The sequence below is a fragment of the Paramisgurnus dabryanus genome, chromosome 6 (assembly GCF_030506205.2).
Source record: "Paramisgurnus dabryanus chromosome 6, PD_genome_1.1, whole genome shotgun sequence".
Lineage (NCBI taxonomy): Eukaryota > Metazoa > Chordata > Actinopteri > Cypriniformes > Cobitidae > Paramisgurnus > Paramisgurnus dabryanus.
In genome coordinates, this window is record NC_133342.1 from 50,261,188 (window position 1) to 50,405,366 (window position 144,179).

The 144,179-nt window shown below is 37.2% G+C and overlaps 2 protein-coding genes across 2 annotated transcripts; one reads left to right on the forward strand and one right to left on the reverse strand.

The window, feature by feature from the left end:
• The first annotated feature begins 12,035 nt into the window (after positions 1–12,035).
• On the forward strand, positions 12,036–100,469 carry LOC141282372 (uncharacterized). The gene is made up of 6 exons (XM_073815128.1): positions 12,036–12,146; positions 99,077–99,185; positions 99,291–99,350; positions 99,433–99,492; positions 99,612–99,803; positions 99,886–100,469. The coding sequence occupies exons 1-6, from the start codon at positions 12,036–12,038 to the stop codon at positions 100,467–100,469; spliced, it is 1,116 nt and encodes a 371-aa protein (XP_073671229.1).
• Positions 100,470–109,721: 9,252 nt separating this feature from the next.
• Positions 109,722–111,112, reverse strand: LOC135785525 (uncharacterized; the record flags this gene model as incomplete). Its single annotated transcript, XM_073815129.1, has 5 exons — positions 109,722–110,305; positions 110,388–110,579; positions 110,697–110,756; positions 110,839–110,898; positions 111,004–111,112. Coding segments are annotated over 5 exons (1,005 nt in total), but the record flags the coding sequence as incomplete, so codon positions are not given.
• Positions 111,113–144,179: the final 33,067 nt, after the last annotated feature.

Consider the following 144,179-nt stretch of genomic DNA (forward strand, 5'->3'; position numbering starts at 1 on the left):
ATCAGACATTTTTTCTCTGCATTTGAGTTCTTAATACTTGTGTTGGTAAGTATTTCCTTTCGTTTGTGACTTAGTTGCAACAGAACGTCCTTTAGCTTAAGTAACCAAGCTACTGCTCTGGTTAGATTGTTCCAATTTGAGTGATAGTGTATGAATGTGTGAGTAGGATTTTGTTCTTCCTTTACAATTAAGTTCATGATGAGAACATCCTTCTTCACTTCCACATCATCATCTTCATCACCTTCTGAAAATGTCGGAATTTTTCCATTCAGATTCATGACATTTGAGGAATTCTGGACCATTTAGCCAAGCTTTTGAACTCAGAAGAGCACTGGCCTTGAGACCACGAGATGCACAATCTGCTGGATTTTGTTTAGTGTTTATGTATCTCCATTGTTTTACCTTGGTAAATTCTCTGTTTGTGTTCACTCTATTGGCCACAAATGTTTTAAATCTTTTGTTCTCATTCTGAATGTACTTCAATGTTGATGTACTATCTGTCCAGAAAATGGAGTTCTCAAGAGCAAGTTGTAACTCTGCTTTGATCATTCTATCCATTCTTACCGCAAGTACTGCTGCAGTGAGTTCCATTCTTGGCATTGTAGTATGTTTCAGTGGTGCAACTCGTGATTTCCCCATTATAAATGAGGTGTGCACTTCAAGTTTTGAATTTGTGAGACGAAGGTACGTGACACAGCCATAACCACTTTCAGACGCGTCACTAAAGTGGTGTAGTTGTGCAGATGTTATTGGACCAAAGCTCTTTGGCTTGAGACATCTGTTGACACTGAGCTCCCCAATGCAACTTAGACCTGCCATCCATTCATGCCACATCTCTATGTAGTGGTCTGGTAGGTCTTTGTCCCAGGCGAAATTGAGCTTGCAAAGATCTTGCAGAATGTTCTTAGCAGTGAGGACGAATGGACAGATAAAGTCAAGAGGATCGTATACTGAGGATATGATGGAGAGTATTCCTCTTCGAGTATATGGCTGCTGTTTCAGGCTCACTGCGAAAGTGAGTTTGTCTCTTTCTATGTACCATTGTATGCCAAGAGTTCTTTCTGTAGGAAGATCATTGGATTCCAAGTCAAGGTCTTTGACCTCCTTTGCTCTGGCTGCTTGTGGGATGGACATTAGTACTGTTCTGCTGTTACTTATCCACTTGTGCAAACGAAAGCCTCCCATTGAGCAAGCCTTTTCGAGCTCTTTTAGTAACATCACAGCATCAGTTTCAGTGGGCACTGATTTCAAACAATCATCTACATAAAAATCTTGCTTAATTGTTTCCACCGTTTCTGGCGAAAAGAGGTCTTTGAAATCTTCGGCAGCTTGTCTGAGGGCGAAACTTGCACAACTTGGTGAAGATGTTGCCCCAAATAAATGCACTGTCATTCTGTGTTCTTTCAAAGGTAATCCTGTGTCACCATTTGGCCACCATAGAAAGCGCAAAAAGTCCACATGCTTCTCCATAACTCTTACCTGGTGAAACATGCTTTCCACATCTGCCATAAGGGCGATTGGCTCCTGGCGGAAACGCAACAAGACACCTACCAGATTACTGGTGAGATTTGGACCTTGTATTAATTTGCTATTCAAGGATGTTCCCTGGAAGGATGCAGAGCAATCGAAAACAACTCTTAGGGAGCCCTTCTTTGGATGGTGCACTCCATGATGTGGAATGTACCACACCTTTCCACTTTGTGTTTCCAGTTCATCAACTGGCACCGCTTCTGCGTGACCTTTTTCAAGCATTCCTTCTAGAAATGCTGTATACTCTCTATGATATCGTTCATTCTTGTCAAATTTTCTTTTCAGAGACATAACACGTTGCTGTGCCTGTTGGTAGTTGTTTGGCGTCATTTTCTTTGAAAGGTAACGGTAAGTAATAATGCCCATTTCTCAATTCCTTTGAATTTTCCATTATAGACATGAACCTTTTGTCTTCAACTGACATCTCTGATTTCTCCTCAGCTGCAAGTTCTGGAAAATCCTGTTGATACTGTTTAATCAACAAGTCATTCAAATCTGCTACAGATATGCGATTAACTTCAATACATGAGTGACTTTCTTGCATTTGACATGTTGTTTCTTGCATGAGCCCGTTAACGACCCATCCTAAGGGTGTTTTTACAGCATATGGCCCATTACCTCTACTGTTTATCACCTTCCATGGCTCCATAAGCTTTGCAGCATTTGTGCCTATTAACAACTCAATGTCAGCATCCAATTGTGGAATTTTCACCTCACGTAAGTATTTCCATTTCTCTAGTGATTCTTGTGTTGGTATGTGTCGTTTTGAAACTGGTAATTTTGTTTGAGTATAAACTTCTGGGAGTTTATGATACAGCAGGCCTTCCATATTGCTGACTTCAAGGCCAGAGACTATACTGCTGTGGACACTTTTCTCCTGTCCCATTGTACACAAGAGTATTGTGGTGTTTTTACCAGAGACGTTTAACTTTCTTTTCAGTGAGTCAGTACAAAATGTAGCTGAGCTACCGGGATCCAGAAATGCATGAGTATTTATGACTTTGTCAGAATTTGAGACCTTTACTTTCACTGGCACAATAGCAAGAGTGCATTGTTTTGATTGACCGACCTCCATTAGTTCATCATCTTCTACGGATACCATGGCACTACTCAATGGTTTGTTTCCAGTTACAATGCAGTCATCTTTAATTACATCTTTTACTTTACCAGTATGAATGTGAAGGATAGTTGGATGAGACAGAGAACATGTTTCACATTTCATTCTATTTTTGCATGTTTTGCTAACGTGTCCCTTTGTTAGACAACCAAAGCACATCCCGCTTGTTTTCAGGAATTCTATTTACTCACTATTTGGTTTGGACTTAAACTTTTCACAATTTTCAAATATGTGATTTCTTTCACAAAATAAGCAAGGTCTTTCAAGGTAACACTTATTTGCATTCCGTTTGTGCTCATTTTGTGACTCGTTCTTTTTTATTTCAGATGCTTGAGCAACTGTAGTGGCAAAGCTGGTCCTCCCACTAGGTTTGATGATAGGTTTTTGTGGTTTAGGTATTGACGTTATTTTGCTTTCCATTGAGATGTGGATGTCACCAAATATTGGATCAAGCATTGCTCTGGACTGTCTATCAATAAAGTCTATTAAGTCTTTGAATGTTGCTCTGTGTTTGTTATCTTGCATGCTACACACATTTGCTCGCCATTTATCTCGCAGCTTATATGGGAGTTTAGACACAATGAGTCTTAAATTAGTGGAACTTTCAAGCTCTTTTAATCCATCAATGTCTTGCATTGTATTGTAGCAGCTATGTAAAAATAGAGCATATGATTGCAACCCATTTCCATCCTCTGGTTTGATGGTTGACCAGTTTAAGGCTTTATTCATGTAAGCAGATGCTATTTTATAGCAGTTTCCAAAATGGTATTCGAGCTGCCTTTTAGCTTCCTTATATGCAACAGTAGGATCCATATGCATAAAGCTACTGACAAGGTTTCTGGGCTGGTTTCTTGTATACTGCTGTAAGTAATATAGCCTGTCATCCATATTTGTAGTTTTACTCTCAATACATTGCTCAAATGCTTTGATGAATGTCCTATATTGAAGAACATCACCATCGAATATGGGAATTTCTCTATCTGGCAGAAGAGAAAGTGTTTGTTGTTTCACTAACATTTCAGTGATTTGAGTTTGACTCTTTAAAATATCAGTGACGTTTTTGTCATAGCCATTTGGGTGAATCGCTCTTTCTATTGGCACTGAAACGCTCGAGTTTACATTTTGTTGTGCACCTAAAGTTTGCCTATGTTCACTTCGAGGAGGTGATCCTTCTCTCTTGGATTTCAATTGTCTTTGTGCTGTTGCAGGGAGGTTATATTCGGTCGGTGTACCGTATTTATATTCGCCCGACACTGAACGTTGTTCTTCAGCTTCCCTGAATACTTTAACCCTTGCCTCTGCGGCAGCCAGTTCGGAATCTATGATCATCTTCTCTCTTCGTGCCTTTAATTTTGCAATGATATTTGCTTCTTCAATATCAAGGTCAAGTTTATTATTCAAAGCCTGTGCCTTTGCTCTTATAGCCGCGCATTCTGCTTCAGCCTTTAGGTGCGTGAGAGATTCTCGTGACGCGCCACTGAGAGCGCTTGTCGCTTTGCAGCTATGCGTGACACTGTGCGCTACTTGAGATGCGCTATCTTGGGGCTTAACAGTACCAATATCGTCCTGCTCATCTTTCTCATTATCATCATCTTGATCAACCTCGAGCCAGTTCGTGACATCATCTAAGAAGCTTTTGAAAAGGTGATATTTGGGTTGGTACCAGTCTAAATCATCAGCCTCCTTTTCATATTCATCTTTTATTAATTGTTGTACAGTTGCTTGTAAACTAATAAACTCAGCAAAAAATCCATCAAACGAGTTAACTTGTCTCCTGACAGTTTCTTTGTCCTGTCCTGCTTCAATAAGACTGTTAATTTCATTTCGTTTGCGTGTTAAAACACCAAGCTTTCCCCTACGTGTTGCAATTAACTTAAACAGTTGTTTTTCTTCAGACGAATCCTGCTCTACAGTCTCTTCGTCAGACATTTTCAAGGATTAACTCCAAAGTTCAACACATCAATGAGATCAATTTATGTTTATGGTATAAACACGTTGGCTCATGTTCAAAGTCATTGTAAGAGCTCAGCGGCCCGGTCCAATTCAGCGGTTTACTCACAAACTTTAGAGAACGCTGCTCCCAGTCTTTCAAGTAGAAGTCCTTGAATCAAACTTTCCAATAGCAGGGGTTTTCAACTATGTAGTGCCTTCCAGTAAGTCACTTCAGACGCCTCAGGGGTTTCAATAGATTCTTGATTTATTCCAGTTAAAAATAAAATGTGTTTTAACTGATAAATAATCAACAAGTAAATAAAATTGAAAACCATATGCCTGCTGGCGTCCATTCATTTCCAACATCAAGTTCAAACTCCTTTGTCTTCCTATATTCCACTAATTGGTACAGGTGTGCAGTTTAACTCATTCTGTTCCAAGGCCTTTCAAGACCACAATATCATAATTCACCAGCAGGGGTCACTAAATTAACTTAAACATAAATATCATATGGCTGGCTCCTACAAACCTTATCATGGTTTTACTACATGTAAAACGTCACGCTGAACAGATCGTGCATCGTAGCTCCGTCGACTTCATCATCTAAAAGCTTTTTTTACCATCTTATTCCTATTTATATAATATAACTTATTAGTTTTACATAGGAATACTTTACCGTGACGATTATTGAGCAGTACTACCACGTGAAACTATTTATCACTAATAAACAGTTAGCATATAGCCCGCTAGCATCCTCACGGTGGAGGCTGAAGCTAGCATTTTCCGATCTAATGGCGGATTCATCTGATATATGCTTTTCTGACCTATCCTCACCTGAGCGGGAAGCTGTGGAGGAACCGCTGCCCGGCCTTCGCAGATTCAGCAAGCCAAACATCACCCTGACCCCAGACATTCGCAGGCGACCGAGGCGTGTCACACCCGAACACCCCACGCGATGCAGCTCCGGGGACCGCGTTCGGGTAAACGAAGACGCCATCGCCCAGCATGAAAGCGGTAAGACTCCGCTTGTTATTGTAACATGTACTACTTGCCACATGTATAGTTTAGCTTCTGCTGTTAGCATAGAGGGGTTTACATGCACTAAGTGTATTGAAGTATTAAGGTTAACTGAGAAGGTTGCTGAACTAGAATCGCGCATCCGAACGCTAGTTGAGGATAGCAAAACCGCTAATGTTACTGTCGCAAATAATCTATCGAGCGAAAAGACTAATGGCTCGGTTCCGACATCAGATGCTAATATAAATATTACAAATACTGTATCGAGCGCGCATAGTGTTTATCAAAATACACATGGCTCGGTTCCGTCATCAGAGTCAAGTCGGCGGTCAAACTGGGTGACTGTTAGGCGGCATAGTCATATAAGGCGTCCTTCTAAGACCCATAACGTAACGACAATTTCTAACAGATTCGATCCCCTAAGGAGTATACCAGCTGAAACACCTTTTAAAAGTGCCCTGGTCATTGGAGATTCTATACTCAGGAACACTAACATTGAGGCACCAAACACCATAGTCGACTGTATACCGGGAGCCAGAACGTCTGACATTAGATCCAAACTTAAAGTGCTGGCTAATGCTAAGCGGAAGTTTTCTAAGATTGTTATTCACGCCGGCACGAATGACACTAGGCTCCGCCAGTCGGAAATCACCAAAGATAATATTAAGGAGATGTGTGAAATTGCAAAAACAATGTCAGACAATGTAATATGCTCTGGTCCCCTCCCCGCCTACCGGGGAGATGAAACACATAGTAGATTAGTGTCTCTCAATGGATGGATGTCAAAGTGGTGCCCTCAGCATAACGTAGGGTTTATAGACAATTGGAAGCATTTCTGGGGAAGACCATTTCTCCTAACCCGAGATGGCCTTCATCCGTCATCGGAAGGAAGTGCTATACTCACTAAAAATCTGATCAATAGTCTTAATTCTGATATAGTCTGACTATCCAGGGCCCAGGTCAGGAAACAGACGGATCGGCTTAACCGTCCATCTGTTAGCTGCCGTGATATGTCAAGACCACTTATATCCCAGCACTTCGAGTCAATCTTACCGAAATATCAGCACATTTCAACTGTATCTGTTCCCCGAACAACTAAATACAGGGCACCGCTTGTTACATCTGGTACAAATCTGATTCAAATAAAATTAGAAAACAATACATTAACAGATGAATCTCGAATCTTAAAATTCGGCCTTCTTAACATTAGATTGCTTACCAATAAAGAACCTATTGTCAATGAAATAATTACAGACCAAAACTTAGATGTACTCTGTTTAACAGAAACCTGGCTTAAAGCAGACGACTACATTAGTTTAAATGAATCCACCCCACAAGACTATTATTATAAACACGAACCTCGATTAAAGGGGAGAGGGGGTGGTGTAGCTACAATATACAACAGAATGTTTAAAGTAAACCAAAAATCTGAGCTAAAATTTAAATCATTTGAAGTAATGTTGTTAAATATGGAAATAACTGATCGTAACCACAAACAGCTTTCTTTTGCTTTAGCGACAATCTATAGACCACCGGGCCACCATGCAGATTTCCTTAATGAAATAGCAGATTTCCTATCTGAGCTTGTAGTCACTGTAGATAAAGCTCTTATTGTTGGTGATTTTAATGTCCATGTGGACAACCCAAAAGACGCATTAGGACGTGCGTTTATAGATGTTCTAAATTCTCTCAATATTAGACAAAACGTGACAGGGCCAACGCATACTCGTAATCACACATTAGACTTAATTCTGTCACTCGGACTCAATATTAATGACGTCGAAATATCACCTCAGAGTGATGCAGTTTCTGACCATTACCTTGTGTCATACACTGTACTTCTAGATAGGATCACTCAATCTACAACATGCTACCGACTAGCCAGAACAATAATTTCCACCACTAAAGATAGCTTTATTAGCACTCTTCCAGACCTGTCCCAAATGAAACATGTAGCAGATAACTGTGACGATCTAGATATTGAAATAGAAAACCTAAACAATGTCTGTTCTAACACATTGGATGCCGTTGCTCCCATTCGAAAAAAGAGATTCAAAGAAAAACCGCCAGCTCCATGGTATGACCATCACACAGCAGCCCTTAAAAAGGCAGCTAGAAAAATGGAAAGAAATTATAGAAGCACAAAGTTAGAAGTATGGCGCGCAGCATGGAAACAGAGTGTTAAACACTACAGACAGGCTATTAAAACCGCCAGATCTACATATCTTAGCAAGCTTATAAATGAGAATCATAATAACCCTCGTTTCCTCTTTAGCACAGTTGCGAAACTGACTAGAAACAAAGAACAAACAGAAACCAATAGTAAACTTCAACACAATAGTAACGACTTCATGAACTTCTTTTCTAACAAAATTTCGGCTATTAGGGAAAACATCGTAGCTACCCAGGCAGCCACCACTCTACCCATTAGTTCACTTAACACTAGACTACCATACGAACATCTTGATTCATTTAAACCTACTACAATAGATGAGCTCTCTAAACTAGTCACATCATCCAAATCATCGTCCTGTATATTAGACCCCGTTCCCACAAAACTACTTAAAGAAGTATTCCCTGTAGTGTCAACCCCGGTTCTAAATATCTTTAACTCATCGCTAGAAATAGGATACGTTCCAACAGCTTTCAAACTAGCAGTTATTAAACCGCTGATTAAAAAACCACAGCTTGACCAAGGAGAACTTAATAACTTTAGACCAATCTCAAATCTCCCTTTTCTTTCGAAAATATTAGAAAAGGTAGTGGCAAGCCAGTTACGCATATTCTTGACAAATAATAGTACATATGAAAAGTTCCAATCAGGATTCAGGCCCCACCATAGCACAGAGACAGCGTTGCTTAGAGTTACAAATGACCTCCTATTAACATCCGATCGTGGTGAAATCTCAATTCTTATATTACTAGACCTTAGTGCAGCATTTGACACAATAGACCACAGAATCCTACTCAATAGACTAGAAAACTATGTTGGTATCAGTGGTCAGGCGCTAGCCTGGTTTAGGTCATATCTAACCAATCGCTATCACTTTGTTTATGTAAATGAGGAAGAGTCATATCACTCCCTGGTTAAATACGGTGTACCGCAGGGATCAGTTTTAGGTCCTATCCTGTTCTCGTTATACATGTTACCCCTAGGAGACATTATCAGGAAACATAACATAAGTTTTCACTGCTATGCGGATGATACCCAGCTTTACATCTCCTCGCATCCCAGCGAAACACACACGTTTTCTAGGCTAAAAGACTGCATTAGCGATGTTAGTGACTGGATGGCACATAACTTTCTTAAGCTCAACTCCAATAAGACAGAGGTACTTATTATTGAACCAAATCGCTACAAACATAATATGTCAGATTACAAATTGCACATAGATGGATGTACTGTGGTGCCTTCTTCCACGGTTAGGAACTTAGGTGTGATGTTCGACAGCAACTTATCCTTTGATAGTCATATCGCCAACGTCTGCCGCACAGCATTCTTCCATCTTAGAAATATCTCAAAAATACGCCATATACTGTCTACATCTGACGCAGAGAAGCTTATTCATGCTTTTATGACCTCTAGAATAGACTATTGTAACTCGCTACTCAGGGGATGCCATTCAAATCAGGTCAACAAGCTTCAGCTAGTTCAAAACGCTTCTGCAAGGGTACTTACTCGATCTAAGAAGTATGACCACATAAGCCCAATTCTGGCATCTTTACACTGGCTACCAGTTAAATATCGCATCCAATTTAAAATATCACTAATCACCTACAAAGCTTTAAATGGCTTAGCACCCTCATATCTTAGAGAATTACTATCAGTATACAATCCATCACGCACACTACGGTCGCAAAATTCTGGCCTATTGATTATCCCTAGACTATCAAAAGTGTCTAAAAGTGGAAGATCCTTTTCCTACTTAGCCCCTAAGCTCTGGAATGATTTACCAACCGATGTCCGAGAATCAGACACAGTCGATCATTTTAAATCTAGACTTAAAACTTTTCTCTTCAACAAAGCATTCGCATAATTTGTCTAGTAAAGGTTCTTAACTCGCAATAGTTATTTGCACGGAACAAAGCACTCACGGTCATAACACAGACCAACCAAATAAATAAATAAAAACCTTTTCTGCATGAACACTTAAAATGAATTGCATTAAATAGTTTGCCACCGTTTGCCACTGAACCTGCATTAACGACGACAGTGGGGCCTCCAGCCTTAGTCAAACGGGTTGGTATGTATGGTCGGGTTGCGTTTTTCGCGCTTTCGTGTGTCTTGTGAATAGTATGCCATACATACCCGTTTGCCACTGAACCTGCATTAACGACGACAGTGGGGCCTCCAGCCTTAGTCAAACGGGTTGGCACGTATGGTCGGGTTGCGATTTTGTCGCTATCGTAAGTCTTATGAATAGTATGCCATACTGACCCGTTTGCCACTGAACCTGCATTAACGACGACAGTGGGGCCTCCAGCCTTAGTCAAACGGGTTGGTATGTATGGTCGGGTTGCGTTTTTCGCGCTTTCGTGTGTCTTGTGAATAGTATGCCATACAGACCCGTTTGCCACTGAACCTGCATTAACGACGACAGTGGGGCCTCCAGCCTTAGTCAAACGGGTTGGCACGTATGGTCGGGTTGCGATTTTGGCGCTATCGTAAGTCTTATGAATAGTATGCCATACAGACCCGTTTGCCACTGAACCTGCATTAACGACGACAGTGGGGCTTCCGGCCTTAGTCAAACGGGTTAACACGTATGGTCGGGTTGCGATGTTTTTGGCGTTTTCTCCTGGTCCTGTAAATGGTATACAATATAGACCCGTTTGCCACTGAACCTGCATTAACGACGACAGTGGGGCTTTAGGCTTTAGTCAAACGGGTCGTCAGGTTTCATTTTCTCTTAAAGATCGGAAGGTGACCCTTATTTACCATATATACCCTCGCATTGGGCCCCCAATTTGCTAAATCCTCAACTGTGGATAACATAATTATGCCACAATATTTAGTCTGTCTGGAACTAAGCTGAGTTAAACCACATCACTGTGTGACACTTCAATACATATGAACGGCCGCTACGCTAATACGATTTTGTTTTTCTCTCCCTGTCTCGTCCTCGACCCGAGGACGAGACAAACAGACCCAGTCCCGGTAGATGTGAAAGTTGGCACACCTCTGATCTACTGGCTGTCCTTCAACGTTATGCCCAGCTGATACCTGACCAACGATCACCGGCAGAACCGCTTAATCTCCGCTAAATCTCCATTTCCGTTCTCCCAAGGGTTTTTCCCTCCTAGGACTTATTTTTCCTCGGATAAAAGCCCGGGGTTTTTTTTTCTCCTAGGGGGTTTTTCACCCCGGGGAGGCAGCCTTTTTGGGCTTTACCTAGCTTCCTCTTCTATACGTTGCTTTAGTAATACGTGCAATTATAATATTGAGTCATAGCCGCAGCAAATTTAACTGCTCATGCTATCATGTATTTTGTTGTGCTATCTGTCGTTTTCTGTGCTTTTCACTGCTTCTATTTATGTAAAGCTGCTTTGAAACAATTGACTTTTGTGAAAAGCGCTATATAAATAAAATTGAATTGAATTGAATTGAACTACAGAGAAAGTTACATTCCTGTTGTGGCTCATTATTCAACTCTTTTGTTTCTCAGCTGTCAATCACTAATTATTTAGGAGCTTTCCCGCCTTCATGCATACGGCCTTTCCCAAGTGTCTTAGAAATTGTGAATCAATATATTGCTTTCTGTGAATGAGTAGGCCGAATGATTTTCACATCATTTTGAAGAAAAAACTCTAGACTGCTAGATCATGTTTTGAAAAGTCTTGGGAAAACATGTTTAGAATGAGTTATATCAGTGACTTAAAATTTTAGCTTTTTCAAAAACCATGCATAAACATTTTTCTCTCAAAAATACAAACATGTACATACATGTTGATTATATAATATTGTAGCCCAGTTTGTGCTGAACACAGTGTTATGAGACTTTTGCCATTAATATGTTTATAAGCAACTGAAAAAAGCACAAATGTCAGTGCATGTCAAAACTTCCCCAGGGCCCTAAAAACCCCTTAGACCCCAGAGGGTTAATGACGACTTAGTGCAAGTAACTCCACTTTATCCGGCTTCTTCTAAAATCACGATTTCAAACGTGCCGGCGTTCATAACAAACGAAGCATGTGAGCGTGAGCTTATTCGCTTTGGGAAAATTGTAAGTCCGTTTAAAATGATCTCTTTAGGGTGTAAACACCCGGCTCTAAAACATGTGATGTCGTTTAGGAGAAATGTAAACATGGTTTTAGACTCTCCGGATTGAACGCTGGACATATCGGTTCGTGTTAAACATGAAGGGAAAACTTATATGGTTTACGCGACACCTGGCAATATGAAGTTTTTTGAATGCGGCGATATCGGACACAACGACACATGTACCCACATAAAGAACGCAAAATTAAAGGTATTGATACGAGATCAGATGCTAGTTCTCAACCTGTGCCTGCCCAAAGAGATCGGGGTGAGACAGAGGGTCCTCCTGAGGTAAGATCTTTAGAAGTGGGTGTTAATGTTTCAGATAATACTCAAATAAACACTGCAGTGAGGGCAGTGAGCGTACCTGATCTGAATTGTATTGTGATTGTTAATAATGGAGAAAACACTGAACCACTGAATGCTGAAAATGTCAATGCTTCTGTACCTAGCACGAGTGGCATTCAGAATAGTTTTTGTAGTGTAGAGAGTGTAGAAGCGAAAAAGAGTCCAGTGTATACGTTTCTTCGAACGAAACCTTTTCTTTTCACTTAAGATTTCAAGACTCACATTCCTTTGATTTACTGAAACAGACTTCTCAAACTTCTCAATATCTGGAAAGAAGTCAATCACATTAACTTGCTTCCCAAAAGTGTCATCCAGAAAGACATTGACCTCATCTAAAGTGTACAATGAAGAATCATCTTGTGAGATCTCTTGAGATTCCGCCTCACCACTGCACATATAATCTTCCTGCGAGTCTGAAACCCTTTCCAACATAGATGCATTTTCATTTAGCAAAGCTTCATTCATAGTACGCCCTTACGAAAGGAAAATATATTTACCAATATATTACTTGAAATATATTGTAATATATTGCAATATATAATTTTACTTCCCATTTTCCAATATATTATATATTGGCAATACATGGAATAATATATTGATTATACATTTATTCTATATATGTGTAATATATTGCAGTATATTGCAAAATATACAAATTATTGCCGCTTTCAATATATTGTACATTAAATATAATATATGTGTTTATATATTTAAAAATATATGCAATATTATATTTATAAATATCCGCAATATTGTATTTTGATTTATATGCGAAAATGTATTAACAATATATGAACAGATATAGTGTCACATGTATGTTTACTATATGGTAGAATATATGTAAAATATATGTAAAATTATACGGAAATATACATGAAATATATGTAGATATGTGTTCGATATATTGTGGAATACATTTTAAATATATGTAAAATTAAATGGGAAATATGTGAAACATATGTGCATATATGGGAACATGTATTAAAAATATATGTACAGATATAGTGACACATGTATGTTTACTATATGGTAGATTATATTTCAAATATATGTATAACTATATGGAAATATATACGTAGATATGTGTTCGATATATTGTGGAATACATTTCAAAAATATGTAAAATTAGATGGAAATATATGTACATATTTATTGTAAATGTATGCATAATATGTTTACATATATGAGAACATGCACATACAATGTATGAACATATATGGGGATATATACAGTATATGTAAATGAAACATATAAAATATATAAATACTTAAATATGCAACCTGCAATATACAAACATTTACACAACATATTAACACAGACTAATGGGTAATCTATGAAAAGCCACCTTTATTTTCTATTAATCAGGCACAGATACATAAATTACACAAGAGTGCCATTAAACAAAAAATATACAAAATATAAATTGAAGCAACTCAAATTACCAATGTGCATTTCAAACTTTCAGCAGTGCCTTTATACAATATAAAGACAATATCTATAAATAAAAAAATGCACAGCCAACAATGAATAAATAAATAATAAACAAACTCTCAAGAAGTTTTGGGAACCGTGGAAAAGCAAAGAAATAAATTGCCAAAAGAACAGTCCGTTATCCTGGTTAGGAGTCCATCTTGGTTCTTCACTGATTTAAACGACTTATAAAACCATGCTTTTGCTCTTCACCTGGTGTCTTAGCTCGCAGAATCTACTGTTGATGGATTTTCTGACATCAGCTTCCTTGGCCATAGGAAACTGTTTTAAGACAGCCTCTGTGGAGCAGAACAACAAGGATTACTCTCTCCCTCCTCCTGCTGCCCCTCTTGTTCACAAAAATCGGTAACACTTTACAATAACAGTACATGAATAATCATGTACTAATACATAAATTAATAATTACTTTAATATGAAGTAATGATATGTTAAGCCATGTACTAATCAATAACTAACCATAACTATGTCATGAGTCATATGAATTCATGCATGAATTACAGCCCCCTTAACTACACATGAATACATGTTTGTTAGTTAATGCATTAATTAACACTTTGGGTAACCGACTTCAAACATGCTCTTGAACAGTGGTTCCCAACGGTTCGCAGGATTTGATGCTTTGTTTGAGGTCAAATAAAGATGCATAAAATGTTCCACTTATAATTTTAGAAACAAAAGATATTTTTCAAATTCATGTGCTCACAATACCAAGATAGCAGGTAGTTTTAGTATTTTATTATGTAAGATAATTGTTCTCTATTTTTGTGTGCTTGTCAATGTAGATTGCAAAATCAAAAGGAAGGTGGATGTAAGCGTTACGGCCTACAACAGGCTGTCCGCTCGTTGCACTTGTGGTCTGCTGCTTTTGGCGCTGTCAAAATATTTCAGTTAAAATCATTCTGACTATTCCTCAGAAAAGACAAAAATGTTAACCAAAGTCACAATGCCAAATGTATAGTGTTCATATAAAGACCATCAAACCGTCAATCATACCAGTTTATTTGTGAAAGCTATTAAAATGTTATCTTGATGTTATTTTAATTATTGTTTAATTAATTTTTCGCATTGTATCAGGATCAGCGTTCAGCCAGGGGCGGATCTACGGGTGGATTGACAGCTTGCCCACCCAATCAGATTCATGGAAATACATTATGTTTTTTCATTCAAACCGTAATTCTTCAACCATTTGAACTATCAAAAAATTATAATTGCTCTTAAAGAAAACAAATTGCGCTTTTTGGCAATATATGGTTTATTACGGTAATGTCTTGCTTTCAGTCCACCAATCGCTGCTGTCATCTAGAGCGGAAGAGGCGGGTTTGAAGAGAGCGCGGTAGGTTAGATTGCACTGAGTAACAGATTCGTGTGAACGTGTGGATCAACGCGGCAAAGAAAAGACTTCTAAATAAAAACGGTGTACACCAGCAACACTAAAGTTAACTCGCTCTTGGTGGCTCGGGACTCGACGGCCCGACTGGACTGTTTAAGTTGATTTTCAATAAAGCAGTGTTGAATTTTTTGCTTCTGGGTCCTCTATGTTTCAGAACCAGTGCTTAGGTAAGCCACGGGCGTTTAGCTAAATAAATGCTCAATGCTTAAATAGTTCATCGTAAATCGTTGTAATATGCTTATGACTTGCGAATGTTATGCTTATTGAATTGAAATAAACCAAGCTTAATGACGTATGCAGCCTGCATATCCGACCTCCGGAGGATGCAGCCTTCTGTTTGAGAGACGGACGATTGTAATACAGTTAGATTGAATAACGTATGTAGATTGAATTAATGTATGATTAGGTCATGACTTTACTTGAGGGGGCACATCATTACTAACTCATCGTTAACTACTCATAAACTAACAAAAATTCATGATTTGTTAATGTATGATTAGGTCATGACTTTACTTGAAGGGGCACATCATTATTAACTCATCGTTAACTACTCATAAACTAACATAAATTCATGATTTGTAATGGTATCATTAGGTCATGACTTTACTTGAGGGGGCACATCATTATTAACTACTCATAAACTAACATAAATTAATGACTTGTTAATGTATTATTGTGTAGGACCTACACGATGACTTTTCTTGGAGGGGTACACTGTTAAAAAGTTATCAATTACACATTCTATACAAATTCAGCTCATCAAAATCCTAATTTTTGGTGGTTTTAAAGGAGAGGAGCAAATGTGAAAATTGGTCAGACATTTGGAAGGGGTAATAATGGCTTAAAAGAAGAACAAGACAGATCCTGTATGTGCATTTTGATAATAAGACGAGCCAGTTCACACAATAACCATCGTCTGTAGGCTAACACTGATTTAAATTTAGAAAGAATAGCGTCTGTCACTCTTAATGGCAGTAGTGGAACTAATTTTAATTATTAATCCATAATTGCACATTTAATGATTAAGGTTAACTGTAAATGTTGCAAGAAATCCAGTGCCATTCAATTTTTTTAGCTCAGCTGCAGGAGCAAATGTATAAACAGTTTTGCATTACAAACCTAAACATTTTGCATTAACAAAAGTTATTTTCGTTCTTCTAGAGAGCATGTTTGATATGGGGTATGCAAAGTGTTAATTAATGCATTAACTAACAAACATGTATTAATGTGTAGTTAAGGTGGGTAATTCATGCATGAATTCATATGACTCATAACATAGTTATGGTTAGTTATTGATTAGTAAATAGCTTAACTCATCATTAGTTCATATTAAACTGATTATTAATTTATGTATTAGTACATGATTATTCATGTACTGTTATTGTAAAGTGTTACCCAAAAATCTTTCCTAGCAGAGATGCAATAAAAACTGGAAAGCACCAGCTCTGAAAACTTTGTACCTTGTAAAGCTTGAAGTTTCCTTGGCTAGCCTGCTGACATCAGCCCCCTTCTTCTTCTTCTTGAGTTTTCCTGGCAGTTGGCAAACAACTTTTAGGTGCATTACCGCCACCTACTGATTAGGGGTGTGGGTCAGGATCATAGGTCAGGACCTATGAGCCTCCTTGTTGCTGGTGTCTGTTATGCATCTTGTCCTCTCTTCGCGCCTGAATCTCAGCTTCCTACTCGAGCATTGCGAGCAACGTGCTCTGACGCATATATACAGACCATACATGTATAAATGATACAAAATGCAATCAAGACCAAAAAGGGCACTATATTTTTTTACATGTAATAGTTTGTCTTTATATGCTTTGATATATTGCAATATATGCATAAACCATACATGAATATATGATACAAAATATATCCCAATCAAGACAAAAAAAGGGCACTATATTTTTTACATGTTGTCTTTATATGCTTTGATATATTGCAATATATGCATAGACCATGCATTTATATATATATATAAATATATATACACACACACACACACACACACACACACACACACACACACACACACACACACACACACACACAAATACATACATATAATTTAATGCTTTGGCAACATTGTATCATTTACAGTTATGCCAATAAAGCTCATTTGAATTGAATATAATTGAATATAATTGAATTGAGAGAGAGAGAGAGAGAGAGAGAGAGAGAAAGAGAGTGAGAGAGAGAGTGAGAGAGAGAGAGAGAGAGAGAGAGAGAGAGAGAGAGAGAGAGAGAGAGAGAGAGAGAGAGAGGAGATGTTTGTGATTAGCAGGGATTTAACAGAGATTACAGACTTAAATATGACGACAAAGCACTCAGCACACATGAACAATAGAATTTAACACACATACAATCTCAAATATTTCCATTATAACATTAGTAATAATAATAATAATAATAATAAATATAGCTGCAAGCACCAATATCGGGGTCAAGCCAAAACCAGTAGATGGCGCAATGACAAAATTGTGCATGCAACATCAGGTCATGATTGTGTCACAGTTTTATGACTATACACTTTAGTTTAGTGAAGAAACAGTTGTATGACCATATAGGGCTTGCTTGATATCAAAGGTTTTGTTCAATTATAAGGCCATCTAGTGGTGCAAGCATACAAATTTTTTGTGTGGCCTCAGAATGTGCTCATACATCAGCGTATCAAATCTGGTATAAAAATCACATTTTGTTGCTGAGTTATAACCATTTATGTGTAAAAAACACAAAATTTAAAGGTAATTTTTTGTTTTTTTTTTTAACATTTTTCGGCCATTTCTGATGTAAATTTTAATATAACGCCAATAGAACTTTTTGTTCAGAAGGTAATGTAATGTTCTTCCTATGGTGTTTTCGAGTCGATCGGAATAACGCTCAGGGAGATATTCGCGCGTGTTTTTTAAGCGCTATTTTGCTGCGCAGGGTTAACCGTAAGGCGAAATCTGGCATGTTTGATATTGTTGGACTCTGCAACTATTCAGGATTCCAAGGAAACAATTCCCATGAAAATACGTCGATCACAGCCAAAGTTATAAGTGTGTAAAACATTCGTCTTACCACTAGGTGGCACTGCGACGAAACTGGGCATGCACTCTTAGTTCCTGACTGGCATCACAAGTACCAAGTGCCGTGTCAATAGGCTTAAGTTTGGCGAAGATACAGCCTCAAATCTGTTTTTTAACGCTCTATGTAAAATTTGTTGACACGGTTTACGAAAACAGATTGGCGAATCAACATGAATTCCATAACTTTTTGCCTCGATGGTCTGTAGATGCTACATACCGATTTTCTTGACAATCGGGCAAAAGCTCTAGGACGAGTTCGCAAAAGTAGGTTTTACGAATAAATCAAAATAGTGGAAACATTTTCATGACGGAAAATGACGTCATATGGTCAGGTCGAATTTCGTTTCTAGGACTTACGGATCAGAAGTTATAAGCAAAAACGTAAGTGCAAATTTGGACTGTTGGTGGCGCTAGCGGGTTTGAGATAGAGACTCCAAATTTGCTGTGGATAGAGATCACACCATACTCATACATAGACTGGAAAACTGGGTAGGGCTCTCTGGGATGGTGCTCAAATGGCTTAAATCATACCTAAAAGGGAGAGGTTACTATGTGAACATGGGTAACCATAAATCTGAGTGGACATCCATGACATGTGGAGTCCCACAGGGTTCAATTCTTGCACCGCTTCTGTTTAATTTGTATATGGTCCCACTTGGTCTTATAATGAAAAAGAACCAAATTGCTTACTCATCATAAGAATGCTCCTGAAGGCATTTCAGGCAGAATTGGGCACTTTTGCATGAAAAGTCACAATCCAACTTGAATGTCGAAATCTCTTTGAAAAATGCTTTTCTGAGCTGGAAATGCCTTTACACTACATTTCTCATCATAAGAATGCTCCTGAAGGCATCTTAGGCAGAATTGGGCACTTTTGCATGAAAAGTCACAATCCAACTTGAAATGTCGAAATCTCTTTGAAAAATGTTTTTTTGAGCTGGAAATGCCTTTAAACGACATTTCTCATCATAAGATTGCTCCTGAAGGCATTTTAGGCAGTTGGCATTTTTGCATGAAAAGTCACAATCCAACATGAAATGTTGAAATCTCTTTGCAAAATGCTTTTCTGAGCTGGAAATGCCTTTAAACGACATTTCTCATCATAAGAATGCTCCTGAAGGCATTTTAGGCAGAATTGGGCACTTTTGCATGAAAAGTCACAATCCAACTTGAAATGTGGAAATCTCTTTGCAAAATGCTTTTCTGAGCTGGAAATGCCTTTCAACAACATTTCTCATCATAAGAATGCTCCTGAAGGCATTTCAGGCAGAATTGGGCACTTTTGCATGAAAAGTCACAATCCAACTTGAATGTCGAAATCTCTTTGCAAAATGCTTTTCTGAGCTGGAAATGCCTTTACACGACATTTCTCATCATAAAAATGCTCCTGAAGGCATCTTAGGCAGAATTGGGCACTTTTGCATGAAAAGTCACAATCCAACTTGAAATGTCAAAATCTCTTTGAAAAATGTTTTTTTGAGCTGGAAATGCCTTTAAACGACACTTCTCATCATAAGATTGCTCCTGAAGGCATTTTAGGCAGTTGGGCACTTTTGCATGAAAAGTCAAAATCCGACTTGAAATGTCGAAATCTCTTTGAAAAATGCTTTTCTGAGCTGGAAATGCCTTTAAACGACATTTCTCATCATAAGAAGGCTCCTGAAGTCATTTTAGGCAGAATGGGCACTTTTGCTTGAAAGTCACAATCCGACTTGAAATGTCGAAATCTCTTGGCAAAATGCTTTTCTGAGCTGGAAATGCCTTTAAACGACATTTCTGATCATAAGAATGCTCCTGAAGGGCATTTAAGGCAGAATTGGGCATTTTTGCATGAAAAGTCACCATCCAACATGAAATGTTGTAATCTCTTTGAAAAATGCTTTTCTGAGCTGGAAATGCTTTTAAACGACATTTCTCATCATAAGAATGCTCCTGAAGGCATTTTAGGCAGAATTGGGCACTTTTGCATGAAAAGTCACAATCCAACTTAAAATGTCGAAATCTCTTTGAAAAATGCTTTTCTGAGCTGGAAATGCCTTTAAACGACATTTCTCATCATAAAAATACTCCTGAAGGCATTTTAGGCAGAATTGGGCACTTTTGCATGAAAGTCACAATCCGACTTGTAATGTCGAAATCTCTTTGAAAAATGCTTTTCTGAGCTGGAAATGCCTTTAAACGACATTTCTCATCATAAGAATGCTCCTGAAGGCATTTTAGGCAGAATTGGGCACTTTTGCATGAAAAGTCACAATCCGACTTGAAATGTTGAAATCTCTTTGAAAAATGCTTTTCTGAGCTGGAAATGCCTTTAAACGACATTTCTAATCATAAGAATGCTCCTGAAGGCATCTTAGGCAGAATTGGGCACTTTTGCATGAAAAGTCACAGTCCAACTTGAAATGTCGAAATCTCTTTGAAAAATGCTTTTTGGAGATGGAAATGCCTTTAAACGACATTTCTCATCATAAGAAAGCTCCTAAAGGCATTTTAGGCAGTTGGGCACTTTTGCATGAAAAGTCAAAATCCGACTTGAAATGTCGAAATCTCTTTGAAAAATGCTTTTCTGAGCTGGAAATGCGTTTAAACTACATTCCTCATCATAAGGATGCTCCTGAAGGCATTTTAGGCAGAATTGGGCACTTTTGCATGAAAAGTCACAATCCGACTTGAAATGTCGAAATCTCTTTGCAAAATGCTTTTCTGAGCTGGAAATGCCTTTAAACGACATTTCTCATCATAAGAAGGCTCCTGAAGGCATTTTAGGCAGAGTTGGGCACTTTTGAATGAAAAGTCACAATCCGACTTGAAATGTTGAAGTCTCTTTGAAAAATGCTTTTCTGAGCTGGAAATGCCTTTAAACGACATTTCTCATCATAAGAATGCTCCTGAAGGCATTTTAAGCAGAATTGGGCACTTTTGCATGAAAGATCACATTCCAACTTGAAATGTTGATTTCTCATTCTAAAATGCTTTTCTGAGCTGTAAATGCCTTTAAACGTCATTTCTCATCATAAGAATGCTCCTGAAGGCATTTAAGCCAGAATTAGGCACTTTTGCATGAAAAGTCACAATCCGACTTGAAATGTTTAAGTGTCTTTGAAAAATGCTTGTCTGAGCTGGAAATGCCTTTAAACGACATTTCTCGCCATAAGAATGCTCCTGAAGTCAATTTAGGCAGAAATGGGCACTTTTGCTTGAAAAGTCACAATCCGACATGAAATGTTGAAATCTCTTGGCAAAATGCTTTTCTAAGCTGGAAATGCCTTTAAACGACATTTCTCATCATAATAATGCGCCTGAAGGCATTTAAGGCAGAATTGGGCACTTTTGCACGAAAAGTCACAATCCAACATGAAATGTTGAAATCTCTTTGCAAAATGCTTTTATGAGCTGGAAATGCCTTTAAACTACATTTCTCATCATAAGAATGCTCCTGAAGGCATTTTAGGCAGAATTGGGCACTTTTGCATGAAAAGTCACAATCCAACTTAAAATGTCGAAATCTCTTTGAAAAATGCTTTTCTGAGCTGGAAATGCCTTTAAACGACATTTCTCATCATAAAAATGCTCCTGAAGGCATTTTAGGCAGAACTGGGCACTTTTGCATGAAAGTCACAATCCGACTTAAAATGTCGAAATCTCTTTGAAAAATGCTTTTCTGAGCTGGAAATGCCTTTAAACGACATTTCTCATCATAAGAATGCTCCTGAAGGCATCTTAGGCAGAATTGGGCACTTTTGCATGAAAAGTCACAATCCAACTTGAATGTCGAAATCTCTTTGAAAAATGCTTTTCTGAGCTGGAAATGCCTTTACACGACATTTCTCATCATAAAAATGCTCCTGAAGGCATCTTAGGCAGAATTGGGCACTTTTGCATGAAAAGTCACAATCCAACTTGAAATGTCGAAATCTTTTTGAAAAATGTTTTTTTGAGCTGGAAATGCCTTTAAACGACATTTCTCATCATAAGATTGCTCCTGAAGGCATTTTAGGCAGTTGGCATTTTTGCATGAAAAGTCACAATCCAACATGAAATGTTGAAATCTCTTTGCAAAATGCTTTTCTGAGCTGGAAATGCCTTTAAACGACATTTCTCATCATAAGAATGCTCCTGAAGGCATTTTAGGCCGAATTGGGCACTTTTGCATGAAAAGTCACAATCCAACTTGAATGTCGAAATCTCTTTGAAAAATGCTTTTCTGAGCTGGAAATGCCTTTACACGACATTTCTCATCATAAGAATGCTCCTGAAGGCATTTTAGGCAGAATTGGGCACTTTTGCATGAAAAGTCACAATCCAACTTGAAATGTCGAAATCTCGTTGAAAAATGTTTTTTTGAGCTGGAAATACCTTTAAACGACATTTCTCATCATATGAATGCTCCTGAAGGTATTTTAGGCAGAATTGGGCACTTTTGCATGAAAGTCACAATCCGACTTGTAATGTCGAAATCTCTTTGAAAAATGCTTTTCTGAGCTGGAAATGCCTTTAAACGACATTTCTCATCATAAGAATGCTCCTGAAGGCATTTTAGGCAGAATTGGGCACTTTTGCATGAAAAGTCACAATCCGACTTGAAATGTTGAAATCTCTTTGAAAAATGCTTTTCTGAGCTGGAAATGCTTTTAATCGACATTTCTCATCATAAGAATGCTCCTGGAGGCATTTTAGGCAGAATTGGGCACTTTTGCATGAAAGTCACAATCCGACTTGTAATGTCGAAATCTCTTTGAAAAATGCTTTTCTGAGCTGGAAATGCCTTTAAACGACATTTCTCATCATAAGAATGCTCCTGAAGGCATTTTAGGCAGAATTGGGCACTTTTGCATGAAAAGTCACAATCCGACTTGAAATGTTGAAATCTCTTTGAAAAATGCTTTTCTGAGCTGGAAATGCTTTTAATCGACATTTCTCATCATAAGAATGCTCCTGGAGGCATTTTAGGCAGAATTGGGCACTTTTGCATGAAAAGTCACAATCCGACTTGAAATGTTGAAATCTCTTTGAAAAATGCTTTTCTGAGCTGGAAATGCCTTTAAACGACATTTCTCATCATAAGAATGCTCCTGAAGGCATCTTAGGCAGAATTGGGCACTTTTGCATGAAAAGTCACAGTCCAACTTGAAATGTCGAAATCTCTTTGAAAAATGTTTTTTTGAGCTGGAAATGCCTTTAAACGACATTTCTCATCATAAGAATGCTCCTGAAGGCATTTTAAGCAGAATTGGGCACTTTTGCACGAAAGATCACATTCCAACTTGAAATGTTGATTTCTCTTTCTAAAATGTTTTTTTGAGCTGGAAATGCCTTTAAACGACATTTCTCATCATAAGATTGCTCCTGAAGGCATTTTAGGCAGTTGGCATTTTTGCATGAAAAGTCACAATCCAACATGAAATGTTGAAATCTCTTTGCAAAATGCTTTTCTGAGCTGGAAATGCCTTTAAACGACATTTCTCATCATAAGAATGCTCCTGAAGGCATTTTAGGCCGAATTGGGCACTTTTGCATGAAAAGTCACAATCCAACTTGAATGTCGAAATCTCTTTGAAAAATGCTTTTCTGAGCTGGAAATGCCTTTACACGACATTTCTCATCATAAGAATGCTCCTGAAGGCATTTTAGGCAGAATTGGGCACTTTTGCATGAAAAGTCACAATCCAACTTGAAATGTCGAAATCTCGTTGAAAAATGTTTTTTTGACCTGGAAATGCCTTTAAACGACATTTCTCATCATATGAATGCTCCTGAAGGTATTTTAGGCAGAATTGGGCACTTTTGCATGAAAGTCACAATCCGACTTGTAATGTCGAAATCTCTTTGAAAAATGCTTTTCTGAGCTGGAAATGCCTTTAAACGACATTTCTCATCATAAGAATGCTCCTGAAGGCATTTTAGGCAGAATTGGGCACTTTTGCATGAAAAGTCACAATCCGACTTGAAATGTTGAAATCTCTTTGAAAAATGCTTTTCTGAGCTGGAAATGCTTTTAATCGACATTTCTCATCATAAGAATGCTCCTGGAGGCATTTTAGGCAGAATTGGGCACTTTTGCATGAAAAGTCACAATCCGACTTGAAATGTTGAAATCTCTTTGAAAAATGCTTTTCTGAGCTGGAAATGCCTTTAAACGACATTTCTCATCATAAGAATGCTCCTGAAGGCATCTTAGGCAGAATTGGGCACTTTTGCATGAAAAGTCACAGTCCAACTTGAAATGTCGAAATCTCTTTGAAAAATGTTTTTTTGAGCTGGAAATGCCTTTAAACGACATTTCTCATCATAAGAATGCTCCTAAAGGCATTTTAAGCAGAATTGGGCACTTTTGCATGAAAAGTCACAATCCGACTTGAAATGTTGAAGTCTCTTTGCAAAATGCTTTTCTGAGCTGGAAATGCCTTTAAACGACATTTCTCGCCATAAGAATGCTCCTAAAGTCATTTTAGGCAGAAATGGGCACTTTTGCTTGAAAAGTCACAATCCGACATGAAATGTTGAAATCTCTTGGCAAAATGCTTTTCTAAGCTGGAAATGCCTTTAAACGACATTTCTCATCATAATAATGCGCCTGAAGGCATTTAAGGCAGAATTGGGCACTTTTGCATGAAAAGTCACAATCCAACATGAAATGTTGAAATCTCTTTGCAAAATGCTTTTATGAGCTGGAAATGCCTTTAAACTACATTTCTCATCATAAGAATGCTCCTTAAGGCATTTTATGCAGAATTGGGCACTTTTGCATGAAAAGTCACAATCCAACTTAAAATGTCGAGATCTCTTTGAAAAATGCTTTTCTGAGCTGGAAATGCCTTTAAACGACATTTCTCATCATAAAAATGCTCCTGAAGGCATTTTAGGCAGAACTGGGCACTTTTGCATGAAAGTCACAATCCGACTTGAAATGTCGATATCTCTTTGAAAAATGCTTTTCTGAGCTGGAAATGCCTTTAAACGACATTTCTCATCATAAGAATGCTCCTGAAGGCATCTTAGGCAGAATTGGGCACTTTTGCATGAAAAGTCACAATCCAACTTGAATGTCGAAATCTCTTTGAAAAATGCTTTTCTGAGCTGGAAATGCCTTTACACGACATTTCTCATCATAAAAATGCTCCTGAAGGCATCTTAGGCAGAATTGGGCACTTTTGCATGAAAAGTCACAATCCAACTTGAAATGTCGAAATCTCTTTGAAAAATGCTTTTTGGAGATGGAAATGCCTTTAAACGACATTTCTCATCATAAGAATGCTCCTGAAGGCATTTTAGGCAGTTGGGCACTTTTGCATGAAAAGTCAAAAGCCGACTTGAAATGTCGAAATCTCTTTGAAAAATGCTTTTCTGAGCTGGAAATGCCTTTAAACGACATTTCTCATCATAAGAAGGCTCCTGAAGGCATTTTAGGCAGAATTGGGCACTTTTGCATGAAAAGTCACAATCCGACTTGAAATGTTGAAGTCTCTTTGAAAAATGCTTTTCTGAGCTGGAAATGCCTTTAAATGACATTTCTCGCCGTAAGAATGCTCCTGAAGTCATTTTAGGCAGAATGGGCACTTTTGCTTGAAAGTCACAATCCGACTTGAAATGTCGAAATCTCTTGGCAAAATGCTTTTCTGAGCTGGAAATGCCTTTAAACGACATTTCTGATCATAAGAATGCTCCTGAAGGGCATTTAAGGCAGAATTGGGCATTTTTGCATGAAAAGTCACCATCCAACATGAAATGTTGTAATCTCTTTGAAAAATGCTTTTCTGAGCTGGAAATGCCTTTAAACGACATTTCTCATCATAAGAATGCTCCTGAAGGCATTTTAGGCAGAATTGGGCACTTTTGCATGAAAAGTTACAATCCAACTTAAAATGTCGAAATCTCTTTGAAAAATGCTTTTCTGAGCTGGAAATGCCTTTAAACGACATTTCTCATCATAAAAATACTCCTGAAGGCATTTTAGGCAGAATTGGGCACTTTTGCATGAAAGTCACAATCCGACTTGTAATGTCGAAATCTCTTTGAAAAATGCTTTTCTGAGCTGGAAATGCTTTTAAACGACATTTCTCATCATAAGAATGCTCCTGAAGGCATTTTAGGCAGAATTGGGCACTTTTGCATGAAAAGTCACAATCCGACTTGAAATGTTGAAATCTCTTTGAAAAATGCTTTTCTGAGCTGGAAATGCCTTTAAACAACATTTCTCATCATAAGAATGCTCCTGAAGGCATCTTAGGCAGAATTGGGCACTTTTGCATGAAAAGTCACAATCCAACTTGAAATGTCGAAATCTTTTTGAAAAATGTTTTTTTGAGCTGGAAATGCCTTTAAACGACATTTCTCATCATAAGATTGCTCCTGAAGGCATTTTAGGCAGTTGGCATTTTTGCATGAAAAGTCACAATCCAACATGAAATGTTGAAATCTCTTTGCAAAATGCTTTTCTGAGCTGGAAATGCCTTTAAACGACATTTCTCATCATAAGAATGCTCCTGAAGGCATTTTAGGCCGAATTGGGCACTTTTGCATGAAAAGTCACAATCCAACTTGAATGTCGAAATCTCTTTGAAAAATGCTTTTCTGAGCTGGAAATGCCTTTACACGACATTTCTCATCATAAGAATGCTCCTGAAGGCATTTTAGGCAGAATTGGGCACTTTTGCATGAAAAGTCACAATCCAACTTGAAATGTCGAAATCTCGTTGAAAAATGTTTTTTTGAGCTGGAAATACCTTTAAACGACATTTCTCATCATATGAATGCTCCTGAAGGTATTTTAGGCAGAATTGGGCACTTTTGCATGAAAGTCACAATCCGACTTGTAATGTCGAAATCTCTTTGAAAAATGCTTTTCTGAGCTGGAAATGCCTTTAAACGACATTTCTCATCATAAGAATGCTCCTGAAGGCATTTTAGGCAGAATTGGGCACTTTTGCATGAAAAGTCACAATCCGACTTGAAATGTTGAAATCTCTTTGAAAAATGCTTTTCTGAGCTGGAAATGCTTTTAATCGACATTTCTCATCATAAGAATGCTCCTGGAGGCATTTTAGGCAGAATTGGGCACTTTTGCATGAAAGTCACAATCCGACTTGTAATGTCGAAATCTCTTTGAAAAATGCTTTTCTGAGCTGGAAATGCCTTTAAACGACATTTCTCATCATAAGAATGCTCCTGAAGGCATTTTAGGCAGAATTGGGCACTTTTGCATGAAAAGTCACAATCCGACTTGAAATGTTGAAATCTCTTTGAAAAATGCTTTTCTGAGCTGGAAATGCCTTTAAACGACATTTCTCATCATAAGAATGCTCCTGAAGGCATCTTAGGCAGAATTGGGCACTTTTGCATGAAAAGTCACAGTCCAACTTGAAATGTCGAAATCTCTTTGAAAAATGTTTTTTTGAGCTGGAAATGCCTTTAAACGACATTTCTCATCATAAGAATGCTCCTGAAGGCATTTTAAGCAGAATTGGGCACTTTTGCATGAAAGATCACATTCCAACTTGAAATGTTGATTTCTCTTTCTAAAATGTTTTTTTGAGCTGGAAATGCCTTTTAAACGACATTTCTCATCATAAGATTGCTCCTGAAGGCATTTTAGGCAGTTGGCATTTTTGCATGAAAAGTCACAATCCAACATGAAATGTTGAAATCTCTTTGCAAAATGCTTTTCTGAGCTGGAAATGCCTTTAAACGACATTTCTCATCATAAGAATGCTCCTGAAGGCATTTTAGGCAGAATTGGGCACTTTTGCATGAAAAGTCACAATCCAACTTGAATGTCGAAATCTCTTTGAAAAATGCTTTTCTGAGCTGGAAATGCCTTTACACGACATTTCTCATCATAAGAATGCCCCTGAAGGCATTTTAGGCAGAATTGGGCACTTTTGCATGAAAAGTCACAATCCAACTTGAAATGTCGAAATCTCGTTGAAAAATGTTTTTTTGAGCTGGAAATGCCTTTAAACGACATTTCTCATCATATGAATGCTCCTGAAGGTATTTTAGGCAGAATTGGGCACTTTTGCATGAAAGTCACAATCCGACTTGTAATGTCGAAATCTCTTTGAAAAATGCTTTTCTGAGCTGGAAATGCCTTTAAACTACATTTCTCATCATAAGAATGCTCCTGAAGGCATTTTAGGCAGAATTGGGCACTTTTGCATGAAAAGTCACAATCCGACTTGAAATGTTGAAATCTCTTTGAAAAATGCTTTTCTGAGCTGGAAATGCTTTTAATCGACATTTCTCATCATAAGAATGCTCCTGGAGGCATTTTAGGCAGAATTGGGCACTTTTGCATGAAAAGTCACAATCCGACTTGAAATGTTGAAATCTCTTTGAAAAATGCTTTTCTGAGCTGGAAATGCCTTTAAACGACATTTCTCATCATAAGAATGCTCCTGAAGGCATCTTAGGCAGAATTGGGCACTTTTGCATGAAAAGTCACAGTCCAACTTGAAATGTCGAAATCTCTTTGAAAAATGTTTTTTTGAGCTGGAAATGCCTTTAAACGACATTTCTCATCATAAGAATGCTCCTAAAGGCATTTTAAGCAGAATTGGGCACTTTTGCATGAAAGATCACATTCCAACTTGAAATGTTGATTTCTCATTCTAAAATGCTTTTCTGAGCTGTAAATGCCTTTAAACGTCATTTCTCATCATAAGAATGCTCCTGAATGCATTTTAGGCAGAATTGGGCACTTTTGCATGAAAAGTCACAATCCGACTTGAAATGGTGAAGTCTCTTTGCAAAATGCTTTTCTGAGCTGGAAATGCCTTTAAACGACATTTCTCGCCATAAGAATGCTCCTAAAGTCATTTTAGGCAGAAATGGGCACTTTTGCTTGAAAAGTCACAATCCGACATGAAATGTTGAAATCTCTTGGCAAAATGCTTTTCTAAGCTGGAAATGCCTTTAAACGACATTTCTCATCATAATAATGCGCCTGAAGGCATTTAAGGCAGAATTGGGCACTTTTGCATGAAAAGTCACAATCCAACATGAAATGTTGAAATCTCTTTGCAAAATGCTTTTATGAGCTGGAAATGCCTTTAAACTACATTTCTCATCATAAGAATGCTCCTTAAGGCATTTTAGGCAGAATTGGGCACTTTTGCATGAAAAGTCACAATCCAACTTAAAATGTCGAGATCTCTTTGAAAAATGCTTTTCTGAGCTGGAAATGCCTTTAAACGACATTTCTCATCATAAAAATGCTCCTGAAGGCATTTTAGGCAGAACTGGGCACTTTTGCATGAAAGTCACAATCCGACTTGAAATGTCGAAATCTCTTTGAAAAATGCTTTTCTGAGCTGGAAATGCCTTTAAACGACATTTCTCATCATAAGAATGCTCCTGAAGGCATCTTAGGCAGAATTGGGCACTTTTGCATGAAAAGTCACAATCCAACTTGAATGTCGAAATCTCTTTGAAAAATGCTTTTCTGAGCTGGAAATGCCTTTACACGACATTTCTCATCATAAAAATGCTCCTGAAGGCATCTTAGGCAGAATTGGGCACTTTTGCATGAAAAGTCACAATCCAACTTGAAATGTCGAAATCTCTTTGAAAAATGCTTTTTGGAGATGGAAATGCCTTTAAACGACATTTCTCATCATAAGAATGCTCCTGAAGGCATTTTAGGCAGTTGGGCACTTTTGCATGAAAAGTCAAAAGCCGACTTGAAATGTCGAAATCTCTTTGAAAAATGCTTTTCTGAGCTGGAAATGCCTTTAAACGACATTTCTCATCATAAGAAGGCTCCTGAAGGCATTTTAGGCAGAATTGGGCACTTTTGCATGAAAAGTCACAATCCGACTTGAAATGTTGAAGTCTCTTTGAAAAATGCTTTTCTGAGCTGGAAATGCCTTTAAACGACATTTCTAATCATAAGAATGCTCCTGAAGGCATCTTAGGCAGAATTGGGCACTTTTGCATGAAAAGTCACAGTCCAACTTGAAATGTCGAAATCTCTTTGAAAAATGCTTTTTGGAGATGGAAATGCCTTTAAACGACATTTCTCATCATAAGAAAGCTCCTAAAGGCATTTTAGGCAGTTGGGCACTTTTGCATGAAAAGTCAAAATCCGACTTGAAATGTCGAAATCTCTTTGAAAAATGCTTTTCTGAGCTGGAAATGCGTTTAAACTACATTCCTCATCATAAGGATGCTCCTGAAGGCATTTTAGGCAGAATTGGGCACTTTTGCATGAAAAGTCACAATCCGACTTGAAATGTCGAAATCTCTTTGCAAAATGCTTTTCTGAGCTGGAAATGCCTTTAAACGACATTTCTCATCATAAGAAGGCTCCTGAAGGCATTTTAGGCAGAGTTGGGCACTTTTGAATGAAAAGTCACAATCCGACTTGAAATGTTGAAGTCTCTTTGAAAAATGCTTTTCTGAGCTGGAAATGCCTTTAAACGACATTTCTCATCATAAGAATGCTCCTGAAGGCATTTTAAGCAGAATTGGGCACTTTTGCATGAAAGATCACATTCCAACTTGAAATGTTGATTTCTCATTCTAAAATGCTTTTCTGAGCTGTAAATGCCTTTAAACGTCATTTCTCATCATAAGAATGCTCCTGAAGGCATTTAAGCCAGAATTAGGCACTTTTGCATGAAAAGTCACAATCCGACTTGAAATGTTTAAGTGTCTTTGAAAAATGCTTGTCTGAGCTGGAAATGCCTTTAAACGACATTTCTCGCCATAAGAATGCTCCTGAAGTCAATTTAGGCAGAAATGGGCACTTTTGCTTGAAAAGTCACAATCCGACATGAAATGTTGAAATCTCTTGGCAAAATGCTTTTCTAAGCTGGAAATGCCTTTAAACGACATTTCTCATCATAATAATGCGCCTGAAGGCATTTAAGGCAGAATTGGGCACTTTTGCATGAAAGTCACAATCCGACTTGAAATGTCGAAATCTCTTTGAAAAATGCTTTTCTGAGCTGGAATTGCCTTTAAACGACATTTCTCATCATAAGAATGCTCCTGAAGGCATCTTAGGCAGAATTGGGCACTTTTGCATGAAAAGTCACAATCCAACTTGAATGTCGAAATCTCTTTGAAAAATGCTTTTCTGAGCTGGAAATGCCTTTACACGACATTTCTCATCATAAAAATGCTCCTGAAGGCATCTTAGGCAGAATTGGGCACTTTTGCATGAAAAGTCACAATCCAACTTGAAATGTCGAAATCTCTTTGAAAAATGTTTTTTTGAGCTGGAAATGCCTTTAAACGACATTTCTCATCATAAGATTGCTCCTGAAGGCATTTTAGGCAGTTGGCATTTTTGCATGAAAAGTCACAATCCAACATGAAATGTTGAAATCTCTTTGCAAAATGCTTTTATGAGCTGGAAATGCCTTTAAACTACATTTCTCATCATAAGAATGCTCCTGAAGGCATTTTAGGCAGAATTGGGCACTTTTGCATGAAAAGTCACAATCCAACTTGAATGTCGAAATCTCTTTGAAAAATGCTTTTCTGAGCTGGAAATGCCTTTACACGACATTTCTCATCATAAGAATGCTCCTGAAGGCATTTTAGGCAGAATTGGGCACTTTTGCATGAAAAGTCACAATCCAACTTGAAATGTCGAAATCTCGTTGAAAAATGTTTTTTTGAGCTGGAAATGCCTTTAAACGACATTTCTCATCATATGAATGCTCCTGAAGGTATTTTAGGCAGAATTGGGCACTTTTGCATGAAAGTCACAATCCGACTTGTAATGTCGAAATCTCTTTGAAAAATGCTTTTCTGAGCTGGAAATGCCTTTAAACGACATTTCTCATCATAAGAATGCTCCTGAAGGCATTTTAGGCAGAATTGGGCACTTTTGCATGAAAAGTCACAATCCGACTTGAAATGTTGAAATCTCTTTGAAAAATGCTTTTCTGAGCTGGAAATGCTTTTAATCGACATTTCTCATCATAAGAATGCTCCTGGAGGCATTTTAGGCAGAATTGGGCACTTTTGCATGAAAAGTCACAATCCGACTTGAAATGTTGAAATCTCTTTGAAAAATGCTTTTCTGAGCTGGAAATGCCTTTAAACGACATTTCTCATCATAAGAATGTTCCTGAAGGCATCATAGGCAGAATTGGGCACTTTTGCATGAAAAGTCACAGTCCAACTTGACATGTCGAAATCTCTTTGAAAAATGTTTTTTTGAGCTGGAAATGCCTTTAAACGACATTTCTCATCATAAGAATGCTCCTGAAGGCATTTTAAGCAGAATTGGGCACTTTTGCATGAAAGATCACATTCCAACTTGAAATGTTGATTTCTCATTCTAAAATGCTTTTCTGAGCTGTAAATGCCTTTAAACAACTTTTCTCATCATTAGAATGCTCCTGAAGGCATTTTAGGCAGAATTGGGCACTTTTGCATGAAAAGTCACAGTCCAACTTGAAATGTCGAAATCTCTTTGAAAAATGTTTTTTTGAGCTGGAAATGCCTTTAAACGACATTTCTCATCATAAGAATGCTCCTGAAGGCATTTTAAGCAGAATTGGGCACTTTTGCATGAAAGATCACATTCCAACTTGAAATGTTGATTTCTCATTCTAAAATGCTTTTCGGAGCTGTAAATGCCTTTAAACGTCATTTCTCATCATAAGAATGCTCCTGAATGCATTTTAGGCAGAATTGGGCACTTTTGCATGAAAAGTCACAATCCGACTTGAAATGTTGAAGTCTCTTTGAAAATGCTTTTCTGAGCTGGAAATGCTTTTAAACGACATTTCTCGCCATAAGAATGCTCCTAAAGTCATTTTAGGCAGAAATGGGCACAATTGCTTGAAAAGTCACAATCCAACATGAAATGTTGAAATCTCTTGGCAAAATGCTTTTCTAAGCTGGAAATGCCTTTAAACTACATTTCTCATCATAATAATGCGCCTGAAGGCATTTAAGGCAGAATTGGGCACTTTTGCATGAAAAGTCACAATCCAACATGAAATGTTGAAATCTCTTTGCAAAATGCTTTTATGAGCTGGAAATGCCTTTAAACTACATTTCTCATCATAAGAATGCTCCTGAAGGCATTTTAGGCAGAATTGGGCACTTTTGCATGAAAAGTCACAATCCAACTTAAAATGTCGAAATCTCTTTGAAAAATGCTTTTCTGAGCTGGAAATGCCTTTAAACGACATTTCTCATCATAAAAATGCTCCTGAAGGCATTTTAGGCAGAACTGGGCACTTTTGCATGAAAGTCACAATCCGACTTGAAATGTCGAAATCTCTTTGAAAAATGCTTTTCTGAGCTGGAAATGCCTTTAAACGACATTTCTCATCATAAGAATGCTCCTGAAGGCATCTTAGGCAGAATTGGGCACTTTTGCATGAAAAGTCACAATCCAACTTGAATGTCGAAATCTCTTTGAAAAATGCTTTTCTGAGCTGGAAATGCCTTTACACGACATTTCTCATCAAAAGAATGCTCCTGAAGGCATTTTAGGCAGAATTGGGCACTTTTGCATGAAAAGTCACAATCCAACTTAAAATGTCGAAATCTCTTTGAAAAATGCTTTTCTGAGCTGGAAATGCCTTTAAACGACATTTCTCATCATAAAAATGCTCCTGAAGGCATTTTAGGCAGAACTAGGCACTTTTGCATGAAAGTCACAATCCGACTTGAAATGTCGAAATCTCTTTGAAAAATGCTTTTCTGAGCTGGAAATGCCTTTAAACAACATTTCTCATCATAAGAATGCTCCTGGAGGCATTTTAGGCAGAATTGGGCACTTTTGCATGAAAAGTCACAATCCGACTTGAAATGTTGAAATCTCTTTGAAAAATGCTTTTCTGAGCTGGAAATGCCTTTAAACGACATTTCTCATCATATGAATGCTCCTGAAGGTATTTTAGGCAGAATTGGGCACTTTTGCATGAAAGTCACAATCCGACTTGTAATGTCGAAATCTCTTTGAAAAATGCTTTTCTGAGCTGGAAATGCCTTTAAACGACATTTCTCATCATAAGAATGCTCCTGAAGGCATTTTAGGCAGAATTGGGCACTTTTGCATGAAAAGTCACAATCCGACTTGAAATGTTGAAATCTCTTTGAAAAATGCTTTTCTGAGCTGGAAATGCTTTTAATCGACATTTCTCATCATAAGAATGCTCCTGGAGGCATTTTAGGCAGAATTGGGCACTTTTGCATGAAAAGTCACAATCCGACTTGAAATGTTGAAATCTCTTTGAAAAATGCTTTTCTGAGCTGGAAATGCCTTTAAACGACATTTCTCATCATAAGAATGTTCCTGAAGGCATCATAGGCAGAATTGGGCACTTTTGCATGAAAAGTCACAGTCCAACTTGAAATGTCGAAATCTCTTTGAAAAATGTTTTTTTGAGCTGGAAATGCCTTTAAACGACATTTCTCATCATAAGAATGCTCCTGAAGGCATTTTAAGCAGAATTGGGCACTTTTGCATGAAAGATCACATTCCAACTTGAAATGTTGATTTCTCATTCTAAAATGCTTTTCTGAGCTGTAAATGCCTTTAAACAACTTTTCTCATCATTAGAATGCTCCTGAAGGCATTTTAGGCAGAATTGGGCACTTTTGCATGAAAAGTCACAGTCCAACTTGAAATGTCGAAATCTCTTTGAAAAATGTTTTTTTGAGCTGGAAATGCCTTTAAACGACATTTCTCATCATAAGAATGCTCCTGAAGGCATTTTAAGCAGAATTAGGCACTTTTGCATGAAAGATCACATTCCAACTTGAAATGTTGATTTCTCATTCTAAAATGCTTTTCGGAGCTGTAAATGCCTTTAAACGTCATTTCTCATCATAAGAATGCTCCTGAATGCATTTTAGGCAGAATTGGGCACTTTTGCATGAAAAGTCACAATCCGACTTGAAATGTTGAAGTCTCTTTGAAAAATGCTTTTCTGAGCTGGAAATGCCTTTAAACGACATTTCTCGCCATAAGAATGCTCCTAAAGTCATTTTAGGCAGAAATGGGCACTTTTGCTTGAAAAGTCACAATCCAACATGAAATGTTGAAATCTCTTGGCAAAATGCTTTTCTAAGCTGGAAATGCCTTTAAACTACATTTCTCATCATAATAATGCGCCTGAAGGCATTTAAGGCAGAATTGGGCACTTTTGCATGAAAAGTCACAATCCAACATGAAATGTTGAAATCTCTTTGCAAAATGCTTTTATGAGCTGGAAATGCCTTTAAACTACATTTCTCATCATAAGAATGCTCCTGAAGGCATTTTAGGCAGAATTGGGCACTTTTGCATGAAAAGTCACAATCCAACTTAAAATGTCGAAATCTCTTTGAAAAATGCTTTTCTGAGCTGGAAATGCCTTTAAACGACATTTCTCATCATAAAAATGCTCCTGAAGGCATTTTAGGCAGAACTAGGCACTTTTGCATGAAAGTCACAATCCGACTTGAAATGTCGAAATCTCTTTGAAAAATGCTTTTCTGAGCTGGAAATGCCTTTAAACAACATTTCTCATCATAAGAATGCTCCTGGAGGCATTTTAGGCAGAATTGGGCACTTTTGCATGAAAAGTCACAATCCGACTTGAAATGTTGAAATCTCTTTGAAAAATGCTTTTCTGAGCTGGAAATGCCTTTAAACGACATTTCTCATCATAAGAATGCTCCTGAAGGCATCTTAGGCAGAATTGGGCACTTTTGCATGAAAAGTCACAGTCCAACTTGAAATGTCGAAATCTCTTTGAAAAATGTTTTTTTGAGCTGGAAATGCCTTTAAACGACATTTCTCATCATAAGAATGCTCCTGAAGGCATTTTAAGCAGAATTGGGCACTTTTGCATGAAAGATCACATTCCAACTTGAAATGTTGATTTCTCATTCTAAAATGCTTTTCTGAGCTGTAAATGCCTTTAAACGTCATTTCTCATCATAAGAATGCTCCTGAAGGCATTTTAGGCAGAATTAGGCACTTTTGCATGAAAAGTCACAATCCGACTTGAAATGTTGAAGTGTCTTTGAAAAATGCTTGTCTGAGCTGGAAATGCCTTTAAACGACATTTCTCGCCATAAGAATGCTCCTGAAGTCAATTTAGGCAGAAATGGGCACTTTTGCTTGAAAAGTCACAATCCGACATGAAATGTTGAAATCTCTTGGCAAAATGCTTTTCTAAGCTGGAAATGCCTTTAAACGACATTTCTCATCATAATAATGCGCCTGAAGGCATTTAAGGCAGAATTGGGCACTTTTGCATGAAAGTCACAATCCGACTTGAAATGTCGAAATCTCTTTGAAAAATGCTTTTCTGAGCTGGAATTGCCTTTAAACGACATTTCTCATCATAAGAATGCTCCTGAAGGCATCTTAGGCAGAATTGGGCACTTTTGCATGAAAAGTCACAATCCAACTTGAATGTCGAAATCTCTTTGAAAAATGCTTTTCTGAGCTGGAAATGCCTTTACACGACATTTCTCATCATAAAAATGCTCCTGAAGGCATCTTAGGCAGAATTGGGCACTTTTGCATGAAAAGTCACAATCCAACTTGAAATGTCGAAATCTCTTTGAAAAATGTTTTTTTGAGCTGGAAATGCCTTTAAACGACATTTCTCATCATAAGATTGCTCCTGAAGGCATTTTAGGCAGTTGGCATTTTTGCATGAAAAGTCACAATCCAACATGAAATGTTGAAATCTCTTTGCAAAATGCTTTTATGAGCTGGAAATGCCTTTAAACTACATTTCTCATCATAAGAATGCTCCTGAAGGCATTTTAGGCAGAATTGGGCACTTTTGCATGAAAAGTCACAATCCAACTTGAATGTCGAAATCTCTTTGAAAAATGCTTTTCTGAGCTGGAAATGCCTTTACACGACATTTCTCATCATAAGAATGCTCCTGAAGGCATTTTAGGCAGAATTGGGCACTTTTGCATGAAAAGTCACAATCCAACTTGAAATGTCGAAATCTCGTTGAAAAATGTTTTTTTGAGCTGGAAATGCCTTTAAACGACATTTCTCATCATATGAATGCTCCTGAAGGTATTTTAGGCAGAATTGGGCACTTTTGCATGAAAGTCACAATCCGACTTGTAATGTCGAAATCTCTTTGAAAAATGCTTTTCTGAGCTGGAAATGCCTTTAAACGACATTTCTCATCATAAGAATGCTCCTGAAGGCATTTTAGGCAGAATTGGGCACTTTTGCATGAAAAGTCACAATCCGACTTGAAATGTTGAAATCTCTTTGAAAAATGCTTTTCTGAGCTGGAAATGCTTTTAATCGACATTTCTCATCATAAGAATGCTCCTGGAGGCATTTTAGGCAGAATTGGGCACTTTTGCATGAAAAGTCACAATCCGACTTGAAATGTTGAAATCTCTTTGAAAAATGCTTTTCTGAGCTGGAAATGCCTTTAAACGACATTTCTCATCATAAGAATGTTCCTGAAGGCATCATAGGCAGAATTGGGCACTTTTGCATGAAAAGTCACAGTCCAACTTGAAATGTCGAAATCTCTTTGAAAAATGTTTTTTTGAGCTGGAAATGCCTTTAAACGACATTTCTCATCATAAGAATGCTCCTGAAGGCATTTTAAGCAGAATTGGGCACTTTTGCATGAAAGATCACATTCCAACTTGAAATGTTGATTTCTCATTCTAAAATGCTTTTCTGAGCTGTAAATGCCTTTAAACAACTTTTCTCATCATTAGAATGCTCCTGAAGGCATTTTAGGCAGAATTGGGCACTTTTGCATGAAAAGTCACAGTCCAACTTGAAATGTCGAAATCTCTTTGAAAAATGTTTTTTTGAGCTGGAAATGCCTTTAAACGACATTTATCATCATAAGAATGCTCCTGAAGGCATTTTAAGCAGAATTGGGCACTTTTGCATGAAAGATCACATTCCAACTTGAAATGTTGATTTCTCATTCTAAAATGCTTTTCGGAGCTGTAAATGCCTTTAAACGTCATTTCTCATCATAAGAATGCTCCTGAATGCATTTTAGGCAGAATTGGGCACTTTTGCATGAAAAGTCACAATCCGACTTGAAATGTTGAAGTCTCTTTGAAAATGCTTTTCTGAGCTGGAAATGCCTTTAAACGACATTTCTCGCCATAAGAATGCTCCTAAAGTCATTTTAGGCAGAAATGGGCACTTTTGCTTGAAAAGTCACAATCCAACATGAAATGTTGAAATCTCTTGGCAAAATGCTTTTCTAAGCTGGAAATGCCTTTAAACTACATTTCTCATCATAATAATGCGCCTGAAGGCATTTAAGGCAGAATTGGGCACTTTTGCATGAAAAGTCACAATCCAACATGAAATGTTGAAATCTCTTTGCAAAATGCTTTTATGAGCTGGAAATGCCTTTAAACTACATTTCTCATCATAAGAATGCTCCTGAAGGCATTTTAGGCAGAATTGGGCACTTTTGCATGAAAAGTCACAATCCAACTTAAAATGTCGAAATCTCTTTGAAAAATGCTTTTCTGAGCTGGAAATGCCTTTAAACGACATTTCTCATCATAAAAATGCTCCTGAAGGCATTTTAGGCAGAACTGGGCACTTTTGCATGAAAGTCACAATCCGACTTGAAATGTCGAAATCTCTTTGAAAAATGCTTTTCTGAGCTGGAAATGCCTTTAAACGACATTTCTCATCATAAGAATGCTCCTGAAGGCATCTTAGGCAGAATTGGGCACTTTTGCATGAAAAGTCACAATCCAACTTGAATGTCGAAATCTCTTTGAAAAATGCTTTTCTGAGCTGGAAATGCCTTTACACGACATTTCTCATCATAAGAATGCTCCTGAAGGCATTTTAGGCAGAATTGGGCACTTTTGCATGAAAAGTCACAATCCAACTTAAAATGTCGAAATCTCTTTGAAAAATGCTTTTCTGAGCTGGAAATGCCTTTAAACGACATTTCTCATCATAAAAATGCTCCTGAAGGCATTTTAGGCAGAACTAGGCACTTTTGCATGAAAGTCACAATCCGACTTGAAATGTCGAAATCTCTTTGAAAAATGCTTTTCTGAGCTGGAAATGCCTTTAAACAACATTTCTCATCATAAGAATGCTCCTGGAGGCATTTTAGGCAGAATTGGGCACTTTTGCATGAAAAGTCACAATCCGACTTGAAATGTTGAAATCTCTTTGAAAAATGCTTTTCTGAGCTGGAAATGCCTTTAAACGACATTTCTCATCATAAGAATGCTCCTGAAGGCATCTTAGGCAGAATTGGGCACTTTTGCATGAAAAGTCACAGTCCAACTTGAAATGTCGAAATCTCTTTGAAAAATGTTTTTTTGAGCTGGAAATGCCTTTAAACGACATTTCTCATCATAAGAATGCTCCTGAAGGCATTTTAAGCAGAATTGGGCACTTTTGCATGAAAGATCACATTCCAACTTGAAATGTTGATTTCTCATTCTAAAATGCTTTTCTGAGCTGTAAATGCCTTTAAACGTCATTTCTCATCATAAGAATGCTCCTGAAGGCATTTTAGGCAGAATTAGGCACTTTTGCATGAAAAGTCACAATCCGACTTGAAATGTTGAAGTGTCTTTGAAAAATGCTTGTCTGAGCTGGAAATGCCTTTAAACGACATTTCTCGCCATAAGAATGCTCCTGAAGTCAATTTAGGCAGAAATGGGCACTTTTGCTTGAAAAGTCACAATCCGACATGAAATGTTGAAATCTCTTGGCAAAATGCTTTTCTAAGCTGGAAATGCCTTTAAACGACATTTCTCATCATAATAATGCGCCTGAAGGCATTTAAGGCAGAATTGGGCACTTTTGCATGAAAGTCACAATCCGACTTGAAATGTCGAAATCTCTTTGAAAAATGCTTTTCTGAGCTGGAAATGCCTTTAAACGACATTTCTCATCATAAGAATGCTCCTGAAGGCATCTTAGGCAGAATTGGGCACTTTTGCATGAAAAGTCACAATCCAACTTGAATGTCGAAATCTCTTTGAAAAATGCTTTTCTGAGCTGGAAATGCCTTTACACGACATTTCTCATCATAAGAATGCTCCTGAAGGCATTTTAGGCAGAATTGGGCACTTTTGCATGAAAAGTCACAATCCAACTTAAAATGTCGAAATCTCTTTGAAAAATGCTTTTCTGAGCTGGAAATGCCTTTAAACGACATTTCTCATCATAAAAATGCTCCTGAAGGCATTTTAGGCAGAACTAGGCACTTTTGCATGAAAGTCACAATCCGACTTGAAATGTCGAAATCTCTTTGAAAAATGCTTTTCTGAGCTGGAAATGCCTTTAAACAACATTTCTCATCATAAGAATGCTCCTGGAGGCATTTTAGGCAGAATTGGGCACTTTTGCATGAAAAGTCACAATCCGACTTGAAATGTTGAAATCTCTTTGAAAAATGCTTTTCTGAGCTGGAAATGCCTTTAAACGACATTTCTCATCATAAGAATGCTCCTGAAGGCATCTTAGGCAGAATTGGGCACTTTTGCATGAAAAGTCACAGTCCAACTTGAAATGTCGAAATCTCTTTGAAAAATGTTTTTTTGAGCTGGAAATGCCTTTAAACGACATTTCTCATCATAAGAATGCTCCTGAAGGCATTTTAAGCAGAATTGGGCACTTTTGCATGAAAGATCACATTCCAACTTGAAATGTTGATTTCTCATTCTAAAATGCTTTTCTGAGCTGTAAATGCCTTTAAACGTCATTTCTCATCATAAGAATGCTCCTGAAGGCATTTTAGGCAGAATTAGGCACTTTTGCATGAAAAGTCACAATCCGACTTGAAATGTTGAAGTGTCTTTGAAAAATGCTTGTCTGAGCTGGAAATGCCTTTAAACGACATTTCTCGCCATAAGAATGCTCCTGAAGTCAATTTAGGCAGAAATGGGCACTTTTGCTTGAAAAGTCACAATCCGACATGAAATGTTGAAATCTCTTGGCAAAATGCTTTTCTAAGCTGGAAATGCCTTTAAACGACATTTCTCATCATAATAATGCGCCTGAAGGCATTTAAGGCAGAATTGGGCACTTTTGCATGAAAGTCACAATCCGACTTGAAATGTCGAAATCTCTTTGAAAAATGCTTTTCTGAGCTGGAAATGCCTTTAAACGACATTTCTCATCATAAGAATGCTCCTGAAGGCATCTTAGGCAGAATTGGGCACTTTTGCATGAAAAGTCACAATCCAACTTGAATGTCGAAATCTCTTTGAAAAATGCTTTTCTGAGCTGGAAATGCCTTTACACGACATTTCTCATCATAAAAATGCTCCTGAAGGCATCTTAGGCAGAATTGGGCACTTTTGCATGAAAAGTCACAATCCAACTTGAAATGTCGAAATCTCTTTGAAAAATGTTTTTTTGAGCTGGAAATGCCTTTAAACGACATTTCTCATCATAAGATTGCTCCTGAAGGCATTTTAGGCAGTTGGCATTTTTGCATGAAAAGTCACAATCCAACATGAAATGTTGAAATCTCTTTGCAAAATGCTTTTATGAGCTGGAAATGCCTTTAAACTACATTTCTCATCATAAGAATGCTCCTAAAGGCATTTTAGGCAGAATTGGGCACTTTTGCATGAAAAGTCACAATCCAACTTGAATGTCGAAATCTCTTTGAAAAATGCTTTTCTGAGCTGGAAATGCCTTTACACGACATTTCTCATCATAAGAATGCTCCTGAAGGCATTTTAGGCAGAATTGGGCACTTTTGCATGAAAAGTCACAATCCAACTTGAAATGTCGAAATCTCGTTGAAAAATGTTTTTTTGAGCTGGAAATGCCTTTAAACGACATTTCTCATCATATGAATGCTCCTGAAGGTATTTTAGGCAGAATTGGGCACTTTTGCATGAAAGTCACAATCCGACTTGTAATGTCGAAATCTCTTTGAAAAATGCTTTTCTGAGCTGGAAATGCCTTTAAACGACATTTCTCATCATAAGAATGCTCCTGAAGGCATTTTAGGCAGAATTGGGCACTTTTGCATGAAAAGTCACAATCCGACTTGAAATGTTGAAATCTCTTTGAAAAATGCTTTTCTTAGCTGGAAATGCTTTTAATCGACATTTCTCATCATAAGAATGCTCCTGGAGGCATTTTAGGCAGAATTGGGCACTTTTGCATGAAAAGTCACAATCCGACTTGAAATGTTGAAATCTCTTTGAAAAATGCTTTTCTGAGCTGGAAATGCCTTTAAACGACATTTCTCATCATAAGAATGTTCCTGAAGGCATCATAGGCAGAATTGGGCACTTTTGCATGAAAAGTCACAGTCCAACTTGAAATGTCGAAATCTCTTTGAAAAATGTTTTTTTGAGCTGGAAATGCCTTTAAACGACATTTCTCATCATAAGAATGCTCCTGAAGGCATTTTAAGCAGAATTGGGCACTTTTGCATGAAAGATCACATTCCAACTTGAAATGTTGATTTCTCATTCTAAAATGCTTTTCTGAGCTGGAAATGCCTTTAAACAACTTTTCTCATCATTAGAATGCTCCTGAAGGCATTTTAGGCAGAATTGGGCACTTTTGCATGAAAAGTCACAGTCCAACTTGAAATGTCGAAATCTCTTTGAAAAATGTTTTTTTGAGCTGGAAATGCCTTTAAACGACATTTCTCATCATAAGAATGCTCCTGAAGGCATTTTAAGCAGAATTGGGCACTTTTGCATGAAAGATCACATTCCAACTTGAAATGTTGATTTCTCATTCTAAAATGCTTTTCGGAGCTGTAAATGCCTTTAAACGTCATTTCTCATCATAAGAATGCTCCTGAATGCATTTTAGGCAGAATTGGGCACTTTTGCATGAAAAGTCACAATCCGACTTGAAATGTTGAAGTCTCTTTGAAAATGCTTTTCTGAGCTGGAAATGCCTTTAAACGACATTTCTCGCCATAAGAATGCTCCTAAAGTCATTTTAGGCAGAAATGGGCACTTTTGCTTGAAAAGTCACAATCCAACATGAAATGTTGAAATCTCTTGGCAAAATGCTTTTCTAAGCTGGAAATGCCTTTAAACTACATTTCTCATCATAATAATGCGCCTGAAGGCATTTAAGGCAGAATTGGGCACTTTTGCATGAAAAGTCACAATCCAACATGAAATGTTGAAATCTCTTTGCAAAATGCTTTTATGAGCTGGAAATGCCTTTAAACTACATTTCTCATCATAAGAATGCTCCTGAAGGCATTTTAGGCAGAATTGGGCACTTTTGCATGAAAAGTCACAATCCAACTTAAAATGTCGAAATCTCTTTGAAAAATGCTTTTCTGAGCTGGAAATGCCTTTAAACGACATTTCTCATCATAAAAATGCTCCTGAAGGCATTTTAGGCAGAACTGGGCACTTTTGCATGAAAGTCACAATCCGACTTGAAATGTCGAAATCTCTTTGAAAAATGCTTTTCTGAGCTGGAAATGCCTTTAAACGACATTTCTCATCATAAGAATGCTCCTGAAGGCATCTTAGGCAGAATTGGGCACTTTTGCATGAAAAGTCACAATCCAACTTGAATGTCGAAATCTCTTTGAAAAATGCTTTTCTGAGCTGGAAATGCCTTTACACGACATTTCTCATCATAAGAATGCTCCTGAAGGCATTTTAGGCAGAATTGGGCACTTTTGCATGAAAAGTCACAATCCAACTTAAAATGTCGAAATCTCTTTGAAAAATGCTTTTCTGAGCTGGAAATGCCTTTAAACGACATTTCTCATCATAAAAATGCTCCTGAAGGCATTTTAGGCAGAACTAGGCACTTTTGCATGAAAGTCACAATCCGACTTGAAATGTCGAAATCTCTTTGAAAAATGCTTTTCTGAGCTGGAAATGCCTTTAAACAACATTTCTCATCATAAGAATGCTCCTGGAGGCATTTTAGGCAGAATTGGGCACTTTTGCATGAAAAGTCACAATCCGACTTGAAATGTTGAAATCTCTTTGAAAAATGCTTTTCTGAGCTGGAAATGCCTTTAAACGACATTTCTCATCATAAGAATGCTCCTGAAGGCATCTTAGGCAGAATTGGGCACTTTTGCATGAAAAGTCACAGTCCAACTTGAAATGTCGAAATCTCTTTGAAAAATGTTTTTTTGAGCTGGAAATGCCTTTAAACGACATTTCTCATCATAAGAATGCTCCTGAAGGCATTTTAAGCAGAATTGGGCACTTTTGCATGAAAGATCACATTCCAACTTGAAATGTTGATTTCTCATTCTAAAATGCTTTTCTGAGCTGTAAATGCCTTTAAACGTCATTTCTCATCATAAGAATGCTCCTGAAGGCATTTTAGGCAGAATTAGGCACTTTTGCATGAAAAGTCACAATCCGACTTGAAATGTTGAAGTGTCTTTGAAAAATGCTTGTCTGAGCTGGAAATGCCTTTAAACGACATTTCTCGCCATAAGAATGCTCCTGAAGTCAATTTAGGCAGAAATGGGCACTTTTGCTTGAAAAGTCACAATCCGACATGAAATGTTGAAATCTCTTGGCAAAATGCTTTTCTAAGCTGGAAATGCCTTTAAACGACATTTCTCATCATAATAATGCGCCTGAAGGCATTTAAGGCAGAATTGGGCACTTTTGCATGAAAGTCACAATCCGACTTGAAATGTCGAAATCTCTTTGAAAAATGCTTTTCTGAGCTGGAAATGCCTTTAAACGACATTTCTCATCATAAGAATGCTCCTGAAGGCATCTTAGGCAGAATTGGGCACTTTTGCATGAAAAGTCACAATCCAACTTGAATGTCGAAATCTCTTTGAAAAATGCTTTTCTGAGCTGGAAATGCCTTTACACGACATTTCTCATCATAAAAATGCTCCTGAAGGCATCTTAGGCAGAATTGGGCACTTTTGCATGAAAAGTCACAATCCAACTTGAAATGTCGAAATCTCTTTGAAAAATGTTTTTTTGAGCTGGAAATGTCTTTAAACGACATTTCTCATCATAAGATTGCTCCTGAAGGCATTTTAGGCAGTTGGCATTTTTGCATGAAAAGTCACAATCCAACATGAAATGTTGAAATCTCTTTGCAAAATGCTTTTATGAGCTGGAAATGCCTTTAAACTACATTTCTCATCATAAGAATGCTCCTAAAGGCATTTTAGGCAGAATTGGGCACTTTTGCATGAAAAGTCACAATCCAACTTGAATGTCGAAATCTCTTTGAAAAATGCTTTTCTGAGCTGGAAATGCCTTTACACGACATTTCTCATCATAAGAATGCTCCTGAAGGCATTTTAGGCAGAATTGGGCACTTTTGCATGAAAAGTCACAATCCAACTTGAAATGTCGAAATCTCGTTGAAAAATGTTTTTTTGAGCTGGAAATGCCTTTAAACGACATTTCTCATCATATGAATGCTCCTGAAGGTATTTTAGGCAGAATTGGGCACTTTTGCATGAAAGTCACAATCCGACTTGTAATGTCGAAATCTCTTTGAAAAATGCTTTTCTGAGCTGGAAATGCCTTTAAACGACATTTCTCATCATAAGAATGCTCCTGAAGGCATTTTAGGCAGAATTGGGCACTTTTGCATGAAAAGTCACAATCCGACTTGAAATGTTGAAATCTCTTTGAAAAATGCTTTTCTGAGCTGGAAATGCTTTTAATCGACATTTCTCATCATAAGAATGCTCCTGGAGGCATTTTAGGCAGAATTGGGCACTTTTGCATGAAAAGTCACAATCCGACTTGAAATGTTGAAATCTCTTTGAAAAATGCTTTTCTGAGCTGGAAATGCCTTTAAACGACATTTCTCATCATAAGAATGTTCCTGAAGGCATCATAGGCAGAATTGGGCACTTTTGCATGAAAAGTCACAGTCCAACTTGAAATGTCGAAATCTCTTTGAAAAATGTTTTTTTTGAGCTGGAAATGCCTTTAAACGACATTTCTCATCATAAGAATGCTCCTGAAGGCATTTTAAGCAGAATTGGGCACTTTTGCATGAAAGATCACATTCCAACTTGAAATGTTGATTTCTCATTCTAAAATGCTTTTCTGAGCTGTAAATGCCTTTAAACAACTTTTCTCATCATTAGAATGCTCCTGAAGGCATTTTAGGCAGAATTGGGCACTTTTGCATGAAAAGTCACAGTCCAACTTGAAATGTCGAAATCTCTTTGAAAAATGTTTTTTTTTGAGCTGGAAATGCCTTTAAACGACATTTCTCATCATAAGAATGCTCCTGAAGGCATTTTAAGCAGAATTGGGCACTTTTGCATGAAAGATCACATTCCAACTTGAAATGTTGATTTCTCATTCTAAAATGCTTTTCGGAGCTGTAAATGCCTTTAAACAACTTTTCTCATCATTAGAATGCTCCTGAAGGCATTTTAGGCAGAATTGGGCACTTTTGCATGAAAAGTCACAATCCGACTTGAAATGTTGAAGTCTCTTTGAAAATGCTTTTCTGAGCTGGAAATGCCTTTAAACGACATTTCTCGCCATAAGAATGCTCCTAAAGTCATTTTAGGCAGAAATGGGCACTTTTGCTTGAAAAGTCACAATCCAACATGAAATGTTGAAATCTCTTGGCAAAATGCTTTTCTAAGCTGGAAATGCCTTTAAACTACATTTCTCATCATAATAATGCGCCTGAAGGCATTTAAGGCAGAATTGGGCACTTTTGCATGAAAAGTCACAATCCAACATGAAATGTTGAAATCTCTTTGCAAAATGCTTTTATGAGCTGGAAATGCCTTTAAACTACATTTCTCATCATAAGAATGCTCCTGAAGGCATTTTAGGCAGAATTGGGCACTTCTGCATGAAAAGTCACAATCCAACTTAAAATGTCGAAATCTCTTTGAAAAATGCTTTTCTGAGCTGGAAATGCCTTTAAACGACATTTCTCATCATAAAAATGCTCCTGAAGGCATTTTAGGCAGAACTGGGCACTTTTGCATGAAAGTCACAATCCGAGTTGAAATGTCGAAATCTCTTTGAAAAATGCTTTTCTGAGCTGGAAATGCCTTTAAACGACATTTCTCATCATAAGAATGCTCCTGAAGGCATCTTAGGCAGAATTGGGCACTTTTGCATGAAAAGTCACAATCCAACTTGAATGTCGAAATCTCTTTGAAAAATGCTTTTCTGAGCTGGAAATGCCTTTACACGACATTTCTCATCATAAAAATGCTCCTGAAGGCATCTTAGGCAGAATTGGGCACTTTTGCATGAAAAGTCACAATCCAACTTGAAATGTCGAAATCTCTTTGAAAAATGTTTTTTTGAGCTGGAAATGCCTTTAAACGACATTTCTCATCATAAGATTGCTCCTGAAGGCATTTTAGGCAGTTGGCATTTTTGCATGAAAAGTCACAATCCAACATGAAATGTTGAAATCTCTTTGCAAAATGCTTTTCTGAGCTGGAAAGGCCTTTAAACGACATTTCTCATCATAAGAATGCTCCTGAAGGCATTTCAGGCAGAATTGGGCACTTTTGCATGAAAAGTCACAATCCAACTTGAATGTCGAAATCTCTTTGAAAAATGCTTTTCTGAGCTGGAAATGCCTTTACACGACATTTCTCATCATAAGAATGCTCCTGAAGGCATTTTAGGCAGAATTGGGCACTTTTGCATGAAAAGTCACAATCCAACTTGAATGTCGAAATCTCTTTGAAAAATGCTTTTCTGAGCTGGAAATGCCTTTACACGACATTTCTCATCATAAAAATGCTCCTGAAGGCATCTTAGGCAGAATTGGGCACTTTTGCATGAAAAGTCACAATCCAACTTGAAATGTCGAAATCTCTTTGAAAAATGTTTTTTTGAGCTGGAAATGCCTTTAAACGACATTTCTCATCATAAGATTGCTCCTGAAGGCATTTTAGGCAGTTGGCATTTTTGCATGAAAAGTCACAATCCAACATGAAATGTTGAAATCTCTTTGCAAAATGCTTTTCTGAGCTGGAAAGGCCTTTAAACGACATTTCTCATCATAAGAATGCTCCTGAAGGCATTTTAGGCAGAATTGGGCACTTTTGCATGAAAAGTCACAATCCAACTTGAAATGTGGAAATCTCTTTGCAAAATGCTTTTCTGAGCTGGAAATGCCTTTCAACAACATTTCTCATCATAAGAATGCTCCTGAAGGCATTTCAGGCAGAATTGGGCACTTTTGCATGAAAAGTCACAATCCAACTTGAATGTCGAAATCTCTTTGAAAAATGCTTTTCTGAGCTGGAAATGCCTTTACACGACATTTCTCATCATAAGAATGCTCCTGAAGGCATTTTAGGCAGAATTGGGCACTTTTGCATGAAAAGTCACAATCCAACTTGAAATGTCGAAATCTCGTTGAAAAATGTTTTTTTTTTGAGCTGGAAATGCCTTTAAACGACATTTCTCATCATATGAATGCTCCTGAAGGGATTTTAGGCAGAATTGGGCACTTTTGCATGAAAGATCACATTCCAACTTGAAATGTTGATTTCTCATTCTAAAATGCTTTTCGGAGCTGTAAATGCCTTTAAACGTCATTTCTCATCATAAGAATGCTCCTGAATGCATTTTAGGCAGAATTGGGCACTTTTGCATGAAAAGTCACAATCCGACTTGAAATGTTGAAGTCTCTTTGAAAAATGCTTTTCTGAGCTGGAAATGCCTTTAAACGACATTTCTCGCCATAAGAATGCTCCTAAAGTCATTTTAGGCAGAAATGGGCACTTTTGCTTGAAAAGTCACAATCCAACATGAAATGTTGAAATCTCTTGGCAAAATGCTTTTCTAAGCTGGAAATGCCTTTAAACTACATTTCTCATCATAATAATGCGCCTGAAGGCATTTAAGGCAGAATTGGGCACTTTTGCATGAAAAGTCACAATCCAACATGAAATGTTGAAATCTCTTTGCAAAATGCTTTTATGAGCTGGAAATGCCTTTAAACTACATTTCTCATCATAAGAATGCTCCTGAAGGCATTTTAGGCAGAATTGGGCACTTTTGCATGAAAAGTCACAATCCAACTTAAAATGTCGAAATCTCTTTGAAAAATGCTTTTCTGAGCTGGAAATGCCTTTAAACGACATTTCTCATCATAAAAATGCTCCTGAAGGCATTTTAGGCAGAACTAGGCACTTTTGCATGAAAGTCACAATCCGACTTGAAATGTCGAAATCTCTTTGAAAAATGCTTTTCTGAGCTGGAAATGCCTTTAAACAACATTTCTCATCATAAGAATGCTCCTGGAGGCATTTTAGGCAGAATTGGGCACTTTTGCATGAAAAGTCACAATCCGACTTGAAATGTTGAAATCTCTTTGAAAAATGCTTTTCTGAGCTGGAAATGCCTTTAAACGACATTTCTCATCATAAGAATGCTCCTGAAGGCATCTTAGGCAGAATTGGGCACTTTTGCATGAAAAGTCACAGTCCAACTTGAAATGTCGAAATCTCTTTGAAAAATGTTTTTTTGAGCTGGAAATGCCTTTAAACGACATTTCTCATCATAAGAATGCTCCTGAAGGCATTTTAAGCAGAATTGGGCACTTTTGCATGAAAGATCACATTCCAACTTGAAATGTTGATTTCTCATTCTAAAATGCTTTTCTGAGCTGTAAATGCCTTTAAACGTCATTTCTCATCATAAGAATGCTCCTGAAGGCATTTTAGGCAGAATTAGGCACTTTTGCATGAAAAGTCACAATCCGACTTGAAATGTTGAAGTGTCTTTGAAAAATGCTTGTCTGAGCTGGAAATGCCTTTAAACGACATTTCTCGCCATAAGAATGCTCCTGAAGTCAATTTAGGCAGAAATGGGCACTTTTGCTTGAAAAGTTACAATCCGACATGAAATGTTGAAATCTCTTGGCAAAATGCTTTTCTAAGCTGGAAATGCCTTTAAACGACATTTCTCATCATAATAATGCGCCTGAAGGCATTTAAGGCAGAATTGGGCACTTTTGCATGAAAGTCACAATCCGACTTGAAATGTCGAAATCTCTTTGAAAAATGTTTTTTTGAGCTGGAAATGCCTTTAAACGACATTTCTCATCATAAGATTGCTCCTGAAGGCATTTTAGGCAGTTGGCATTTTTGCATGAAAAGTCACAATCCTACATGAAATGTTGAAATCTCTTTGCAAAATGCTTTTATGAGCTGGAAATGCCTTTAAACTACATTTCTCATCATAAGAATGCTCCTGAAGGCATTTTAGGCAGAATTGGGCACTTTTGCATGAAAAGTCACAATCCAACTTGAATGTCGAAATCTCTTTGAAAAATGCTTTTCTGAGCTGGAAATGCCTTTACACGACATTTCTCATCATAAGAATGCTCCTGAAGGCATTTTAGGCAGAATTGGGCACTTTTGCATGAAAAGTCACAATCCAACTTGAAATGTCGAAATCTCGTTGAAAAATGTTTTTTTGAGCTGGAAATGCCTTTAAACTACATTTCTCATCATATGAATGCTCCTGAAGCTATTTTAGGCAGAATTGGGCACTTTTGCATGAAAGTCACAATCCGACTTGTAATGTCGAAATCTCTTTGAAAAATGCTTTTCTGAGCTGGAAATGCCTTTAAACGACATTTCTCATCATAAGAATGCTCCTGAAGGCATTTTAGGCAGAATTGGGCACTTTTGCATGAAAAGTCACAATCCGACTTGAAATGTTGAAATCTATTTGAAAAATGCTTTTCTGAGCTGGAAATGCTTTTAATCGACATTTCTCATCATAAGAATGCTCCTGGAGGCATTTTAGGCAGAATTGGGCACTTTTGCATGAAAAGTCACAATCCGACTTGAAATGTTGAAATCTCTTTGAAAAATGCTTTTCTGAGCTGGAAATGCCTTTAAACGACATTTCTCATCATAAGAATGTTCCTGAAGGCATCATAGGCAGAATTGGGCACTTTTGCATGAAAAGTCACAGTCCAACTTGAAATGTCGAAATCTCTTTGAAAAATGTTTTTTTGAGCTGGAAATGCCTTTAAACGACATTTCTCATCATAAGAATGCTCCTGAAGGCATTTTAAGCAGAATTGGGCACTTTTGCATGAAAGATCACATTCCAACTTGAAATGTTGATTTCTCATTCTAAAATGCTTTTCGGAGCTGTAAATGCCTTTAAACGTCATTTCTCATCATAAGAATGCTCCTGAATGCATTTTAGGCAGAATTGGGCACTTTTGCATGAAAAGTCACAATCCGACTTGAAATGTTGAAGTCTCTTTGAAAAATGCTTTTCTGAGCTGGAAATGCCTATAAACGACATTTCTCGCCATAAGAATGCTCCTAAAGTCATTTTAGGCAGAAATGGGCACTTTTGCTTGAAAAGTCACAATCCAACATGAAATGTTGAAATCTCTTGGCAAAATGCTTTTCTAAGCTGGAAATGCCTTTAAACTACATTTCTCATCATAATAATGCGCCTGAAGGCATTTAAGGCAGAATTGGGCACTTTTGCATGAAAAGTCACAATCCAACATGAAATGTTGAAATCTCTTTGCAAAATGCTTTTATGAGCTGGAAATGCCTTTAAACTACATTTCTCATCATAAGAATGCTCCTGAAGGCATTTTAGGCAGAATTGGGCACTTTTGCATGAAAAGTCACAATCCAACTTAAAATGTCGAAATCTCTTTGAAAAATGCTTTTCTGAGCTGGAAATGCCTTTAAACGACATTTCTCATCATAAAAATGCTCCTGAAGGCATTTTAGGCAGAACTGGGCACTTTTGCATGAAAGTCACAATCCGACTTGAAATGTCGAAATCTCTTTGAAAAATGCTTTTCTGAGCTGGAAATGGCTTTAAACGACATTTCTCATCATAAGAATGCTCCTGAAGGCATCTTAGGCAGAATTGGGCACTTTTGCATGAAAAGTCACAATCCAACTTGAATGTCGAAATCTCTTTGAAAAATGCTTTTCTGAGCTGGAAATGCCTTTACACGACATTTCTCATCATAAAAATGCTCCTGAAGGCATCTTAGGCAGAATTGGGCACTTTTGCATGAAAAGTCACAATCCAACTTGAAATGTCGAAATCTCTTTGAAAAATGTTTTTTTGAGCTGGAAATGCCTTTAAACGACATTTCTCATCATAAGATTGCTCCTGAAGGCATTTTAGGCAGTTGGCATTTTTGCATGAAAAGTCACAATCCAACATGAAATGTTGAAATCTCTTTGCAAAATGCTTTTCTGAGCTGGAAAGGCCTTTAAACGACATTTCTCATCATAAGAATGCTCCTGAAGGCATTTTAGGCAGAATTGGGCACTTTTGCATGAAAAGTCACAATCCAACTTGAAATGTGGAAATCTTTTTGCAAAATGCTTTTCTGAGCTGGAAATGCCTTTCAACAACATTTCTCATCATAAGAATGCTCCTGAAGGCATTTCAGGCAGAATTGGGCACTTTTGCATGAAAAGTCACAATCCAACTTGAATGTCGAAATCTCTTTGAAAAATGCTTTTCTGAGCTGGAAATGCCTTTACACGACATTTCTCATCATAAGAATGCTCCTGAAGGCATTTTAGGCAGAATTGGGCACTTTTGCATGAAAAGTCACAATCCAACTTGAAATGTCGAAATCTCGTTGAAAAATGTTTTTTTTGAGCTGGAAATGCCTTTAAACGACATTTCTCATCATATGAATGCTCCTGAAGGGATTTTAGGCAGAATTGGGCACTTTTGCATGAAAAGTCACAATCCAACTTGAAATGTGGAAATCTCTTTGCAAAATGCTTATCTGAGCTGGAAATGCCTTTAAACGACATTTCTCATCATAAGAATGCTTCTGAAGGCATTTTAGGCAGAATTGGGCACTTTTGCATAAAAAATGTCACAATCCGACTTGAAATGTTGAAGTCTCTTTGAAAAATGCTTTTCTGAGCTGGAAATGCCTTTAAACGACATTTCTCGCCATAAGAATGCTCCTGAAAGCATTTTAGGCAGAAATGGGCACTTTTGCATGAAAAGTCACAATCCAACATGAAATGTTGAAATCTCTTTGAAAAATGCTTTTCTGAGCTGGAAATGCCTTTAAACTACATTTCTCATCATAAGAATGCTCCTGAAGGCATCTTAGGCAGAATTGGGCACTTTTGCATGAAAAGTCACAGTCCAACTTGAAATGTCGAAATCTCTTTGAAAAATGCTTTTCTGAGCTGGAAATGCCTTTAAACGACATTTCTCATCATAAGAATGCTCCTGAAGGCATCTTAGGCAGAATTGGGCACTTTTGCATGAAAAGTCACAATCCAACTTGAATGTCGAAATCTCTTTGAAAAATGCTTTTCTGAGCTGGAAATGCCTTTACACGACATTTCTCATCATAAAAATGCTCCTGAAGGCATCTTAGGCAGAATTGGGCACTTTTGCATGAAAAGTCACAATCCAACTTGAATTGTCGAAATCTCTTTGAAAAATGTTTTTTTGAGCTGGAAATGCCTTTAAACGACATTTCTCATCATAAGATTGCTCCTGAAGGCATTTTAGGCAGTTGGCATTTTTGCATGAAAAGTCACAATCCAACATGAAATGTTGAAATCTCTTTGCAAAATGCTTTTATGAGCTGGAAATGCCTTTAAACTACATTTCTCATCATAAGAATGCTCCTGAAGGCATTTTAGGCAGAATTGGGCACTTTTGCATGAAAAGTCACAATCCAACTTGAATGTCGAAATCTCTTTGAAAAATGCTTTTCTGAGCTGGAAATGCCTTTACACGACATTTCTCATCATAAGAATGCTCCTGAAGGCATTTTAGGCAGAATTGGGCACTTTTGCATGAAAAGTCACAATCCAACTTGAAATGTCGAAATCTCGTTGAAAAATGTTTTTTTGAGCTGGAAATGCCTTTAAACGACATTTCTCATCATATGAATGCTCCTGAAGGTATTTTAGGCAGAATTGGGCACTTTTGCATGAAAGTCACAATCCGACTTGTAATGTCGAAATCTCTTTGAAAAATGCTTTTCTGAGCTGGAAATGCCTTTAAACGACATTTCTCATCATAAGAATGCTCCTGAAGGCATTTTAGGCAGAATTGGGCACTTTTGCATGAAAAGTCACAATCCGACTTGAAATGTTGAAATCTCTTTGAAAAATGCTTTTCTGATCTGGAAATGCTTTTAATCGACATTTCTCATCATATGAATGCTCCTGAAGGGATTTTAGGCAGAATTGGGCACTTTTGCATGAAAAGTCACAATCCAACTTGAAATGTGGAAATCTCTTTGCAAAATGCTTATCTGAGCTGGAAATGCCTTTAAACGACATTTCTCATCATAAGAATGCTTCTGAAGGCATTTTAGGCAGAATTGGGCACTTTTGCATAAAAAATGTCACAATCCGACTTGAAATGTTGAAGTCTCTTTGAAAAATGCTTTTCTGAGCTGGAAATGCCTTTAAACGACATTTCTCGCCATAAGAATGCTCCTGAAAGCATTTTAGGCAGAAATGGGCACTTTTGCATGAAAAGTCACAATCCAACATGAAATGTTGAAATCTCTTTGAAAAATGCTTTTCTGAGCTGGAAATGCCTTTAAACGACATTTCTCATCATAAGAATGCTCCTGAAGGCATCTTAGGCAGAATTGGGCACTTTTGCATGAAAAGTCACAATCCAACTTGAATGTCGAAATCTCTTTGAAAAATGCTTTTCTGAGCTGGAAATGCCTTTACACGACATTTCTCATCATAAAAATGCTCCTGAAGGCATCTTAGGCAGAATTGGGCACTTTTGCATGAAAAGTCACAATCCAACTTGAATTGTCGAAATCTCTTTGAAAAATGTTTTTTTGAGCTGGAAATGCCTTTAAACGACATTTCTCATCATAAGATTGCTCCTGAAGGCATTTTAGGCAGTTGGCATTTTTGCATGAAAAGTCACAATCCAACATGAAATGTTGAAATCTCTTTGCAAAATGCTTTTATGAGCTGGAAATGCCTTTAAACTACATTTCTCATCATAAGAATGCTCCTGAAGGCATTTTAGGCAGAATTGGGCACTTTTGCATGAAAAGTCACAATCCAACTTGAATGTCGAAATCTCTTTGAAAAATGCTTTTCTGAGCTGGAAATGCCTTTACACGACATTTCTCATCATAAGAATGCTCCTGAAGGCATTTTAGGCAGAATTGGGCACTTTTGCATGAAAAGTCACAATCCAACTTGAAATGTCGAAATCTCGTTGAAAAATGTTTTTTTGAGCTGGAAATGCCTTTAAACGACATTTCTCATCATATGAATGCTCCTGAAGGTATTTTAGGCAGAATTGGGCACTTTTGCATGAAAGTCACAATCCGACTTGTAATGTCGAAATCTCTTTGAAAAATGCTTTTCTGAGCTGGAAATGCCTTTAAACGACATTTCTCATCATAAGAATGCTCCTGAAGGCATTTTAGGCAGAATTGGGCACTTTTGCATGAAAAGTCACAATCCGACTTGAAATGTTGAAATCTCTTTGAAAAATGCTTTTCTGAGCTGGAAATGCTTTTAATCGACATTTCTCATCATAAGAATGCTCCTGGAGGCATTTTAGGCAGAATTGGGCACTTTTGCATGAAAAGTCACAATCCGACTTGAAATGTTGAAATCTCTTTGAAAAATGCTTTTCTGAGCTGGAAATGCCTTTAAACGACATTTCTCATCATAAGAATGTTCCTGAAGGCATCATAGGCAGAATTGGGCACTTTTGCATGAAAAGTCACAGTCCAACTTGAAATGTCGAAATCTCTTTGAAAAATGTTTTTTTGAGCTGGAAATGCCTTTAAACGACATTTCTCATCATAAGAATGCTCCTGAAGGCATCTTAGGCAGAATTGGGCACTTTTGCATGAAAAGTCACAATCCAACTTGAATGTCGAAATCTCTTTGAAAAATGCTTTTCTGAGCTGGAAATGCCTTTACACGACATTTCTCATCATAAAAATGCTCCTGAAGGCATCTTAGGCAGAATTGGGCACTTTTGCATGAAAAGTCACAATCCAACTTGAAATGTCGAAATCTCTTTGAAAAATGTTTTTTTGAGCTGGAAATGCCTTTAAACGACATTTCTCATCATAAGATTGCTCCTGAAGGCATTTTAGGCAGTTGGCATTTTTGCATGAAAAGTCACAATCCAACATGAAATGTTGAAATCTCTTTGCAAAATGCTTTTATGAGCTGGAAATGCCTTTAAACTACATTTCTCATCATAAGAATGCTCCTAAAGGCATTTTAGGCAGAATTGGGCACTTTTGCATGAAAAGTCACAATCCAACTTGAATGTCGAAATCTCTTTGAAAAATGCTTTTCTGAGCTGGAAATGCCTTTACACGACATTTCTCATCATAAGAATGCTCCTGAAGGCATTTTAGGCAGAATTGGGCACTTTTGCATGAAAAGTCACAATCCAACTTGAAATGTCGAAATCTCGTTGAAAAATGTTTTTTTGAGCTGGAAATGCCTTTAAACGACATTTCTCATCATATGAATGCTCCTGAAGGTATTTTAGGCAGAATTGGGCACTTTTGCATGAAAGTCACAATCCGACTTGTAATGTCGAAATCTCTTTGAAAAATGCTTTTCTGAGCTGGAAATGCCTTTAAACGACATTTCTCATCATAAGAATGCTCCTGAAGGCATTTTAGGCAGAATTGGGCACTTTTGCATGAAAAGTCACAATCCGACTTGAAATGTTGAAATCTCTTTGAAAAATGCTTTTCTTAGCTGGAAATGCTTTTAATCGACATTTCTCATCATAAGAATGCTCCTGGAGGCATTTTAGGCAGAATTGGGCACTTTTGCATGAAAAGTCACAATCCGACTTGAAATGTTGAAATCTCTTTGAAAAATGCTTTTCTGAGCTGGAAATGCCTTTAAACGACATTTCTCATCATAAGAATGTTCCTGAAGGCATCATAGGCAGAATTGGGCACTTTTGCATGAAAAGTCACAGTCCAACTTGAAATGTCGAAATCTCTTTGAAAAATGTTTTTTTGAGCTGGAAATGCCTTTAAACGACATTTCTCATCATAAGAATGCTCCTGAAGGCATTTTAAGCAGAATTGGGCACTTTTGCATGAAAGATCACATTCCAACTTGAAATGTTGATTTCTCATTCTAAAATGCTTTTCTGAGCTGGAAATGCCTTTAAACAACTTTTCTCATCATTAGAATGCTCCTGAAGGCATTTTAGGCAGAATTGGGCACTTTTGCATGAAAAGTCACAGTCCAACTTGAAATGTCGAAATCTCTTTGAAAAATGTTTTTTTGAGCTGGAAATGCCTTTAAACGACATTTCTCATCATAAGAATGCTCCTGAAGGCATTTTAAGCAGAATTGGGCACTTTTGCATGAAAGATCACATTCCAACTTGAAATGTTGATTTCTCATTCTAAAATGCTTTTCGGAGCTGTAAATGCCTTTAAACGTCATTTCTCATCATAAGAATGCTCCTGAATGCATTTTAGGCAGAATTGGGCACTTTTGCATGAAAAGTCACAATCCGACTTGAAATGTTGAAGTCTCTTTGAAAATGCTTTTCTGAGCTGGAAATGCCTTTAAACGACATTTCTCGCCATAAGAATGCTCCTAAAGTCATTTTAGGCAGAAATGGGCACTTTTGCTTGAAAAGTCACAATCCAACATGAAATGTTGAAATCTCTTGGCAAAATGCTTTTCTAAGCTGGAAATGCCTTTAAACTACATTTCTCATCATAATAATGCGCCTGAAGGCATTTAAGGCAGAATTGGGCACTTTTGCATGAAAAGTCACAATCCAACATGAAATGTTGAAATCTCTTTGCAAAATGCTTTTATGAGCTGGAAATGCCTTTAAACTACATTTCTCATCATAAGAATGCTCCTGAAGGCATTTTAGGCAGAATTGGGCACTTTTGCATGAAAAGTCACAATCCAACTTAAAATGTCGAAATCTCTTTGAAAAATGCTTTTCTGAGCTGGAAATGCCTTTAAACGACATTTCTCATCATAAAAATGCTCCTGAAGGCATTTTAGGCAGAACTGGGCACTTTTGCATGAAAGTCACAATCCGACTTGAAATGTCGAAATCTCTTTGAAAAATGCTTTTCTGAGCTGGAAATGCCTTTAAACGACATTTCTCATCATAAGAATGCTCCTGAAGGCATCTTAGGCAGAATTGGGCACTTTTGCATGAAAAGTCACAATCCAACTTGAATGTCGAAATCTCTTTGAAAAATGCTTTTCTGAGCTGGAAATGCCTTTACACGACATTTCTCATCATAAGAATGCTCCTGAAGGCATTTTAGGCAGAATTGGGCACTTTTGCATGAAAAGTCACAATCCAACTTAAAATGTCGAAATCTCTTTGAAAAATGCTTTTCTGAGCTGGAAATGCCTTTAAACGACATTTCTCATCATAAAAATGCTCCTGAAGGCATTTTAGGCAGAACTAGGCACTTTTGCATGAAAGTCACAATCCGACTTGAAATGTCGAAATCTCTTTGAAAAATGCTTTTCTGAGCTGGAAATGCCTTTAAACAACATTTCTCATCATAAGAATGCTCCTGGAGGCATTTTAGGCAGAATTGGGCACTTTTGCATGAAAAGTCACAATCCGACTTGAAATGTTGAAATCTCTTTGAAAAATGCTTTTCTGAGCTGGAAATGCCTTTAAACGACATTTCTCATCATAAGAATGCTCCTGAAGGCATCTTAGGCAGAATTGGGCACTTTTGCATGAAAAGTCACAGTCCAACTTGAAATGTCGAAATCTCTTTGAAAAATGTTTTTTTGAGCTGGAAATGCCTTTAAACGACATTTCTCATCATAAGAATGCTCCTGAAGGCATTTTAAGCAGAATTGGGCACTTTTGCATGAAAGATCACATTCCAACTTGAAATGTTGATTTCTCATTCTAAAATGCTTTTCTGAGCTGTAAATGCCTTTAAACGTCATTTCTCATCATAAGAATGCTCCTGAAGGCATTTTAGGCAGAATTAGGCACTTTTGCATGAAAAGTCACAATCCGACTTGAAATGTTGAAGTGTCTTTGAAAAATGCTTGTCTGAGCTGGAAATGCCTTTAAACGACATTTCTCGCCATAAGAATGCTCCTGAAGTCAATTTAGGCAGAAATGGGCACTTTTGCTTGAAAAGTCACAATCCGACATGAAATGTTGAAATCTCTTGGCAAAATGCTTTTCTAAGCTGGAAATGCCTTTAAACGACATTTCTCATCATAATAATGCGCCTGAAGGCATTTAAGGCAGAATTGGGCACTTTTGCATGAAAGTCACAATCCGACTTGAAATGTCGAAATCTCTTTGAAAAATGCTTTTCTGAGCTGGAAATGCCTTTAAACGACATTTCTCATCATAAGAATGCTCCTGAAGGCATCTTAGGCAGAATTGGGCACTTTTGCATGAAAAGTCACAATCCAACTTGAATGTCGAAATCTCTTTGAAAAATGCTTTTCTGAGCTGGAAATGCCTTTACACGACATTTCTCATCATAAAAATGCTCCTGAAGGCATCTTAGGCAGAATTGGGCACTTTTGCATGAAAAGTCACAATCCAACTTGAAATGTCGAAATCTCTTTGAAAAATGTTTTTTTGAGCTGGAAATGCCTTTAAACGACATTTCTCATCATAAGATTGCTCCTGAAGGCATTTTAGGCAGTTGGCATTTTTGCATGAAAAGTCACAATCCAACATGAAATGTTGAAATCTCTTTGCAAAATGCTTTTATGAGCTGGAAATGCCTTTAAACTACATTTCTCATCATAAGAATGCTCCTAAAGGCATTTTAGGCAGAATTGGGCACTTTTGCATGAAAAGTCACAATCCAACTTGAATGTCGAAATCTCTTTGAAAAATGCTTTTCTGAGCTGGAAATGCCTTTACACGACATTTCTCATCATAAGAATGCTCCTGAAGGCATTTTAGGCAGAATTGGGCACTTTTGCATGAAAAGTCACAATCCAACTTGAAATGTCGAAATCTCGTTGAAAAATGTTTTTTTGAGCTGGAAATGCCTTTAAACGACATTTCTCATCATATGAATGCTCCTGAAGGTATTTTAGGCAGAATTGGGCACTTTTGCATGAAAGTCACAATCCGACTTGTAATGTCGAAATCTCTTTGAAAAATGCTTTTCTGAGCTGGAAATGCCTTTAAACGACATTTCTCATCATAAGAATGCTCCTGAAGGCATTTTAGGCAGAATTGGGCACTTTTGCATGAAAAGTCACAATCCGACTTGAAATGTTGAAATCTCTTTGAAAAATGCTTTTCTGAGCTGGAAATGCTTTTAATCGACATTTCTCATCATAAGAATGCTCCTGGAGGCATTTTAGGCAGAATTGGGCACTTTTGCATGAAAAGTCACAATCCGACTTGAAATGTTGAAATCTCTTTGAAAAATGCTTTTCTGAGCTGGAAATGCCTTTAAACGACATTTCTCATCATAAGAATGTTCCTGAAGGCATCATAGGCAGAATTGGGCACTTTTGCATGAAAAGTCACAGTCCAACTTGAAATGTCGAAATCTCTTTGAAAAATGTTTTTTTTGAGCTGGAAATGCCTTTAAACGACATTTCTCATCATAAGAATGCTCCTGAAGGCATTTTAAGCAGAATTGGGCACTTTTGCATGAAAGATCACATTCCAACTTGAAATGTTGATTTCTCATTCTAAAATGCTTTTCTGAGCTGTAAATGCCTTTAAACAACTTTTCTCATCATTAGAATGCTCCTGAAGGCATTTTAGGCAGAATTGGGCACTTTTGCATGAAAAGTCACAGTCCAACTTGAAATGTCGAAATCTCTTTGAAAAATGTTTTTTTTTGAGCTGGAAATGCCTTTAAACGACATTTCTCATCATAAGAATGCTCCTGAAGGCATTTTAAGCAGAATTGGGCACTTTTGCATGAAAGATCACATTCCAACTTGAAATGTTGATTTCTCATTCTAAAATGCTTTTCGGAGCTGTAAATGCCTTTAAACAACTTTTCTCATCATTAGAATGCTCCTGAAGGCATTTTAGGCAGAATTGGGCACTTTTGCATGAAAAGTCACAATCCGACTTGAAATGTTGAAGTCTCTTTGAAAATGCTTTTCTGAGCTGGAAATGCCTTTAAACGACATTTCTCGCCATAAGAATGCTCCTAAAGTCATTTTAGGCAGAAATGGGCACTTTTGCTTGAAAAGTCACAATCCAACATGAAATGTTGAAATCTCTTGGCAAAATGCTTTTCTAAGCTGGAAATGCCTTTAAACTACATTTCTCATCATAATAATGCGCCTGAAGGCATTTAAGGCAGAATTGGGCACTTTTGCATGAAAAGTCACAATCCAACATGAAATGTTGAAATCTCTTTGCAAAATGCTTTTATGAGCTGGAAATGCCTTTAAACTACATTTCTCATCATAAGAATGCTCCTGAAGGCATTTTAGGCAGAATTGGGCACTTCTGCATGAAAAGTCACAATCCAACTTAAAATGTCGAAATCTCTTTGAAAAATGCTTTTCTGAGCTGGAAATGCCTTTAAACGACATTTCTCATCATAAAAATGCTCCTGAAGGCATTTTAGGCAGAACTGGGCACTTTTGCATGAAAGTCACAATCCGAGTTGAAATGTCGAAATCTCTTTGAAAAATGCTTTTCTGAGCTGGAAATGCCTTTAAACGACATTTCTCATCATAAGAATGCTCCTGAAGGCATCTTAGGCAGAATTGGGCACTTTTGCATGAAAAGTCACAATCCAACTTGAATGTCGAAATCTCTTTGAAAAATGCTTTTCTGAGCTGGAAATGCCTTTACACGACATTTCTCATCATAAAAATGCTCCTGAAGGCATCTTAGGCAGAATTGGGCACTTTTGCATGAAAAGTCACAATCCAACTTGAAATGTCGAAATCTCTTTGAAAAATGTTTTTTTGAGCTGGAAATGCCTTTAAACGACATTTCTCATCATAAGATTGCTCCTGAAGGCATTTTAGGCAGTTGGCATTTTTGCATGAAAAGTCACAATCCAACATGAAATGTTGAAATCTCTTTGCAAAATGCTTTTCTGAGCTGGAAAGGCCTTTAAACGACATTTCTCATCATAAGAATGCTCCTGAAGGCATTTCAGGCAGAATTGGGCACTTTTGCATGAAAAGTCACAATCCAACTTGAATGTCGAAATCTCTTTGAAAAATGCTTTTCTGAGCTGGAAATGCCTTTACACGACATTTCTCATCATAAGAATGCTCCTGAAGGCATTTTAGGCAGAATTGGGCACTTTTGCATGAAAAGTCACAATCCAACTTGAATGTCGAAATCTCTTTGAAAAATGCTTTTCTGAGCTGGAAATGCCTTTACACGACATTTCTCATCATAAAAATGCTCCTGAAGGCATCTTAGGCAGAATTGGGCACTTTTGCATGAAAAGTCACAATCCAACTTGAAATGTCGAAATCTCTTTGAAAAATGTTTTTTTGAGCTGGAAATGCCTTTAAACGACATTTCTCATCATAAGATTGCTCCTGAAGGCATTTTAGGCAGTTGGCATTTTTGCATGAAAAGTCACAATCCAACATGAAATGTTGAAATCTCTTTGCAAAATGCTTTTCTGAGCTGGAAAGGCCTTTAAACGACATTTCTCATCATAAGAATGCTCCTGAAGGCATTTTAGGCAGAATTGGGCACTTTTGCATGAAAAGTCACAATCCAACTTGAAATGTGGAAATCTCTTTGCAAAATGCTTTTCTGAGCTGGAAATGCCTTTCAACAACATTTCTCATCATAAGAATGCTCCTGAAGGCATTTCAGGCAGAATTGGGCACTTTTGCATGAAAAGTCACAATCCAACTTGAATGTCGAAATCTCTTTGAAAAATGCTTTTCTGAGCTGGAAATGCCTTTACACGACATTTCTCATCATAAGAATGCTCCTGAAGGCATTTTAGGCAGAATTGGGCACTTTTGCATGAAAAGTCACAATCCAACTTGAAATGTCGAAATCTCGTTGAAAAATGTTTTTTTTTTGAGCTGGAAATGCCTTTAAACGACATTTCTCATCATATGAATGCTCCTGAAGGGATTTTAGGCAGAATTGGGCACTTTTGCATGAAAGATCACATTCCAACTTGAAATGTTGATTTCTCATTCTAAAATGCTTTTCGGAGCTGTAAATGCCTTTAAACGTCATTTCTCATCATAAGAATGCTCCTGAATGCATTTTAGGCAGAATTGGGCACTTTTGCATGAAAAGTCACAATCCGACTTGAAATGTTGAAGTCTCTTTGAAAAATGCTTTTCTGAGCTGGAAATGCCTTTAAACGACATTTCTCGCCATAAGAATGCTCCTAAAGTCATTTTAGGCAGAAATGGGCACTTTTGCTTGAAAAGTCACAATCCAACATGAAATGTTGAAATCTCTTGGCAAAATGCTTTTCTAAGCTGGAAATGCCTTTAAACTACATTTCTCATCATAATAATGCGCCTGAAGGCATTTAAGGCAGAATTGGGCACTTTTGCATGAAAAGTCACAATCCAACATGAAATGTTGAAATCTCTTTGCAAAATGCTTTTATGAGCTGGAAATGCCTTTAAACTACATTTCTCATCATAAGAATGCTCCTGAAGGCATTTTAGGCAGAATTGGGCACTTTTGCATGAAAAGTCACAATCCAACTTAAAATGTCGAAATCTCTTTGAAAAATGCTTTTCTGAGCTGGAAATGCCTTTAAACGACATTTCTCATCATAAAAATGCTCCTGAAGGCATTTTAGGCAGAACTAGGCACTTTTGCATGAAAGTCACAATCCGACTTGAAATGTCGAAATCTCTTTGAAAAATGCTTTTCTGAGCTGGAAATGCCTTTAAACAACATTTCTCATCATAAGAATGCTCCTGGAGGCATTTTAGGCAGAATTGGGCACTTTTGCATGAAAAGTCACAATCCGACTTGAAATGTTGAAATCTCTTTGAAAAATGCTTTTCTGAGCTGGAAATGCCTTTAAACGACATTTCTCATCATAAGAATGCTCCTGAAGGCATCTTAGGCAGAATTGGGCACTTTTGCATGAAAAGTCACAGTCCAACTTGAAATGTCGAAATCTCTTTGAAAAATGTTTTTTTGAGCTGGAAATGCCTTTAAACGACATTTCTCATCATAAGAATGCTCCTGAAGGCATTTTAAGCAGAATTGGGCACTTTTGCATGAAAGATCACATTCCAACTTGAAATGTTGATTTCTCATTCTAAAATGCTTTTCTGAGCTGTAAATGCCTTTAAACGTCATTTCTCATCATAAGAATGCTCCTGAAGGCATTTTAGGCAGAATTAGGCACTTTTGCATGAAAAGTCACAATCCGACTTGAAATGTTGAAGTGTCTTTGAAAAATGCTTGTCTGAGCTGGAAATGCCTTTAAACGACATTTCTCGCCATAAGAATGCTCCTGAAGTCAATTTAGGCAGAAATGGGCACTTTTGCTTGAAAAGTTACAATCCGACATGAAATGTTGAAATCTCTTGGCAAAATGCTTTTCTAAGCTGGAAATGCCTTTAAACGACATTTCTCATCATAATAATGCGCCTGAAGGCATTTAAGGCAGAATTGGGCACTTTTGCATGAAAGTCACAATCCGACTTGAAATGTCGAAATCTCTTTGAAAAATGTTTTTTTGAGCTGGAAATGCCTTTAAACGACATTTCTCATCATAAGATTGCTCCTGAAGGCATTTTAGGCAGTTGGCATTTTTGCATGAAAAGTCACAATCCTACATGAAATGTTGAAATCTCTTTGCAAAATGCTTTTATGAGCTGGAAATGCCTTTAAACTACATTTCTCATCATAAGAATGCTCCTGAAGGCATTTTAGGCAGAATTGGGCACTTTTGCATGAAAAGTCACAATCCAACTTGAATGTCGAAATCTCTTTGAAAAATGCTTTTCTGAGCTGGAAATGCCTTTACACGACATTTCTCATCATAAGAATGCTCCTGAAGGCATTTTAGGCAGAATTGGGCACTTTTGCATGAAAAGTCACAATCCAACTTGAAATGTCGAAATCTCGTTGAAAAATGTTTTTTTGAGCTGGAAATGCCTTTAAACTACATTTCTCATCATATGAATGCTCCTGAAGCTATTTTAGGCAGAATTGGGCACTTTTGCATGAAAGTCACAATCCGACTTGTAATGTCGAAATCTCTTTGAAAAATGCTTTTCTGAGCTGGAAATGCCTTTAAACGACATTTCTCATCATAAGAATGCTCCTGAAGGCATTTTAGGCAGAATTGGGCACTTTTGCATGAAAAGTCACAATCCGACTTGAAATGTTGAAATCTATTTGAAAAATGCTTTTCTGAGCTGGAAATGCTTTTAATCGACATTTCTCATCATAAGAATGCTCCTGGAGGCATTTTAGGCAGAATTGGGCACTTTTGCATGAAAAGTCACAATCCGACTTGAAATGTTGAAATCTCTTTGAAAAATGCTTTTCTGAGCTGGAAATGCCTTTAAACGACATTTCTCATCATAAGAATGTTCCTGAAGGCATCATAGGCAGAATTGGGCACTTTTGCATGAAAAGTCACAGTCCAACTTGAAATGTCGAAATCTCTTTGAAAAATGTTTTTTTGAGCTGGAAATGCCTTTAAACGACATTTCTCATCATAAGAATGCTCCTGAAGGCATTTTAAGCAGAATTGGGCACTTTTGCATGAAAGATCACATTCCAACTTGAAATGTTGATTTCTCATTCTAAAATGCTTTTCGGAGCTGTAAATGCCTTTAAACGTCATTTCTCATCATAAGAATGCTCCTGAATGCATTTTAGGCAGAATTGGGCACTTTTGCATGAAAAGTCACAATCCGACTTGAAATGTTGAAGTCTCTTTGAAAAATGCTTTTCTGAGCTGGAAATGCCTATAAACGACATTTCTCGCCATAAGAATGCTCCTAAAGTCATTTTAGGCAGAAATGGGCACTTTTGCTTGAAAAGTCACAATCCAACATGAAATGTTGAAATCTCTTGGCAAAATGCTTTTCTAAGCTGGAAATGCCTTTAAACTACATTTCTCATCATAATAATGCGCCTGAAGGCATTTAAGGCAGAATTGGGCACTTTTGCATGAAAAGTCACAATCCAACATGAAATGTTGAAATCTCTTTGCAAAATGCTTTTATGAGCTGGAAATGCCTTTAAACTACATTTCTCATCATAAGAATGCTCCTGAAGGCATTTTAGGCAGAATTGGGCACTTTTGCATGAAAAGTCACAATCCAACTTAAAATGTCGAAATCTCTTTGAAAAATGCTTTTCTGAGCTGGAAATGCCTTTAAACGACATTTCTCATCATAAAAATGCTCCTGAAGGCATTTTAGGCAGAACTGGGCACTTTTGCATGAAAGTCACAATCCGACTTGAAATGTCGAAATCTCTTTGAAAAATGCTTTTCTGAGCTGGAAATGGCTTTAAACGACATTTCTCATCATAAGAATGCTCCTGAAGGCATCTTAGGCAGAATTGGGCACTTTTGCATGAAAAGTCACAATCCAACTTGAATGTCGAAATCTCTTTGAAAAATGCTTTTCTGAGCTGGAAATGCCTTTACACGACATTTCTCATCATAAAAATGCTCCTGAAGGCATCTTAGGCAGAATTGGGCACTTTTGCATGAAAAGTCACAATCCAACTTGAAATGTCGAAATCTCTTTGAAAAATGTTTTTTTGAGCTGGAAATGCCTTTAAACGACATTTCTCATCATAAGATTGCTCCTGAAGGCATTTTAGGCAGTTGGCATTTTTGCATGAAAAGTCACAATCCAACATGAAATGTTGAAATCTCTTTGCAAAATGCTTTTCTGAGCTGGAAAGGCCTTTAAACGACATTTCTCATCATAAGAATGCTCCTGAAGGCATTTTAGGCAGAATTGGGCACTTTTGCATGAAAAGTCACAATCCAACTTGAAATGTGGAAATCTTTTTGCAAAATGCTTTTCTGAGCTGGAAATGCCTTTCAACAACATTTCTCATCATAAGAATGCTCCTGAAGGCATTTCAGGCAGAATTGGGCACTTTTGCATGAAAAGTCACAATCCAACTTGAATGTCGAAATCTCTTTGAAAAATGCTTTTCTGAGCTGGAAATGCCTTTACACGACATTTCTCATCATAAGAATGCTCCTGAAGGCATTTTAGGCAGAATTGGGCACTTTTGCATGAAAAGTCACAATCCAACTTGAAATGTCGAAATCTCGTTGAAAAATGTTTTTTTTGAGCTGGAAATGCCTTTAAACGACATTTCTCATCATATGAATGCTCCTGAAGGGATTTTAGGCAGAATTGGGCACTTTTGCATGAAAAGTCACAATCCAACTTGAAATGTGGAAATCTCTTTGCAAAATGCTTATCTGAGCTGGAAATGCCTTTAAACGACATTTCTCATCATAAGAATGCTTCTGAAGGCATTTTAGGCAGAATTGGGCACTTTTGCATAAAAAATGTCACAATCCGACTTGAAATGTTGAAGTCTCTTTGAAAAATGCTTTTCTGAGCTGGAAATGCCTTTAAACGACATTTCTCGCCATAAGAATGCTCCTGAAAGCATTTTAGGCAGAAATGGGCACTTTTGCATGAAAAGTCACAATCCAACATGAAATGTTGAAATCTCTTTGAAAAATGCTTTTCTGAGCTGGAAATGCCTTTAAACTACATTTCTCATCATAAGAATGCTCCTGAAGGCATCTTAGGCAGAATTGGGCACTTTTGCATGAAAAGTCACAGTCCAACTTGAAATGTCGAAATCTCTTTGAAAAATGCTTTTCTGAGCTGGAAATGCCTTTAAACGACATTTCTCATCATAAGAATGCTCCTGAAGGCATCTTAGGCAGAATTGGGCACTTTTGCATGAAAAGTCACAATCCAACTTGAATGTCGAAATCTCTTTGAAAAATGCTTTTCTGAGCTGGAAATGCCTTTACACGACATTTCTCATCATAAAAATGCTCCTGAAGGCATCTTAGGCAGAATTGGGCACTTTTGCATGAAAAGTCACAATCCAACTTGAATTGTCGAAATCTCTTTGAAAAATGTTTTTTTGAGCTGGAAATGCCTTTAAACGACATTTCTCATCATAAGATTGCTCCTGAAGGCATTTTAGGCAGTTGGCATTTTTGCATGAAAAGTCACAATCCAACATGAAATGTTGAAATCTCTTTGCAAAATGCTTTTATGAGCTGGAAATGCCTTTAAACTACATTTCTCATCATAAGAATGCTCCTGAAGGCATTTTAGGCAGAATTGGGCACTTTTGCATGAAAAGTCACAATCCAACTTGAATGTCGAAATCTCTTTGAAAAATGCTTTTCTGAGCTGGAAATGCCTTTACACGACATTTCTCATCATAAGAATGCTCCTGAAGGCATTTTAGGCAGAATTGGGCACTTTTGCATGAAAAGTCACAATCCAACTTGAAATGTCGAAATCTCGTTGAAAAATGTTTTTTTGAGCTGGAAATGCCTTTAAACGACATTTCTCATCATATGAATGCTCCTGAAGGTATTTTAGGCAGAATTGGGCACTTTTGCATGAAAGTCACAATCCGACTTGTAATGTCGAAATCTCTTTGAAAAATGCTTTTCTGAGCTGGAAATGCCTTTAAACGACATTTCTCATCATAAGAATGCTCCTGAAGGCATTTTAGGCAGAATTGGGCACTTTTGCATGAAAAGTCACAATCCGACTTGAAATGTTGAAATCTCTTTGAAAAATGCTTTTCTGAGCTGGAAATGCTTTTAATCGACATTTCTCATCATATGAATGCTCCTGAAGGGATTTTAGGCAGAATTGGGCACTTTTGCATGAAAAGTCACAATCCAACTTGAAATGTGGAAATCTCTTTGCAAAATGCTTATCTGAGCTGGAAATGCCTTTAAACGACATTTCTCATCATAAGAATGCTTCTGAAGGCATTTTAGGCAGAATTGGGCACTTTTGCATAAAAAATGTCACAATCCGACTTGAAATGTTGAAGTCTCTTTGAAAAATGCTTTTCTGAGCTGGAAATGCCTTTAAACGACATTTCTCGCCATAAGAATGCTCCTGAAAGCATTTTAGGCAGAAATGGGCACTTTTGCATGAAAAGTCACAATCCAACATGAAATGTTGAAATCTCTTTGAAAAATGCTTTTCTGAGCTGGAAATGCCTTTAAACGACATTTCTCATCATAAGAATGCTCCTGAAGGCATCTTAGGCAGAATTGGGCACTTTTGCATGAAAAGTCACAATCCAACTTGAATGTCGAAATCTCTTTGAAAAATGCTTTTCTGAGCTGGAAATGCCTTTACACGACATTTCTCATCATAAAAATGCTCCTGAAGGCATCTTAGGCAGAATTGGGCACTTTTGCATGAAAAGTCACAATCCAACTTGAATTGTCGAAATCTCTTTGAAAAATGTTTTTTTGAGCTGGAAATGCCTTTAAACGACATTTCTCATCATAAGATTGCTCCTGAAGGCATTTTAGGCAGTTGGCATTTTTGCATGAAAAGTCACAATCCAACATGAAATGTTGAAATCTCTTTGCAAAATGCTTTTATGAGCTGGAAATGCCTTTAAACTACATTTCTCATCATAAGAATGCTCCTGAAGGCATTTTAGGCAGAATTGGGCACTTTTGCATGAAAAGTCACAATCCAACTTGAATGTCGAAATCTCTTTGAAAAATGCTTTTCTGAGCTGGAAATGCCTTTACACGACATTTCTCATCATAAGAATGCTCCTGAAGGCATTTTAGGCAGAATTGGGCACTTTTGCATGAAAAGTCACAATCCAACTTGAAATGTCGAAATCTCGTTGAAAAATGTTTTTTTGAGCTGGAAATGCCTTTAAACGACATTTCTCATCATATGAATGCTCCTGAAGGTATTTTAGGCAGAATTGGGCACTTTTGCATGAAAGTCACAATCCGACTTGTAATGTCGAAATCTCTTTGAAAAATGCTTTTCTGAGCTGGAAATGCCTTTAAACGACATTTCTCATCATAAGAATGCTCCTGAAGGCATTTTAGGCAGAATTGGGCACTTTTGCATGAAAAGTCACAATCCGACTTGAAATGTTGAAATCTCTTTGAAAAATGCTTTTCTGAGCTGGAAATGCTTTTAATCGACATTTCTCATCATAAGAATGCTCCTGGAGGCATTTTAGGCAGAATTGGGCACTTTTGCATGAAAAGTCACAATCCGACTTGAAATGTTGAAATCTCTTTGAAAAATGCTTTTCTGAGCTGGAAATGCCTTTAAACGACATTTCTCATCATAAGAATGTTCCTGAAGGCATCATAGGCAGAATTGGGCACTTTTGCATGAAAAGTCACAGTCCAACTTGAAATGTCGAAATCTCTTTGAAAAATGTTTTTTTGAGCTGGAAATGCCTTTAAACGACATTTCTCATCATAAGAATGCTCCTGAAGGCATTTTAAGCAGAATTGGGCACTTTTGCATGAAAGATCACATTCCAACTTGAAATGTTGATTTCACATTCTAAAATGCTTTTCTGAGCTGTAAATGCCTTTAAACAACTTTTCTCATCATTAGAATGCTCCTGAAGGCATTTTAGGCAGAATTGGGCACTTTTGCATGAAAAGTCACAGTCCAACTTGAAATGTCGAAATCTCTTTGAAAAATGTTTTTTTGAGCTGGAAATGCCTTTAAACGACATTTCTCATCATAAGAATGCTCCTGAAGGCATTTTAGGCAGATTTGGGCACTTTTGCATGAAAAGTCACAATCCAACTTGAAATGTCGAAATATCTTTGCAAAATGCTTTTTTTGAGCTGGAAATGCCTTTAAACGACAATTCTCATCATAAGAATGCTCCTGAAGGCATTTTAGGCAGAATTGGGCACTTTTGCATGAAAAGTCACAATCCAATTTGAAATGTGGAAATCTCTTTGAAAAATGCTTTTCTGAGCTGGAAATGCCTTTAAACGACATTTCTCATCATAAGAGTGCTCCTGAAGTCATTTTAGGCAGATTTGGGCACTTTTGCTTGAAATGTCACAATCTGACTTGAAATGTTGAAATCTCTTGGCAAACTGCTTTTCTGAGCTGGAAATGCCTTTAAACGACATTTCTCATCATAAGAATGCTCCTGAAGGCATTTTAGGCAGATTTGGGCACTTTTGCATGAAAAGTCACAATCCAACTTGAAATGTCGAAATATCTTTGCAAAATGCTTTTTTTTGAGCTGGAAATGCCTTTAAACGACAATTCTCATTATAAGAATGCTCCTGAAGGCATTTTAGGCAGAATTGGGCACTTTTGCATGAAAAGTCACAATCCAATTTGAAATGTCGAAATATCTTTGCAAAATGCTTTTTTTGAGCTGGAAATGCCTTTAAACGACAATTCTCATCATAAGAATGCTCCTGAAGGCATTTTAGGCAGAATTGGGCACTTTTGCATGAAAAGTCACAATCCAATTTGAAATGTGGAAATCTCTTTGCAAAATGCTTTTCTGAGCTGGAAATGCCTTTAAACGACATTTCTCATCATAAGAATGCTCCTGAAGGCATTTTAGGCAGAATTGGGCACTTTTGCATGAAAAGTCACAATCCAGCTTGAAATGTGGAAATCTCTTTGCAAAATGCTTTTCTGAGCTGGAAATGCCTTTAAACGACATTTCTCATCATAAGAATGCTCCTGTAGGCATTTTAGGCAGAATTGGGCACTTTTACATGAAAAGTCACAAATCAAATTGAAATGTGGAAATCTCTTTGCAAAATGCTTTTCTGAGCTGGAAATGCTTTTAATCGACATTTCTCATCATAAGAATGCTCCTGGAGGCATTTTAGGCAGAATTGGGCACTTTTGCATGAAAAGTCACAATCCGACTTGAAATGTTGAAATCTCTTTGAAAAATGCTTTTCTGAGCTGGAAATGCCTTTAAACGACATTTCTCATCATAAGAATGTTCCTGAAGGCATCATAGGCAGAATTGGGCGCTTTTGCATGAAAAGTCACAGTCCAACTTGAAATGTCGAAATCTCTTTGAAAAATGTTTTTTTGAGCTGGAAATGCCTTTAAACGACATTTCTCATCATAAGAATGCTCCTGAAGGCATTTTAAGCAGAATTGGGCACTTTTGCATGAAAGATCACATTCCAACTTGAAATGTTGATTTCTCATTCTAAAATGCTTTTCTGAGCTGTAAATGCCTTTAAACAACTTTTCTCATCATTAGAATGCTCCTGAAGGCATTTTAGGCAGAATTGGGCACTTTTGCATGAAAAGTCACAGTCCAACTTGAAATGTCGAAATCTCTTTGAAAAATGTTTTTTTGAGCTGGAAATGCCTTTAAACGACATTTCTCATCATAAGAATGCTCCTGAAGGCATTTTAAGCAGAATTGGGCACTTTTGCATGAAAGATCACATTCCAACTTGAAATGTTGATTTCTCATTCTAAAATGCTTTTCTGAGCTGTAAATGCCTTTAAACAACTTTTCTCATCATTAGAATGCTCCTGAAGGCATTTTAGGCAGAATTGGGCACTTTTGCATGAAAAGTCACAGTCCAACTTGAAATGTCGAAATCTCTTTGAAAAATGTTTTTTTGAGCTGGAAATGCCTTTAAACGACATTTCTCATCATAAGAATGCTCCTGAAGGCATTTTAAGCAGAATTGGGCACTTTTGCATGAAAGATCACATTCCAACTTGAAATGTTGATTTCTCATTCTAAAATGCTTTTCGGAGCTGTAAATGCCTTTAAACGTCATTTCTCATCATAAGAATGCTCCTGAATGCATTTTAGGCAGAATTGGGCACTTTTGCATGAAAAGTCACAATCCGACTTGAAATGTTGAAGTCTCTTTGAAAATGCTTTTCTGAGCTGGAAATGCCTTTAAACGACATTTCTCGCCATAAGAATGCTCCTAAAGTCATTTTAGGCAGAAATGGGCACTTTTGCTTGAAAAGTCACAATCCAACATGAAATGTTGAAATCTCTTGGCAAAATGCTTTTCTAAGCTGGAAATGCCTTTAAACTACATTTCTCATCATAATAATGCGCCTGAAGGCATTTAAGGCAGAATTGGGCACTTTTGCATGAAAAGTCACAATCCAACATGAAATGTTGAAATCTCTTTGCAAAATGCTTTTATGAGCTGGAAATGCCTTTAAACTACATTTCTCATCATAAGAATGCTCCTGAAGGCATTTTAGGCATAATTGGGTACTTTTGCATGAAAAGTCACAATCCAACTTAAAATGTCGAAATCTCTTTGAAAAATGCTTTTCTGAGCTGGAAATGCCTTTAAACGACATTTCTCATCATAAAAATGCTCCTGAAGGCATTTTAGGCAGAACTGGGCACTTTTGCATGAAAGTCACAATCCGACTTGAAATGTCGAAATCTCTTTGAAAAATGCTTTTCTGAGCTGGAAATGCCTTTAAACGACATTTCTCATCATAAGAATGCTCCTGAAGGCATCTTAGGCAGAATTGGGCACTTTTGCATGAAAAGTCACAATCCAACTTGAATGTCGAAATCTCTTTGAAAAATGCTTTTCTGAGCTGGAAATGCCTTTACACGACATTTCTCATCATAAAAATGCTCCTGAAGGCATCTTAGGCAGAATTGGGCACTTTTGCATGAAAAGTCACAATCCAACTTGAAATGTCGAAATCTCTTTGAAAAATGTTTTTTTTGAGCTGGAAATGCCTTTAAACGACATTTCTCATCATAAGATTGCTCCTGAAGGCATTTTAGGCAGTTGGCATTTTTGCATGAAAAGTCACAATCCAACATGAAATGTTGAAATCTCTTTGCAAAATGCTTTTCTGAGCTGGAAAGGCCTTTAAACGACATTTCTCATCATAAGAATGCTCCTGAAGGCATTTCAGGCAGAATTGGGCACTTTTGCATGAAAAGTCACAATCCAACTTGAATGTCGAAATCTCTTTGAAAAATGCTTTTCTGAGCTGGAAATGCCTTTACACGACATTTCTCATCATAAAAATGCTCCTGAAGGCATCTTAGGCAGAATTGGGCACTTTTGCATGAAAAGTCACAATCCAACTTGAAATGTCGAAATCTCTTTGAAAAATGTTTTTTTGAGCTGGAAATGCCTTTAAACGACATTTCTCATCATAAGATTGCTCCTGAAGGCATTTTAGGCAGTTGGCATTTTTGCATGAAAAGTCACAATCCAACATGAAATGTTGAAATCTCTTTGCAAAATGCTTTTCTGAGCTGGAAAGGCCTTTAAACGACATTTCTCATCATAAGAATGCTCCTGAAGGCATTTTAGGCAGAATTGGGCACTTTTGCATGAAAAGTCACAATCCAACTTGAAATGTGGAAATCTCTTTGCAAAATGCTTTTCTGAGCTGGAAATGCCTTTCAACAACATTTCTCATCATAAGAATGCTCCTGAAGGCATTTCAGGCAGAATTGGGCACTTTTGCATGAAAAGTCACAATCCAACTTGAATGTCGAAATCTCTTTGAAAAATGCTTTTCTGAGCTGGAAATGCCTTTACACGACATTTCTCATCATAAGAATGCTCCTGAAGGCATTTTAGGCAGAATTGGGCACTTTTGCATGAAAAGTCACAATCCAACTTGAAATGTCGAAATCTCGTTGAAAAATGTTTTTTTTTTGAGCTGGAAATGCCTTTAAACGACATTTCTCATCATATGAATGCTCCTGAAGGGATTTTAGGCAGAATTGGGCACTTTTGCATGAAAGATCACATTCCAACTTGAAATGTTGATTTCTCATTCTAAAATGCTTTTCGGAGCTGTAAATGCCTTTAAACGTCATTTCTCATCATAAGAATGCTCCTGAATGCATTTTAGGCAGAATTGGGCACTTTTGCATGAAAAGTCACAATCCGACTTGAAATGTTGAAGTCTCTTTGAAAAATGCTTTTCTGAGCTGGAAATGCCTTTAAACGACATTTCTCGCCATAAGAATGCTCCTAAAGTCATTTTAGGCAGAAATGGGCACTTTTGCTTGAAAAGTCACAATCCAACATGAAATGTTGAAATCTCTTGGCAAAATGCTTTTCTAAGCTGGAAATGCCTTTAAACTACATTTCTCATCATAATAATGCGCCTGAAGGCAATTAAGGCAGAATTGGGCACTTTTGCATGAAAAGTCACAATCCAACATGAAATGTTGAAATCTCTTTGCAAAATGCTTTTATGAGCTGGAAATGCCTTTAAACTACATTTCTCATCATAAGAATGCTCCTGAAGGCATTTTAGGCAGAATTGGGCACTTTTGCATGAAAAGTCACAATCCAACTTAAAATGTCGAAATCTCTTTGAAAAATGCTTTTCTGAGCTGGAAATGCCTTTAAACGACATTTCTCATCATAAAAATGCTCCTGAAGGCATTTTAGGCAGAACTAGGCACTTTTGCATGAAAGTCACAATCCGACTTGAAATGTCGAAATCTCTTTGAAAAATGCTTTTCTGAGCTGGAAATGCCTTTAAACAACATTTCTCATCATAAGAATGCTCCTGGAGGCATTTTAGGCAGAATTGGGCACTTTTGCATGAAAAGTCACAATCCGACTTGAAATGTTGAAATCTCTTTGAAAAATACTTTTCTGAGCTGGAAATGCCTTTAAACGACATTTCTCATCATAAGAATGCTCCTGAAGGCATCTTAGGCAGAATTGGGCACTTTTGCATGAAAAGTCACAGTCCAACTTGAAATGTCGAAATCTCTTTGAAAAATGTTTTTTTGAGCTGGAAATGCCTTTAAACGACATTTCTCATCATAAGAATGCTCCTGAAGGCATTTTAAGCAGAATTGGGCACTTTTGCATGAAAGATCACATTCCAACTTGAAATGTTGATTTCTCATTCTAAAATGCTTTTCTGAGCTGTAAATGCCTTTAAACGTCATTTCTCATCATAAGAATGCTCCTGAAGGCATTTTAGGCAGAATTAGGCACTTTTGCATGAAAAGTCACAATCCGACTTGAAATGTTGAAGTGTCTTTGAAAAATGCTTGTCTGAGCTGGAAATGCCTTTAAACGACATTTCTCTCCATAAGAATGCTCCTGAAGTCAATTTAGGCAGAAATAGGCACTTTTGCTTGAAAAGTCACAATCCAACATGAAATGTTGAAATCTCTTGGCAAAATGCTTTTCTAAGCTGGAAATGCCTTTAAACGACATTTCTCATCATAATAATGCGCCTGAAGGCATTTAAGGCAGAATTGGGCACTTTTGCATGAAAGTCACAATCCGACTTGAAATGTCGAAATCTCTTTGAAAAATGCTTTTCTGAGCTGGAAATGCCTTTAAACGACATTTCTCATCATAAGAATGCTCCTGAAGGCATCTTAGGCAGAATTGGGCACTTTTGCATGAAAAGTCACAATCCAACTTGAATGTCGAAATCTCTTTGAAAAATGCTTTTCTGAGCTGGAAATGCCTTTACACGACATTTCTCATCATAAAAATGCTCCTGAAGGCATCTTAGGCAGAATTGGGCACTTTTGCATGAAAAGTCACAATCCAACTTGAAATGTCGAAATCTCTTTGAAAAATGTTTTTTTGAGCTGGAAATGCCTTTAAACGACATTTCTCATCATAAGATTGCTCCTGAAGGCATTTTAGGCAGTTGGCATTTTTGCATGAAAAGTCACAATCCAACATGAAATGTTGAAATCTCTTTGCAAAATGCTTTTATGAGCTGGAAATGCCTTTAAACTACATTTCTCATCATAAGAATGCTCCTGAAGGCATTTTAGGCAGAATTGGGCACTTTTGCATGAAAAGTCACAATCCAACTTGAATGTCGAAATCTCTTTGAAAAATGCTTTTCTGAGCTGGAAATGCCTTTACACGACATTTCTCATCATAAGAATGCTCCTGAAGGCATTTTAGGCAGAAGTGGGCACTTTTGCATGAAAAGTCACAATCCAACTTGAAATGTCGAAATCTCGTTGAAAAATGTTTTTTTGAGCTGGAAATGCCTTTAAACGACATTTCTCATCATATGAATGCTCCTGAAGGTATTTTAGGCAGAATTGGGCACTTTTGCATGAAAGTCACAATCCGACTTGTAATGTCGAAATCTCTTTGAAAAATGCTTTTCTGAGATGGAAATGCCTTTAAACGACATTTCTCATCATAAGAATGCTCCTGAAGGCATTTTAGGCAGAATTGGGCACTTTTGCATGAAAAGTCACAATCCGACTTGAAATGTTGAAATCTCTTTGAAAAATGCTTTTCTGAGCTGGAAATGCTTTTAATCGACATTTCTCATCATAAGAATGCTCCTGGAGGCATTTTAGGCAGAATTGGGCACTTTTGCATGAAAAGTCACAATCCGACTTGAAATGTTGAAATCTCTTTGAAAAATGCTTTTCTGAGCTGGAAATGCCTTTAAACGACATTTCTCATCATAAGAATGTTCCTGAAGGCATCATAGGCAGAATTGGGCACTTTTGCATGAAAAGTCACAGTCCAACTTGAAATGTCGAAATCTCTTTGAAAAATGTTTTTTTGAGCTGGAAATGCCTTTAAACGACATTTCTCATCATAAGAATGCTCCTGAAGGCATTTTAAGCAGAATTGGGCACTTTTGCATGAAAGATCACATTCCAACTTGAAATGTTGATTTCTCATTCTAAAATGCTTTTCTGAGCTGTAAATGCCTTTAAACATCTTTTCTCATCATTAGAATGCTCCTGAAGGCATTTTAGGCAGAATTGGGCACTTTTGCATGAAAAGTCACAGTCCAACTTGAAATGTCGAAATCTCTTTGAAAAATGTTTTTTTGAGCTGGAAATGCCTTTAAACGACATTTCTCATCATAAGAATGCTCCTGAAGGCATTTTAAGCAGAATTGGGCACTTTTGCATGAAAGATCACATTCCAACTTGAAATGTTGATTTCTCATTCTAAAATGCTTTTCGGAGCTGTAAATGCCTTTAAACGTCATTTCTCATCATAAGAATGCTCCTGAATGCATTTTAGGCAGAATTGGGCACTTTTACATGAAAAGTCACAAATCAAATTGAAATGTGGAAATCTCTTTGCAAAATGCTTTTCTGAGCTGGAAATGCCTTTAAACGACATTTCTCATCATAAGAATGCTTCTGAAGGCATTTAAGGCAGAATTGGGCACTTTTGCATGAATAGTCACAATCCGACTTGAAATGTGGAAATCTCTTTGCAAAATGCTTTTCTCAGCTGGAAATGCCTTTAAACGACATTTCTTATCATAAGAATGCTCCTGAAGACATTTTAGGCAGAATTGGGCACTTTTGCATGAAAAGTCACAATCCAGCTTGAAATGTGGAAATCTCTTTGCAAAATGCTTTTCTGAGCTGGAAATGCCTTTAAACGACATTTCTCATCATAAGAATGCTCCTGTAGGCATTTTAGGCAGAATTGGGCACTTTTACATGAAAAGTCACAAATCAAATTGAAATGTGGAAATCTCTTTGCAAAATGCTTTTCTGAGCTGGAAATGCCTTTAAACGACATTTCTCATCATAAGAATGCTTCTGAAGGCATTTAAGGCAGAATTGGGCACTTTTGCATGAAAAGTCACAATCCGACTTGAAATGTCGAAATCTCTTTGAAAAATACTTTTCTGAGCTGGAATTGCCTTTAAACGACATTTCTCATCATATGAATGCTCCTGAAGGCATTTTAGGCAGAATTGGGCACTTTTGCATGAAAAGTCACAATCGAGCTTGAAATGTGGAAATCTCTTTGAAAAATGCTTTTCTGAGCTGGAAATGCCTTTAAACGACATTTCTCATCATAAGAATGCTCCTGAAGTCATTTTAGGCAGATTTGGGCACTTTTGCTTGAAATGTCACAATCTGACTTGAAATGTTGAAATCTCTTGGCAAACTGCTTTTCTGAGCTGGAAATGCCTTTAAGCGACATTTCTCATCATAAGAATGCTCCTGAAGGCATTTTAGGCAGATTTGGGCACTTTTGCATGAAAAGTCACACTCCAACATGAAATGTTGAAATCTCTTTGCAAAATGCTTTTATGAGCTGGAAATGCCTTTAAACGACATTTCTCATCATAAGAATGCTCCTGAAGGCATTTTAGGCAGATTTGGGCACTTTTGCATGAAAAGTCACAATCCAACTTGAAATGTCGAAATCTCTTTGAAAAATGCTTTTCTGAGCTGGAAATGCCTTTACACGACATTTCTCATCATAAGAATGCTCCTGAAGGCATCTTAGGCAGAATTGGGCACTTTTGCATGAAAAGTCACAATCCAACTTGAAATGTCGAAATCTCTTTGAAAAATGTTTTTTTGAGCTGGAAATGCCTTTAAACGACATTTCTCATTATAAGAATGCACCTGAAGGCATTTTAGGCAGTTGGGCATTTTTGCATGAAAAGTCACAATCCAACATGAAATGTCGAAATCTCTTTGAAAAATGCTTTTCTGAGCTGGAAATGCCTTTAAACGACATTTCTCATCATAAGAATGCTCCTGAAGGCATCTTAGGCAGAATTGGGCACTTTTGCATGAAAAGTCACAATCCAACTTGAAATGTCGAAATCTCTTTGAAAAATGTTTTTTTTGAGCTGGAAATGCCTTTAAACGACATTTCTCATTATAAGAATGCACCTGAAGGCATTTTAGGCAGTTGGGCATTTTTGCATGAAAAGTCACAATCCAACCTGAAATGTTGAAATCGCTTGAAAAATTCTTTTCTGAGCTGGAAATGCCTTTAAACTACATTTCTCATCATAAGAATGCTCCTGAATGCATTTTAGGCAGAATTGGGCACTTTTGCATGAAAAGTCACAATCCAACTTAAAATGTCGAAATCTCTTTGAAAAATGCTTTTCTGAGCTGGAAATGCCTTTAAACGACATTTCTCATCATAAAAATGCACCTGAAGGCATTTTAGGCAGTTGGGCATTTTTGCATGAAAAGTCACAATCCAACATGAAATGTCGAAATCTCTTTGAAAAATGCTTTTCTGAGCTGGAAATGCCTTTAAACGACATTTCTCATCATAAGAATGCTCCTGAAGGCATCTTAGGCAGAATTGGGCACTTTTGCATGAAAAGTCACAATCCAACTTGAAATGTCGAAATCTCTTTGAAAAATGTTTTTTTTGAGCTGGAAATGCCTTTAAACGACATTTCTCATTATAAGAATGCACCTGAAGGCATTTTAGGCAGTTGGGCATTTTTGCATGAAAAGTCACTATCCAACCTGAAATGTTGAAATCGCTTGAAAAATTCTTTTCTGAGCTGGAAATGCCTTTAAACTACATTTCTCATCATAAGAATGCTCCTGAAGGCATTTTAGGCAGAATTGGGCACTTTTGCATGAAAAGTCACAATCCAACTTAAAATGTCGAAATCTCTTTAAAAAATGCTTTTCTGAGCTGGAAATGCCTTTAAACGACATTTCTCATCATAAAAATGCTCCTGAAGGCATTTTAGGCAGAACTGGGCACTTTTGCATGAAAGTCACAATCCGACTTGAAATGTCGAAATCTCTTTGAAAAATGCTTTTCTGAGCTGGAAATGCCTTTAAACAACATTTCTCATCATAAGAATGCTCCTGAAGGCATTTCAGGCAGAATTGGGCACTTTTGCATGAAAAGTCACAATCCAACTTGAAATGTCGAAATCTCTTTGATAAATGCTTTTCTGAGCTGGAAATGCCTTTAAACGACATTTCTCATCATAAGAATGCTCCTGAAGGCATTTTTGGCAGAATTGGGCACTTTTGCATGAAAAGTCACAATTCGACTTGAAATGTCGAAATCTCTTTGTAAAATGCTTTTCTGAGCTGGAAATGCCTTTAAACGACATTTCTCATCATAAGAATGCTCCTGAAGGCATCTTAGGCAGAATTGGGCACTTTTGCATGAAAAGTCACAATCCAACTTGAAATGTCGAAATCTCTTTGAAAAATGTTTTTTTGAGCTGGAAATGCCTTTAAACGACATTTCTCATTATAAGAATGCACCTGAAGGCATTTTAGGCAGTTGGGCATTTTTGCATGAAAAGTCACAATCCAACATGAAATGTTGAAATCTCTTTACAAAATGCTTTTCTGAGCTGGAAATGCATTTAAACGACATTTCTCATCATAAGAATGCTCCTGAAGGCAATTTAGGCAGTTGTGCACTTTTCCATGAAAAGTCACAATCCGACTTGAAATGTCGAAATCTCTTTGAAAAATGCTTTTCTGAGCTGGAAATGTCTTGTAACAACATTTCTCATCATAAGAATGCTCCTGAAGGCATTTTAGGCAGAATTGTGCACTTTTGCATGAAAAGTCACAATCCGACTTGAAATGTTGAAATCTCTTTGAAAAATGGTTTTCTAAGCTGGAAATGCCTTTAAACGACATTTCTCATCATAAGAATGCTCCTGAAGTCATTTTAGGCAGATTTGGGCACTTTTGCTTGAAAAGTCACAATCTGACTTGAAATGTTGAAATCTCTTGGCAAAATGCTTTTCTGAGCTGGAAATGCCTTTAAGCGACATTTCTCATTATAAGAATGCTCCTGAAGGCATTTAAGGCAGAATTGGGCACTTTTGCATGAAAAGTCACAATCCAACATGAAATGTTGAAGTCTCTTTGCAAAATGCTTTTATGAGCTGGAAATGCCTTTAAACGACATTTCTCATCATAAGAATGCTCCTGAAGGCATCTTAGGCAGAATTGGGCACTTTTGCATGAAAAGTCACAATCCAGCTTGAAATGTTGAAATCTCTTGGCAAAATGCTTTTCTGAGCTGGAAATGCTTTTAAACGACATTTCTCATTATAAGAATGCACCTGAAGGCATTTTAGGCAGTTGGGCATTTTTGCATGAAAAGGCACAATCCAACATGAAATGTCGAAATCTCTTTGAAAAATGCTTTTCTGAGCTGGAAATGCCTTTAAACGACATTTCTCATCATAAGAATGCTCCTGAAGGCATCTTAGGCAGAATTGGGCACTTTTGCATGAAAAGTCACAATCCAACTTGAAATGTCGAAATCTCTTTGAAAAATGTTTTTTTTGAGCTGGAAATGCCTTTAAACGACATTTCTCATTATAAGAATGCACCTGAAGGCATTTTAGGCAGTTGGGCATTTTTGCATGAAAAGTCACAATCCAACATGAAATGTTGAAATCTCTTTGCAAAATGCTTTTCTGAGCTGGAAATGCATTTAAACGACATTTCTCATCATAAGAATGCTCCTAAAGGCATTTTAGGCAGTTGTGCACTTTTGCATGAAAAGTCACAATCCGACTTGAAATGTCGAAATCTCTTTGAAAAATGCTTTTCTGAACTGGAAATGTCTTGTAACAACATTTCTCATCATAAGAATGCTCCTGAAGGCATTTTAGGCAGAATTGGGCACTTTTGCATGAAAAGTCACAATCCAACTTGAAATGTCGAAATCTCTTTGAAAAATGTTTTTTTTGAGCTGGAAATGCCTTTAAACGACATTTCTCATCATAAGAATGCTCCTGAAGGCATTTTAGGCAGTTGTGCACTTTTGCATGAAAGTCACAATCCGACTTGAAATGTCGAAATCTCTTTGAAAAATGCTTTTCTGAGCTGGAAATGTCTTGTAACAACATTTCTCATCATAAGAATGCTCCTGAAGGCATTTTAGGCAGAATTGGGCACTTTTGCATGAAAAGTCACAATCCGACTTGAAATGTTGAAATCTCTTTGAAAAATGCTTTTCTGAGCTTGAAATGCCTTTAAACGACATTTCTCATCATAAGAATGCTCCTGAAGGCATTTTAGGCAGATTTGGGCACTTATGCATGAAAAGTCACAATCCAACTTGAAATGTCGAAATCTCTTTGAAAAATGCTTTTCTGAGCTGGAAATGCCTTTACACGACATTTCTCATCATAAGATTGCTCCTGAAGGCATCTTAGGCAGAATTGGGCACTTTTGCATGAAAAGTCACAATCCAACATGAAATGTTGAAATCTCTTTGCAAAATGCTTTTCTGAGCTGGAAATGCATTTAAACGACATTTCTCATCATAAGAATGCTCCTGAAAGCATTTTAGGCAGTTGTGCACTTTTGCATGAAAAGTTACAATCCGACTTGAAATGTCGAAATCTCTTTGAAAAATGCTTTTCTGAGCTGGAAATGTCTTGTAACAACATTTCTCATCATAAGAATGCTCCTGAAGGCATTTTAGGCAGAATTGGGCACTTTTGCATGAAAAGTCACAATTCGACTTGAAATGTTGAAATCTCTTTGAAAAATGGTTTTCTGAGCTGGAAATGCCTTTAAACGACATTTCTCATCATAAGAATGCTCCTGAAGTCATTTTAGGCAGATTTGGGCACTTTTGCTTGAAAAGTCACAATCTGACTTGAAATGTTGAAATCTCTTGGCAAAATGCTTTTCTGAGCTGGAAATGCCTTTAAGCGACATTTCTCATCATAAGAATGCTCCTGAAGGCATTTTAGGCAGATTTGGGCACTTTTGCATGAAAAGTCACAATCCAACTTGAAATGTCGAAATATCTTTGCAAAATGCTTTTTTTGAGCTGGAAATGCCTTTAAACGACAATTCTCATCATAAGAATGCTCCTGAAGGCATTTTAGGCAGAATTGGGCACTTTTGCATGAAAAGTCACAATCCAACTTGAAATGTGGAAATCTCTTTGCAAAATGCTTTTCTGAGCTGGAAATGCCTTTAAACGACATTTCTCATCATAAGAATGCTCCTGAAGGCATTTAAGGCAGAATTGGCTACTTTTGCATGAAAAGTCACAATCCAACATGAAATGTTGAAATCTCTTTGCAAAATGCTTTTATGAGCTGGAAATGCCTTTAAACGACATTTCTCATCATAAGAATGCTCCTGAAGGCATTTTAGGCAGATTTGGGCACTTTTGCATGAAATGTCACAATCCAACTTGAAATGTCGAAATATCTTTGCAAAATGCTTTTTTTGAGCTGGAAATGCCTTTAAACGACAATTCTCATCATAAGAATGCTCCTGAAGGCATTTTAGGCAGAATTGGGCACTTTTGCATGAAAAGTCACAATCCAATTTGAAATGTGGAAATCTCTTTGCAAAATGCTTTTCTCAGCTGGAAATGCCTTTAAACGACATTTCTCATCATAAGAATGCTCCTGAAGGCATTTTAGGCAGAATTGGGCACTTTTGCATGAAAAGTCACAATCCAGCTTGAAATGTGGAAATCTCTTTGCAAAATGCTTTTCTGAGCTGGAAATGCCTTTAAACGACATTTCTCATCATAAGAATGCTCCTGTAGGCATTTTAGGCAGAATTGGGCACTTTTACATGAAAAGTCACAAATCAAATTGAAATGTGGAAATCTCTTTGCAAAATGCTTTTCTGAGCTGGAAATGCCTTTAAACGACATTTCTCATCATAAGAATGCTCCTGAAGGCATCTTAGGCAGAATTGGGCACTTTTGCATGAAAAGTCACAATCCAACTTGAAATGTCGAAATCTCTTTGAAAAATGTTTTTTTGAGCTGGAAATGCCTTTAAACGACATTTCTCATTATAAGAATGCACCTGAAGGCATTTTAGGCAGTTGGGCATTTTTGCATGAAAAGTCACAATCCAACATGAAATGTTGAAATCTCTTTACAAAATGCTTTTCTGAGCTGGAAATGCATTTAAACGACATTTCTCATCATAAGAATGCTCCTGAAGGCAATTTAGGCAGTTGTGCACTTTTCCATGAAAAGTCACAATCCGACTTGAAATGTCGAAATCTCTTTGAAAAATGCTTTTCTGAGCTGGAAATGTCTTGTAACAACATTTCTCATCATAAGAATGCTCCTGAAGGCATTTTAGGCAGAATTGTGCACTTTTGCATGAAAAGTCACAATCCGACTTGAAATGTTGAAATCTCTTTGAAAAATGGTTTTCTAAGCTGGAAATGCCTTTAAACGACATTTCTCATCATAAGAATGCTCCTGAAGTCATTTTAGGCAGATTTGGGCACTTTTGCTTGAAAAGTCACAATCTGACTTGAAATGTTGAAATCTCTTGGCAAAATGCTTTTCTGAGCTGGAAATGCCTTTAAGCGACATTTCTCATTATAAGAATGCTCCTGAAGGCATTTAAGGCAGAATTGGGCACTTTTGCATGAAAAGTCACAATCCAACATGAAATGTTGAAGTCTCTTTGCAAAATGCTTTTATGAGCTGGAAATGCCTTTAAACGACATTTCTCATCATAAGAATGCTCCTGAAGGCATCTTAGGCAGAATTGGGCACTTTTGCATGAAAAGTCACAATCCAGCTTGAAATGTTGAAATCTCTTGGCAAAATGCTTTTCTGAGCTGGAAATGCTTTTAAACGACATTTCTCATTATAAGAATGCACCTGAAGGCATTTTAGGCAGTTGGGCATTTTTGCATGAAAAGGCACAATCCAACATGAAATGTCGAAATCTCTTTGAAAAATGCTTTTCTGAGCTGGAAATGCCTTTAAACGACATTTCTCATCATAAGAATGCTCCTGAAGGCATCTTAGGCAGAATTGGGCACTTTTGCATGAAAAGTCACAATCCAACTTGAAATGTCGAAATCTCTTTGAAAAATGTTTTTTTTGAGCTGGAAATGCCTTTAAACGACATTTCTCATTATAAGAATGCACCTGAAGGCATTTTAGGCAGTTGGGCATTTTTGCATGAAAAGTCACAATCCAACATGAAATGTTGAAATCTCTTTGCAAAATGCTTTTCTGAGCTGGAAATGCATTTAAACGACATTTCTCATCATAAGAATGCTCCTAAAGGCATTTTAGGCAGTTGTGCACTTTTGCATGAAAAGTCACAATCCGACTTGAAATGTCGAAATCTCTTTGAAAAATGCTTTTCTGAACTGGAAATGTCTTGTAACAACATTTCTCATCATAAGAATGCTCCTGAAGGCATTTTAGGCAGAATTGGGCACTTTTGCATGAAAAGTCACAATCCAACTTGAAATGTCGAAATCTCTTTGAAAAATGTTTTTTTGAGCTGGAAATGCCTTTAAACGACATTTCTCATCATAAGAATGCTCCTGAAGGCATTTTAGGCAGTTGTGCACTTTTGCATGAAAGTCACAATCCGACTTGAAATGTCGAAATCTCTTTGAAAAATGCTTTTCTGAGCTGGAAATGTCTTGTAACAACATTTCTCATCATAAGAATGCTCCTGAAGGCATTTTAGGCAGAATTGGGCACTTTTGCATGAAAAGTCACAATCCGACTTGAAATGTTGAAATCTCTTTGAAAAATGCTTTTCTGAGCTTGAAATGCCTTTAAACGACATTTCTCATCATAAGAATGCTCCTGAAGGCATTTTAGGCAGATTTGGGCACTTATGCATGAAAAGTCACAATCCAACTTGAAATGTCGAAATCTCTTTGAAAAATGCTTTTCTGAGCTGGAAATGCCTTTACACGACATTTCTCATCATAAGATTGCTCCTGAAGGCATCTTAGGCAGAATTGGGCACTTTTGCATGAAAAGTCACAATCCAACATGAAATGTTGAAATCTCTTTGCAAAATGCTTTTCTGAGCTGGAAATGCATTTAAACGACATTTCTCATCATAAGAATGCTCCTGAAAGCATTTTAGGCAGTTGTGCACTTTTGCATGAAAAGTTACAATCCGACTTGAAATGTCGAAATCTCTTTGAAAAATGCTTTTCTGAGCTGGAAATGTCTTGTAACAACATTTCTCATCATAAGAATGCTCCTGAAGGCATTTTAGGCAGAATTGGGCACTTTTGCATGAAAAGTCACAATTCGACTTGAAATGTTGAAATCTCTTTGAAAAATGGTTTTCTGAGCTGGAAATGCCTTTAAACGACATTTCTCATCATAAGAATGCTCCTGAAGTCATTTTAGGCAGATTTGGGCACTTTTGCTTGAAAAGTCACAATCTGACTTGAAATGTTGAAATCTCTTGGCAAAATGCTTTTCTGAGCTGGAAATGCCTTTAAGCGACATTTCTCATCATAAGAATGCTCCTGAAGGCATTTTAGGCAGATTTGGGCACTTTTGCATGAAAAGTCACAATCCAACTTGAAATGTCGAAATATCTTTGCAAAATGCTTTTTTTGAGCTGGAAATGCCTTTAAACGACAATTCTCATCATAAGAATGCTCCTGAAGGCATTTTAGGCAGAATTGGGCACTTTTGCATGAAAAGTCACAATCCAACTTGAAATGTGGAAATCTCTTTGCAAAATGCTTTTCTGAGCTGGAAATGCCTTTAAACGACATTTCTCATCATAAGAATGCTCCTGAAGGCATTTAAGGCAGAATTGGCTACTTTTGCATGAAAAGTCACAATCCAACATGAAATGTTGAAATCTCTTTGCAAAATGCTTTTATGAGCTGGAAATGCCTTTAAACGACATTTCTCATCATAAGAATGCTCCTGAAGGCATTTTAGGCAGATTTGGGCACTTTTGCATGAAATGTCACAATCCAACTTGAAATGTCGAAATATCTTTGCAAAATGCTTTTTTTGAGCTGGAAATGCCTTTAAACGACAATTCTCATCATAAGAATGCTCCTGAAGGCATTTTAGGCAGAATTGGGCACTTTTGCATGAAAAGTCACAATCCAATTTGAAATGTGGAAATCTCTTTGCAAAATGCTTTTCTCAGCTGGAAATGCCTTTAAACGACATTTCTCATCATAAGAATGCTCCTGAAGGCATTTTAGGCAGAATTGGGCACTTTTGCATGAAAAGTCACAATCCAGCTTGAAATGTGGAAATCTCTTTGCAAAATGCTTTTCTGAGCTGGAAATGCCTTTAAACGACATTTCTCATCATAAGAATGCTCCTGTAGGCATTTTAGGCAGAATTGGGCACTTTTACATGAAAAGTCACAAATCAAATTGAAATGTGGAAATCTCTTTGCAAAATGCTTTTCTGAGCTGGAAATGCCTTTAAACGACATTTCTCATCATAAGAATGCTCCTGAAGGCATCTTAGGCAGAATTGGGCACTTTTGCATGAAAAGTCACAATCCAACTTGAAATGTCGAAATCTCTTTGAAAAATGTTTTTTTGAGCTGGAAATGCCTTTAAACGACATTTCTCATTATAAGAATGCACCTGAAGGCATTTTAGGCAGTTGGGCATTTTTGCATGAAAAGTCACAATCCAACATGAAATGTTGAAATCTCTTTACAAAATGCTTTTCTGAGCTGGAAATGCATTTAAACGACATTTCTCATCATAAGAATGCTCCTGAAGGCAATTTAGGCAGTTGTGCACTTTTCCATGAAAAGTCACAATCCGACTTGAAATGTCGAAATCTCTTTGAAAAATGCTTTTCTGAGCTGGAAATGTCTTGTAACAACATTTCTCATCATAAGAATGCTCCTGAAGGCATTTTAGGCAGAATTGTGCACTTTTGCATGAAAAGTCACAATCCGACTTGAAATGTTGAAATCTCTTTGAAAAATGGTTTTCTAAGCTGGAAATGCCTTTAAACGACATTTCTCATCATAAGAATGCTCCTGAAGTCATTTTAGGCAGATTTGGGCACTTTTGCTTGAAAAGTCACAATCTGACTTGAAATGTTGAAATCTCTTGGCAAAATGCTTTTCTGAGCTGGAAATGCCTTTAAGCGACATTTCTCATTATAAGAATGCTCCTGAAGGCATTTAAGGCAGAATTGGGCACTTTTGCATGAAAAGTCACAATCCAACATGAAATGTTGAAGTCTCTTTGCAAAATGCTTTTATGAGCTGGAAATGCCTTTAAACGACATTTCTCATCATAAGAATGCTCCTGAAGGCATCTTAGGCAGAATTGGGCACTTTTGCATGAAAAGTCACAATCCAGCTTGAAATGTTGAAATCTCTTGGCAAAATGCTTTTCTGAGCTGGAAATGCTTTTAAACGACATTTCTCATTATAAGAATGCACCTGAAGGCATTTTAGGCAGTTGGGCATTTTTGCATGAAAAGGCACAATCCAACATGAAATGTCGAAATCTCTTTGAAAAATGCTTTTCTGAGCTGGAAATGCCTTTAAACGACATTTCTCATCATAAGAATGCTCCTGAAGGCATCTTAGGCAGAATTGGGCACTTTTGCATGAAAAGTCACAATCCAACTTGAAATGTCGAAATCTCTTTGAAAAATGTTTTTTTTGAGCTGGAAATGCCTTTAAACGACATTTCTCATTATAAGAATGCACCTGAAGGCATTTTAGGCAGTTGGGCATTTTTGCATGAAAAGTCACAATCCAACATGAAATGTTGAAATCTCTTTGCAAAATGCTTTTCTGAGCTGGAAATGCATTTAAACGACATTTCTCATCATAAGAATGCTCCTAAAGGCATTTTAGGCAGTTGTGCACTTTTGCATGAAAAGTCACAATCCGACTTGAAATGTCGAAATCTCTTTGAAAAATGCTTTTCTGAACTGGAAATGTCTTGTAACAACATTTCTCATCATAAGAATGCTCCTGAAGGCATTTTAGGCAGAATTGGGCACTTTTGCATGAAAAGTCACAATCCAACTTGAAATGTCGAAATCTCTTTGAAAAATGTTTTTTTGAGCTGGAAATGCCTTTAAACGACATTTCTCATCATAAGAATGCTCCTGAAGGCATTTTAGGCAGTTGTGCACTTTTGCATGAAAGTCACAATCCGACTTGAAATGTCGAAATCTCTTTGAAAAATGCTTTTCTGAGCTGGAAATGTCTTGTAACAACATTTCTCATCATAAGAATGCTCCTGAAGGCATTTTAGGCAGAATTGGGCACTTTTGCATGAAAAGTCACAATCCGACTTGAAATGTTGAAATCTCTTTGAAAAATGCTTTTCTGAGCTTGAAATGCCTTTAAACGACATTTCTCATCATAAGAATGCTCCTGAAGGCATTTTAGGCAGATTTGGGCACTTATGCATGAAAAGTCACAATCCAACTTGAAATGTCGAAATCTCTTTGAAAAATGCTTTTCTGAGCTGGAAATGCCTTTACACGACATTTCTCATCATAAGATTGCTCCTGAAGGCATCTTAGGCAGAATTGGGCACTTTTGCATGAAAAGTCACAATCCAACATGAAATGTTGAAATCTCTTTGCAAAATGCTTTTCTGAGCTGGAAATGCATTTAAACGACATTTCTCATCATAAGAATGCTCCTGAAAGCATTTTAGGCAGTTGTGCACTTTTGCATGAAAAGTTACAATCCGACTTGAAATGTCGAAATCTCTTTGAAAAATGCTTTTCTGAGCTGGAAATGTCTTGTAACAACATTTCTCATCATAAGAATGCTCCTGAAGGCATTTTAGGCAGAATTGGGCACTTTTGCATGAAAAGTCACAATTCGACTTGAAATGTTGAAATCTCTTTGAAAAATGGTTTTCTGAGCTGGAAATGCCTTTAAACGACATTTCTCATCATAAGAATGCTCCTGAAGTCATTTTAGGCAGATTTGGGCACTTTTGCTTGAAAAGTCACAATCTGACTTGAAATGTTGAAATCTCTTGGCAAAATGCTTTTCTGAGCTGGAAATGCCTTTAAGCGACATTTCTCATCATAAGAATGCTCCTGAAGGCATTTTAGGCAGATTTGGGCACTTTTGCATGAAAAGTCACAATCCAACTTGAAATGTCGAAATATCTTTGCAAAATGCTTTTTTTGAGCTGGAAATGCCTTTAAACGACAATTCTCATCATAAGAATGCTCCTGAAGGCATTTTAGGCAGAATTGGGCACTTTTGCATGAAAAGTCACAATCCAACTTGAAATGTGGAAATCTCTTTGCAAAATGCTTTTCTGAGCTGGAAATGCCTTTAAACGACATTTCTCATCATAAGAATGCTCCTGAAGGCATTTAAGGCAGAATTGGCTACTTTTGCATGAAAAGTCACAATCCAACATGAAATGTTGAAATCTCTTTGCAAAATGCTTTTATGAGCTGGAAATGCCTTTAAACGACATTTCTCATCATAAGAATGCTCCTGAAGGCATTTTAGGCAGATTTGGGCACTTTTGCATGAAATGTCACAATCCAACTTGAAATGTCGAAATATCTTTGCAAAATGCTTTTTTTGAGCTGGAAATGCCTTTAAACGACAATTCTCATCATAAGAATGCTCCTGAAGGCATTTTAGGCAGAATTGGGCACTTTTGCATGAAAAGTCACAATCCAATTTGAAATGTGGAAATCTCTTTGCAAAATGCTTTTCTCAGCTGGAAATGCCTTTAAACGACATTTCTCATCATAAGAATGCTCCTGAAGGCATTTTAGGCAGAATTGGGCACTTTTGCATGAAAAGTCACAATCCAGCTTGAAATGTGGAAATCTCTTTGCAAAATGCTTTTCTGAGCTGGAAATGCCTTTAAACGACATTTCTCATCATAAGAATGCTCCTGTAGGCATTTTAGGCAGAATTGGGCACTTTTACATGAAAAGTCACAAATCAAATTGAAATGTGGAAATCTCTTTGCAAAATGCTTTTCTGAGCTGGAAATGCCTTTAAACGACATTTCTCATCATAAGAATGCTCCTGAAGGCATCTTAGGCAGAATTGGGCACTTTTGCATGAAAAGTCACAATCCAACTTGAAATGTCGAAATCTCTTTGAAAAATGTTTTTTTGAGCTGGAAATGCCTTTAAACGACATTTCTCATTATAAGAATGCACCTGAAGGCATTTTAGGCAGTTGGGCATTTTTGCATGAAAAGTCACAATCCAACATGAAATGTTGAAATCTCTTTACAAAATGCTTTTCTGAGCTGGAAATGCATTTAAACGACATTTCTCATCATAAGAATGCTCCTGAAGGCAATTTAGGCAGTTGTGCACTTTTCCATGAAAAGTCACAATCCGACTTGAAATGTCGAAATCTCTTTGAAAAATGCTTTTCTGAGCTGGAAATGTCTTGTAACAACATTTCTCATCATAAGAATGCTCCTGAAGGCATTTTAGGCAGAATTGTGCACTTTTGCATGAAAAGTCACAATCCGACTTGAAATGTTGAAATCTCTTTGAAAAATGGTTTTCTAAGCTGGAAATGCCTTTAAACGACATTTCTCATCATAAGAATGCTCCTGAAGTCATTTTAGGCAGATTTGGGCACTTTTGCTTGAAAAGTCACAATCTGACTTGAAATGTTGAAATCTCTTGGCAAAATGCTTTTCTGAGCTGGAAATGCCTTTAAGCGACATTTCTCATTATAAGAATGCTCCTGAAGGCATTTAAGGCAGAATTGGGCACTTTTGCATGAAAAGTCACAATCCAACATGAAATGTTGAAGTCTCTTTGCAAAATGCTTTTATGAGCTGGAAATGCCTTTAAACGACATTTCTCATCATAAGAATGCTCCTGAAGGCATCTTAGGCAGAATTGGGCACTTTTGCATGAAAAGTCACAATCCAGCTTGAAATGTTGAAATCTCTTGGCAAAATGCTTTTCTGAGCTGGAAATGCTTTTAAACGACATTTCTCATTATAAGAATGCACCTGAAGGCATTTTAGGCAGTTGGGCATTTTTGCATGAAAAGGCACAATCCAACATGAAATGTCGAAATCTCTTTGAAAAATGCTTTTCTGAGCTGGAAATGCCTTTAAACGACATTTCTCATCATAAGAATGCTCCTGAAGGCATCTTAGGCAGAATTGGGCACTTTTGCATGAAAAGTCACAATCCAACTTGAAATGTCGAAATCTCTTTGAAAAATGTTTTTTTTGAGCTGGAAATGCCTTTAAACGACATTTCTCATTATAAGAATGCACCTGAAGGCATTTTAGGCAGTTGGGCATTTTTGCATGAAAAGTCACAATCCAACATGAAATGTTGAAATCTCTTTGCAAAATGCTTTTCTGAGCTGGAAATGCATTTAAACGACATTTCTCATCATAAGAATGCTCCTAAAGGCATTTTAGGCAGTTGTGCACTTTTGCATGAAAAGTCACAATCCGACTTGAAATGTCGAAATCTCTTTGAAAAATGCTTTTCTGAACTGGAAATGTCTTGTAACAACATTTCTCATCATAAGAATGCTCCTGAAGGCATTTTAGGCAGAATTGGGCACTTTTGCATGAAAAGTCACAATCCAACTTGAAATGTCGAAATCTCTTTGAAAAATGTTTTTTTGAGCTGGAAATGCCTTTAAACGACATTTCTCATCATAAGAATGCTCCTGAAGGCATTTTAGGCAGTTGTGCACTTTTGCATGAAAGTCACAATCCGACTTGAAATGTCGAAATCTCTTTGAAAAATGCTTTTCTGAGCTGGAAATGTCTTGTAACAACATTTCTCATCATAAGAATGCTCCTGAAGGCATTTTAGGCAGAATTGGGCACTTTTGCATGAAAAGTCACAATCCGACTTGAAATGTTGAAATCTCTTTGAAAAATGCTTTTCTGAGCTTGAAATGCCTTTAAACGACATTTCTCATCATAAGAATGCTCCTGAAGGCATTTTAGGCAGATTTGGGCACTTATGCATGAAAAGTCACAATCCAACTTGAAATGTCGAAATCTCTTTGAAAAATGCTTTTCTGAGCTGGAAATGCCTTTACACGACATTTCTCATCATAAGATTGCTCCTGAAGGCATCTTAGGCAGAATTGGGCACTTTTGCATGAAAAGTCACAATCCAACATGAAATGTTGAAATCTCTTTGCAAAATGCTTTTCTGAGCTGGAAATGCATTTAAACGACATTTCTCATCATAAGAATGCTCCTGAAAGCATTTTAGGCAGTTGTGCACTTTTGCATGAAAAGTTACAATCCGACTTGAAATGTCGAAATCTCTTTGAAAAATGCTTTTCTGAGCTGGAAATGTCTTGTAACAACATTTCTCATCATAAGAATGCTCCTGAAGGCATTTTAGGCAGAATTGGGCACTTTTGCATGAAAAGTCACAATTCGACTTGAAATGTTGAAATCTCTTTGAAAAATGGTTTTCTGAGCTGGAAATGCCTTTAAACGACATTTCTCATCATAAGAATGCTCCTGAAGTCATTTTAGGCAGATTTGGGCACTTTTGCTTGAAAAGTCACAATCTGACTTGAAATGTTGAAATCTCTTGGCAAAATGCTTTTCTGAGCTGGAAATGCCTTTAAGCGACATTTCTCATCATAAGAATGCTCCTGAAGGCATTTTAGGCAGATTTGGGCACTTTTGCATGAAAAGTCACAATCCAACTTGAAATGTCGAAATATCTTTGCAAAATGCTTTTTTTGAGCTGGAAATGCCTTTAAACGACAATTCTCATCATAAGAATGCTCCTGAAGGCATTTTAGGCAGAATTGGGCACTTTTGCATGAAAAGTCACAATCCAACTTGAAATGTGGAAATCTCTTTGCAAAATGCTTTTCTGAGCTGGAAATGCCTTTAAACGACATTTCTCATCATAAGAATGCTCCTGAAGGCATTTAAGGCAGAATTGGCTACTTTTGCATGAAAAGTCACAATCCAACATGAAATGTTGAAATCTCTTTGCAAAATGCTTTTATGAGCTGGAAATGCCTTTAAACGACATTTCTCATCATAAGAATGCTCCTGAAGGCATTTTAGGCAGATTTGGGCACTTTTGCATGAAATGTCACAATCCAACTTGAAATGTCGAAATATCTTTGCAAAATGCTTTTTTTGAGCTGGAAATGCCTTTAAACGACAATTCTCATCATAAGAATGCTCCTGAAGGCATTTTAGGCAGAATTGGGCACTTTTGCATGAAAAGTCACAATCCAATTTGAAATGTGGAAATCTCTTTGCAAAATGCTTTTCTCAGCTGGAAATGCCTTTAAACGACATTTCTCATCATAAGAATGCTCCTGAAGGCATTTTAGGCAGAATTGGGCACTTTTGCATGAAAAGTCACAATCCAGCTTGAAATGTGGAAATCTCTTTGCAAAATGCTTTTCTGAGCTGGAAATGCCTTTAAACGACTTTTCTCATCATAAGAATGCTCCTGTAGGCATTTTAGGCAGAATTGGGCACTTTTACATGAAAAGTCACAAATCAAATTGAAATGTGGAAATCTCTTTGCAAAATGCTTTTCTGAGCTGGAAATGCCTTTAAACGACATTTCTCATCATAAGAATGCTTCTGAAGGCATTTTAGGCAGATTTGGGCACTTTTGCATGAAAAGTCACAATCCAACTTGAAATGTCGAAATATCTTTGCAAAATGCTTTTTTTGAGCTGGAAATGCCTTTAAACGACATTTCTCATCATAAGAATGCTCCTGAAGGCATTTTAGGCAGAATTGGGCACTTTTGCATGAAAAGTCACAATTCGACTTGAAATGTCGAAATCTCTTTGAAAAATGCTTTTCTGAGCTGGAAATGCCTTTACACGACATTTCTCATCATAAGAATGCTCCTGAAGGCATTTTAGGCAGAATTGGGCACTTTTGCATGAAAAGTCACAATCCAGCTTGAAATGTGGAAATCTCTTTGAAAAATGCTTTTCTGAGCTGGAAATGCCTTTAAACGACATTTCTCATCATAAGAGTGCTCCTGAAGTCATTTTAGGCAGATTTGGTCACTTTTGCTTGAAATGTCACAATCTGACTTGAAATGTCAAAATCTCTTGGCAAACTGCTTTTCTGAGCTGGAAATGCCTTTAAACGACATTTCTCATCATAAGAATGCTCCTGAAGGCATTTTAGGCAGATTTGGGCACTTTTGCATGAAAAGTCACAATCCAACTTGAAATGTCGAAATATCTTTGCAAAATGCTTTTTTTGAGCTGGAAATGCCTTTAAACGACAATTCTCATCATAAGAATGCTCCTGAAGGCATTTTAGGCAGAATTGGGCACTTTTGCATGAAAAGTCACAATCCAACTTGAAATGTGGAAATCTCTTTGCAAAATGCTTTTCTGAGCTGGAAATGCCTTTAAACGACATTTCTCATCATAAGAATGCTCCTGAAGGCATTTAAGGCAGAATTGGCTACTTTTGCATGAAAAGTCACAATCCAACATGAAATGTTGAAATCTCTTTGCAAAATGCTTTTATGAGCTGGAAATGCCTTTAAACGACATTTCTCATCATAAGAATGCTCCTGAAGGCATTTTAGGCAGATTTGGGCACTTTTGCATGAAATGTCACAATCCAACTTGAAATGTCGAAATATCTTTGCAAAATGCTTTTTTTGAGCTGGAAATGCCTTTAAACGACAATTCTCATCATAAGAATGCTCCTGAAGGCATTTTAGGCAGAATTGGGCACTTTTGCATGAAAAGTCACAATCCAATTTGAAATGTGGAAATCTCTTTGCAAAATGCTTTTCTGAGCTGGAAATGCCTTTAAACGACATTTCTCATCATAAGAATGCTCCTGAAGGCATTTTAGGCAGAATTGGGCACTTTTGCATGAAAAGTCACAATCCAGCTTGAAATGTGGAAATCTCTTTGCAAAATGCTTTTCTGAGCTGGAAATGCCTTTAAACGACATTTCTCATCATAAGAATGCTCCTGTAGGCATTTTAGGCAGAATTGGGCACTTTTACATGAAAAGTCACAAATCAAATTGAAATGTGGAAATCTCTTTGCAAAATGCTTTTCTGAGCTGGAAATGCCTTTAAACGACATTTCTCATCATAAGAATGCTTCTGAAGGCATTTAAGGCAGAATTGGGCACTTTTGCATGAATAGTCACAATCCGACTTGAAATGTGGAAATCTCTTTGCAAAATGCTTTTCTCAGCTGGAAATGCCTTTAAACGACATTTCTTATCATAAGAATGCTCCTGAAGACATTTTAGGCAGAATTGGGCACTTTTGCATGAAAAGTCACAATCCAGCTTGAAATGTGGAAATCTCTTTGCAAAATGCTTTTCTGAGCTGGAAATGCCTTTAAACGACATTTCTCATCATAAGAATGCTCCTGTAGGCATTTTAGGCAGAATTGGGCACTTTTACATGAAAAGTCACAAATCAAATTGAAATGTGGAAATCTCTTTGCAAAATGCTTTTCTGAGCTGGAAATGCCTTTAAACGACATTTCTCATCATAAGAATGCTTCTGAAGGCATTTAAGGCAGAATTGGGCACTTTTGCATGAAAAGTCACAATCCGACTTGAAATGTCGAAATCTCTTTGAAAAATACTTTTCTGAGCTGGAATTGCCTTTAAACGACATTTCTCACCATATGAATGCTCCTGAAGGCATTTTAGGCAGAATTGGGCACTTTTGCATGAAAAGTCACAATCCAGAGAAGAAAATATGATGCACCATGTGTCAAAAAATTTGATTTATGACCTTGATTTACGACCTAACACCTAGGTGTGAAATTTGTCACCTTATGAGTTGTTTGCTTCCTGTAATAAAATTTTATGGCGGTAACTGATGTTTATACTCAGGAAGTTGTTCAGGAAATGATGTTTATCCAGGTGTCCTATAGTCTCTGTTGTTTCACGCCTCCCCTCTCATACGTGAGTGTTTAAAGAAATCAGAAGACAGTAAAAAAGACAAGTTAGAAATATGTTTGTCAGAATGTTTTGGTTTTAAGCATAATGTCTGTGATTAAATTAATACACATGATTAAAGAAATAAGAAGACATGATGAAGAATCAATGTCAAATAAAATAAGTTGTAATAGTATTTAGGTTGGTTTTTTAAAAGAGGTACCGGTTAGGAGGTCAATTGAATAAGCTGTTGTCTTCCTGTCTTGAAAGTTGTAATGTAAATCTTTCCTTCCAAGCCCATCATCATCGTCTATCCGGGGTCTCACTCCAAGACCTCTGATACGTCGGTATAGTTCAATAGAATAAAAGTTTAGGATCTCGGGTTAGGTGTTAAGACATTTTCCCTGCAGACATGTAGTCTCTTGTCCCTGCATGATATTTAAATACAACCAATACAGTCTGTACCTTCTTCAGCCTGTATGGAAGCAAGGCGCTAGGTCGTTAGATCAATGTTTCAGAACGATGCTAGGGCGTGTAGACTTATGGGGCTACACATACCAAACGGCCCTTGCATGATATTTAAATACAGCCAATACAGTCGTCTTCATCCTGTATGGCTCGTTAGATCAACGTTTCAGAACAATGCTAGGTCCTGCAGACTTGACGACTGCACATAGCAATTGGCCCTTGCTTGATATTTAAATACAACCATACAGACGTCTTCATCCTGTATGGCTCGTTAGATCAACGTTTCAGAACAATGCTAGGGCCTGCAGACTTGATGACTGTACATACTAAACGGTCCTTGCTTGATATTTAAATACAACCAATACAGTCGTCTTCATCCTGTATGGATCGTTAGATCAATGTTTCAGAACAATGCTAGGGCGTGTAGACTTATGGGGCTACACATACCAAACGGTCCTTGCTTGATATTTAAATCATCCCTTTCATAAACACACACACACACACACACACACACACACACACACACACACACACACACACACACACACACATAATTTTCTTGGGAAAAACAACTCTATTGATTTGTAGTGTTTAAATGTAATTTAATTAAAAAGTAGATTTAAGTATAGCATTGCTTATTCTTTTGTGCTTTAGATGTCTACACAAATAAAATTGTATACATATCGCTATAAGTATGTGAGGGTGAAATGTAATGTCATTTGTCTTATACTGTTTAAAATGTTAATATATTAAATGTATGATTAAAAATAAAATTATTCTTTTAACAGTGATGAGTAATTATACTTTTAACTACAGGCTTGTCTAGTTCATTCATTTTCCCATCGGTTTTCATGAAGATATGTTCTTTACATTATAAATGTATAAGTATTTACTAGAGAAGCTTATATTTATAGTTGATAACCTTATTTGTAAAAGGTTTAAAAAAATAACCAAATAAAATATAGGGCGGGTTTTGTGCCATGCAAATATGTGGGGTACGGCCTCCTGAGTATGGTAAGCCCCGCCTCCGTAGTTCAAAAGGCCGGATTCTCATTTGGACCCTTACAGCAGTAACTGATTTTCGCGAGGACATCTCTTTTCTCTCGGTTATTTTAAAGCGGCCTTGTTTTATTTTTCAAACAATGGACTCAGGACTCACCGGTAAGTAATTTTGCTTTATATGTTTATTTATCAAGTTTGATATACCAAGTTATCTTCATTTGTAAAAACAGTCTTATTTTATTTTAACATTTAACAGGCTTTTAAATGTATATGTATACGATGCAGGAATTTTTAAAAAGCAGCCCACATACCATCATTTTGACCAGATCGACCAACTTTGTAAGTGTTTTAAGTATATTTGCAAGGAATTTCCTGAATGATTATATAAATACATTTATATATTATATATGTATATTTTATTCTACACATTTTATTCCAAATTAGTGAATTCTACTTTGATAAATGTTGAAGAGCAAAGCGACACTAGGAACAGCGATCTACAAGGTAATACTGTTTTATTTTAATTATACATTCAGATTTTTTTCTGAAAATGTATTACTTACATTTTACACTTTCATACCAATAGTAAATGCCCCCGCAATAAATGAGGGTTCTCAAGGCGTTAATGAGGGCTGCGAACTGCAAGGTAACTATATTATGTGATCTTTACTTCTCTTTAATCTGTATTATTGAATGCTAAATGTGTATTAATTCTTTTTGAAAAACTTTTCTTTCTGTTTTATATATATATATATATATATGTAGATGCAGCATTACTAGTTACACAGCCAGGGTTTGTAACACAGAATACCTCTACAAAATCTTCAAGACTTAGTCTTAGTCGGAAACGAAAGCAGTCCCGTTCTATTACCCGTGATAAAAGGGTATGCCCTGACAATGCACTAGTCTCTGATGTGCAACCTCGGGATACCACCACAGATTTCATTAAAACAGTTGGTAAGTGTGATTATGTAGCTAAATATTCGATGTTTAAATACTGTTGTGTTGTAGTATAATAATCTTACTGTATTTAAAACAGATTTCTATACAGAAAACCTGTTAGGAGCTGGTGATGTCACAAATTCATGGTCTGCAGCGTTGGCAAGTGTCTCAGAAGCTAACGGTGATGCGATAGTGCCGGTAGCTACTACCGTACTGACATCTTCTTTGGACTCGCAGACATCTGCGGCGGTTAATCTGCCACGTGTGGTTGGAGCCCGTGGCGAGGATGAATCTTCTATGATTTTTGAAACATCTCTACCTGCAAATCAGGAACATTTCAATAATGAGTTATTGCTGGAATTGATAGCGCAAGTGAGAAGACTGACTGAAGACGTCGCATCCATAAATTCAAGGTGTACAGCTCAAGAGGCATTGCTGAGAAGCCTGGCAGAAGGCATCGCTGCCATAATTTCATGGGCTAAAGATCAACAGGTGTTAACCAGACTTATATTTGAAGCTCACCAGAAGACTTCTGAAGAACAAAACTTGGTGAACAGACTGCTGCTTGATCGATTGGTGAACATTGAAAAAGTCCAGAGAAAGGAATTCGATCTACAGGGAGGTACGGTAATTCTACTTCAACAAGTTAAAGATGCTGTTTCACACAATAATGGTTTATAGTTGAAATAAGTGTTGTTTTTGCTGGGTTTTTCCTACCATTTTGCGGTGCTGTTTTTAAATGTGTTTTTTAAATATGTTTTGGTTATTTTTGTGATGCTGGGTTTTTTTTTTACTATTTTGCAATGCTGTTTTTAAATGTGTGTTTTTAAATATGTTTTGGTTATTTTGGTGATGCTGGTTTATAGTTGAAATACGTGTTGTTGATGGGTTTTTATACTATTTTGTGATACTGGTTTATTTTTTTTTGGATTGCTAGTTTTATTATGGTTAAGAGAAATTTAAGTGTTTTATCTTTTTGTTTGGCTATATCGGCATTGGCTAACGTTAATTTGTAATGCTATTTTGGGCATAATCAGAGAATATATCTGTGTAATCCTGGAGAAGTTCTAAATATTATTGAAAATGGCTGGTAAAAGAGTGCGTTCAGATGATGATTTACATAGTTGTCCAGAAATACCTAATGTAAGGGCTAGGCATGAGGCTGAGACTGAAATGTTTGCTGCTGCACAAGACCAATTACTTGAAAGGGTAAACGAAATGATTCGGACATATCCACATCAGAGTTTAGAACCTGTGCCTGCGAGGGTAGACCAAACATACGAACAAATAAGTGAAAGGCAAAATGAAATGATTCGGACATATGAACAAAGATTTGAAACAAATTTGTCACAAACAGGTTATGGTGTAGTAAATCCTACCGATAATTCTAATACGGCAGACACCCTTACGGGTCTAAGTCAGAGTGACGTGGACACGCTAGTGCGTGATGGAGGGACAGTAAGTGATTACACAATAGTCCCGAGACCCTATTTTAACGGTCTAGAAATCCACAGAAATCTAAATTTGCGCGAGATCATAACCACAGATTTGGCAGCGTACACTATATTTGTCCAAAATATTCTGTCGGAAATGGTTTCATTCTCTAGAGATATAGGAGGTGAGGGATCCTACATTAATATCAGTCTTAAAGGCCCAAGTCTCAAATCTGACGTTAACACTATACTGTGTCCCGGTAACGACTATGATGAAAATCGTTTTATCGAACAGTTTGAATCGGTTGCACAAAGTAATGAACAGATGTTGGCGGATGACAGTTTGCAACTGCATGTATCAATAGCAAGAAGTATGAATGGAGGGGTTCGTAGGAAGATTACAGATATAGCCCATGATGAAGTGATTAAGAAAAAAAGGATGTGTTTGTTCTCACCTACCAACTTTACAAACAATCTGTGTTTTGCAATATGTTTAGCATACTTTCTTGAACCCCATGCAGAGTATGAGGAGTTAGAACGTATGGCTGTGGATATACAGACTGCTGCAGGTCTAACCCCTCAAGACTGTGTGGGCTTTAATCACATTACAAAGTTTGAGAGTGTGATGAAAGTGAAGATTGTGGTGTTTTACAGGTCAAGTGAGGGTGTGTTAGAGCATCATAAGACACATGATGAGCCCCATAAAAAGACAGTGTTTTTGTACTTGCATGATGCCCATTATCACTTGATAACTCGTATTAAGGCATTTGTTGGATCATCGTATGTCTGCGAGCACTGTTACAAGGGGTACACAAACAGACAGGGTCACGATTGCAAATATACATGTTCTGTATGTAATGACAGTAGGTGTTACAAACATGCTAAAAAGACAATACACTGTCCAGACTGTTTGAGAATTTGTAAATCGCAATATTGCTTTGATGCCCATAAAAAACCCTCTGCTGCTGCATTTGGGAGATCGCCCTGTGATATCACCAAATACTGCGTTAAATGCGGTAGACGGTACCATGTGGCAGCAAGTAAACCTGACCAGGAACATGAATGTCCCGCAGATTGTTGCTACTATTGTGGTGAGGATGTAAGTCACGATGGTGAACATGAATGTTTCATACATCCTATATCTGTTGAAGAGGTTGAGGATTGCTACATATTTTATGACTTTGAAACCCGTTGTGATAATGGTAAGCATGTTGCTAATTATGTCTGTGCCATGACCTTTAGCGGTGAGAAATTTGAAAGTGCAGGTGAAGGGTGTGTAGAGAACTTCGTTCGCAGATTCCGACAGCCAAGATATAAAAACCACACATTTGTGGCTCACAATGGGGCAGGTTTTGACAACTTCTTAGTCCTAGAGTATTTCTGCAGGGAGGGTCTCAAACTTAACATTATCATGCAAGGCTGTAGATTGACCTTCATGTACGATGAGACTTACAAACAACGATTCATTGACTCGTTCAGTTTTATGCCTATGGCATTGTCAAAGACACCTGCAGCCTTTAATTTGACCAGTACAGAGAAGGGTTACTTCCCCCATCTCTTCAATACATTGCAGAATCAAAACTATGTAGGACCATATCCCACAAAAAACTACTACGGCTATGCCACAATGACTGATAGTGCCAGGCTAAAGTTTGATCAATGGTATGACACACTTGAAGGGAAGGTTTTTGACTTCAGAAAAGAGATTGGATTGTACTGTATGAACGATGTTGTCTTACTTCGGGATGCATGTATTAAGTACAGGAAAGAGTTCATTGCATGTACAGAGATAGACCCCTTCAGATTTACGACTTTAGCATCATGTTGTATGGGTGTGTTCAAAACACACTTTCTAAAACCTGCTACTATAGCTCTGACCCATAACAATGCATACATACATCAGCACAAGACATTCTCGAATGCTTCGATTGAGTGGCTTGAATATGTGAAAAAGACACGTGATGTCGACATGCATCATGCTCTGAATCACGGTGAGATGAAAATTGGTAATCTCTTCCTCGATGGATTTTATGTCCAAAGCAATGGTGTGCAGAAAGGTTTGGAATATGCGGGATGCTGGTTCCACGGGTGTAAGTCTTGTTTTAAACCTGACAGCATAAATGAACAGTCCAAAATACCACATGGAGCCCTCTATCGTGCGTTTATCGACAGAAATGAGGTTTTGAAAAAATCCTACAATATTGACCTGGAGGTGATGTGGGAGTGTCAGTGGCGAAAGCTTAAACAGACCGACCCGGATGTGATGAGTTTTATGTCTACCTATTCTGCACCAGAAAGACTGAAACCACGTGATGCTCTGTTTGGTGGCCGTACAAATGCTTACAAGCTGTACCACAAAGCTGCAGAGGGGGAGAGAATTAGCTATGTTGATTTCACAAGTCTATATCCTTTTGTGCAGTCTCGAAAACCCTACCCCATTGGCCATCCTGAAATAATCTTCAAGGACTTTCAAGACCTTGAAAATTATTTCGGGCTTGTTAAGGCTACAGTCCTTCCTCCCAGAAAGTTGCTCCATCCTGTGTTACCATACAGGAGTTGTGGTAAGCTGATGTTTCCTTTATGTCGTACCTGTGTGGATGAGCAATGCAAAATCATGCCTTGTACACACACAGATGAGGAAAGAGCAATTTCTGGGACATGGGTGAGCCTTGAATTGTTAAAGGCCATTGAAAAGGGCTATGTAGTCGTGAAAATTGATGAGGTGTGGCATTTTCCTCAAACGTCTGACAAACTGTTTTGCGACTATGTGAAAACATTTTTACAGTTTAAACAGCAGGCCTCTGGTTATCCGTCACATGTAATCACAAAGGCAGATAAACAGGCATACATTGATGACTATTACCAGAAAGAGGATATTCAGCTCGATCCTGAAAAGATCTGCAATAATCCCGCCCGTCGCTCGATCAACAAATTGTTGCTTAATTCGTTGTGGGGGAGATTCTCTCTCAGAGAGAACATGCCTAATTGCAAGCTTTTGAAAAAAGCTCAAGATTTTTCTCAGTACATCTTTGGATGTCAGTACGAAGTAACATTTTTCAGGTTTGTGTCTGACACAATTGCATTGGTGCAATACAAACATGCAGAGGGGTCCTCTTACGAGACCCGAGATGTTAATGTGTTTATCGGTGCATTCACGACGGCACATGCACGGTTGGAGTTGTACAACCTTATGGATAGGTTGGGCGATAGACTCTTGTATGGGGATACAGATAGTGTTATCTATGTCTCAAGAGATGGAGATTGGGAACCTCCATTGGGACCTTATTTAGGGGATCTCACTAATGAACTTGATTCTGACGATACCATTACAGAGTTTTGTTCCGCAGGTCCTAAAACATATGGTTACCGGACTGCAAAACAACACATATGTCTCAAGGCTAAGGGCGTAACGCAAACAGCCGAGAACTCTAAAGTTATCACACTACAGTCTTTAATAGGCCTTGTTGACGATTTTGTAGCATCATCTGAAAGCACTCGGCAACTCCTGGCCCACACTGACACCATTGTCAGAAATAAAAAGAATTTCACACTGAAAAACAAGTCAGTTGTTAAGAAGTTTCGTGTCGTTTATGACAAAAGAATATTGATGAAAGATTACACGTCGAGACCGTTCGGATATTGATCATGACTTATGCTTATCGGGGTATGCAAGGTACAGAGGGGTTTGATTTCAGAATTCAACATCCTTTCTCCATGATAATTGCAGGGCCCTCATGCTCTGGAAAGACATTCTTTGTTAAAATGCTGTTACAAAACGCTGAGAAAATTGTTTCTAAAAATATTAAAAAATTTGTTTTGTTGGGTGGAAACAAAGAGTCGTCGTTTAGATTCTGTGGAATTCCTTCAATAAATTTAATGTCAAACATTTTCATCAAATCATCATACATTGGCTGCCAACAATCATAAATTAACACAATATTTTCAATATTTTTAGAAACAATTTTCTCAGCGTTTTGTAACAGCATTTTAACAAAGAATGTCTTTCCAGAGCATGAGGGCCCTGCAATTATCATGGAGAAAGGATGTTGAATTCTGAAATCAAACCCCTCTGTACCTTGCATACCCCGATAAGCATAAGTCATGATCAATATCCGAACGGTCTCGACGTGTAATCTTTCATCAATATTCTTTTGTCATAAACGACACGAAACTTCTTAACAACTGACTTGTTTTTCAGTGTGAAATTCTTTTTATTTCTGACAATGGTGTCAGTGTGGGCCAGGAGTTGCCGAGTGCTTTCAGATGATGCTACAAAATCGTCAACAAGGCCTATTAAAGACTGTAGTGTGATAACTTTAGAGTTCTCGGCTGTTTGCGTTACGCCCTTAGCCTTGAGACATATGTGTTGTTTTGCAGTCCGGTAACCATATGTTTTAGGACCTGCGGAACAAAACTCTGTAATGGTATCGTCAGAATCAAGTTCATTAGTGAGATCCCCTAAATAAGGTCCCAATGGAGGTTCCCAATCTCCATCTCTTGAGACATAGATAACACTATCTGTATCCCCATACAAGAGTCTATCGCCCAACCTATCCATAAGGTTGTACAACTCCAACCGTGCATGTGCCGTCGTGAATGCACCGATAAACACATTAACATCTCGGGTCTCGTAAGAGGACCCCTCTGCATGTTTGTATTGCACCAATGCAATTGTGTCAGACACAAACCTGAAAAATGTTACTTCGTACTGACATCCAAAGATGTACTGAGAAAAATCTTGAGCTTTTTTCAAAAGCTTGCAATTAGGCATGTTCTCTCTGAGAGAGAATCTCCCCCACAACGAATTAAGCAACAATTTGTTGATCGAGCGACGGGCGGGATTATTGCAGATCTTTTCAGGATCGAGCTGAATATCCTCTTTCTGGTAATAGTCATCAATGTATGCCTGTTTATCTGCCTTTGTGATTACATGTGACGGATAACCAGAGGCCTGCTGTTTAAACTGTAAAAATGTTTTCACATAGTCGCAAAACAGTTTGTCAGACGTTTGAGGAAAATGCCACACCTCATCAATTTTCACGACTACATAGCCCTTTTCAATGGCCTTTAACAATTCAAGGCTCACCCATGTCCCAGAAATTGCTCTTTCCTCATCTGTGTGTGTACAAGGCATGATTTTGCATTGCTCATCCACACAGGTACGACATAAAGGAAACATCAGCTTACCACAACTCCTGTATGGTAACACAGGATGGAGCAACTTTCTGGGAGGAAGGACTGTAGCCTTAACAAGCCCGAAATAATTTTCAAGGTCTTGAAAGTCCTTGAAGATTATTTCAGGATGGCCAATGGGGTAGGGTTTTCGAGACTGCACAAAAGGATATAGACTTGTGAAATCAACATAGCTAATTCTCTCCCCCTCTGCAGCTTTGTGGTACAGCTTGTAAGCATTTGTACGGCCACCAAACAGAGCATCACGTGGTTTCAGTCTTTCTGGTGCAGAATAGGTAGACATAAAACTCATCACATCCGGGTCGGTCTGTTTAAGCTTTCGCCACTGACACTCCCACATCACCTCCAGGTCAATATTGTAGGATTTTTTCAAAACCTCATTTCTGTCGATAAACGCACGATAGAGGGCTCCATGTGGTATTTTGGACTGTTCATTTATGCTGTCAGGTTTAAAACAAGACTTACACCCGTGGAACCAGCATCCCGCATATTCCAAACCTTTCTGCACACCATTGCTTTGGACATAAAATCCATCGAGGAAGAGATTACCAATTTTCATCTCACCGTGATTCAGAGCATGATGCATGTCGACATCACGTGTCTTTTTCACATATTCAAGCCACTCAATCGAAGCATTCGAGAATGTCTTGTGCTGATGTATGTATGCATTGTTATGGGTCAGAGCTATAGTAGCAGGTTTTAGAAAGTGTGTTTTGAACACACCCATACAACATGATGCTAAAGTCGTAAATCTGAAGGGGTCTATCTCTGTACATGCAATGAACTCTTTCCTGTACTTAATACATGCATCCCGAAGTAAGACAACATCGTTCATACAGTACAATCCAATCTCTTTTCTGAAGTCAAAAACCTTCCCTTCAAGTGTGTCATACCATTGATCAAACTTTAGCCTGGCACTATCAGTCATTGTGGCATAGCCGTAGTAGTTTTTTGTGGGATATGGTCCTACATAGTTTTGATTCTGCAATGTATTGAAGAGATGGGGGAAGTAACCCTTCTCTGTACTGGTCAAATTAAAGGCTGCAGGTGTCTTTGACAATGCCATAGGCATAAAACTGAACGAGTCAATGAATCGTTGTTTGTAAGTCTCATCGTACATGAAGGTCAATCTACAGCCTTGCATGATAATGTTAAGTTTGAGACCCTCCCTGCAGAAATACTCTAGGACTAAGAAGTTGTCAAAACCTGCCCCATTGTGAGCCACAAATGTGTGGTTTTTATATCTTGGCTGTCGGAATCTGCGAACGAAGTTCTCTACACACCCTTCACCTGCACTTTCAAATTTCTCACCGCTAAAGGTCATGGCACAGACATAATTAGCAACATGCTTACCATTATCACAACGGGTTTCAAAGTCATAAAATATGTAGCAATCCTCAACCTCTTCAACAGATATAGGATGTATGAAACATTCATGTTCACCATCGTGACTTACATCCTCACCACAATAGTAGCAACAATCTGCGGGACATTCATGTTCCTGGTCAGGTTTACTTGCTGCCACATGGTACCGTCTACCGCATTTAACGCAGTATTTGGTGATATCACAGGGCGATCTCCCAAATGCAGCAGCAGAGGGTTTTTTATGGGCATCAAAGCAATATTGCGATTTACAAATTCTCAAACAGTCTGGACAGTGTATTGTCTTTTTAGCATGTTTGTAACACCTACTGTCATTACATACAGAACATGTATATTTGCAATCGTGACCCTGTCTGTTTGTGTACCCCTTGTAACAGTGCTCGCAGACATACGATGATCCAACAAATGCCTTAATACGAGTTATCAAGTGATAATGGGCATCATGCAAGTACAAAAACACTGTCTTTTTATGGGGCTCATCATGTGTCTTATGATGCTCTAACACACCCTCACTTGACCTGTAAAACACCACAATCTTCACTTTCATCACACTCTCAAACTTTGTAATGTGATTAAAGCCCACACAGTCTTGAGGGGTTAGACCTGCAGCAGTCTGTATATCCACAGCCATACGTTCTAACTCCTCATACTCTGCATGGGGTTCAAGAAAGTATGCTAAACATATTGCAAAACACAGATTGTTTGTAAAGTTGGTAGGTGAGAACAAACACATCCTTTTTTTCTTAATCACTTCATCATGGGCTATATCTGTAATCTTCCTACGAACCCCTCCATTCATACTTCTTGCTATTGATACATGCAGTTGCAAACTGTCATCCGCCAACATCTGTTCATTACTTTGTGCAACCGATTCAAACTGTTCGATAAAACGATTTTCATCATAGTCGTTACCGGGACACAGTATAGTGTTAACGTCAGATTTGAGACTTGGGCCTTTAAGACTGATATTAATGTAGGATCCCTCACCTCCTATATCTCTAGAGAATGAAACCATTTCCGACAGAATATTTTGGACAAATATAGTGTACGCTGCCAAATCTGTGGTTATGATCTCGCGCAAATTTAGATTTCTGTGGATTTCTAGACCGTTAAAATAGGGTCTCGGGACTATTGTGTAATCACTTACTGTCCCTCCATCACGCACTAGCGTGTCCACGTCACTCTGACTTAGACCCGTAAGGGTGTCTGCCGTATTAGAATTATCGGTAGGATTTACTACACCATAACCTGTTTGTGACAAATTTGTTTCAAATCTTTGTTCATATGTCCGAATCATTTCATTTTGCCTTTCACTTATTTGTTCGTATGTTTGGTCTACCCTCGCAGGCACAGGTTCTAAACTCTGATGTGGATATGTCCGAATCATTTCGTTTACCCTTTCAAGTAATTGGTCTTGTGCAGCAGCAAACATTTCAGTCTCAGCCTCATGCCTAGCCCTTACATTAGGTATTTCTGGACAACTATGTAAATCATCATCTGAACGCACTCTTTTACCAGCCATTTTCAATAATATTTAGAACTTCTCCAGGATTACACAGATATATTCTCTGATTATGCCCAAAATAGCATTACAAATTAACGTTAGCCAATGCCGATATAGCCAAACAAAAAGATAAAACACTTAAATTTCTCTTAACCATAATAAAACTAGCAATCCAAAAAAAAATAAACCAGTATCACAAAATAGTATAAAAACCCATCAACAACACGTATTTCAACTATAAACCAGCATCACCAAAATAACCAAAACATATTTAAAAACACACATTTAAAAACAGCATTGCAAAATAGTAAAAAAAAAACCCAGCATCACAAAAATAACCAAAACATATTTAAAAAACACATTTAAAAACAGCACCGCAAAATGGTAGGAAAAACCCAGCAAAAACAACACTTATTTCAACTATAAACCATTATTGTGTGAAACAGCATCTTTAACTTGTTGAAGTAGAATTACCGTACCTCCCTGTAGATCGAATTCCTTTCTCTGGACTTTTTCAATGTTCACCAATCGATCAAGCAGCAGTCTGTTCACCAAGTTTTGTTCTTCAGAAGTCTTCTGGTGAGCTTCAAATATAAGTCTGGTTAACACCTGTTGATCTTTAGCCCATGAAATTATGGCAGCGATGCCTTCTGCCAGGCTTCTCAGCAATGCCTCTTGAGCTGTACACCTTGAATTTATGGATGCGACGTCTTCAGTCAGTCTTCTCACTTGCGCTATCAATTCCAGCAATAACTCATTATTGAAATGTTCCTGATTTGCAGGTAGAGATGTTTCAAAAATCATAGAAGATTCATCCTCGCCACGGGCTCCAACCACACGTGGCAGATTAACCGCCGCAGATGTCTGCGAGTCCAAAGAAGATGTCAGTACGGTAGTAGCTACCGGCACTATCGCATCACCGTTAGCTTCTGAGACACTTGCCAACGCTGCAGACCATGAATTTGTGACATCACCAGCTCCTAACAGGTTTTCTGTATAGAAATCTGTTTTAAATACAGTAAGATTATTATACTACAACACAACAGTATTTAAACATCGAATATTTAGCTACATAATCACACTTACCAACTGTTTTAATGAAATCTGTGGTGGTATCCCGAGGTTGCACATCAGAGACTAGTGCATTGTCAGGGCATACCCTTTTATCACGGGTAATAGAACGGGACTGCTTTCGTTTCCGACTAAGACTAAGTCTTGAAGATTTTGTAGAGGTATTCTGTGTTACAAACCCTGGCTGTGTAACTAGTAATGCTGCATCTACATATATATATATATATATAAAACAGAAAGAAAAGTTTTTCAAAAAGAATTAATACACATTTAGCATTCAATAATACAGATTAAAGAGAAGTAAAGATCACATAATATAGTTACCTTGCAGTTCGCAGCCCTCATTAACGCCTTGAGAACCCTCATTTATTGCGGGGGCATTTACTATTGGTATGAAAGTGTAAAATGTAAGTAATACATTTTCAGAAAAAAATCTGAATGTATAATTAAAATAAAACAGTATTACCTTGTAGATCGCTGTTCCTAGTGTCGCTTTGCTCTTCAACATTTATCAAAGTAGAATTCACTAATTTGGAATAAAATGTGTAGAATAAAATATACATATATAATATATAAATGTATTTATATAATCATTCAGGAAATTCCTTGCAAATATACTTAAAACACTTACAAAGTTGGTCGATCTGGTCAAAATGATGGTATGTGGGCTGCTTTTTAAAAATTCCTGCATCGTATACATATACATTTAAAAGCCTGTTAAATGTTAAAATAAAATAAGACTGTTTTTACAAATGAAGATAACTTGGTATATCAAACTTGATAAATAAACATATAAAGCAAAATTACTTACCGGTGAGTCCTGAGTCCATTGTTTGAAAAATAAAACAAGGCCGCTTTAAAATAACCGAGAGAAAAGAGATGTCCTCGCGAAAATCAGTTACTGCTGTAAGGGTCCAAATGAGAATCCGGCCTTTTGAACTACGGAGGCGGGGCTTACCATACTCAGGAGGCCGTACCCCACATATTTGCATGGCACAAAACCCGCCCTATATTTTATTTGGTTATTTTTTTAAACCTTTTACAAATAAGGTTATCAACTATAAATATAAGCTTCTCTAGTAAATACTTATACATTTATAATGTAAAGAACATATCTTCATGAAAACCGATGGGAAAATGAATGAACTAGACAAGCCTGTAGTTAAAAGTATAATTACTCATCACTGTTAAAAGAATAATTTTATTTTTAATCATACATTTAATATATTAACATTTTAAACAGTATAAGACAAATGACATTACATTTCACCCTCACATACTTATAGCGATATGTATACAATTTTATTTGTGTAGACATCTAAAGCACAAAAGAATAAGCAATGCTATACTTAAATCTACTTTTTAATTAAATTACATTTAAACACTACAAATCAATAGAGTTGTTTTTCCCAAGAAAATTATGTGTGTGTGTGTGTGTGTGTGTGTGTGTGTGTGTGTGTGTGTGTGTGTGTGTGTGTGTTATGAAAGGGATGATTTAAATATCAAGCAAGGACCGTTTGGTATGTGTAGCCCCATAAGTCTACACGCCCTAGCATTGTTCTGAAACATTGATCTAACGATCCATACAGGATGAAGACGACTGTATTGGTTGTATTTAAATATCAAGCAAGGACCGTTTAGTATGTACAGTCATCAAGTCTGCAGGCCCTAGCATTGTTCTGAAACGTTGATCTAACGAGCCATACAGGATGAAGACGTCTGTATGGTTGTATTTAAATATCAAGCAAGGGCCAATTGCTATGTGCAGTCGTCAAGTCTGCAGGACCTAGCATTGTTCTGAAACGTTGATCTAACGAGCCATACAGGATGAAGACGACTGTATTGGCTGTATTTAAATATCATGCAAGGGCCGTTTGGTATGTGTAGCCCCATAAGTCTACACGCCCTAGCATCGTTCTGAAACATTGATCTAACGACCTAGCGCCTTGCTTCCATACAGGCTGAAGAAGGTACAGACTGTATTGGTTGTATTTAAATATCATGCAGGGACAAGAGACTACATGTCTGCAGGGAAAATGTCTTAACACCTAACCCGAGATCCTAAACTTTTATTCTATTGAACTATACCGACGTATCAGAGGTCTTGGAGTGAGACCCCGGATAGACGATGATGATGGGCTTGGAAGGAAAGATTTACATTACAACTTTCAAGACAGGAAGACAACAGCTTATTCAATTGACCTCCTAACCGGTACCTCTTTTAAAAAACCAACCTAAATACTATTACAACTTATTTTATTTGACATTGATTCTTCATCATGTCTTCTTATTTCTTTAATCATGTGTATTAATTTAATCACAGACATTATGCTTAAAACCAAAACATTCTGACAAACATATTTCTAACTTGTCTTTTTTACTGTCTTCTGATTTCTTTAAACACTCACGTATGAGAGGGGAGGCGTGAAACAACAGAGACTATAGGACACCTGGATAAACATCATTTCCTGAACAACTTCCTGAGTATAAACATCAGTTACCGCCATAAAATTTTATTACAGGAAGCAAACAACTCATAAGGTGACAAATTTCACACCTAGGTGTTAGGTCGTAAATCAAGGTCATAAATCAAATTTTTTGACACATGGTGCATCATATTTTCTTCTATCCAGCTTGAAATGTGGAAATCTCTTTGAAAAATGCTTTTCTGAGCTGGAAATGCCTTTAAACGACATTTCTCATCATAAGAATGCTCCTGAAGTCATTTTAGGCAGATTTGGGCACTTTTGCTTGAAATGTCACAATCTGACTTGAAATGTTGAAATCTCTTGGCAAACTGCTTTTCTGAGCTGGAAATGCCTTTAAGCGACATTTCTCATCATAAGAATGCTCCTGAAGGCATTTTAGGCAGATTTGGGCACTTTTGCATGAAAAGTCACACTCCAACATGAAATGTTGAAATCTCTTTGCAAAATGCTTTTATGAGCTGGAAATGCCTTTAAACGACATTTCTCATCATAAGAATGCTCCTGAAGGCATTTTAGGCAGATTTGGGCACTTTTGCATGAAAAGTCACAATCCAACTTGAAATGTCGAAATCTCTTTGAAAAATGCTTTTCTGAGCTGGAAATGCCTTTACACGACATTTCTCATCATAAGAATGCTCCTGAAGGCATCTTAGGCAGATTTGGGCACTTTTGCATGAAATGTCACAATCCAACTTGAAATGTCGAAATATCTTTGCAAAATGCTTTTTTTGAGCTGGAAATGCCTTTAAACGACAATTCTCATCATAAGAATGCTCCTGAAGGCATTTTAGGCAGAATTGGGCACTTTTGCATGAAAAGTCACAATCCAATTTGAAATGTGGAAATCTCTTTGCAAAATGCTTTTCTGAGCTGGAAATGCCTTTAAACGACATTTCTCATCATAAGAATGCTCCTGAAGGCATTTTAGGCAGAATTGGGCACTTTTGCATGAAAAGTCACAATCCAGCTTGAAATGTGGAAATCTCTTTGCAAAATGCTTTTCTGAGCTGGAAATGCCTTTAAACGACATTTCTCATCATAAGAATGCTCCTGTAGGCATTTTAGGCAGAATTGGGCACTTTTACATGAAAAGTCACAAATCAAATTGAAATGTGGAAATCTCTTTGCAAAATGCTTTTCTGAGCTGGAAATGCCTTTAAACGACATTTCTCATCATAAGAATGCTTCTGAAGGCATTTAAGGCAGAATTGGGCACTTTTGCATGAATAGTCACAATCCGACTTGAAATGTGGAAATCTCTTTGCAAAATGCTTTTCTCAGCTGGAAATGCCTTTAAACGACATTTCTTATCATAAGAATGCTCCTGAAGACATTTTAGGCAGAATTGGGCACTTTTGCATGAAAAGTCACAATCCAGCTTGAAATGTGGAAATCTCTTTGCAAAATGCTTTTCTGAGCTGGAAATGCCTTTAAACGACATTTCTCATCATAAGAATGCTCCTGTAGGCATTTTAGGCAGAATTGGGCACTTTTACATGAAAAGTCACAAATCAAATTGAAATGTGGAAATCTCTTTGCAAAATGCTTTTCTGAGCTGGAAATGCCTTTAAACGACATTTCTCATCATAAGAATGCTTCTGAAGGCATTTAAGGCAGAATTGGGCACTTTTGCATGAAAAGTCACAATCCGACTTGAAATGTCGAAATCTCTTTGAAAAATACTTTTCTGAGCTGGAATTGCCTTTAAACGACATTTCTCATCATATGAATGCTCCTGAAGGCATTTTAGGCAGAATTGGGCACTTTTGCATGAAAAGTCACAATCCAGCTTGAAATGTGGAAATCTCTTTGAAAAATGCTTTTCTGAGCTGGAAATGCCTTTAAACGACATTTCTCATCATAAGAATGCTCCTGAAGTCATTTTAGGCAGATTTGGGCACTTTTGCTTGAAATGTCACAATCTGACTTGAAATGTTGAAATCTCTTGGCAAACTGCTTTTCTGAGCTGGAAATGCCTTTAAGCGACATTTCTCATCATAAGAATGCTCCTGAAGGCATTTTAGGCAGATTTGGGCACTTTTGCATGAAAAGTCACACTCCAACATGAAATGTTGAAATCTCTTTGCAAAATGCTTTTATGAGCTGGAAATGCCTTTAAACGACATTTCTCATCATAAGAATGCTCCTGAAGGCATTTTAGGCAGATTTGGGCACTTTTGCATGAAAAGTCACAATCCAACTTGAAATGTCGAAATCTCTTTGAAAAATGCTTTTCTGAGCTGGAAATGCCTTTACACGACATTTCTCATCATAAGAATGCTCCTGAAGGCATCTTAGGCAGAATTGGGCACTTTTGCATGAAAAGTCACAATCCAACTTGAAATGTCGAAATCTCTTTGAAAAATGTTTTTTTGAGCTGGAAATGCCTTTAAACGACATTTCTCATTATAAGAATGCACCTGAAGGCATTTTAGGCAGTTGGGCATTTTTGCATGAAAAGTCACAATCCAACATGAAATGTCGAAATCTCTTTGAAAAATGCTTTTCTGAGCTGGAAATGCCTTTAAACGACATTTCTCATCATAAGAATGCTCCTGAAGGCATCTTAGGCAGAATTGGGCACTTTTGCATGAAAAGTCACAATCCAACTTGAAATGTCGAAATCTCTTTGAAAAATGTTTTTTTTGAGCTGGAAATGCCTTTAAACGACATTTCTCATTATAAGAATGCACCTGAAGGCATTTTAGGCAGTTGGGCATTTTTGCATGAAAAGTCACAATCCAACCTGAAATGTTGAAATCGCTTGAAAAATTCTTTTCTGAGCTGGAAATGCCTTTAAACTACATTTCTCATCATAAGAATGCTCCTGAAGGCATTTTAGGCAGAATTGGGCACTTTTGCATGAAAAGTCACAATCCAACTTAAAATGTCGAAATCTCTTTGAAAAATGCTTTTCTGAGCTGGAAATGCCTTTAAACGACATTTCTCATCATAAAAATGCACCTGAAGGCATTTTAGGCAGTTGGGCATTTTTGCATGAAAAGTCACAATCCAACATGAAATGTCGAAATCTCTTTGAAAAATGCTTTTCTGAGCTGGAAATGCCTTTAAACGACATTTCTCATCATAAGAATGCTCCTGAAGGCATCTTAGGCAGAATTGGGCACTTTTGCATGAAAAGTCACAATCCAACTTGAAATGTCGAAATCTCTTTGAAAAATGTTTTTTTTGAGCTGGAAATGCCTTTAAACGACATTTCTCATTATAAGAATGCACCTGAAGGCATTTTAGGCAGTTGGGCATTTTTGCATGAAAAGTCACTATCCAACCTGAAATGTTGAAATCGCTTGAAAAATTCTTTTCTGAGCTGGAAATGCCTTTAAACTACATTTCTCATCATAAGAATGCTCCTGAAGGCATTTTAGGCAGAATTGGGCACTTTTGCATGAAAAGTCACAATCCAACTTAAAATGTCGAAATCTCTTTGAAAAATGCTTTTCTGAGCTGGAAATGCCTTTAAACGACATTTCTCATCATAAAAATGCTCCTGAAGGCATTTTAGGCAGAACTGGGCACTTTTGCATGAAAGTCACAATCCGACTTGAAATGTCGAAATCTCTTTGAAAAATGCTTTTCTGAGCTGGAAATGCCTTTGAACAACATTTCTCATCATAAGAATGCTCCTGAAGGCATTTCAGGCAGAATTGGGCACTTTTGCATGAAAAGTCACAATCCAACTTGAAATGTCGAAATCTCTTTGATAAATGCTTTTCTGAGCTGGAAATGCCTTTAAACGACATTTCTCATCATAAGAATGCTCCTGAAGGCATTTTTGGCAGAATTGGGCACTTTTGCATGAAAAGTCACAATCCAACTTGAAATGTCGAAATCTCTTTGATAAATGCTTTTCTGAGCTGGAAATGCCTTTAAACGACATTTCTCATCATAAGAATGCTCCTGAAGGCATTTTTGGCAGAATTGGGCACTTTTGCATGAAAAGTCACAATTCGACTTGAAATGTCGAAATCTCTTTGTAAAATGCTTTTCTGAGCTGGAAATGCCTTTAAACGACATTTCTCATCATAAGAATGCTCCTGAAGGCATCTTAGGCAGAATTGGGCACTTTTGCATGAAAAGTCACAATCCAACTTGAAATGTCGAAATCTCTTTGAAAAATGTTTTTTTGAGCTGGAAATGCCTTTAAACGACATTTCTCATTATAAGAATGCACCTGAAGGCATTTTAGGCAGTTGGGCATTTTTGCATGAAAAGTCACAATCCAACATGAAATGTTGAAATCTCTTTACAAAATGCTTTTCTGAGCTGGAAATGCATTTAAACGACATTTCTCATCATAAGAATGCTCCTGAAGGCAATTTAGGCAGTTGTGCACTTTTCCATGAAAAGTCACAATCCGACTTGAAATGTCGAAATCTCTTTGAAAAATGCTTTTCTGAGCTGGAAATGTCTTGTAACAACATTTCTCATCATAAGAATGCTCCTGAAGGCATTTTAGGCAGAATTGTGCACTTTTGCATGAAAAGTCACAATCCGACTTGAAATGTTGAAATCTCTTTGAAAAATGGTTTTCTAAGCTGGAAATGCCTTTAAACGACATTTCTCATCATAAGAATGCTCCTGAAGTCATTTTAGGCAGATTTGGGCACTTTTGCTTGAAAAGTCACAATCTGACTTGAAATGTTGAAATCTCTTGGCAAAATGCTTTTCTGAGCTGGAAATGCCTTTAAGCGACATTTCTCATTATAAGAATGCTCCTGAAGGCATTTAAGGCAGAATTGGGCACTTTTGCATGAAAAGTCACAATCCAACATGAAATGTTGAAGTCTCTTTGCAAAATGCTTTTATGAGCTGGAAATGCCTTTAAACGACATTTCTCATCATAAGAATGCTCCTGAAGGCATCTTAGGCAGAATTGGGCACTTTTGCATGAAAAGTCACAATCCAGCTTGAAATGTTGAAATCTCTTGGCAAAATGCTTTTCTGAGCTGGAAATGCTTTTAAACGACATTTCTCATTATAAGAATGCACCTGAAGGCATTTTAGGCAGTTGGGCATTTTTGCATGAAAAGGCACAATCCAACATGAAATGTCGAAATCTCTTTGAAAAATGCTTTTCTGAGCTGGAAATGCCTTTAAACGACATTTCTCATCATAAGAATGCTCCTGAAGGCATCTTAGGCAGAATTGGGCACTTTTGCATGAAAAGTCACAATCCAACTTGAAATGTCGAAATCTCTTTGAAAAATGTTTTTTTTGAGCTGGAAATGCCTTTAAACGACATTTCTCATTATAAGAATGCACCTGAAGGCATTTTAGGCAGTTGGGCATTTTTGCATGAAAAGTCACAATCCAACATGAAATGTTGAAATCTCTTTGCAAAATGCTTTTCTGAGCTGGAAATGCATTTAAACGACATTTCTCATCATAAGAATGCTCCTAAAGGCATTTTAGGCAGTTGTGCACTTTTGCATGAAAAGTCACAATCCGACTTGAAATGTCGAAATCTCTTTGAAAAATGCTTTTCTGAACTGGAAATGTCTTGTAACAACATTTCTCATCATAAGAATGCTCCTGAAGGCATTTTAGGCAGAATTGGGCACTTTTGCATGAAAAGTCACAATCCAACTTGAAATGTCGAAATCTCTTTGAAAAATGTTTTTTTGAGCTGGAAATGCCTTTAAACGACATTTCTCATCATAAGAATGCTCCTGAAGGCATTTTAGGCAGTTGTGCACTTTTGCATGAAAGTCACAATCCGACTTGAAATGTCGAAATCTCTTTGAAAAATGCTTTTCTGAGCTGGAAATGTCTTGTAACAACATTTCTCATCATAAGAATGCTCCTGAAGGCATTTTAGGCAGAATTGGGCACTTTTGCATGAAAAGTCACAATCCGACTTGAAATGTTGAAATCTCTTTGAAAAATGCTTTTCTGAGCTTGAAATGCCTTTAAACGACATTTCTCATCATAAGAATGCTCCTGAAGGCATTTTAGGCAGATTTGGGCACTTATGCATGAAAAGTCACAATCCAACTTGAAATGTCGAAATCTCTTTGAAAAATGCTTTTCTGAGCTGGAAATGCCTTTACACGACATTTCTCATCATAAGATTGCTCCTGAAGGCATCTTAGGCAGAATTGGGCACTTTTGCATGAAAAGTCACAATCCAACATGAAATGTTGAAATCTCTTTGCAAAATGCTTTTCTGAGCTGGAAATGCATTTAAACGACATTTCTCATCATAAGAATGCTCCTGAAAGCATTTTAGGCAGTTGTGCACTTTTGCATGAAAAGTTACAATCCGACTTGAAATGTCGAAATCTCTTTGAAAAATGCTTTTCTGAGCTGGAAATGTCTTGTAACAACATTTCTCATCATAAGAATGCTCCTGAAGGCATTTTAGGCAGAATTGGGCACTTTTGCATGAAAAGTCACAATTCAACTTGAAATGTTGAAATCTCTTTGAAAAATGCTTTTCTGAGCTTGAAATGCCTTTAAACGACATTTCTCATCATAAGAATGCTCCTGAAGGCATTTTAGGCAGATTTGGGCACTTATGCATGAAAAGTCACAATCCAACTTGAAATGTCGAAATCTCTTTGAAAAATGCTTTTCTGAGCTGGAAATGCCTTTACACGACATTTCTCATCATAAGATTGCTCCTGAAGGCATCTTAGGCAGAATTGGGCACTTTTGCATGAAAAGTCACAATCCAACATGAAATGTTGAAATCTCTTTGCAAAATGCTTTTCTGAGCTGGAAATGCATTTAAACGACATTTCTCATCATAAGAATGCTCCTGAAAGCATTTTAGGCAGTTGTGCACTTTTGCATGAAAAGTTACAATCCGACTTGAAATGTCGAAATCTCTTTGAAAAATGCTTTTCTGAGCTGGAAATGTCTTGTAACAACATTTCTCATCATAAGAATGCTCCTGAAGGCATTTTAGGCAGAATTGGGCACTTTTGCATGAAAAGTCACAATTCGACTTGAAATGTTGAAATCTCTTTGAAAAATGGTTTTCTGAGCTGGAAATGCCTTTAAACGACATTTCTCATCATAAGAATGCTCCTGAAGTCATTTTAGGCAGATTTGGGCACTTTTGCTTGAAAAGTCACAATCTGACTTGAAATGTTGAAATCTCTTGGCAAAATGCTTTTCTGAGCTGGAAATGCCTTTAAGCGACATTTCTCATCATAAGAATGCTCCTGAAGGCATTTTAGGCAGATTTGGGCACTTTTGCATGAAAAGTCACAATCCAACTTGAAATGTCGAAATATCTTTGCAAAATGCTTTTTTTGAGCTGGAAATGCCTTTAAACGACAATTCTCATCATAAGAATGCTCCTGAAGGCATTTTAGGCAGAATTGGGCACTTTTGCATGAAAAGTCACAATCCAACATGAAATGTCGAAATCTCTTTGAAAAATGCTTTTCTGAGCTGGAAATGCCTTTAAACGACATTTCTCATCATAAGAATGCTCCTGAAGGCATCTTAGGCAGAATTGGGCACTTTTGCATGAAAAGTCACAATCCAACTTGAAATGTCGAAATCTCTTTGAAAAATGTTTTTTTTGAGCTGGAAATGCCTTTAAACGACATTTCTCATTATAAGAATGCACCTGAAGGCATTTTAGGCAGTTGGGCATTTTTGCATGAAAAGTCACTATCCAACCTGAAATGTTGAAATCGCTTGAAAAATTCTTTTCTGAGCTGGAAATGCCTTTAAACTACATTTCTCATCATAAGAATGCTCCTGAAGGCATTTTAGGCAGAATTGGGCACTTTTGCATGAAAAGTCACAATCCAACTTAAAATGTCGAAATCTCTTTGAAAAATGCTTTTCTGAGCTGGAAATGCCTTTAAACGACATTTCTCATCATAAAAATGCTCCTGAAGGCATTTTAGGCAGAACTGGGCACTTTTGCATGAAAGTCACAATCCGACTTGAAATGTCGAAATCTCTTTGAAAAATGCTTTTCTGAGCTGGAAATGCCTTTGAACAACATTTCTCATCATAAGAATGCTCCTGAAGGCATTTCAGGCAGAATTGGGCACTTTTGCATGAAAAGTCACAATCCAACTTGAAATGTCGAAATCTCTTTGATAAATGCTTTTCTGAGCTGGAAATGCCTTTAAACGACATTTCTCATCATAAGAATGCTCCTGAAGGCATTTTTGGCAGAATTGGGCACTTTTGCATGAAAAGTCACAATTCGACTTGAAATGTCGAAATCTCTTTGTAAAATGCTTTTCTGAGCTGGAAATGCCTTTAAACGACATTTCTCATCATAAGAATGCTCCTGAAGGCATCTTAGGCAGAATTGGGCACTTTTGCATGAAAAGTCACAATCCAACTTGAAATGTCGAAATCTCTTTGAAAAATGTTTTTTTTGAGCTGGAAATGCCTTTAAACGACATTTCTCATTATAAGAATGCACCTGAAGGCATTTTAGGCAGTTGGGCATTTTTGCATGAAAAGTCACAATCCAACATGAAATGTTGAAATCTCTTTACAAAATGCTTTTCTGAGCTGGAAATGCATTTAAACGACATTTCTCATCATAAGAATGCTCCTGAAGGCAATTTAGGCAGTTGTGCACTTTTCCATGAAAAGTCACAATCCGACTTGAAATGTCGAAATCTCTTTGAAAAATGCTTTTTTTGAGCTGGAAATGCCTTTAAACGACAATTCTCATCATAAGAATGCTCCTGAAGGCATTTTAGGCAGAATTGGGCACTTTTGCATGAAAAGTCACAATCCAATTTGAAATGTGGAAATCTCTTTGCAAAATGCTTTTCTGAGCTGGAAATGCCTTTAAACGACATTTCTCATCATAAGAATGCTCCTGAAGGCATTTTAGGCAGAATTGGGCACTTTTGCATGAAAAGTCACAATCCAGCTTGAAATGTGGAAATCTCTTTGCAAAATGCTTTTCTGAGCTGGAAATGCCTTTAAACGACATTTCTCATCATAAGAATGCTCCTGTAGGCATTTTAGGCAGAATTGGGCACTTTTACATGAAAAGTCACAAATCAAATTGAAATGTGGAAATCTCTTTGCAAAATGCTTTTCTGAGCTGGAAATGCCTTTAAACGACATTTCTCATCATAAGAATGCTTCTGAAGGCATTTAAGGCAGAATTGGGCACTTTTGCATGAATAGTCACAATCCGACTTGAAATGTGGAAATCTCTTTGCAAAATGCTTTTCTCAGCTGGAAATGCCTTTAAACGACATTTCTTATCATAAGAATGCTCCTGAAGACATTTTAGGCAGAATTGGGCACTTTTGCATGAAAAGTCACAATCCAGCTTGAAATGTGGAAATCTCTTTGCAAAATGCTTTTCTGAGCTGGAAATGCCTTTAAACGACATTTCTCATCATAAGAATGCTCCTGTAGGCATTTTAGGCAGAATTGGGCACTTTTACATGAAAAGTCACAAATCAAATTGAAATGTGGAAATCTCTTTGCAAAATGCTTTTCTGAGCTGGAAATGCCTTTAAACGACATTTCTCATCATAAGAATGCTTCTGAAGGCATTTAAGGCAGAATTGGGCACTTTTGCATGAAAAGTCACAATCCGACTTGAAATGTCGAAATCTCTTTGAAAAATACTTTTCTGAGCTGGAATTGCCTTTAAACGACATTTCTCATCATATGAATGCTCCTGAAGGCATTTTAGGCAGAATTGGGCACTTTTGCATGAAAAGTCACAATCCAGCTTGAAATGTGGAAATCTCTTTGAAAAATGCTTTTCTGAGCTGGAAATGCCTTTAAACGACATTTCTCATCATAAGAATGCTCCTGAAGTCATTTTAGGCAGATTTGGGCACTTTTGCTTGAAATGTCACAATCTGACTTGAAATGTTGAAATCTCTTGGCAAACTGCTTTTCTGAGCTGGAAATGCCTTTAAGCGACATTTCTCATCATAAGAATGCTCCTGAAGGCATTTTAGGCAGATTTGGGCACTTTTGCATGAAAAGTCACACTCCAACATGAAATGTTGAAATCTCTTTGCAAAATGCTTTTATGAGCTGGAAATGCCTTTAAACGACATTTCTCATCATAAGAATGCTCCTGAAGGCATTTTAGGCAGATTTGGGCACTTTTGCATGAAAAGTCACAATCCAACTTGAAATGTCGAAATCTCTTTGAAAAATGCTTTTCTGAGCTGGAAATGCCTTTACACGACATTTCTCATCATAAGAATGCTCCTGAAGGCATCTTAGGCAGATTTGGGCACTTTTGCATGAAATGTCACAATCCAACTTGAAATGTCGAAATATCTTTGCAAAATGCTTTTTTTGAGCTGGAAATGCCTTTAAACGACAATTCTCATCATAAGAATGCTCCTGAAGGCATTTTAGGCAGAATTGGGCACTTTTGCATGAAAAGTCACAATCCAATTTGAAATGTGGAAATCTCTTTGCAAAATGCTTTTCTGAGCTGGAAATGCCTTTAAACGACATTTCTCATCATAAGAATGCTCCTGAAGGCATTTTAGGCAGAATTGGGCACTTTTGCATGAAAAGTCACAATCCAGCTTGAAATGTGGAAATCTCTTTGCAAAATGCTTTTCTGAGCTGGAAATGCCTTTAAACGACATTTCTCATCATAAGAATGCTCCTGTAGGCATTTTAGGCAGAATTGGGCACTTTTACATGAAAAGTCACAAATCAAATTGAAATGTGGAAATCTCTTTGCAAAATGCTTTTCTGAGCTGGAAATGCCTTTAAACGACATTTCTCATCATAAGAATGCTTCTGAAGGCATTTAAGGCAGAATTGGGCACTTTTGCATGAATAGTCACAATCCGACTTGAAATGTGGAAATCTCTTTGCAAAATGCTTTTCTCAGCTGGAAATGCCTTTAAACGACATTTCTTATCATAAGAATGCTCCTGAAGACATTTTAGGCAGAATTGGGCACTTTTGCATGAAAAGTCACAATCCAGCTTGAAATGTGGAAATCTCTTTGCAAAATGCTTTTCTGAGCTGGAAATGCCTTTAAACGACATTTCTCATCATAAGAATGCTCCTGTAGGCATTTTAGGCAGAATTGGGCACTTTTACATGAAAAGTCACAAATCAAATTGAAATGTGGAAATCTCTTTGCAAAATGCTTTTCTGAGCTGGAAATGCCTTTAAACGACATTTCTCATCATAAGAATGCTTCTGAAGGCATTTAAGGCAGAATTGGGCACTTTTGCATGAAAAGTCACAATCCGACTTGAAATGTCGAAATCTCTTTGAAAAATACTTTTCTGAGCTGGAATTGCCTTTAAACGACATTTCTCATCATATGAATGCTCCTGAAGGCATTTTAGGCAGAATTGGGCACTTTTGCATGAAAAGTCACAATCCAGCTTGAAATGTGGAAATCTCTTTGAAAAATGCTTTTCTGAGCTGGAAATGCCTTTAAACGACATTTCTCATCATAAGAATGCTCCTGAAGTCATTTTAGGCAGATTTGGGCACTTTTGCTTGAAATGTCACAATCTGACTTGAAATGTTGAAATCTCTTGGCAAACTGCTTTTCTGAGCTGGAAATGCCTTTAAGCGACATTTCTCATCATAAGAATGCTCCTGAAGGCATTTTAGGCAGATTTGGGCACTTTTGCATGAAAAGTCACACTCCAACATGAAATGTTGAAATCTCTTTGCAAAATGCTTTTATGAGCTGGAAATGCCTTTAAACGACATTTCTCATCATAAGAATGCTCCTGAAGGCATTTTAGGCAGATTTGGGCACTTTTGCATGAAAAGTCACAATCCAACTTGAAATGTCGAAATCTCTTTGAAAAATGCTTTTCTGAGCTGGAAATGCCTTTACACGACATTTCTCATCATAAGAATGCTCCTGAAGGCATCTTAGGCAGAATTGGGCACTTTTGCATGAAAAGTCACAATCCAACTTGAAATGTCGAAATCTCTTTGAAAAATGTTTTTTTGAGCTGGAAATGCCTTTAAACGACATTTCTCATTATAAGAATGCACCTGAAGGCATTTTAGGCAGTTGGGCATTTTTGCATGAAAAGTCACAATCCAACATGAAATGTCGAAATCTCTTTGAAAAATGCTTTTCTGAGCTGGAAATGCCTTTAAACGACATTTCTCATCATAAGAATGCTCCTGAAGGCATCTTAGGCAGAATTGGGCACTTTTGCATGAAAAGTCACAATCCAACTTGAAATGTCGAAATCTCTTTGAAAAATGTTTTTTTTGAGCTGGAAATGCCTTTAAACGACATTTCTCATTATAAGAATGCACCTGAAGGCATTTTAGGCAGTTGGGCATTTTTGCATGAAAAGTCACAATCCAACCTGAAATGTTGAAATCGCTTGAAAAATTCTTTTCTGAGCTGGAAATGCCTTTAAACTACATTTCTCATCATAAGAATGCTCCTGAAGGCATTTTAGGCAGAATTGGGCACTTTTGCATGAAAAGTCACAATCCAACTTAAAATGTCGAAATCTCTTTGAAAAATGCTTTTCTGAGCTGGAAATGCCTTTAAACGACATTTCTCATCATAAAAATGCACCTGAAGGCATTTTAGGCAGTTGGGCATTTTTGCATGAAAAGTCACAATCCAACATGAAATGTCGAAATCTCTTTGAAAAATGCTTTTCTGAGCTGGAAATGCCTTTACACGACATTTCTCATCATAAGAATGCTCCTGAAGGCATCTTAGGCAGATTTGGGCACTTTTGCATGAAATGTCACAATCCAACTTGAAATGTCGAAATATCTTTGCAAAATGCTTTTTTTGAGCTGGAAATGCCTTTAAACGACAATTCTCATCATAAGAATGCTCCTGAAGGCATTTTAGGCAGAATTGGGCACTTTTGCATGAAAAGTCACAATCCAATTTGAAATGTGGAAATCTCTTTGCAAAATGCTTTTCTGAGCTGGAAATGCCTTTAAACGACATTTCTCATCATAAGAATGCTCCTGAAGGCATTTTAGGCAGAATTGGGCACTTTTGCATGAAAAGTCACAATCCAGCTTGAAATGTGGAAATCTCTTTGCAAAATGCTTTTCTGAGCTGGAAATGCCTTTAAACGACATTTCTCATCATAAGAATGCTCCTGTAGGCATTTTAGGCAGAATTGGGCACTTTTACATGAAAAGTCACAAATCAAATTGAAATGTGGAAATCTCTTTGCAAAATGCTTTTCTGAGCTGGAAATGCCTTTAAACGACATTTCTCATCATAAGAATGCTTCTGAAGGCATTTAAGGCAGAATTGGGCACTTTTGCATGAATAGTCACAATCCGACTTGAAATGTGGAAATCTCTTTGCAAAATGCTTTTCTCAGCTGGAAATGCCTTTAAACGACATTTCTTATCATAAGAATGCTCCTGAAGACATTTTAGGCAGAATTGGGCACTTTTGCATGAAAAGTCACAATCCAGCTTGAAATGTGGAAATCTCTTTGCAAAATGCTTTTCTGAGCTGGAAATGCCTTTAAACGACATTTCTCATCATAAGAATGCTCCTGTAGGCATTTTAGGCAGAATTGGGCACTTTTACATGAAAAGTCACAAATCAAATTGAAATGTGGAAATCTCTTTGCAAAATGCTTTTCTGAGCTGGAAATGCCTTTAAACGACATTTCTCATCATAAGAATGCTTCTGAAGGCATTTAAGGCAGAATTGGGCACTTTTGCATGAAAAGTCACAATCCGACTTGAAATGTCGAAATCTCTTTGAAAAATACTTTTCTGAGCTGGAATTGCCTTTAAACGACATTTCTCATCATATGAATGCTCCTGAAGGCATTTTAGGCAGAATTGGGCACTTTTGCATGAAAAGTCACAATCCAGCTTGAAATGTGGAAATCTCTTTGAAAAATGCTTTTCTGAGCTGGAAATGCCTTTAAACGACATTTCTCATCATAAGAATGCTCCTGAAGTCATTTTAGGCAGATTTGGGCACTTTTGCTTGAAATGTCACAATCTGACTTGAAATGTTGAAATCTCTTGGCAAACTGCTTTTCTGAGCTGGAAATGCCTTTAAGCGACATTTCTCATCATAAGAATGCTCCTGAAGGCATTTTAGGCAGATTTGGGCACTTTTGCATGAAAAGTCACACTCCAACATGAAATGTTGAAATCTCTTTGCAAAATGCTTTTATGAGCTGGAAATGCCTTTAAACGACATTTCTCATCATAAGAATGCTCCTGAAGGCATTTTAGGCAGATTTGGGCACTTTTGCATGAAAAGTCACAATCCAACTTGAAATGTCGAAATCTCTTTGAAAAATGCTTTTCTGAGCTGGAAATGCCTTTACACGACATTTCTCATCATAAGAATGCTCCTGAAGGCATCTTAGGCAGAATTGGGCACTTTTGCATGAAAAGTCACAATCCAACTTGAAATGTCGAAATCTCTTTGAAAAATGTTTTTTTGAGCTGGAAATGCCTTTAAACGACATTTCTCATTATAAGAATGCACCTGAAGGCATTTTAGGCAGTTGGGCATTTTTGCATGAAAAGTCACAATCCAACATGAAATGTCGAAATCTCTTTGAAAAATGCTTTTCTGAGCTGGAAATGCCTTTAAACGACATTTCTCATCATAAGAATGCTCCTGAAGGCATCTTAGGCAGAATTGGGCACTTTTGCATGAAAAGTCACAATCCAACTTGAAATGTCGAAATCTCTTTGAAAAATGTTTTTTTTGAGCTGGAAATGCCTTTAAACGACATTTCTCATTATAAGAATGCACCTGAAGGCATTTTAGGCAGTTGGGCATTTTTGCATGAAAAGTCACAATCCAACCTGAAATGTTGAAATCGCTTGAAAAATTCTTTTCTGAGCTGGAAATGCCTTTAAACTACATTTCTCATCATAAGAATGCTCCTGAAGGCATTTTAGGCAGAATTGGGCACTTTTGCATGAAAAGTCACAATCCAACTTAAAATGTCGAAATCTCTTTGAAAAATGCTTTTCTGAGCTGGAAATGCCTTTAAACGACATTTCTCATCATAAAAATGCACCTGAAGGCATTTTAGGCAGTTGGGCATTTTTGCATGAAAAGTCACAATCCAACATGAAATGTCGAAATCTCTTTGAAAAATGCTTTTCTGAGCTGGAAATGCCTTTAAACGACATTTCTCATCATAAGAATGCTCCTGAAGGCATCTTAGGCAGAATTGGGCACTTTTGCATGAAAAGTCACAATCCAACTTGAAATGTCGAAATCTCTTTGAAAAATGTTTTTTTTGAGCTGGAAATGCCTTTAAACGACATTTCTCATTATAAGAATGCACCTGAAGGCATTTTAGGCAGTTGGGCATTTTTGCATGAAAAGTCACTATCCAACCTGAAATGTTGAAATCGCTTGAAAAATTCTTTTCTGAGCTGGAAATGCCTTTAAACTACATTTCTCATCATAAGAATGCTCCTGAAGGCATTTTAGGCAGAATTGGGCACTTTTGCATGAAAAGTCACAATCCAACTTAAAATGTCGAAATCTCTTTGAAAAATGCTTTTCTGAGCTGGAAATGCCTTTAAACGACATTTCTCATCATAAAAATGCTCCTGAAGGCATTTTAGGCAGAACTGGGCACTTTTGCATGAAAGTCACAATCCGACTTGAAATGTCGAAATCTCTTTGAAAAATGCTTTTCTGAGCTGGAAATGCCTTTGAACAACATTTCTCATCATAAGAATGCTCCTGAAGGCATTTCAGGCAGAATTGGGCACTTTTGCATGAAAAGTCACAATCCAACTTGAAATGTCGAAATCTCTTTGATAAATGCTTTTCTGAGCTGGAAATGCCTTTAAACGACATTTCTCATCATAAGAATGCTCCTGAAGGCATTTTTGGCAGAATTGGGCACTTTTGCATGAAAAGTCACAATTCGACTTGAAATGTCGAAATCTCTTTGTAAAATGCTTTTCTGAGCTGGAAATGCCTTTAAACGACATTTCTCATCATAAGAATGCTCCTGAAGGCATCTTAGGCAGAATTGGGCACTTTTGCATGAAAAGTCACAATCCAACTTGAAATGTCGAAATCTCTTTGAAAAATGTTTTTTTGAGCTGGAAATGCCTTTAAACGACATTTCTCATTATAAGAATGCACCTGAAGGCATTTTAGGCAGTTGGGCATTTTTGCATGAAAAGTCACAATCCAACATGAAATGTTGAAATCTCTTTACAAAATGCTTTTCTGAGCTGGAAATGCATTTAAACGACATTTCTCATCATAAGAATGCTCCTGAAGGCAATTTAGGCAGTTGTGCACTTTTCCATGAAAAGTCACAATCCGACTTGAAATGTCGAAATCTCTTTGAAAAATGCTTTTCTGAGCTGGAAATGTCTTGTAACAACATTTCTCATCATAAGAATGCTCCTGAAGGCATTTTAGGCAGAATTGTGCACTTTTGCATGAAAAGTCACAATCCGACTTGAAATGTTGAAATCTCTTTGAAAAATGGTTTTCTAAGCTGGAAATGCCTTTAAACGACATTTCTCATCATAAGAATGCTCCTGAAGTCATTTTAGGCAGATTTGGGCACTTTTGCTTGAAAAGTCACAATCTGACTTGAAATGTTGAAATCTCTTGGCAAAATGCTTTTCTGAGCTGGAAATGCCTTTAAGCGACATTTCTCATTATAAGAATGCTCCTGAAGGCATTTAAGGCAGAATTGGGCACTTTTGCATGAAAAGTCACAATCCAACATGAAATGTTGAAGTCTCTTTGCAAAATGCTTTTATGAGCTGGAAATGCCTTTAAACGACATTTCTCATCATAAGAATGCTCCTGAAGGCATCTTAGGCAGAATTGGGCACTTTTGCATGAAAAGTCACAATCCAGCTTGAAATGTTGAAATCTCTTGGCAAAATGCTTTTCTGAGCTGGAAATGCTTTTAAACGACATTTCTCATTATAAGAATGCACCTGAAGGCATTTTAGGCAGTTGGGCATTTTTGCATGAAAAGGCACAATCCAACATGAAATGTCGAAATCTCTTTGAAAAATGCTTTTCTGAGCTGGAAATGCCTTTAAACGACATTTCTCATCATAAGAATGCTCCTGAAGGCATCTTAGGCAGAATTGGGCACTTTTGCATGAAAAGTCACAATCCAACTTGAAATGTCGAAATCTCTTTGAAAAATGTTTTTTTTGAGCTGGAAATGCCTTTAAACGACATTTCTCATTATAAGAATGCACCTGAAGGCATTTTAGGCAGTTGGGCATTTTTGCATGAAAAGTCACAATCCAACATGAAATGTTGAAATCTCTTTGCAAAATGCTTTTCTGAGCTGGAAATGCATTTAAACGACATTTCTCATCATAAGAATGCTCCTAAAGGCATTTTAGGCAGTTGTGCACTTTTGCATGAAAAGTCACAATCCGACTTGAAATGTCGAAATCTCTTTGAAAAATGCTTTTCTGAACTGGAAATGTCTTGTAACAACATTTCTCATCATAAGAATGCTCCTGAAGGCATTTTAGGCAGAATTGGGCACTTTTGCATGAAAAGTCACAATCCAACTTGAAATGTCGAAATCTCTTTGAAAAATGTTTTTTTGAGCTGGAAATGCCTTTAAACGACATTTCTCATCATAAGAATGCTCCTGAAGGCATTTTAGGCAGTTGTGCACTTTTGCATGAAAGTCACAATCCGACTTGAAATGTCGAAATCTCTTTGAAAAATGCTTTTCTGAGCTGGAAATGTCTTGTAACAACATTTCTCATCATAAGAATGCTCCTGAAGGCATTTTAGGCAGAATTGGGCACTTTTGCATGAAAAGTCACAATCCGACTTGAAATGTTGAAATCTCTTTGAAAAATGCTTTTCTGAGCTTGAAATGCCTTTAAACGACATTTCTCATCATAAGAATGCTCCTGAAGGCATTTTAGGCAGATTTGGGCACTTATGCATGAAAAGTCACAATCCAACTTGAAATGTCGAAATCTCTTTGAAAAATGCTTTTCTGAGCTGGAAATGCCTTTACACGACATTTCTCATCATAAGATTGCTCCTGAAGGCATCTTAGGCAGAATTGGGCACTTTTGCATGAAAAGTCACAATCCAACATGAAATGTTGAAATCTCTTTGCAAAATGCTTTTCTGAGCTGGAAATGCATTTAAACGACATTTCTCATCATAAGAATGCTCCTGAAAGCATTTTAGGCAGTTGTGCACTTTTGCATGAAAAGTTACAATCCGACTTGAAATGTCGAAATCTCTTTGAAAAATGCTTTTCTGAGCTGGAAATGTCTTGTAACAACATTTCTCATCATAAGAATGCTCCTGAAGGCATTTTAGGCAGAATTGGGCACTTTTGCATGAAAAGTCACAATTCGACTTGAAATGTTGAAATCTCTTTGAAAAATGCTTTTCTGAGCTTGAAATGCCTTTAAACGACATTTCTCATCATAAGAATGCTCCTGAAGGCATTTTAGGCAGATTTGGGCACTTATGCATGAAAAGTCACAATCCAACTTGAAATGTCGAAATCTCTTTGAAAAATGCTTTTCTGAGCTGGAAATGCCTTTACACGACATTTCTCATCATAAGATTGCTCCTGAAGGCATCTTAGGCAGAATTGGGCACTTTTGCATGAAAAGTCACAATCCAACATGAAATGTTGAAATCTCTTTGCAAAATGCTTTTCTGAGCTGGAAATGCATTTAAACGACATTTCTCATCATAAGAATGCTCCTGAAAGCATTTTAGGCAGTTGTGCACTTTTGCATGAAAAGTTACAATCCGACTTGAAATGTCGAAATCTCTTTGAAAAATGCTTTTCTGAGCTGGAAATGTCTTGTAACAACATTTCTCATCATAAGAATGCTCCTGAAGGCATTTTAGGCAGAATTGGGCACTTTTGCATGAAAAGTCACAATTCAACTTGAAATGTTGAAATCTCTTTGAAAAATGGTTTTCTGAGCTGGAAATGCCTTTAAACGACATTTCTCATCATAAGAATGCTCCTGAAGTCATTTTAGGCAGATTTGGGCACTTTTGCTTGAAAAGTCACAATCTGACTTGAAATGTTGAAATCTCTTGGCAAAATGCTTTTCTGAGCTGGAAATGCCTTTAAGCGACATTTCTCATCATAAGAATGCTCCTGAAGGCATTTTAGGCAGATTTGGGCACTTTTGCATGAAAAGTCACAATCCAACTTGAAATGTCGAAATATCTTTGCAAAATGCTTTTTTTGAGCTGGAAATGCCTTTAAACGACAATTCTCATCATAAGAATGCTCCTGAAGGCATTTTAGGCAGAATTGGGCACTTTTGCATGAAAAGTCACAATCCAACATGAAATGTCGAAATCTCTTTGAAAAATGCTTTTCTGAGCTGGAAATGCCTTTAAACGACATTTCTCATCATAAGAATGCTCCTGAAGGCATCTTAGGCAGAATTGGGCACTTTTGCATGAAAAGTCACAATCCAACTTGAAATGTCGAAATCTCTTTGAAAAATGTTTTTTTTTGAGCTGGAAATGCCTTTAAACGACATTTCTCATTATAAGAATGCACCTGAAGGCATTTTAGGCAGTTGGGCATTTTTGCATGAAAAGTCACTATCCAACCTGAAATGTTGAAATCGCTTGAAAAATTCTTTTCTGAGCTGGAAATGCCTTTAAACTACATTTCTCATCATAAGAATGCTCCTGAAGGCATTTTAGGCAGAATTGGGCACTTTTGCATGAAAAGTCACAATCCAACTTAAAATGTCGAAATCTCTTTGAAAAATGCTTTTCTGAGCTGGAAATGCCTTTAAACGACATTTCTCATCATAAAAATGCTCCTGAAGGCATTTTAGGCAGAACTGGGCACTTTTGCATGAAAGTCACAATCCGACTTGAAATGTCGAAATCTCTTTGAAAAATGCTTTTCTGAGCTGGAAATGCCTTTGAACAACATTTCTCATCATAAGAATGCTCCTGAAGGCATTTCAGGCAGAATTGGGCACTTTTGCATGAAAAGTCACAATCCAACTTGAAATGTCGAAATCTCTTTGATAAATGCTTTTCTGAGCTGGAAATGCCTTTAAACGACATTTCTCATCATAAGAATGCTCCTGAAGGCATTTTTGGCAGAATTGGGCACTTTTGCATGAAAAGTCACAATTCGACTTGAAATGTCGAAATCTCTTTGTAAAATGCTTTTCTGAGCTGGAAATGCCTTTAAACGACATTTCTCATCATAAGAATGCTCCTGAAGGCATCTTAGGCAGAATTGGGCACTTTTGCATGAAAAGTCACAATCCAACTTGAAATGTCGAAATCTCTTTGAAAAATGTTTTTTGAGCTGGAAATGCCTTTAAACGACATTTCTCATTATAAGAATGCACCTGAAGGCATTTTAGGCAGTTGGGCATTTTTGCATGAAAAGTCACAATCCAACATGAAATGTTGAAATCTCTTTACAAAATGCTTTTCTGAGCTGGAAATGCATTTAAACGACATTTCTCATCATAAGAATGCTCCTGAAGGCAATTTAGGCAGTTGTGCACTTTTCCATGAAAAGTCACAATCCGACTTGAAATGTCGAAATCTCTTTGAAAAATGCTTTTCTGAGCTGGAAATGTCTTGTAACAACATTTCTCATCATAAGAATGCTCCTGAAGGCATTTTAGGCAGAATTGTGCACTTTTGCATGAAAAGTCACAATCCGACTTGAAATGTTGAAATCTCTTTGAAAAATGGTTTTCTAAGCTGGAAATGCCTTTAAACGACATTTCTCATCATAAGAATGCTCCTGAAGTCATTTTAGGCAGATTTGGGCACTTTTGCTTGAAAAGTCACAATCTGACTTGAAATGTTGAAATCTCTTGGCAAAATGCTTTTCTGAGCTGGAAATGCCTTTAAGCGACATTTCTCATTATAAGAATGCTCCTGAAGGCATTTAAGGCAGAATTGGGCACTTTTGCATGAAAAGTCACAATCCAACATGAAATGTTGAAGTCTCTTTGCAAAATGCTTTTATGAGCTGGAAATGCCTTTAAACGACATTTCTCATCATAAGAATGCTCCTGAAGGCATCTTAGGCAGAATTGGGCACTTTTGCATGAAAAGTCACAATCCAGCTTGAAATGTTGAAATCTCTTGGCAAAATGCTTTTCTGAGCTGGAAATGCTTTTAAACGACATTTCTCATTATAAGAATGCACCTGAAGGCATTTTAGGCAGTTGGGCATTTTTGCATGAAAAGGCACAATCCAACATGAAATGTCGAAATCTCTTTGAAAAATGCTTTTCTGAGCTGGAAATGCCTTTAAACGACATTTCTCATCATAAGAATGCTCCTGAAGGCATCTTAGGCAGAATTGGGCACTTTTGCATGAAAAGTCACAATCCAACTTGAAATGTCGAAATCTCTTTGAAAAATGTTTTTTTTGAGCTGGAAATGCCTTTAAACGACATTTCTCATTATAAGAATGCACCTGAAGGCATTTTAGGCAGTTGGGCATTTTTGCATGAAAAGTCACAATCCAACATGAAATGTTGAAATCTCTTTGCAAAATGCTTTTCTGAGCTGGAAATGCATTTAAACGACATTTCTCATCATAAGAATGCTCCTAAAGGCATTTTAGGCAGTTGTGCACTTTTGCATGAAAAGTCACAATCCGACTTGAAATGTCGAAATCTCTTTGAAAAATGCTTTTCTGAACTGGAAATGTCTTGTAACAACATTTCTCATCATAAGAATGCTCCTGAAGGCATTTTAGGCAGAATTGGGCACTTTTGCATGAAAAGTCACAATCCAACTTGAAATGTCGAAATCTCTTTGAAAAATGTTTTTTTGAGCTGGAAATGCCTTTAAACGACATTTCTCATCATAAGAATGCTCCTGAAGGCATTTTAGGCAGTTGTGCACTTTTGCATGAAAGTCACAATCCGACTTGAAATGTCGAAATCTCTTTGAAAAATGCTTTTCTGAGCTGGAAATGTCTTGTAACAACATTTCTCATCATAAGAATGCTCCTGAAGGCATTTTAGGCAGAATTGGGCACTTTTGCATGAAAAGTCACAATCCGACTTGAAATGTTGAAATCTCTTTGAAAAATGCTTTTCTGAGCTTGAAATGCCTTTAAACGACATTTCTCATCATAAGAATGCTCCTGAAGGCATTTTAGGCAGATTTGGGCACTTATGCATGAAAAGTCACAATCCAACTTGAAATGTCGAAATCTCTTTGAAAAATGCTTTTCTGAGCTGGAAATGCCTTTACACGACATTTCTTATCATAAGATTGCTCCTGAAGGCATCTTAGGCAGAATTGGGCACTTTTGCATGAAAAGTCACAATCCAACATGAAATGTTGAAATCTCTTTGCAAAATGCTTTTCTGAGCTGGAAATGCATTTAAACGACATTTCTCATCATAAGAATGCTCCTGAAAGCATTTTAGGCAGTTGTGCACTTTTGCATGAAAAGTTACAATCCGACTTGAAATGTCGAAATCTCTTTGAAAAATGCTTTTCTGAGCTGGAAATGTCTTGTAACAACATTTCTCATCATAAGAATGCTCCTGAAGGCATTTTAGGCAGAATTGGGCACTTTTGCATGAAAAGTCACAATTCGACTTGAAATGTTGAAATCTCTTTGAAAAATGCTTTTCTGAGCTTGAAATGCCTTTAAACGACATTTCTCATCATAAGAATGCTCCTGAAGGCATTTTAGGCAGATTTGGGCACTTATGCATGAAAAGTCACAATCCAACTTGAAATGTCGAAATCTCTTTGAAAAATGCTTTTCTGAGCTGGAAATGCCTTTACACGACATTTCTCATCATAAGATTGCTCCTGAAGGCATCTTAGGCAGAATTGGGCACTTTTGCATGAAAAGTCACAATCCAACATGAAATGTTGAAATCTCTTTGCAAAATGCTTTTCTGAGCTGGAAATGCATTTAAACGACATTTCTCATCATAAGAATGCTCCTGAAAGCATTTTAGGCAGTTGTGCACTTTTGCATGAAAAGTTACAATCCGACTTGAAATGTCGAAATCTCTTTGAAAACTGCTTTTCTGAGCTGGAAATGTCTTGTAACAACATTTCTCATCATAAGAATGCTCCTGAAGGCATTTTAGGCAGAATTGGGCACTTTTGCATGAAAAGTCACAATTCGACTTGAAATGTTGAAATCTCTTTGAAAAATGGTTTTCTGAGCTGGAAATGCCTTTAAACGACATTTCTCATCATAAGAATGCTCCTGAAGTCATTTTAGGCAGATTTGGGCACTTTTGCTTGAAAAGTCACAATCTGACTTGAAATGTTGAAATCTCTTGGCAAAATGCTTTTCTGAGCTGGAAATGCCTTTAAGCGACATTTCTCATCATAAGAATGCTCCTGAAGGCATTTTAGGCAGATTTGGGCACTTTTGCATGAAAAGTCACAATCCAACTTGAAATGTCGAAATATCTTTGCAAAATGCTTTTTTTGAGCTGGAAATGCCTTTAAACGACAATTCTCATCATAAGAATGCTCCTGAAGGCATTTTAGGCAGAATTGGGCACTTTTGCATGAAAAGTCACAATCCAACTTGAAATGTGGAAATCTCTTTGCAAAATGCTTTTCTGAGCTGGAAATGCCTTTAAACGACATTTCTCATCATAAGAATGCTCCTGAAGGCATTTAAGGCAGAATTGGCTACTTTTGCATGAAAAGTCACAATCCAACATGAAATGTTGAAATCTCTTTGCAAAATGCTTTTATGAGCTGGAAATGCCTTTAAACGACATTTCTCATCATAAGAATGCTCCTGAAGGCATTTTAGGCAGATTTGGGCACTTTTGCATGAAATGTCACAATCCAACTTGAAATGTCGAAATATCTTTGCAAAATGCTTTTTTTGAGCTGGAAATGCCTTTAAACGACAATTCTCATCATAAGAATGCTCCTGAAGGCATTTTAGGCAGAATTGGGCACTTTTGCATGAAAAGTCACAATCCAATTTGAAATGTGGAAATCTCTTTGCAAAATGCTTTTCTCAGCTGGAAATGCCTTTAAACGACATTTCTCATCATAAGAATGCTCCTGAAGGCATTTTAGGCAGAATTGGGCACTTTTGCATGAAAAGTCACAATCCAGCTTGAAATGTGGAAATCTCTTTGCAAAATGCTTTTCTGAGCTGGAAATGCCTTTAAACGACATTTCTCATCATAAGAATGCTCCTGTAGGCATTTTAGGCAGAATTGGGCACTTTTACATGAAAAGTCACAAATCAAATTGAAATGTGGAAATCTCTTTGCAAAATGCTTTTCTGAGCTGGAAATGCCTTTAAACGACATTTCTCATCATAAGAATGCTTCTGAAGGCATTTAAGGCAGAATTGGGCACTTTTGCATGAATAGTCACAATCCGACTTGAAATGTGGAAATCTCTTTGCAAAATGCTTTTCTCAGCTGGAAATGCCTTTAAACGACATTTCTTATCATAAGAATGCTCCTGAAGACATTTTAGGCAGAATTGGGCACTTTTGCATGAAAAGTCACAATCCAGCTTGAAATGTGGAAATCTCTTTGCAAAATGCTTTTCTGAGCTGGAAATGCCTTTAAACGACATTTCTCATCATAAGAATGCTCCTGTAGGCATTTTAGGCAGAATTGGGCACTTTTACATGAAAAGTCACAAATCAAATTGAAATGTGGAAATCTCTTTGCAAAATGCTTTTCTGAGCTGGAAATGCCTTTAAACGACATTTCTCATCATAAGAATGCTTCTGAAGGCATTTAAGGCAGAATTGGGCACTTTTGCATGAAAAGTCACAATCCGACTTGAAATGTCGAAATCTCTTTGAAAAATACTTTTCTGAGCTGGAATTGCCTTTAAACGACATTTCTCATCATATGAATGCTCCTGAAGGCATTTTAGGCAGAATTGGGCACTTTTGCATGAAAAGTCACAATCCAGCTTGAAATGTGGAAATCTCTTTGAAAAATGCTTTTCTGAGCTGGAAATGCCTTTAAACGACATTTCTCATCATAAGAATGCTCCTGAAGTCATTTTAGGCAGATTTGGGCACTTTTGTTTGAAATGTCACAATCTGACTTGAAATGTTGAAATCTCTTGGCAAACTGCTTTTCTGAGCTGGAAATGCCTTTAAGCGACATTTCTCATCATAAGAATGCTCCTGAAGGCATTTTAGGCAGATTTGGGCACTTTTGCATGAAAAGTCACAATCCAACATGAAATGTTGAAATCTCTTTGCAAAATGCTTTTATGAGCTGGAAATGCCTTTAAACGACATTTCTCATCATAAGAATGCTCCTGAAGGCATTTTAGGCAGATTTGGGCACTTTTGCATGAAAAGTCACAATCCAACTTGAAATGTCGAAATCTCTTTGAAAAATGCTTTTCTGAGCTGGAAATGCCTTTACACGACATTTCTCATCATAAGAATGCTCCTGAAGGCATCTTAGGCAGAATTGGGCACTTTTGCATGAAAAGTCACAATCCAACTTGAAATGTCGAAATCTCTTTGAAAAATGTTTTTTTGAGCTGGAAATGCCTTTAAACGACATTTCTCATTATAAGAATGCACCTGAAGGCATTTTAGGCAGTTGGGCATTTTTGCATGAAAAGTCACAATCCAACATGAAATGTCGAAATCTCTTTGAAAAATGCTTTTCTGAGCTGGAAATGCCTTTAAACGACATTTCTCATCATAAGAATGCTCCTGAAGGCATTTTAGGCAGATTTGGGCACTTTTGCATGAAAAGTCACAATCCAACTTGAAATGTCGAAATATCTTTGCAAAATGCTTTTTTTGAGCTGGAAATGCCTTTAAACGACAATTCTCATCATAAGAATGCTCCTGAAGGCATTTTAGGCAGAATTGGGCACTTTTGCATGAAAAGTCACAATCCAATTTGAAATGTGGAAATCTCTTTGCAAAATGCTTTTCTGAGCTGGAAATGCCTTTAAACGACATTTCTCATCATAAGAATGCTCCTGAAGGCATTTAAGGCAGAATTGGCTACTTTTGCATGAAAAGTCACAATCCAACATGAAATGTTGAAATCTCTTTGCAAAATGCTTTTATGAGCTGGAAATGCCTTTAAACGACATTTCTCATCATAAGAATGCTCCTGAAGGCATTTTAGGCAGATTTGGGCACTTTTGCGTGAAAAATCACAATCCAACTTGAAATGTCGAAATATCTTTGCAAAATGCTTTTTTTGAAGTGGAAATGCCTTTAAACGACAATTCTCATCATAAGAATGCTCCTGAAGGCATTTTAGGCAGAATTGGGCACTTTTGCATGAAAAGTCACAATCCAATTTGAAATGTGGAAATCTCTTTGCAAAATGCTTTTCTGAGCTGGAAATGCCTTTAAACGACATTTCTCATCATAAGAATGCTCCTGAAGGCATTTTAGGCAGAATTGGGCACTTTTGCATGAAAAGTCACAATCCAGCTTGAAATGTGGAAATCTCTTTGCAAAATGCTTTTCTGAGCTGGAAATGCCTTTAAACGACATTTCTCATCATAAGAATGCTCCTGTAGGCATTTTAGGCAGAATTGGGCACTTTTACATGAAAAGTCACAAATCAAATTGAAATGTGGAAATCTCTTTGCAAAATGCTTTTCTGAGCTGGAAATGCCTTTAAACGACATTTCTCATCATAAGAATGCTTCTGAAGGCATTTAAGGCAGAATTGGGCACTTTTGCATGAAAAGTCACAATCCGACTTGAAATGTCGAAATCTCTTTGAAAAATACTTTTCTGAGCTGGAAATGCCTTTAAACGACATTTCTCATCATAAGAGTGCTCCTGAAGTCATTTTAGGCAGATTTGGGCACTTTTGCTTGAAATGTCACAATCTGACTTGAAATGTTGAAATCTCTTGGCAAACTGCTTTTCTGAGCTGGAAATGCCTTTAAACGATATTTCTCATCATAAGAATGCTCCTGAAGGCATTTTAGGCAGATTTGGGCACTTTTGCATGAAAAGTCACAATCCAACTTGAAATGTCGAAATATCTTTGCAAAATGCTTTTTTTGAGCTGGAAATGCCTTTAAACGACAATTCTCATCATAAGAATGCTCCTGAAGGCATTTTAGGCAGAATTGGGCACTTTTGCATGAAAAGTCACAATCCAATTTGAAATGTGGAAATCTCTTTGAAAAATGCTTTTCTGAGCTGGAAATGCCTTTAAACGACATTTCTCATCATAAGAGTGCTCCTGAAGTCATTTTAGGCAGATTTGGGCACTTTTGCATGAAAAGTCACAATCCAACTTGAAATGTCGAAATATCTTTGCAAAATGCTTTTTTTGAGCTGGAAATGCCTTTAAACGACTATTCTCATCATAAGAATGCTCCTGAAGGCATTTTAGGCAGAATTGGGCACTTTTGCATGAAAAGTCACAATCCAATTTGAAATGTGGAAATCTCTTTGCAAAATGCTTTTCTGAGCTGGAAATGCCTTTAAACGACATTTCTCATCATAAGAATGCTCCTGAAGGCATTTAAGGCAGAATTGGCTACTTTTGCATGAAAAGTCACAATCCAACATGAAATGTTGAAATCTCTTTGCAAAATGCTTTTATGAGCTGGAAATGCCTTTAAACGACATTTCTCATCATAAGAATGCTCCTGAAGGCATTTTAGGCAGATTTGGGCACTTTTGCATGAAATGTCACAATCCAACTTGAAATGTCGAAATATCTTTGCAAAATGCTTTTTTTGAGCTGGAAATGCCTTTAAACGACAATTCTCATCATAAGAATGCTCCTGAAGGCATTTTAGGCAGAATTTGGCACTTTTGCATGAAAAGTCACAATCCAATTTGAAATGTGGAAATCTCTTTGCAAAATGCTTTTCTGAGCTGGAAATGCCTTTAAACGACATTTCTCATCATAAGAATGCTCCTGAAGGCATTTTAGGCAGAATTGGGCACTTTTGCATGAAAAGTCACAATCCAGCTTGAAATGTGGAAATCTCTTTGCAAAATGCTTTTCTGAGCTGGAAATGCCTTTAAACGACATTTCTCATCATAAGAATGCTCCTGTAGGCATTTTAGGCAGAATTGGGCACTTTTACATGAAAAGTCACAAATCAAATTGAAATGTGGAAATCTCTTTGCAAAATGCTTTTCTGAGCTGGAAATGCCTTTAAACGACATTTCTCATCATAAGAATGCTTCTGAAGGCATTTAAGGCAGAATTGGGCACTTTTGCATGAATAGTCACAATCCGACTTGAAATGTGGAAATCTCTTTGAAAAATGCTTTTCTCAGCTGGAAATGCCTTTAAACGACATTTCTTATCATAAGAATGCTCCTGAAGACATTTTAGGCAGAATTGGGCACTTTTGCATGAAAAGTCACAATCCAGCTTGAAATGTGGAAATCTCTTTGCAAAATGCTTTTCTGAGCTGGAAATGCCTTTAAACGACATTTCTCATCATAAGAATGCTCCTGTAGGCATTTTAGGCAGAATTGGGCACTTTTACATGAAAAGTCACAAATCAAATTGAAATGTGGAAATCTCTTTGCAAAATGCTTTTCTGAGCTGGAAATGCCTTTAAACGACATTTCTCATCATAAGAATGCTTCTGAAGGCATTTAAGGCAGAATTGGGCACTTTTGCATGAAAAGTCACAATCCGACTTGAAATGTCGAAATCTCTTTGAAAAATACTTTTCTGAGCTGGAATTGCCTTTAAACGACATTTCTCATCATATGAATGCTCCTGAAGGCATTTTAGGCAGAATTGGGCACTTTTGCATGAAAAGTCACAATCCAGCTTGAAATGTGGAAATCTCTTTGAAAAATGCTTTTCTGAGCTGGAAATGCCTTTAAACGACATTTCTCATCATAAGAATGCTCCTGAAGTCATTTTAGGCAGATTTGGGCACTTTTGCTTGAAATGTCACAATCTGACTTGAAATGTTGAAATCTCTTGGCAAACTGCTTTTCTGAGCTGGAAATGCCTTTAAGCGACATTTCTCATCATAAGAATGCTCCTGAAGGCATTTAAGGCAGAATTGGCTACTTTTGCATGAAAAGTCACAATCCAACATGAAATGTTGAAATCTCTTTGCAAAATGCTTTTATGAGCTGGAAATGCCTTTAAACGACATTTCTCATCATAAGAATGCTCCTGAAGGCATTTTAGGCAGATTTGGGCACTTTTGCATGAAAAGTCACAATCCAACTTGAAATGTCGAAATCTCTTTGAAAAATGCTTTTCTGAGCTGGAAATGCCTTTACACGACATTTCTCATCATAAGAATGCTCCTGAAGGCATCTTAGGCAGAATTGGGCACTTTTGCATGAAAAGTCACAATCCAACTTGAAATGTCGAAATCTCTTTGAAAAATGTTTTTTTGAGCTGGAAATGCCTTTAAACGACATTTCTCATTATAAGAATGCACCTGAAGGCATTTTAGGCAGTTGGGCATTTTTGCATGAAAAGTCACAATCCAACATGAAATGTCGAAATCTCTTTGAAAAATGCTTTTCTGAGCTGGAAATGCCTTTAAACGACATTTCTCATCATAAGAATGCTCCTGAAGGCATCTTAGGCAGAATTGGGCACTTTTGCATGAAAAGTCACAATCCAACTTGAAATGTCGAAATCTCTTTGAAAAATGTTTTTTTTGAGCTGGAAATGCCTTTAAACGACATTTCTCATTATAAGAATGCACCTGAAGGCATTTTAGGCAGTTGGGCATTTTTGCATGAAAAGTCACAATCCAACATGAAATGTTGAAATCTCTTTGCAAAATGCTTTTCTGAGCTGGAAATGCATTTAAACGACATTTCTCATCATAAGAATGCTCCTAAAGGCATTTTAGGCAGTTGTGCACTTTTGCATGAAAAGTCACAATCCGACTTGAAATGTCGAAATCTCTTTGAAAAATGCTTTTCTGAGCTGGAAATGTCTTGTAACAACATTTCTCATCATAAGAATGCTCCTGAAGGCATTTTAGGCAGAATTGGGCACTTTTGCATAAAAAGTCGCAATCCGACTTGAAATGTTGAAATCTCTTTGAAAAATGGTTTTCTGAGCTGGAAATGCCTTTAAACGACATTTCTCATCATAAGAATGCTCCTGAAGTCATTTTAGGCAGATTTGGGCAGTTTTGCTTGAAAAGTCACAATCTGACATGAAATGTTGAAATCTCTTGGCAAAATGCTTTTCTGAGCTGGAAATGCCTTTAAGCGACATTTCTCATCATAAGAATACTCCTGAAGGCATTTAAGGCAGAATTGGGCACTTTTGCATGAAAAGTCACAATCCAACATGAAATGTTGAAATCTCTTTGCAATATGCTTTTATGAGCTGAAAATGCCTTTAAACGACATTTCTCATCATAAGAATGCTCCTGAAGGCATTTTAGGCCGATTTGGGCACTTTTGCATGAAAAGTCACAATCCAACTTGAAATGTCGAAATCTCTTTGAAAAATGCTTTTCTGAGCTGGAAATGCCTTTACACGACATTTCTCATCATAAGAATGCTCCTGAAGGCATCTTAGGCAGAATTGGGCACTTTTGCATGAAAAGTCACAATCCAACTTGAAATGTCGAAATCTCTTTGAAAAATGTTTTTTTGAGCTGGAAATGCCTTTAAACGACATTTCTCATTATAAGAATGCACCTGAAGGCATTTTAGGCAGTTGGGCATTTTTGCATGAAAAGTCACAATCCAACATGAAATGTTGAAATCTCTTTGCAAAATGCTTTTCTGAGCTGGAAATGCATTTAAACGACATTTCTCATCATAAGAATGCTCCTGAAGGCATTTTAGGCAGTTGTGCACTTTTGCATGAAAAGTCACAATCCGACTTGAAATGTCGAAATCTCTTTGAAAAATGCTTTTCTGAGCTGGAAATGCCTTAAAACGACATTTCTCATCATAAGAATGCTCCTGAAGGCATTTTAGGCAGAATTGGGCACTTTTGCATGAAAAGTCACAATCCAACTTGAAATGTCGAAATCTCTTTGATAAATGCTTTTCTGAGCTGGAAATGCCTTTAAACGACATTTCTCATCATAAGAATGCTCCTGAAGGAATTTTAGACAGAATTGGGCACTTTTGCATGAAAAGTCACAATCCAATTTGAAATGTGGAAATCTCTTTGCAAAATGCTTTTTTTGGGCTGGAAATGCCTTTAAACGACATTTCTCTTCATAAGAATGCTCCTGAAGGCATTTTAGGCAGAATTGGGCACTTTTGCATGAAAAGTCACAATCCAATTTGAAATGTGGAAATCTCTTTGCAAAATGCTTTTTTGAGCTGGAAATGCCTTTAAACGACATTTCTCATCATAAGAATGCTCCTGAAGTCATTTTAAGCAGAATTGGGCACTTTTGCATGAAAAGTCACAATCCAACTTGAAATGTCCAAAT

Bases quoted from the DNA above. Each gene is read 5' to 3' on its own strand.
- LOC141282372 (XM_073815128.1), top strand. From the start codon at position 12,036: ATGTACCCACATAAAGAACGCAAAATTAAAGGTATTGATACGAGATCA. The intron at 99,351-99,432 runs GTAATACTGTTT...TCATACCAATAG, and splicing joins TAGGAACAGCGATCTACAAG to TAAATGCCCCCGCAATAAAT. The intron at 99,804-99,885 runs GTAAGTGTGATT...TATTTAAAACAG, and splicing joins AGATTTCATTAAAACAGTTG to ATTTCTATACAGAAAACCTG.